At 34.4% G+C, this 143,885-nt stretch overlaps 12 protein-coding genes, 1 non-coding gene and 1 pseudogene across 14 annotated transcripts; 6 read left to right on the forward strand and 8 right to left on the reverse strand.

Moving 5' to 3' along the window:
• Positions 1-5,212: 5,212 nt before the first annotated feature.
• LOC145585529 (protein NRT1/ PTR FAMILY 7.3-like) lies at positions 5,213-8,870 on the forward strand. The gene is made up of 5 exons (XM_081642229.1): positions 5,213-5,437; positions 6,402-6,522; positions 6,651-6,868; positions 6,982-7,544; positions 7,650-8,870. The coding sequence occupies exons 1-5, from the start codon at positions 5,411-5,413 to the stop codon at positions 8,512-8,514; spliced, it is 1,794 nt and encodes a 597-aa protein (XP_081498355.1). The 5' UTR covers positions 5,213-5,410; the 3' UTR covers positions 8,515-8,870.
• Positions 8,871-13,837: 4,967 nt separating this feature from the next.
• LOC145584393 (uncharacterized) lies at positions 13,838-14,485 on the reverse strand. The gene has a single exon (XM_081641245.1). The coding sequence runs from the start codon at positions 14,483-14,485 to the stop codon at positions 13,838-13,840; it is 648 nt and encodes a 215-aa protein (XP_081497371.1).
• A 4,491-nt stretch (positions 14,486-18,976) lies between these two features.
• Positions 18,977-24,155, forward strand: LOC145584394 (protein NRT1/ PTR FAMILY 7.3-like). Its single transcript, XM_081641246.1, has 5 exons — positions 18,977-19,003; positions 22,066-22,171; positions 22,288-22,505; positions 22,643-23,205; positions 23,312-24,155. Exons 1-5 carry the CDS (start codon positions 18,977-18,979, stop codon positions 24,153-24,155), a joined length of 1,758 nt encoding a protein of 585 aa, XP_081497372.1.
• A 739-nt stretch (positions 24,156-24,894) lies between these two features.
• Positions 24,895-42,850, reverse strand: LOC145586652 (exocyst complex component SEC8-like). The gene is made up of 27 exons (XM_081643540.1): positions 42,673-42,850; positions 42,266-42,335; positions 41,681-41,884; positions 39,959-40,132; positions 39,287-39,391; positions 37,331-37,440; positions 36,904-37,038; positions 36,491-36,647; positions 36,299-36,405; positions 34,570-34,871; positions 34,248-34,399; positions 33,981-34,096; positions 33,124-33,194; positions 32,308-32,423; positions 32,175-32,224; positions 30,995-31,095; positions 29,907-30,019; positions 28,962-29,069; positions 28,634-28,816; positions 28,295-28,380; positions 27,605-27,803; positions 27,396-27,473; positions 26,546-26,647; positions 26,371-26,445; positions 25,955-26,050; positions 25,654-25,703; positions 24,895-25,562 (listed from the first exon to the last, which is right to left on the reverse strand). The coding sequence occupies exons 2-27, from the start codon at positions 42,305-42,307 to the stop codon at positions 25,478-25,480; spliced, it is 3,117 nt and encodes a 1,038-aa protein (XP_081499666.1). The 5' UTR covers positions 42,308-42,335; positions 42,673-42,850; the 3' UTR covers positions 24,895-25,477.
• A 2,628-nt stretch (positions 42,851-45,478) lies between these two features.
• On the forward strand, positions 45,479-53,890 carry LOC145586653 (aspartate--tRNA ligase, chloroplastic/mitochondrial-like). Its single transcript, XM_081643542.1, has 15 exons — positions 45,479-45,956; positions 46,741-46,884; positions 47,256-47,365; positions 48,325-48,436; positions 48,522-48,593; positions 49,080-49,171; positions 49,440-49,560; positions 50,318-50,440; positions 50,554-50,749; positions 50,829-51,016; positions 51,107-51,178; positions 51,967-52,065; positions 52,142-52,222; positions 53,019-53,076; positions 53,228-53,890. Exons 1-15 carry the CDS (start codon positions 45,567-45,569, stop codon positions 53,392-53,394), a joined length of 2,025 nt encoding a protein of 674 aa, XP_081499668.1. The 5' UTR covers positions 45,479-45,566; the 3' UTR covers positions 53,395-53,890.
• A 154-nt stretch (positions 53,891-54,044) lies between these two features.
• LOC145586654 (ribose-phosphate pyrophosphokinase 1-like) lies at positions 54,045-59,005 on the reverse strand. The gene is made up of 9 exons (XM_081643543.1): positions 58,796-59,005; positions 58,496-58,690; positions 57,149-57,397; positions 56,539-56,682; positions 55,882-56,049; positions 55,504-55,573; positions 55,215-55,296; positions 54,835-54,994; positions 54,045-54,474 (listed from the first exon to the last, which is right to left on the reverse strand). Exons 1-9 carry the CDS (start codon positions 58,916-58,918, stop codon positions 54,436-54,438), a joined length of 1,230 nt encoding a protein of 409 aa, XP_081499669.1. The 5' UTR covers positions 58,919-59,005; the 3' UTR covers positions 54,045-54,435.
• A 1,095-nt stretch (positions 59,006-60,100) lies between these two features.
• On the reverse strand, positions 60,101-62,628 carry LOC145586655 (uncharacterized). Of its 2 annotated transcripts, none has more exons than XM_081643545.1 (4): positions 62,367-62,628; positions 61,846-61,942; positions 60,572-60,626; positions 60,101-60,464 (listed from the first exon to the last, which is right to left on the reverse strand). In XM_081643545.1, exons 1-4 carry the CDS (start codon positions 62,541-62,543, stop codon positions 60,266-60,268), a joined length of 528 nt encoding a protein of 175 aa, XP_081499671.1. In that variant the 5' UTR covers positions 62,544-62,628; the 3' UTR covers positions 60,101-60,265. The 2 variants fall into 2 exon arrangements, with proteins under 2 accessions (XP_081499671.1, XP_081499670.1); XM_081643544.1 differs by having other exon boundaries at positions 60,101-60,470; positions 62,367-62,624.
• Positions 62,629-79,932: 17,304 nt separating this feature from the next.
• On the forward strand, positions 79,933-80,039 carry LOC145587105 (small nucleolar RNA R71). The gene has a single exon (XR_014101139.1). It is a non-coding gene; the product is annotated as a small nucleolar RNA R71 (small nucleolar RNA).
• A 5,527-nt stretch (positions 80,040-85,566) lies between these two features.
• On the reverse strand, positions 85,567-87,282 carry LOC145584395 (protein FAR-RED IMPAIRED RESPONSE 1-like). The gene is made up of 4 exons (XM_081641247.1): positions 86,402-87,282; positions 86,279-86,332; positions 85,811-85,981; positions 85,567-85,696 (listed from the first exon to the last, which is right to left on the reverse strand). Exons 1-4 carry the CDS (start codon positions 87,280-87,282, stop codon positions 85,567-85,569), a joined length of 1,236 nt encoding a protein of 411 aa, XP_081497373.1.
• A 1,443-nt stretch (positions 87,283-88,725) lies between these two features.
• Positions 88,726-97,216, reverse strand: LOC145584397 (putative ABC transporter C family member 15). The gene is made up of 11 exons (XM_081641248.1): positions 97,192-97,216; positions 93,525-95,875; positions 93,337-93,423; positions 92,625-93,260; positions 91,924-92,088; positions 91,538-91,832; positions 91,001-91,215; positions 90,288-90,593; positions 90,135-90,198; positions 89,819-90,058; positions 88,726-89,700 (listed from the first exon to the last, which is right to left on the reverse strand). The coding sequence occupies exons 1-11, from the start codon at positions 97,214-97,216 to the stop codon at positions 89,573-89,575; spliced, it is 4,512 nt and encodes a 1,503-aa protein (XP_081497374.1). The 3' UTR covers positions 88,726-89,572.
• Positions 97,217-100,100: 2,884 nt separating this feature from the next.
• On the reverse strand, positions 100,101-108,526 carry LOC145586656 (putative ABC transporter C family member 15). Its single transcript, XM_081643546.1, has 12 exons — positions 108,386-108,526; positions 108,116-108,163; positions 104,370-106,723; positions 104,190-104,276; positions 103,468-104,106; positions 102,874-103,038; positions 102,485-102,779; positions 102,041-102,255; positions 101,316-101,621; positions 101,164-101,227; positions 100,843-101,082; positions 100,101-100,724 (listed from the first exon to the last, which is right to left on the reverse strand). The coding sequence occupies exons 2-12, from the start codon at positions 108,138-108,140 to the stop codon at positions 100,597-100,599; spliced, it is 4,518 nt and encodes a 1,505-aa protein (XP_081499672.1). The 5' UTR covers positions 108,141-108,163; positions 108,386-108,526; the 3' UTR covers positions 100,101-100,596.
• Positions 108,527-118,378: 9,852 nt separating this feature from the next.
• Positions 118,379-131,900, reverse strand: LOC145585530 (DNA replication ATP-dependent helicase/nuclease JHS1-like). Its single transcript, XM_081642230.1, has 34 exons — positions 131,153-131,900; positions 130,470-130,634; positions 130,153-130,386; positions 130,003-130,068; positions 129,610-129,819; positions 129,423-129,473; positions 129,281-129,342; positions 128,596-128,728; positions 128,336-128,446; positions 128,131-128,227; positions 127,904-127,986; positions 127,542-127,607; positions 127,040-127,195; positions 126,874-126,929; positions 126,732-126,789; positions 126,541-126,651; positions 126,398-126,454; positions 125,097-125,231; positions 124,769-125,008; positions 123,985-124,059; positions 123,727-123,848; positions 123,564-123,636; positions 123,381-123,485; positions 123,094-123,261; positions 122,026-122,095; positions 121,794-121,945; positions 121,234-121,311; positions 121,063-121,155; positions 120,820-120,957; positions 120,687-120,726; positions 120,524-120,597; positions 120,240-120,377; positions 119,454-119,573; positions 118,379-118,762 (listed from the first exon to the last, which is right to left on the reverse strand). The coding sequence occupies exons 1-34, from the start codon at positions 131,720-131,722 to the stop codon at positions 118,604-118,606; spliced, it is 4,266 nt and encodes a 1,421-aa protein (XP_081498356.1). The 5' UTR covers positions 131,723-131,900; the 3' UTR covers positions 118,379-118,603.
• Positions 131,901-136,250: 4,350 nt separating this feature from the next.
• Positions 136,251-141,351, forward strand: LOC145585532 (very-long-chain aldehyde decarbonylase CER1-like). The gene is made up of 10 exons (XM_081642231.1): positions 136,251-136,310; positions 138,563-138,783; positions 138,973-139,205; positions 139,299-139,521; positions 139,741-140,116; positions 140,229-140,336; positions 140,415-140,615; positions 140,704-140,805; positions 140,910-141,083; positions 141,184-141,351. The coding sequence occupies exons 1-10, from the start codon at positions 136,251-136,253 to the stop codon at positions 141,349-141,351; spliced, it is 1,866 nt and encodes a 621-aa protein (XP_081498357.1).
• Positions 141,352-141,945: 594 nt separating this feature from the next.
• LOC145584398 (very-long-chain aldehyde decarbonylase CER1-like) overlaps positions 141,946-143,885 on the forward strand; it is a 4,866-nt pseudogene continuing 2,926 nt past the window's right edge.

Here is a 143,885-nt window from a genome sequence, read left to right on the forward strand (position 1 = left end):
ACGGGGTACGTTTTATTAGGAGGAAAGGACAACTTTGCTCTAGTAAAGAAAAGTTTGCTAACGTAAAGGATTGTGTCATTTCTATGTTTGTCAAAAATTGAGTAAAAGATAGCCAGATTCTCTTATACAAATCGGTGATAAGTGATATGGAAAAGAAATTTGTTGACGTCTTCAAATTGACTACTTATCATTATTCCAGCTGTTGTTGTCATAAAGTACTTAAAAGTCAGTTGAAAATAAAATATCATTGAAGCTGGAACGCAAGAACTAATTGGACTAATAGTTGTGAAATTGCACCAATTAAAATCATGCTTGTATTTACTTTAAATGTTTAATCGTAAAGAAAAAAATAATAAGGTGACAAGTTCAAGGTTCAAGCCACACTATATATGTTCGGGATTAAGGAGAGATCCACTTCTCTCAGGTGATGATTTGTATAGGACTGAATTTGTGAGAATTACTTATTCAATAGAGTCCCTATACATTTTCCTTTGAATTTAATCAATAATTTAGACTAAATTGATATGGAAGTATACGAAAAGTAGAGTGGATTGATCGATAGATTCACATCTTTTTCATAACCTACCTTAAAAATGTATGACTGTATTGACTATTGAGACATAATTATGAATTAGTATTACTTATGAAAAAAAAACTACCTCCGTTAATTGTTATCTGCAAGTTTTTATTTATATCTCTCAAATAATACCCCAAAGTTGCAGATACCAATTAACGGAGGTAGTATATTGTTAGTATTTTGTTGCATTACTACTCTTTTCACTATGAATATTGAATAGTGAAATAGAATATGAGGATAAGACTGCTAATGACTAGCAACAGCTATATTTAGTAAAATCCAAATAATTTCATGGACTATAATATTTACTCGTACAATTGAAAATCTGATTGTCTGTAAACCAAACATCAACTTTCAAAATGCTTAGTCATTAGCGCATGGACAGTTTGTATGGTTTATGAGTTAATAAAATCTATACTTCGTATTGGCTTGAAACTTTGAATTGATAACAAGTTGCATAAATGGTGACGAGTACTATACAATTTTAGCAATGTTCACTTCATCTTATTCCAACAACTTATAAATTAAAATTAGATAAGATTAAGACCTTATTTAGTGGTAGGATTATTTTAGTAATGGGTAGTGTTTTGATTAGGTTAAAATAATAGTTGAAAAAAATAGGAGTGTTTGATAATAATAAATAGGCATGGATATGAATTAGGTTGGCACAAAGACCGGTTAGGCACGACACGATAATGGTCCACCTCAATACGAGCCCATCATAAGTCTAGCATGACGACACAAACAAAGAACCATGCATGCTAGTGGGCTATGAACACGTGTGGACATTATTTTAAAATTTTAGCACGAACCTGGACACGGTACAAGCAGGTATGTTGGATGCACCAATATTGGCTTGCTTATTTTTAACCAATTTATCATATATATATATATATATTAAGAGGCCCACCGCTAGCATGACATGTGAGTTGGGTCGTGCATAGGCTCTGGTTTTGAAAGACAAGAACAAGTCCGGCACAACACTAATTCTTGGCATGTTTAAACACGACCTACTTGAGTACAAGACACGTTGACACGCCACCTTTAACAATATATTGTAGCACTTAACTGTTAATAGTAGTCTAATAGAGGCAGCGTTTCAAACATCAAATATATTATCATACCAAATCCATTGTTACTTTGTGCACGCAGAGGCGCACCAGAATTATTGTTGGTGAGCGCATGCATATGTGTTTGTAGCTTCTAAATCGACGGCTACCAAGGGGGATGTTTGAAGATCGTTACAGGAAAGCTAGAAAAGATAAACGTTGTGCTTTCTAACAACTTAACAAAGTGCATATTTTGGTCCCATGTTAAATTCATACTGATGTGAAGTTTGATTTAAATTGTTGTCAATCATTCAGATGCATAAGAAACCTACTTATGAATAAAGCTAACATAAGAATACACTTCTATGCACTTCTATAAGGTTACTTAAAGGCCACAAGAAGTTAATTAAGAACAATAATAATCTTTGTAATACTTTTCTTTTTAAGATAGAAAGTAATTGATACGGAGTATAACGTACATGAGTTCGATTTAAGTTTGTCGAAGTATTCCTAATAATTATCATCATATTCTTTCCTCATTTGCTAACATAACAAACACTTGCGGTGTAAAATGTTATGATTAAAAATTGATATATTTTGAGTACAAAAAATAGATGATTTACATTTGAAGATGTAACAATAACACATTCAAGAATCTAAAAAAAAAAATATTTCCATCGTCTCAGATTTGCAACCTATTAAATGAGAACTAGTAATGCCCATCATATGAATACATACAAATATTTATGCAATTATTCTACTAAATAATTTAAAAATTTATTGGGGTTGTAAAAATAGCATTACAATAAATTTAGATCTTGAATAATCTCAATTTATCTAAATGAAGGGTACGGTTCAGGTTTTCCTCACCAGGCATGCACCAGCAAGTCAGAAACACATCACTCTCTTAGCACGAATGCACGACCACCACTCTTAGCTACCGTCTAAATTTATATTGTCACTTATTAATTTGTCCCAAGACTTATAATCCCATTTAGCCAAGTTTAGCCTTCTATTTCATAGAAAATGATGATTTTTTTTTTTATTTATAGATTATATGTAACCATTTATTCCAATATATGGTACAAATTAAAGGTCAAACCAAACTAAGGCCAAGTGTTTCCAGGTATCACGCAACACTTCAATCCCTTATTAGTGGTATTCAGCATAAATTAAAGGTGGGCACAGATCAGACCATGTAGGCCCATATGTTGTATCAGTATGCCTTATGCTTAAGCGGATAGTGTCTAAACGAGCTAACATATAGCTGTGCTATGCTGAGTTGATCGTGTCTCTCATGTCAAATTGAAATCAGATCATTTTCATGTCGTGCCTAATCAACCTTCATGTTGGCCCAATCCAGGTCTAATTCAACATCTAAATCACTCTTAAACAACGTAACCTTCTCATTTCCTCTTGTACATAATTTCCAATCATATTATAGATGTACAAACAAATTAAAGAGGATGGCTATTGCATCAAAGTAACAAAAAGTTAAACCGACATAATTATTTAAGCAATGAAAATGACAATAAAACATACACTTGACCATTATTTTTGTAGAGACTTTGCTTAATTACTTTTGACAAAATTCACCTAATTTTATTCAAAGTTTATTACTTTCTCTATTTTATTTTTTACTTTAACATTTTTATTTTCACGTTTACCAATTTATAACAGGTTATATATTTAATTATGTATTTGTAAAAATTAGATTATAATGTAGATATCAAAATAAATTTAACAAGATCTTATAGGACTATATGCTTTTCTTTTGCATAAATTACAAAAGTGTAATTAAAGTTAAATGTGAATAATGTAGACTACTAAAATGTGGAAGTAAGTAAAAACGGATAGTGTACTTACTAAAGATAAACACATCCTCTTATAGTAAAATAGTCCAATTATAACAGATGTTACAAAGTAATGTTAATACATTAATATAAAAGACGTCTTAGAATTGACTAGTGATGATTATAAGATTTATAACCATGATTTAATTTTAATCCCCAGCTGTAATTATCATAAGTTTTTTTTAATAAAGCTTGAAAATTAATTAGTAAAAAGGGAAGAAGCTGGAATGCAGGAAGTGTAATGAAATACCAACCAAATTGGGAGTTTATATGCTACTTGGGGAGACAAGATGTGACCCCCAAGTCCCAATTCTTTGTTCTAACTTTTATGGGTTGGCTATGGTTGTATTAGATGAAGACCTATTTTTCCTCAAAAAAAAAAAATAAAAAAAATAAAAAAATAAAAAATGATGAAGACCTATTTATGTACCAATTAATTTAATTAATTAAGGTTTAGATGCACCAATTAATTTTTGTGCTTTATTCATGAGCGAGAATTTAATTGGATAAGTGTTACGAGTATAGCCTGTTCACTTCAGCTTAATTTTAGTTCATTTCAATTCATCTCAGTTCAGTAAATGTGAACAGGCCCTATATTTAACATTGATCTAAATAACAGAAGTAGTTGATAGGTTTTAAATTATTGAACGTATGGTATTTAGTTCATCACGAGTGATATACTTCGTATTACCCTTAATTAGTCAAAATAATTAAGTTAAGCATGTAGCTAACCTAAGGCCATGATCCGCTCATTTCACCTTTTAACTATATATAAGAATTGATATTTTATAAAAATAATAAGTTTCACTCGACCAATTAAATAAAATTTGGGTTGATTAAGTATTTATAAGTCGAACTTATACACCTTATCAGTGGGGTGTAAACTCCTTTTTCCGCCAACAAATAGGAGATTTAATTTGTAATATACAGACCAATAATTGATTATACTTAGCTTGTCTAAATAGTGTTAAGTTATCAACTAGTTGTAGTTTAACAATAATATATCAGAGTCGAGGCACTTCATATAAATAAAAACTTATACTTCGTATGAAGTATGAAATTATCGCAATTTTTTCATCATAAAATTAATTGGATTAACTTTTTTAAAGTAAAAAAAAAAAAAAAAAAAAAAAAAAAAAACTGTATATGACATGTGCCAAATAGATAACCCATACTAAAGCCCATCATTACTTTATCAATTTAGGCTCCCTAATTATTATAACTAAAAAACATCAATACTTGTATCACCTTCCAACATTAAACCATACATATACATACATGATACATCTAAGTATCTAACTATCTACATGAACTAAATAAGTAATTACTTAAAGTTATTAAAAACTCATAATCAAGCCAACAAAATGCTTAATGTGGCAAATAGTTTGTTAAAAATGTCATAATCAATACAGCCTAAACACACCTACTTTTAATTTAGCCAAAGTTGACAAAAAGAGAAATGAACAAGTTGTAAATAAAATGGATCCCAGGTAATCAAATCCAATAAAAACACGTCTCTTTTATTTTTTTGTGCTTCATTTAAGCATGCACAACAAATTTCCTGCTTTTTCCTCCTATCTTCCCGTGAAACTATTTGTTTCCACTAAAAGTAACTTTTTTTGTGTTACATTTTTTACGTCATCTAGTTGAGTACTGTCCATTAATCCTCTTTTTTTTCCTCTATATATACCAAACTTGGCTCACTCTTTTAAGTGCACTCTTACAAGCAAACTTTTAAAGCTATTAGTTTAATTCATTCAACTTCAATCTTTTATTCATCTTCTTCCTCTTCTTCAACAAGACACTCAATCCCTAAATTTTGCATACATTCGATCATATACCTTTGTTTGTTCTGAATATATAACTTCTCAGACGAAACCATCACAACCACCACCAACATCAACAGCGGCAACAACAACAACGTAACAACTATGGCGTGTTTAAACGTTTGTCAAAAGGTGTGTACATGAAGTTCTTAATTTCTTGATCTTTGATGCATGTGTAGCAACATACATATATACGAATAATTATTGTACTCGTATGGTTTAATAAAAAATAATCTCAATTTCGTATTGACTATATATGGAATTGAAGTTGATTAGGTTGGCGACGTCGTCTACTACACTAAGGCTTGTGCATGCATTTGGCCGAGGTTGCGTCGTCGTCACTCGACATCAAATAGAGTATTCCAAGCCTAATTCACATTTCCATGCATGATGATGCCTTGATCAAATGGACAACCATAAAACAACCAAACTTTTGATTTAAATTTGAGTTGTATTACTTGGTGACAAATTATGTACGTATTGTATAACCAAAAATAAATTAAAAAATTATATCTTTATATAAATATATAAAAGAGGAAAATAACTAATTTGCACACGCAAATAAATATTTTCACCAACAGCCAGCAATGCTACATCTTGATCCTTCAACTTCACCGTTAAATTCAACTTGGAAATTTCCTGTACACAATCAATTCCATCGTAAACTTTTTTTATCTAAATCAATTTCATCCATTATTATCGTGATTTTTTTTAATTTTCTATCAATTATCATGAATTATCCGTGAATATTTTCTCAATCTTCAAATTTAAATGTGATGTAAAGCTTTGATTTTACTTTTAAATAATATATAATAATTTTCCCTATTTCTATGTTAATTTTATGAGATAGATTCTTTTTTTTTTTTTTTTTTTTTTTTTTTTTTTTGTTTCTAATCTTTGTTCTTCAATTTTTTTAAAGAAATTTTTTTTTTGTTATTATCTTCATAATTTTATACTTCATCCCGTCTACAAATAAATGTTGTCGTGTTTTCTTTTTATTACAAATATTGTACGTGCTCTCGTCATTGTAAGTCATCATTGTTAGATATAATACGATGAAGTAGATAATTAACCTTTTTTTAATGATGATTTTCAGGAAAAAATAATAGACGAAAGTGAAGAAATAGAATATACTCTTGATCGAACCGTTGATCGATATGGTAAACCAGCCATACGTAACAAAACTGGAAGATGGGGGCCTGCTACTTTAATCCTAGGTATATTATAATTATATATCCCTTCATATTCCTTATTTTTAATTCATCATTTATATTTAGATAAATAATTAGTGATTAATATTTTTACTAATTAAGGTTTTCATTGCTTGATTTTGTTAATTACACAGTTAATCAAGGGTTGGCTACGTTAGCATTTTTCGGCGTAGGTGTAAACCTTGTATTGTTCTTGACAAGAGTGGTAGGACAAAGCAACGCCGATGCAGCAAATAATGTTAGCAAATGGACAGGAACCGTGTATCTTTTCTCCCTTTTTGGTGCATTTCTTAGTGATTCGTACTGGGGTCGTTACAAAACTTGTACTATTTTTCAAGCAATTTTTGTCGTGGTAAGTTTCTAACATAACGTGACATCATTTGTGTTACTGTAACACTTAAAAAAAAAAAAGAACTGGCCTTTATTTGAATTTATTACTTAACACATATAAATTTGATGTTGTAGGGCTTGGCATTGTTATCACTATCATCATACTTGTTCTTACTTAAGCCTAAAGGTTGTGGAGATGAGCTAACTCCGTGCACCTCTCACTCCGGCTTCCACGTCCCGTTGTTTTACATCTCGTTATACATGGTGGCTCTAGGCAACGGCGGATACCAGCCAAACATCGCGACATTTGGGGCAGATCAGTTTGATGTAGAACATCCTAAGGAAAGAGGGTCCAAAATCTCCTTCTTTAGTTTTTTCTACTTGGCATTCAACTTAGGATCATTATTTTCCAACACTTTATTGGCCTACTATGAAAATGATGGAAAGTGGGCAATTGGGTTCTTTGCATCAGCTATTACTGCCCTTTTGGCTTTGGCACTTTTCCTTGGTGGCACGCCTCATTATAGGCACTTCAAGTCCTTAGGAAACCCGATTTCGAGGGTTGGCAAAGTACTTGTTGTTACTCTAAAGAAATGGAAGGTTCGTGTTCCGGAACAAGGGGATGTTTTGTATGAATTGGATGCTAAGACTTACGCTAAAAATGGAAGGAAAAAGATCTTACGCACCCAAGGACTAACGTAAGTTTTAACACCAAATAGCTTCATAAAATTAAATGGACCGACCTAACAAGCACATAATTTGTTGAATTAACTAGCTAATTTTATTACATGTTTATGTTACAGGATCTTGGAAAAAGCTGCGGTTATCACCTCAACGTCTTCAAATTACGACGAAAAGAGGTTATGTACCGTTACACAAGTTGAGGAAGTTAAATGCATATTAAGGCTTCTTCCAATATGGGTTTGTACAATCATGTACTCTGTAGTCTTCACTCAAATGGCTTCACTCTTCGTGGAGCAAGGTGCCGCGATGAAAGTAACCATTGGAAAGCATGGCTTCCGCATTCCACCAGCTAGCATGTCTGTATTCGACATTCTTAGTGTTGCATCCTTCATCTTCATCTATCGTCGTGTTTTAAACCCTATAGTCATTCAAATAAGGAAGAGAGGTCTTACTGAGTTGGAGAGGATGGGTATTGGCCTTATCCTCGCGTTTTTAGCCATGGTAACCGCGGGTGTTGTAGAGGTTTACAGGCTAAAATACGCGAAAATGGACTGTAATAATGATTGTGACGAGGCTAGTTCACTAAGCATTTTTTGGCAAATACCTCAGTTCATGTTTATTGGTGCATCCGAGGTTTTTATGTATGTTGGTCAGCTCGAGTTCTTCAATGGACAAGCACCCAAAGGATTAAAGAGCTTTGGGAGTGCACTATGCATGCTATCGATGTCGTTCGGGAATTACATGAGTAGCATCATAGTTACCATACTTATGAAGATAACTGCTCGAGGTAGCAATCCAGGGTGGATACCGGAAGACCTAAACAAGGGTCATCTAGAGAGGTTTTACTTCTTGTTGGCAATTCTTACCACAATAGATTTCATGGTGTACTTGTACTTTGCTTCAACATACAAATATGTTCAATGTGAAGATCCACTACAAGGAGAAAATGAAGATGATGAAGAAAGTGGCAAAATTGAAGTATAGGGTATCTTTTCATATGGAGTACTAGCTATACTTATCTAATGAAATGATTTTCTCCATCAAGATATTTATTTTTCAAAAAGGGTCTAATGGCTAACATTTAGCGAACTAATAGGGTATGAAATTACTGTCTTGTTCTTACTAACTAAAAAGTTTGTAAGTCTCGTTGTTAATATTGACAACAATCAACAGGTCAGGTTATGGTTTCATTCTCTATTAGTTGGCTACTTTTTAGCCATTGGGCCCACTGCCATCGAGCCACTCTAGATCGAGAAATGATCCTAAAGATAAAGGTGTATTTGTTTGTCATTTAAAATATTATTATACAACTATCGTACGTGTAGAGTTGTTTTTCTCAAGTAACCCGAGTATAAGATTTTGTAAAAGGGCCTTAGATTAACTTCTCTAACATACGGAGTGATTATACTTAAATAAAATTGGCATCCTTAAATTCTTTTGTTATCCCTTTACAATAATTCCTCCAATTTATTAATAGTGCATCATTTTTTGTATTTGGTTAATTAGATTAAATGTCCTTTAGCAGTCAGCACCAATTTACAATAAGATAAGATAAAGACAAAAGCTAAGCTTGACCAGAACACATGCATTTTCTTCTTTGGATAATGGCATTGATATTTCAATCTGGCTATCTAGCTCCATGACTCGATTAGCCTTGTTTACTCTTTTAGCCGTTTTAGGATTCATACCTAACTAGATCAGAAATTTCACACCATCTTTTTTTGGTGTTTAGAGAGCCACAAAAGAAATTTCGCACCACCTAAAATAGAAGGAACAAGTAAATTGATATGAACTATAAGAAGCATTATTTTTAAAAATTAATATAATAGAGAATATGGATAGATCATTATTTACGTTGTGATTATTTGCCAAAGAAACGGGGCCATAAAGTAAATTTCATACAAGTATAATTTTGTTTTCTCTCAGCATGCGATCAAGTTCCACCCCTCTAGTGAAGATTGACAAGTTATTTAAATATCATAGACAATTTACGTTAATTACACTGCAAGCTAAGTAAAAAAAGAAAATACTCCCTAATTATATGGTGCGACTACATTTGGACAGGCATGATAGAGTATATAAAATTACCATTAGTCCATTACCTTAATATTTTGGTTGAATTGATCATACAACATGACAACAAGAGCAAGGGAGATATGACCAGAAGGTCATGTTCAACTAGAATATTTTGCACTGGATTAGAGGTATATGATGCCTTCACATTGTAGTCTATAATATTCCCCCCGTTTCGTAATAACTACAATACTACTCCGTATCTTTTACGTTTGTTTCATAGTAATGTAACAATTTCCAATTTGGTAATGATGACCCACGACTATTTTATTAAATCTCTCTTCCACTAACTTCACTTACATAAATATTTTATTACTTCTCTCCCTTACTAACTCTACTAATTTAATACTACTCATACTGTTTTATTATTTATACTCCGTATTATCTCTCCTACTACCAATTAAATACATATATCCCTACTAATGATATGATACTTTATTACTTTATAAAATTCACGCTATATTCTCTATCTTCAAATTTCCTACTCCGTAAAATTTATCTAAGGTCTACTACTGCGACTATTATGAAATGGAAGACGTAAATAAATACGAGTAGTCCAATAAATTTCAATCATGTATATCAGGTTTTGGGTAGATGGACTCATGATAAAATGAAATCTTCAATACTTTGTGCTTTTTAATGGTCATGAGCAACCATCAGTTGTCAATTGTAACTTGGACTTCTTTAATTATTGTAAATTTGTAATTATGGATCTTATTATTTGCTTACCGCTTTACGACTGACAACTGATTTTTCGTACTCCATACATACATTTTTCGGGTCCCTTTAGTTTTGTGGTTACTTTCACATAGGCCAAGGATACACGGTATAGTGTAAATAAATAAGGTGTCAAAATTACACTCGATCCGACTTGATTCAAAATCGATTCGAAAAAATATTAGATTTAGATTTGGATTGACGTAAACATAATAATTTAGTATGACATAACTTTGAAAATTGATCCGATTCGATCTCATTAAACCCGATCCGATTATCCGAATTAACACCTCTAAACAACTGTAAACCTTGAAAAAAAAAATTAAAACTAACAAATCATTTATTTATTAAAAGTGAACAACAATATATGCTTTGGTTATAATATAGTGAAACTTTCCTAAAAAATATAATATAGTGAAACTATATAACTATACAGAGTTATGTAGTTTCACAGTTTCACACTTTCACCAAACCCACAATCCTTATACCTCAACAATAATGGTAAGCTACTAAGGCCTTGTTTAGTTCACCTTATTTTACTTATTTCAGAAAAAATAAATTCAGATCATATCAGATCAGAAAAAATAAGTTCAGATCAGATTAGATCAGAAAAAATAAGTTCAGATCATATCATCATTTTATGTGCAGTTTTTCATCGCTAAATATCTTTAATTTCGTAATGAAAAAAATTATGAAAATTACATATTAATAAAAATACACATTATTACGAATCTAACAAGACTCCACTTGATATATTTTTTCCATATAGATTATCGTATATTTAAAGTCAAAGTTTGGTCAAATCTGACATTCAGATCAGATAAGCAAAAATAAGGGAACCGAACAAGCCCTAATTCTAACTATTTGATATTTGCAAACAAGAATCTATTTACAAGTTATTCCCTCTATTCATTTATTAGATGCCTATTTTTAGCATTTATTACTCATATAAAAAATAAAAGTAGGAATCTAATTAAGGGACGGAGAAAGTAAAACTGTTATAATCGTCGTTGATCGCTCTTATAATACGATGTGTAGCACCAAACTAACAATCCATACATCAAAAAAATAGAAAAAAAATAATGAGCAGGTTTGAGTTTGATTACCCAGTAGAAGATTCTTGATACATTTATAGGATACATTTCAAGATGATATGTACGTCTAGTCGTTGATCGAAACTCTCTCTTGTATCTTTAGACTACCACGATAGTATAACATATGTATGAAATTGCCGTGTAATTAATCGTATCAAACTCATTATCCAGACTTTACAAATCTATTGATAGGCTAGTGATAATTCCAAATTATGACATCTATTTTAATTTTGGAACTTACTATTTTGCTTGAAAGCTAGATTATACCCTTTAGTTTAGGACAATTTTTTTAATAATTCGGGCTAATTTAATTTAGTTTAGGACAATTTTTTTAATCATGAAATGAGATTGATGTGCTTTATATGGATCCCGTAAGAATCTAAATGCTAATTTAATTTGGTGGCCTGGTTGCAACAAGCCAACAGTCCATTTTGCTTTAATTTTTAACTATCAATTTAGTTAGTTATGTACATTGCACATCTCATGCGGCCCTTCACTAGCTCATTGCCACCACAAGCCTTTATGTCACTTACGTAGTATAGATTGTCATATGTGATTCCAATTAACACCACATAACAATTGGATATTGATATTATAAAGGATAAAAGATGATTATATATATCATCATTATCATGATTAGTTATTGTTTAGAATATGTAAATCCCTTGATTTCCTGCTTAATTTTGATAGTCAAAGTATATCTCTTATAATTAGCCAACGTACTTAGTCACATAATTGTATCTAGTCATAATTTGGTATGTTCAATGTTCTAATTTTATACTATATATACTTGTGTATATTCATCAATATAACCAAGCTTTCCATCATTCATTTTCTCATAACTCTATCAGATATACCTTTTACTATTACTTGAGTTTTAAATACCCAGTCTCAAAATCTTTAAAAATGTTCCAATTTTGTGTATAAGCCTTCAAATTAGTCCTCCCCATAACATTTACTAACTTGACAAAGCTAGGCATCAAAGTCGTGCTAGCTTCCAGAAGTTCACTAAAAGAGTGTTACGAACTTACGTTACACTGCACCCCTCATTTTAATTATGATGATTTTGATTGTCTACAGTTGTTTACAGTAAATCATCCTCTGTGAACCAAAAGATAATAGGCTCAAATACCGAAATATGTCTTATTTTGTTATTTACGCGTACATTAAAATAATCAAGAAGGGAATGAGAGTGAGAGATACCTTAAGTGATTAGAGCTCCTCTCTCGATTTCAAGAGATCTTGGGATCGAATCTCATCACCCGTCCTTGTGGCTCTCTGAACACCAAAAAATAATCAAGGGAGTCCTAGCTAGTAGGAGTGGGCAAAAAAATCAAAACCGATTACTGTAACTGTTAACTAGTATAACCAGCTCGTTTAAACGGTTAATTTACCAAACCGTTTAAATTAAACGGTTACGATTACAGTTACAATTTTAAGCAAACGATGGTTAACCGTTAAAATAAATATATATGAAGTATGTTTTTATTTAATTTTTTTGGGAACATATATAATGAATTAATGATACAATTTGATCTTCTAGGTTGCTAGGCTGCCTATATGCCATGGTCTCAATTTGAATATGCTAATTTAATATGTATAATATCATTAGATTATATGTATTATTATGCTTTAAAATAACTTACTCGTAATAATTAAAATTTTGTAATGTATTTGGTTTATCAAAGTGTACTCTTGATTGGAACATGAATTTTATTGCTTATTTTAAAGTTTGAATTAAAATAAAATGTTGATTTTAAATTTATAAACGGGTAGCGGTTAACCTGTAATCGTACCGTTAAGGAATGGTGAACCAGTACCGGTTAAAACCATTCCTTAATGGTACGGTTACGGCTTGCATTTTTTAAGTAATTGACATAGTTAATCGTACTGTTAAGACAAAACGGTACGGTTTACCTATTGTGCCTAGCCTTACAAGCTAGTAGTATTGACAACTGATGGTTGTTTGTTCAATGACCTCAAAAAATAAATAAATAAATAAATAAATAAATAAATAAAGTGTTTAAAGCACCGCAAAAAAAATATCATATGAGCAACGTTTAATTCAATTGCACTGTAAAAATATTTACTCCGTATCAATTAAAGACAAAATCAGTTGTAAAGTTGAGGTAATGTACCAATATTTGGCCTTTGGGATTATCAAGAGTTGCGATTCGCTATAAATAACATCCTTCTCGATTGATTTTGAGTCGACGAGCTGTTGTACTGCGTATCACCTTTATAACTTTGACTACTTCTATGATTTCAGTAAAAATAAGGAGCAGTAATTATCAGAAAACCTCTAAAATATCTCCCCTCTCTTATAATAGTAAACTAGTTTGTGGATCCGGGCTATGTCCCGGATTTTTACATGGAATTGATTATTTTTTTTTTTTTTTTTTGAGAGAAACGGATGGCGTGCCTTATAATAATAAATTGTCCATCAGTACATATGGGGAGACCTCACAAGGACTATGGTTCTCCCAAACTTGTTCACGACCAAAAGGCACTAAACGGGCTAAATGATGAGCTACACTATTGCCCTCCCGTTTAACATGACACCAAGAAATAGAATTATAAGAGGTACAAGAAGAAAGCACTTCCTCAAGTAAGCTATCAAGATCAGTGAGAAAAATGGAGCCTTTGCATAATTTCCCAACCAAAACTTGGCAGTCGGATTCGACCACCACATCCTTGAGACCATATCTCTTCGCCAATTTTAGAGCCAGCAGCACCGCCTTACACTCAGCTATAATCGGAGTCCAATAAGCTCTGGAGCGTCTACAAGCAGCAAATAAGACCTCGCCATGGCTGTTACGAGCTACCACGCCTAGTCCCACCCAACCCTCATCACAAAGAGAAGCATCACAATTGAGTTTGATGACTCCCTCCGGAGGAACTTTCCAAGTCTTGGGGCTGCTTTGGTGCTTTGCTCTAACCACTCCATAAATCTTTTCTGAAGCTGAAATACATTCACTTGTGAGCCTTTGAACCCTGTCTACCAAAACCGTGTGATAAGTTTCAGCTCCCTGAAAAATCTTCTCGTTGCGCCTTCTCCATAAATTCCACATGAGAATAGCCCCCCTGCATTGTTTGCGTGAACTATGCTTGCTCCAGCCTTCGAAATAATCAAGAAAGGACAGCTCTTGTGGCCAAGTCGCAAGTTCAGCACACTCACATTCAAGCCATAAGTCTCTAGCAGCAGGACACTAAAAAAAAGCATGCCTGAGTGTCTCCGGACTGTCAGGGCACCAGGGGCAAGCATCGACATCCGACATATGACGATACTTCAAGTAAACTCGAAAAGGAAGAGTGCCCGTGCAAATTCTCCAAAGAAAGTGGCGCACCTTTGGCGTGACATCGAGCTTCCATATATCCACCCAAGTCCTATGGAAATCGTCCAAATTGCACGATTTTCCCAGCAAGTATGCTGTTTTAACTGAGTATATGCCATCCATGGAGAAAGCCCAGAAGACCGAATCTGCCGAAGAGTGAGAACTCAGTGGAATAGCTAAAATGCTACGAGCGTCTATGTCATTAAAGTTCTCAGAAATTAGAGTTTCCTTCCATTCTCTATTCTCATGATCAATCAAATCTGCAACCATTTCAATTGTACCTGATTTTGGGGAGGAAATAAATCTACTTGTGCCACTATCAATCCAAGGGTCACACCAAATATTGACAGAAGATCCGTTCCCAATTCGCCACATAAGGCCCTCCTTTAGAAGTGCTTTAGAAGACCATATGCTCTGCCATGAATAACTTCCACCCTGACCCAAATAGGACTCCAAGAAACTGCAGTTCGTGTAGTACTTTGCTCCAATAACCTTGCTTAGGAGAGAGTTCGGGAAATTGGTTAGTCTCCACGCCTGTCTCCCAAGGAGAGCTACATTAAAAACCAGCAAGTCTCTGAAGCCTAAGCCCCCCAAACATTTTGGAGTGCAAAGGTCCCCCCATTTCTTCCAATGAACCTTACGATCTTCATCAGTGCTACCCCATAAAAATTTTGCCATCATGGAATGGATATCTTGAATGACACTATGAGGCAATCTATAAACACCCATAAGATATGTGGGGATCGCTTGAATTACCGATTTCAAGAGAACTTCCTTTCCGGCACGAGATAGTAATTTTTCCTTCCACCCATTCAATTTCTTCCATATTCTATCCTTGAGAGCCATAAAAACCATCCTCTTCGATCTTCCAATAATGGTGGGAATACCAAGATATTTCCCGTGAGTATCGACTCGCCTCATTGCCAAAATCTCAAGTAATTCTTCTTGCATAGACGTACTAACACCCTTGCTAAAAGAGACCTCCGACTTATCATAGTTAATTTTCTGTCCGGAAGCTGCTTCATATATGTTGAGAATTTCAACTATTTTCGAGCATTCCCTTCGATTGGCTCTTGCAAAAAGAAGACTGTCATCTGCAAAAAGTAAATGAGAAATTTCTGGACCTTTCCTACTTGCTCTGGCCCCATGGAGTGAACCATCAACCATAGCTTTCCGCAAAAGGCCTGAAAAAGCATCAGCAACAAGGATAAAAAGATACGGGGACAGGGGATCCCCCTGTCTGAGTCCACGAGAAGGGGTCACCGAACCACAAACCCCACCATTGACAATAAAAGAGTACGAGACCGAAGTAACACAATCCATCACAATTCTGACCCATCCCTCTGCAAAACCCATTTTCAGTAGGAGTTGTTCAAGAAAATTCCACTCTACCCTGTCATAAGCCTTTCTCATATCCAACTTCAGAAAAATTAAGCCCTTCTTACCCTTGCACCTCGTTTTCATAGTATGAAATAGCTCCAGAGCTACTAAAGCATTGTCCGTAATAAGTCTACCCGGCACAAAAGCACTCTGGTTTTCTGAAATAACCCCCGGAAGAATATTTTTTAATCTCATGACAATCGCTTTAGAGGCTATTTTATACAACACATTACAGAGAGCAATTGGCCTAAATTCGGCCATAGAGGTAGGGGAAACAACTTTCGGGATAAGAACAATGTTAGTATTATTAACAGAGCTAATAGAGTCCTTACCCTGTTAAATATTACTAACAAAAAGAGAGACATCATCACCAACAATATGCCAGAATTTTTTTATAGAAAATAGCATGCATACCATCCGGTCCCGGGGCCTTACAAGGGTGCATTTGATTGAGAGCGGCGGATATTTCCTCCTTTGAAAAAGGTCGAAGCAACTCTTCATTAATCTCTGGAGTAATAATAGGGTCCACTGCCCCTAGAACCTGCTCACACGCCTCCAAAGAAGGGGTGCCAGCAGTGAAAAGATGATGATAAAAATTTTCAACAATTTTCTCCAAGTCACTGTCATCTTCTTTCCAGGCCCCCGTCCCATCAAAAAGACCCTTGATCTCATTTTTCTTCCTGCGTTGAGAGGCTTTGTGATGAAAGTATTTCGTGTTCCGGTCACCATCCTTGATTTCCAAGGCTCTGGAGCGCAAATACCAGTAAGATTCCTGTTTATCAAGCAACTCTTCCAGCTTCCTTTCTAACTCCAAACACCTCGCAATAGATTCCTCCGAAACATCCTCCCCCCTCGCAATTTTCAACTCCCCCTCAATGTCACTCACTTGCTTGTTCAAATTATGGAACTTCCTGCCACTCCAAGTGTTCAAGCCCGCTGCCACTTCCTTAATTCGGTCAGAAATTTGACCCCTGCCACCCATCCAAACATTCTTCACAACTTCCTCACACTCCTTTTCCATCAACCAGCAAGTTTCAAAACAGAAGCCCTTCTTTTTCTTTTTTTTCTTCTTATGTTGTAATTTATGATTAAATTTTTTTGTAATTAAATTTGTTGTTCATATTGTCATTTGCTATATATTAATATTTTGTATTCAAAAAATTATATAAAAAATCACATAGCTCGTTGGTAAGACACTTAGTTGTAGAATTAGAGGTTGTGAATTCAAATCTTGTGGTGAACATTTGCGTTATGACTTATGAGTAGCTACATGGGTGAGGTGGCATAGTGAGGGGAGCTTACGCGACACGTGGACGTTGTTAGAAACGTCTTTTAATATATTAGTATAGATATCTATCTCAATAACGGTACTATTAATTGTTTTAGTTATCATTGGTAATTTTTTTTTTTAATTTTTTTTTTCAAAATAGTGGTCTTTTTTCAATTTTTGCTTAAGGCTATAAAGTAAGGGCAATGATATATACAATTTTAAGGGTTATAAATTTGTACGGTATAAAGTTTTATAATACATGTATATGTGGTATGTATGACAAAACATGCATTGATCGTTATGAATAATGTCTTACGGCCTATGCTGATTTTACTGAACTGAATTGAACTGAGCTGAGCTGAATTAAATTATTTATAAGAGAAGGTGATTAAAAACTAAAGTAAATTGAACTGAAATTTAGTTGGAGATAATAGGTCCTTAGTTCACTTATTATTCCACTTATGATTGTACTATGTATCAGATCATTTTCCAATATTTAATACGAAGTACATTGCCTATTACGAGTATTAATAAGTTAGGCTAGAATATCACGTTGTTATTAATGCTTATTTCATGCGTGCTCATCACTGCTTTCAAAAATCTTAGCATATATATACCCTATAAGTAACAATGTAACATACACACATTAACGTATACAATCATCCTTCATTAGAATTATTATTTGGCTTGGCTTGTTGATCGCAGTTAAATTACGTTTTTAATAAGAGAGGGGGCAAAAATGTCATTTACTTTAAGCTTTTTATTGGCCATTTTCATGTAGTGAGTCATGTGACTTAGTTTTAACTAATTCGTACATCTTTATTAAAGGAAAAAAAATACCTAGATCATTTGCAACTTACCAGTTAGTTAGTTTTGATAATTAACCGGCCTAAATATCCAAATTGACACCTTTAAAATTTAGTGGACAAGTTAAATAATTAATTTACTGGTCGAAATTTAGCTCACATGAATCTTGCAAAAATTGGTGAATAGTTAGTTTTAACTTCTTAATATGTCATCATCAAAACAACCTATAGACATCTACTTTAATAATTGCCAAATTTGACCTAATAATGAACAACATCTTATGAAAAAAGTTGGTTCAGATTTCTAGGTATTCAAACCAAAGAGATCCACGTTTCTTTATCACTGCACTATGTCTGCTCCTATTAAGCATGCATCACAACAAACTTCAACTATTTTTCTCCTATTATCTAGTGAAAATTTATTTTATTTTTATTTTTTTAATTAATTTTTTACCCACGTCATATAAGTAGCGGTGCATTTAATAATTAATTAATTAATTAACAAATTCTACAAAATTAAAAAAAAAAAAATTAATTAACAACTTTTCTCTATATATATGGGACGTTTTGTTCACTCTTTCAACTACACTCTCACATAATAACAGCGCAAATTAAATTACAAAATTTGTTTTAAAATCTTCCTTCTTTCTCTAACACCTTCTTTGTAATTTTATCATCAATTTACTTGCCTGAATTATTCGCAAGTATAGATAAATTTGTTTATATAGTTTCTTAGACGACGACAACAATATCGTAGCGTAAGTCGTAACAATGACTTCGTTCAAGATTTTCCAAAAGGTACGGTACATGAATTTCTTGATTTTGATGTATGATAAAGTTTTTTGTTTGACTTTAAAGCATGCATGTTTATTAATTTAATTTGTATGGATAAAGTAATTACCTTTCTTGTTTGTTTAATGATCATTCGGAGTTTAAAGTGTTCTTTAATTGGTTTTTCTAAAAAAAAAAGTGTTCTTTAATTTGTTTGAACTAGCTAACTTTTGGCCCGATTTTATAAAGGAAACTCGTGGAGTTTTTAAAAAGGGAGAACATGGGGTTACATTAAATTATAATGGTAAAAGGAATTTATAAGTTGCGAGGATGATAAGAGTTCTTTCGATTTAGAGTATGTTTTGTGAAGATAATCACTGTCTAATCAGAAATTAAATTTAAAGATGGAAGGAATAAAATCCTAAGAAAAGGAGATCACATGACACTAATGCTTATTTAAAAAATAAATAAAACCTCTCGTATAGGGAAAGATAAAAGGAATTGTGATACGTGACACCAGTAATTCAATTAAGCATTTGGATATGGATATGATTTGTTGTTGTTTTCTTTTAACATCGGAATTTTCATAGGTTTGTAGAAGGTTATAGACCTTCCATGGAGATAGGACCCCGGAACACAATATAATTCATGGACACCTTTTTTCTCCATAAATTTCTCTAATTTTATTATGGAGTATCAAATATCAAGCATTTTACTCTTTTAGCATATACTACCTCCGTTTTATATTATTTGCAACATTTGATATAAAATAAAGAGGAAAAAAATCTAATCGTTGCAAATAATATAAAACGGAGGTAATACTTCGTATTTGGCATAAATATGGAAAAAAGACACACCTACAAACATCAACAAATATAGTTAAACTGACAAATTTCTTGTTGTCCATCACTAGCTAGGTTGTACTTTATGAGTAATGTATCAAATGTTTAGCTAACCTTGTACTTGATGTATGTACGTCAATCAAATTTCAAGAGCGATGGTTGCTTGATGGACATATATAGAAAGAATTGAACCTAATTGATAGTGATCTAGATTTGCCAATCAGATGAACAGATTGGTTTGATGAAATCAGGTCAGGTTTGGTCTATTTTAAAATAGACTCATGTCAAATTATTGTGTCCAAACAAGTCATATTTGAATTTGATATATACATATATATATTTTTTTAAACTTAGGTCGATTTTTAACACTGCCTATTGGTCTCGAATAGAAGTTGTAGATGAACATCTTTACTCTTTTTTCTTTCTTGGCAAAAAAATGCAATAGCATTTAACTTTGTTACTTAAAAATTGATCTATTTGAAATTTTACAATCTTCAAGAATCAAATTAAACCGTAAAAATTTCAATTTCTAGATATGTAAATATCATAAGGTGTTAAAATATCATAAGATTGTTATGACAGGATGTTATGACTAATTTAACAGATCATACGTGATCACATTATATACTCCCTCCGTCCCCAAATAATAGTCCCTTATGGCCTATTTTTAGTCCCAAATTGATAGTCCCATTTGCTTTTTTCAAGTACCATTAATATCAATTTTTTATCAAAATTCTCTCCAATTGCAACAATATTTGTGCAAATTTAACTTTTCAATGTAAATTTTGTTTTTCAATGTACTTTTATTACTTTCTCTCTCTACTATTTTACATACCCAATGTAAATTTATATTTCCAATGTAATTTTACTACTTTTATTTAAGTTTCTTAATTCCCGTGATTTTTGCCCATAAGGGACTATCATTTGGGAACGGAGGTAGTATAACATTAATGAATATTGATAATCAAAGTTATTAATTTTCACCCAATAAATATAGTGTGCAATCTTTTTGGGATTAGAGGAGTGTATTTATTTGATGAAAGTACCAAAAAAAAAAAAAAATGCAACCAATCCAAAGTACAAATCCAAATAAATACAGAGTAATCCTAACTGCCAACCATATAACTCAGTAAAAGGCTGTAATTTAATGTATGTAGCTAATATTTACCTCAAAATCATCAACAAACTTTGTTCCACGTGTACTACTCAAATTGAAAAGAAGAGAATTGTTGGCCACTTGGCTTATACAATTCAACACGTTACATATTATATATGTGTGTCCTAGACTTGGTAAAAAATGATGATGTATAATAAAGGAGTTCGTTACAATACTCCATAAAACAGAGCCGAACCAAACTCAACCCGAACTTAAAACTGGATACTCGCTCCGTCTCTAATCTATTGTTACACTTAGACCTTTGTGATTTTTGATACACATCTTTTATATATTGAACTTTATTTCAAAACGAATCCAATAACATTTATATGATATGATTTTGATCTTTATAATGATATATTTTATACTTTAAAGTTTAAACGTTGATTATCAAAGTCGTAAGTCGATATGTAACCATAGAAAAAAGATGGATGAGTAACTCCAAAAATAATGCTAATCAAAGATATACATTGCATGTAGACATTTAGTAACAAGTTTGTTGAGCAAACCTAGTGAATCACTTAAAAGACTAATAACATTTTGCCGAAAATTATTTTTTATTTTTATTTTTATTTTTTTTTTAAAAAAAAAGAAAACAAAAACAGTGGTGAAGGTAAAAGAAAAAAAAAAAAAAATTCAAGTTCAAGTTAATTATTTAAAGTAAATCAAATTTAAAGTTAAATACATTATGTATGTACCCTTTTGATAGGTCTTAAATTAAAATTAAGAATTTTAATTCTAAAACCTTCTTTCTTAGCCTAGCTAAAATTGTCAATTTATATCTACATATATTTCAGTGCACAAATAATACACAAATAATTTAGACATAGTGGATATGTACATATATAGGCGGATTAAACTGTGTGTTCCCACGGTTAGATTATTTTTAACCTCTCACATTGCATGGTTCAATTATTGTGTACCTTATTTTTTATCTTTAAATTGATTATAACAAGTTTATTAAGAGTTAAACGAGTCAATTAATGTAGTGTATACGTATAATTGTTATCGTCACATACCATGTTTCCGTAGTTGTAATTGTATGTTTGTAGACTGTAATAACTCGTATTTACGTTGGTTTTGTTTATCAGGAAAAGATAAGAGATGAAAGTGAAGCAGTAGAATACACTCTTGATGGAACTGTTGATTTATATGGTAAACCAGCAGTACGTGGTAAAACCGGAAGATGGACCCTTGGTATCCTAATCTTAGGTATCATTTCGGATTTATTTTTGCCATTGAGTGTTCATTTTCGCGGTCATTAAGGTGTCATATAACTAAGATATTTGAACGTGTGATGATTATAATTACAGTGAATCAAGGACTTGCTACATTGGCATTTTTCGGCATAGGAGTAAACCTAGTGTTGTTTTTGACAAGAGTGGTAGGACAAAGTAATGCAGATGCAGCGAACAATGTTAGCAAATGGACTGGAACTGTTTATCTATTTTCCCTTCTAGGTGCCTTCCTTAGTGATTCCTATTGGGGTCGATACAAAACTTGCACGATTTTTCAAGCAATCTTTGTCCTTGTAAGTTTCTAGTGTTATATTGCACAACATACATGTTGTAACACATTAAAGGATCCTTTAACAATTAAGTTCGTTACGTTGTTAGATGAGATGGTACACAAGTATATATACTGATGCTTTAAACTTTTATGTTGCAGGGCTTGGCGTTATTGTCACTATCATCATACTTATTTTTACTTAAGCCTAGAGGTTGTGGAGTTGAGCTAACTCCATGTAACTCCCACTCTGGCTTCCATGTCGCGTTGTTCTACACTGCACTATACATGGTGGCCCTTGGGAATGGAGGGTACCAGCCAAATATCGCGTCATTTGGGGCAGATCAATTTGATGTAGAACATCCTAAGGAAAGACACTCGAAAATCTCCTTCTTTAGTTATTTCTACTTGGCTTTCAACTTAGGATCTCTATTTTCCAACACTTTATTGGCCTACTATGAAGATCACGGAAAGTGGGCACTTGGGTTCTTTGTATCAGCTATTATTGCCCTTATTGCTTTGGTACTTTTCCTTGGTGGCACGCCTCGTTATAGGCACTACAAGTCTCTAGGAAACCCTGTTTCGAGGTTTGGCAGAGTTCTTGTGGCTTCCTTAAAGAAATGGAAGGTTCCTGTACCGGAAGAAGGAGATAGTTTGTATGAATTGGATGCTAAGACGTATGTTAAAAATGGAAGGAAAAAGATTTTGCATACCAAAGGATTATCGTAAGTCTTAAACCTTTGCTCCTTGTTATGTATGCAACACTTAGAACACTTAGAATTTGCTTTTAATCTATTTTAGCAAATTGGTTGTTTATGATTCCTGTCACAGGATCTTGGATAAAGCTGCGGTTCCCACCTCATCCAACAACGAAAAGAACTTGTGTACTGTCACACAAGTCGAAGAAGTTAAATGCATATTAAGGCTTCTCCCAATATGGGTTTGCACTATTATGTACTCTGTAGTCTTCACTCAAATGGCTTCCCTCTTTGTGGAGCAAGGTGCCGTGATGAAAGTAACCATCAAAGGTGGCTTCCGCATTCCACCAGCTAGCATGTCTGTTTTCGACATCCTTAGTGTTGCATCCTTCATCTTCATCTTTCGTCGTGTTTTGAACCCTCTTGCCATTCGATTGAGGAGTAGAGGTCTTACTGAACTTCAAAGAATGGGGATTGGCCTCATCTTCGCGATTTTATCTATGGTAGCTGCTGGCACTGTGGAGGTTTACAGGCTGAAATATGTGATAAAGGATTGTCAGGATTGTGAAGAGGCTAGTACTCTAAGCATATTTTGGCAGATACCTCAATTCATGCTTGTTGGTGCATCCGAGGTTTTCATGTATGTCGGTCAGTTGGAATTCTTCAATGGACAAGCACCCAAAGCATTAAAGAGCTTTGGGAGTGCACTTTGCATGTTGTCAATGTCGTTCGGGAATTACATGAGTAGCATCATAGTTACTTTACTTATGAAGATAACTGCGCGAGGTAGCAATCCAGGGTGGATTCCGGAAGATCTAAACAAGGGTCATCTAGAGAGGTTTTACTTCTTGTTGGCCATTCTTACCACAATAGATTTCATGGTGTACTTGTACTTCGCTTCATCATACAAATATGTTCAATGTGAAGTGCCAGGAGAAAGTGATGGCGATGAAGACACTGTCGAAATTGATGTCTAGGAGAACTTTGATGTTAACCAAAGTGAAATGACTTTCTTCACCTAAAAACTGAGGAAATGATCAGAAAATTTTAGAACATTTCAGAGAAGGGAAGCAGCATAAAGGCGGCAAAACAAGGCGGAGTTTGTTTCCTGATGGATGCGCCGTTGAGCTTTTGTACATAGGGTCTCTCTTGTTCTGTATGTAATCAATAAATTTGTTGTTGTTGAGGACTGGATTATGGTAGGTTTGTTGTGTTTAGCATAGTGCAAACTTTGATGCAATGCTTAAATCTAATTAATTAAAAATCTGCTGGTTGTAGACAATGTGCTTGCTTCCTTATTTTATGCATGATCAATGTCAAGTATTATCAGACATTGCAAAGCACAAACATGGAAAATCCGGCTCCTTGCATATAGCTCACGGCTAGGAGATTGGTCGCAATCTGAACAGTACCACCCACCCTATCCTACCACTGTCCATTTATAGGCGGCCTTATACGAGTTTTTGGTCATTTGAAAAGAGGGGGGGGGGGGGGTGTGGGGTTTAATACGTAATGTATTGTGCTGTGAATTTATTATCGATGAAGGTCTTTAATTTCAATTAAATTTCATTAGGAACGTCATGCACATTAGGCTCTTACGAGCACCATATCATCTTTGCCATAAACGATTGTCTATCTCAGGCTACAACGTAGTAGACGATTTTTTGAATAGCACAAATGGCTTAAAAATGAATTAAGCAAAATTTCATAAATGAATGATATCAATCTGATTATCGAAACAGGTAAATACATCAACTCTTGACACTACTTACAAAGCATTCAGTTCCAGGACTTGTGAGTCTCAATAAAACAACTCACTTGTCCAAAAAAAAAAAAAAAGAGAGAGAGGAGGGGGAGGAAGCCCAAAGCTTTAAGGGTAAATTTAAGTCGAAAGCTAACAATGCCTCACAATATGCCATCTCAAAGCTAGGCCAAGAGACGGGGGATCTACATACATGCTCATTACAACATTCAACGGACAAGCAAACCACCATTCTTAAGAAAGATTCTCACAGTTCACTCACAGGGGTGGGCAATTAACGATGAGAAACTCAAGGCAACTGATAAACATTAATTTTAGTGGAGTAGATTTATACATCTATCAACAGAGGCCGAATGAACACCCACTACTTACTGACGCCAAAATTTACAACAGGCCACCATCAATGCTTGCTATTATGGACTTCAACTCTTTGAGTGTTTTCTTTGAAAAGAGACGGCAGTATATATTCATGGACATACCAGATATCTTCTGATAGTCACTTAGCTAGAAATCCAATCCAACAGAGTCTGCTAGGGTCTAATGCAAAATGTCTGATACTCTATCTTGTGCATCAGCAGGAATCTCTCTGCCTGGGACTTCGATTTTTAAAAGATTGGCATACCTGTCAAATAAATTTTATGGTCAGATACCGCGGACTTGTCAGGCATCATTAAACTAGTAATAGTAGCAACATATATTTTGATCACACTTACTCCTCTGGTGTAAACAAGTTCTCGTGTTCAGTAATAAAAGCCAGGAGAGCCTGTAATGAGACACAAAAGTCATCTTCAGGTGATTAGCACATACTGTAAATTGTTTAAAAGAAAGAGAGGGTGAGGTGAACACCTATCATCAGAAAGTTTTTTTTGATGGGTATGAATGTATGACCACAAAGATTTTACAAGTAATTGCAAATAATGTTAAACCCATAAGGCCATAACTATAATGTGCTAGGACATTGTGACAACAATTTCCAGATGGGGGAATACAATAGCAATAATCTAAGGTAAGCACCTCAAATGGCATGTTTAGGAGCTCAAAGTAAGTCCGCACACGGTCCAATCTCAGTTGCACAGCTTCACTGTCAATTGATGGTATGGCTGCTAGTGCCTGCACCAAAAAATTCAGGCTATAAAGGCTTTCAGAGGAATAATAGTAAATCAAATTAATGGTCTGTCTTCAAGGGTATTAAAACAGGATATGATCATATCTCAATTAAGCCAAAAGCTAGGAATTGCAATAGCTGGAGAGAAAGCAAAGAAAAAAAAACACACTTTTAAGTTTATGAATTGAGGCCAGCTAAAAGATAATGTTAACAACAGATCCATGTCTAATTATAATGAAAGTTAAAATTTTGCAAGGTCAATATGATATTATAATCCCATAAACACAGAATAAATTAAACACCACTTTGTGAATAGTGCACCTACCTGTTCCAAGGCAATCGAATTTCGGCATATCTGTTGGACTCCAAAAAGATTAATTGATTTCATATCAGCCAAAGCCTGGATAAGCAATACACTAATCAGACAGAGAAACCAAGAAATGGATGGCAGGTTCAAGCAAATTAAACAATAATTAGCAATTAGGAAAAGCTGTAATCACCTTAATAGAAGCGTTTGATGTAACGCCACAAATTCCACCAAAAATGTAATTCTGCTTTATCCCCGAGACAAAGGGAGCAATTGCTTCATCTCTGCGTGTTATCTGTTAGGGTATCCAATATATTAAATGCTGTAGAATTGGGTCAGGATTACATAAGCTCAGAGTCTAAGCATTTCCACACACACACCTCTTTTTTTTTTCTTTATTTATTTATTTATCATTATTATTATTATTATTACTATTACTATTACTATTATTCATAGTCTGAGACTCTGAGCATATATTTCCAGGGAAATCCAAACACAATTAACTGCTGGGGGCTAGCAGAATAGCAATCCAACCTCATAGCAACACCACATGGGATTCTTTCCCTTCCAGTGCTTTGATAAAGTAAGTTTCAAACCTTTTTAACAAGACAAAACATTTCCATTGATTTTTACTTTAGAGACCAAATGTAAATCATTTTGATACATGATACAAATTCCAATATGTCACATTATGTATCTTTAGTTTTCTCAAAGGAACAAAAATAACTTACATATTACTTCACGAGAAAATCAAAATTCAAAAAAGATATGTTGCATCTAAAACATTAAATTGTCATTGACACAATGAAAAGCAAAGTAATTTGTCAAGAGAATAGTGAAAAGACACAAGATTATTAATAATCCACCTCGATGCTCATCTGCTACCTAAAATACTGTGCATGTAGAATTATAAAACAAGTTTTCTCTAGTATAAATGTTCAGGAAATGAATTTTTCAGCCAGAAAGAAATTCAAATTATATGCCTGAAAATGACTTAAGGTGATCCCACAATAACGTATTAGCAAGACTAGACAGAAACACACCTGAGCAGTGAGGGATATGATAAAGTCATCAGGTTCTTCTGCATCTAAGTCATCCAGATATTCTCTACAAGTCATCTCCTGTTCACAGTTTAAAATTGCCAACAAGGTCAACTACAAACAGCATAAACAATTTCATATTTTCATGAGCTTTTGAAACAAACTTCAGATAAGTGAAAATATAAAGTCCTTAAGTTAAATTTACGACATGCCTGCATATGGAAGACTGTTTCCAATTGCATTTCTACACGCAAGACTTTGAGGCAATCAATAGCCAATTTTCTGTAATCATCAGCAAATGATACCAGATCCTTTGAAGGGGAGCTACTAACTTCACTACGGCGGGGTGTTCTCTGGTTCTTTCCCTTCTCTTCCACTTGATTACATGCAGTGGAGAATGTTTTTCCAAGTCTGCATAGTGCATAGCATGTGATAATTCATTAAGCATATTATTTTTCATGCTGCAACTGCTGACAAAATATCTGGGGACCACCATATGAAAATGACCAACATACACAATCCTCATTAAGCTGATCTTGAATAAATCATAACCACGATAAAAAAAATTTTAAAAAAAAAAGATTTAAAAAAAAAAAGATTAAAAAAAAACCATTATAAAATGGGAATTTTTAGAAAACCATCTGTTGGAATATGTACATCATATGTAATGTATATGTACACATTCCAATACAGCCAATACCATCACTTATGATGACATCTCATGAGATTATTACATTTTATAAGAAAATCACGAGAATACAAATGTGAGAGATCTTTCTAGGAATAAGTCTCTGTCTGAAAAAGATCTGGGTACACATTGGTTCCAACTCTACTGCAAATAGCCATTATAAAACAGTCTATTGCAACTTATTTTTATACAATGCCAGAAAAAAGGGACTTGCCTTTCAATTGAATCTGCAACATACTCCAGTGAATCACTTAAAGAAGCCAGCAGAATGAGTTTATTATCATCACGAATTAGATTTTCCTGCATGAGAAAATTAATAGCAAGGGTACTTTATCAGCAAATCTTCTAAAAACCTCTCAAAACATATGCCAACTTTGCAAATAGATCAACAACGAACGAATTCATTCTAATTATTTATTTTTATCTTTTTTTTCTTGAGGCTGGAGCAGTATGAGACAAAATGGGGATAGAAATGGACATAGGTTCATTACAATGCCAAGAACACAACATAGCAAATTAGCAAACATAAAACAGCTTTTAAATAACGCGATACCTGCTTGATTGGTCGCAAGCTAAGTAGCACTTCACTCATCTGTTTTTCAACTTCAATCCCATATGCATCAGAAGGATTATCATTCAGACGATTTTGTAGACATGAACTAGCAGGATCAAGCTTCATCAAGCTTTCAATATCATGCCTTCCGATCAGCATATAACTCTGTTTCTCAAGAACTGCCTGAAATAAAAGCAATAAGATGAGGAATGGTTGCATATACATATACATAATAGCAAGAGAAAAACTGTACTATTGGCATTTTAAAACAATATGACAATTGAAAATAATATAGCAAGAGAAAAACAAGGGTACAAGGAATATTCACCTCCATGTATGAAGTACGACATCTTTCATATGCTCGCTCAAGGAAAGTTTGCACATATTTCACAAATTCAGCAGCAAACTTTGGCATAGCTTGAGCCCAGCCAAGAATCTAGTGGACAACAGCATATATCAGAATTTACTCTACATACAATTTTACGAGCGTTTTGATTTTTTAGCTATTAGAAACAGACTGAACGCGCAAGTCAAATGATTCAACCATGAATAACAAGAACTTCCTGTCTAATTCAGCTTACTGATAGGTCTTCTAAGCCAACCACAACTACAGTTAAGTAGTGGTTTACAGTAGGGTTCATGTTTAAAAGAGCCCCCTTCGAGTTATACTCCCTCTTTCCCTAACTCCCTATATAATAGTCCCATTTGCTCAAGCACACATACTTAGGATAGGTGATTAAAAATATTAAGAGAGAGAGCTTGGTTGATTGATGGTGATTAAAAAAAGAAGATAGTGGGGTTTGGTAGATTGAACGTAAATAAAAACATATAAATTAAAGAGTGGTTTACTATAGGTGAATAAAAAATAAGATAGTATCGTTTCATTGATTAAGGGTGAACAAAAAAGAAGATAGTGGAGCAATAAGAAATTGAATAAGGACAAAATTTTGTAGTGAAATGGGACTTTTATTTAAGGGCAAAGGGGGTATCATTATTTCATTATTTTTGAAGATTTTTCTTGATGAAAAGTATATTATGCCTTCCAAGTTCCAACACATCATCAACAGTTTACATATTCTGTAAAGATCTTAGTTCTATAATTTCAAGGCACCTCAACCTTATATGGCTTATTTTCACAAGCAAAGGAATAGCTAGTTAGTCATTTATCAACTATTAATACAAACATTTCTCATTTTTCATAACCATGTGATTTGATTAATGCTAGGCCTACGCTCGCTAGTCAAAAGCATAGAAAAATTGAAGCTAACATTACCTCTTTTGTCAAAAGATCTATAGCCAGAAGTCCCTGCAAGACTGGTCGACCCTTCTCAACAGAAGGTGTATATGAAGCAGCAGCATGTGTCCGAGGACGAAATGCAGCTGGACCTGGAACAGCACTAATATTATAAGGTTTTCATCACCAAAAGTAGCAAATGCAAACCAAGTAGCTTATAATATGGACAAAGGAAACACATACATCCAAAAAAGAAGAAAATAAAGTATTCTTGATTACCTCCCATCTCTTTTTTGTTCTTATTTTATTTTAGGCACCCCCCCCCCCCCCTTCTCTCCTTTAATCTTACCCTTCTCACCCCACGATAATTTCACCTTTTCACACTTTTACTTTATTCACCTTTTCTTACACCCACCTTTTTACATTCTCTTTTACTTTATCTTACACGCTCTCACCTTTTTCTAATTTTCTAAAACCATGTATCTACAATAACCGAGTAGAACATATAAGAATGGAGGGAGTGTAAACAGCTCTCTTTCATTATTTTACACCAAAGATGAGGCTTAGAAGTTAGAACTTATCAATGATCATACATAATAAAGATCATATCAGATAATGACAGTCTACACACATCAATCTTAATACCTTTTACTCCAAATGCTAATTAAGACATGGAAAAGCATAATAATCTCCATACCTGAACAATTGATTAGTACTTAATATTATCTGAAACTAATCTTATTTATCAATTATCATACATAATACAGATCAGTATCCGACAATAGCAGTCAGAACACACATTAATCTTAAACCATTTTACTTTAGACATTTAAATAGTACGATGAAAAATTTAGAAAAATGCATGTACATGAGTTAAGTGTATACGTTTCTAAAAAATATTTTAACAAAGATCACATCACATGACCACAATTACAGATCTATGACAAAAATCAATCTTGACTACTTCATAACCCTCATTTTATATGGCACATCTAAAAAGCATCCAACATAGAATATTATCATTGCACAATGTAACAGATAAAAATAAAACTAATAAAACAAAAAAGCATTCACTGCAATGAAGTTTCTACAACTATAAATCATTTGAGTTAAGTCATGGAACTTGCTTGATATAGCCTGCTGTACACTTTTTCGGTAGTCCACAAACATCGTAGGTAAGAAATGTTCCTTCACAAAATTTTCAACAAAAGCCAGCAATCCATCATTCCTGCACACAAAGAAAGATCAAGGCAATTATACTGTTAGACAAATAAGAAAGAAAACTGGGCAGAGCAAGAAAATTAAAGAGAAATTTTAGAAATTTAAAGAAAAGATATAGCTATGTAATATTTGAGTACAGAATAGTAAAAGAAAAAATCTTTTAAGAAAAGACCAAAGATGAAACTTGCACGTTCACACCCACAAAACACCCTCACTATTTAGCCAGCCCCGTAAAGAGGGAAAGAAAGGAGTGCGATATACTTAGACTTCTGTAGATAGGAAGAGGCAGTTAATAACACAACGAATTGATGTGCATCATTTTCTAGCATTATAACAGTCCAGGGAGAATTAACAAGCATTATAAATATTAAATGATGTCTCTGATACAACAATCAATAAGTCAGCTTCCTAGCACCAAATATCAAAGACAAATTGGTCCATACACCATAAAGTTAAGCTGGTCTACCATAAATACTGACCATTTACATCACCTTCCAAATTACTCACAAAATAGCTAAAATCATTTTTATAGCTTCATGCAAGCTAAGGGCTTCACAACATACCCCATTCCCCAGCCATGATCTGCATATACTGTACAGGCTGTAAATACGAGTTCTTACTACAGTATGCAAGGACTAAAGCAAGTTAGGGCAGCGTACGAGAAAAAGGATACATGCATCTTTTTTGTTGGAATGAAAACTTTCAACTAAATTTTACCGACTCAAGAGAGATAAGTCTTGGATGGTAAGCGGATAATAGGACATGTATAATCAAATGAGTGATTTTCAATGTTTTCCTATGCTCTAGGTTTAATACATCAGACAAATTCGAATAAATCAACAGAAAAGGGGTATTTAAGCCTCAAATTATATTAGACCTTCAGGAAACTCTCTTAATCTAAAATCAATTTTAAAAGATTACAGGAAAGTGAAATAATAGAAATTCCTGGTGGGTAGGGGGGGGGGGGTGCTAGGGCCAATCATATAGCAAAACCTATTCATATCCTAGCGTTTTATTACACGCGTAAATTAAGTATATGATATAAAATAAAGAAAAGAAAAGAGGAAAATTAAATCCTTGACATACCCAGATTGGGAATAATTCTCTGGCAACATTGAAGCAACTTTGTCTGTAAACTGCAGAGAACATTTCATGAGAGTAAATAAAATTAAGAGTATGCATTTGTCAACAGACAAAAAAAATACCAACAACCACAAACCTGAAGAACAGGACGATAAACAGCTGCTGCTAAATACATGCCTTCCTCAGGCAAGACAGCTGCAGACCCATATCCCTCTTGTGACATGCCTTGGGCCTTCTTATTCCAACTTTGCCCTATTAATTAGTCAATACCAATGAGAGAAATCTAAGGTTTAAAAAAAAAGGTACAAAATTTCATCAACAAATCAAAGTGCAAAAAAACATTTTTAAAAAAATAGCATTAAATCTATTCCTATTTATTAATAAAACTCACTATGATAGAAAAAATCTTGAAAAAAATGTCAACTTTTACTAAAATAACAAGGTCAAAAGGCTATATAATAGCTACATGTGTCAAATTTTAATATTGACCTTCTGCAGGTAAGGAGTAGCATGCAGAAAGAAGAGAAAAGGTGAGCCTCCTAAAGCACAAGAGAAACGAACAGATACAAAGGAAAATAAAACTATTAAAGACTAAAATCTATAACCCAACTAAAACATTAAGGAAGTGGACACATACTAAAAAGGATTATTTGGTAACATTTGAGTTCTGTTATGGAGTACAACTTAATTGCCAGGTTTTATTTAAGATTTTGAGATCACAAGTTTGAATTCAAGAGTTTAATTAACTAACTTGAGGTAAATTAATCTACTTCCTATTAATTGAGAGCTAAAAACTGACTTAAATACCAACAAGCATTTAGGTCCTATTGCTTTCTCCATGCAATATTGACAAACACAAAATTGACTAAATATAACATCACATGGTTCACAGCAACTCAATTTCTATCTAATTTATTATATAGAAAAGAACAATCCAATATTTAGGCCACACCTTGGTTAGGAACGGACATTGTAGCATCAGAGAAGCGAAAAGCAAAAGTGAGACCATCTTCTGACCCATCCCTGAGAAAAAATAGCATCAATAAGATATTTTTAAATGAATTCTATTTAAAAAAAAAAAAAAAAAACAAGATACACTGGAAAAAGATGCAGGTTTAAGTGTTAACATGCGCTTGTAACATCCATGTACGTGCAAATATGCAATGATGCAAGGCACTTAAGCATCCTATCCTAGAGTCATAAACCCCTTGTACAATAGCATACTTAAACTTTAGAAAGGAAGTAAGAAGCTTCTCATAATCAAATAGTTGACAGCTATTAACGGAGACTTAAACATATGACGTACAAAAGATAACAACTAAAAATAAATAAATAAAAAATAACAATAACAATATAAAAGTTAATAAAGTGTCAGGCTTAATCACTCAGACCCTTCATTTCTCTATTGTATTCTTTCCAAAAACTCAAGGCATCAACTTAGATATGGACACTGGAGCAAGAAAAACTTCATATTCAGTAAAAAACTTATAATGCTTTTATATAGTAGTCAAGAACATCTATGATACCCTGTCGCATACATGAATGGGGACTAGTAGCCAAATCTGAAAATATACATAGTTGACAAGAAGCAGGTATTTGCAGCCAGCCAACCACATAGTTTTTACTTAGTTCAAGTACAAGGTGAACAAGGAAAATAGGATAAGTCCTTCTTTCTCATTAAGGCCAGATATAAACTATAAGGAAAAATAATTTTCATCTCTGAATTCAACAATCAATCTATTATGGACCGAGGTCATAAATTGTATCAACACCCTATCCTGTGATAAAGTTTGGTAAAAATTGGCTTGCCTCTTTTCTTTTGAAGGAACTTTGCCCGCAAGTCTAGCTGTTTGAACTGCAGCATCAGCTGATGCAGCTTCAGGAGTTGCTCGCAGAATCTCACATATGAGTTGTTGGCATTCACTCTTTTACACAACCAACAAATAAACAATCAGTAATAGCTTGAAAACAGTGCTAAAAACTAGGTGAGTCAGCTTCTCTCCCTAAACAGGGGCCTAAATCTTCAAAAAGTACAGAAACATGAAGTTGGAACAATACACACAAAACAGCCCATACCTGTAAAACTGTAAGAGAAAACCCAATAGAGTAGCCACCAGTCACCTCAGATTCAGTGTTGGAACTTACATCCACCAAAGACCTGGGTGTATTGATGTCAGCTTGCTGACTGGCTTTTGCTTCAAGAAGCTCTCCAACAATAACATGATTCTCTGAACATTAATGATGAAAATAATGTTTCAGATTCATATATACACTTTTCTATATTCTTTAGTTTTGTTTAAGATTGTAACTAAATTAATTTCTTACAGCCTAAGATGAGAATAAAGGCTGCTATTTTTAAATACAGGCTATCGACAACAAAGAAAGGGTTGTGCCTCACCAAATATTTTGATGATCGCATCAAGAATTGAATTTAGAAGTTCTCTTGCAGCAGCCTGTGCTGTCCCCATAGGCGCCATCACTGGTGTTACAGGGCTAACGGCTAACAATGTTCCACTGAGTGATACCCCATTTGCACGTTTCTGTTTGGATAACTGGTATGTTTCCAGTTGTCCCTTCAAAGTATGCAGAGTCGAAGAATATGCCGTCAAACCACTTCCAGGCCTGGATGAGCTCATGTTTTCTGCATGAGCTTTTATCTTAGAGGAAATGATCTCATGAATTGTCGATCTCAACCTCTGGCTATCACCATTTTAAGTTGCAATCCCAGAATGAAACGAAAAAACAAGTCAAGAAATTTGAAAAAGCAAAGTTCAAAAGCAACCAGATTATACATGCATTAAATTTCTGATAAAGTTGCAATCAGAACAGCAGCCAAAATCTTCATACAGTGAATATAGTAACTTCAATAAACTCTAGAGTCTTGCCCGCTTACCGTTAAGGCCGAAGAATTAGACTTTTTTGACCCTTTTTCTTTAATTTAATTCAGTTCTTTGCTTGGTTTTGTTTTGCTTTGTTCTCTCCAATTTTCCAGGTTTTTTCCCAATTTTCTGGGATTTTGATTCTTGATGAGAACATTATTTTTAGGGTTCTAATAATATATGGAAAGATGATTTGGATTTATATGGGTTTAGGGTTTGGGGTTTGTCATCAACTCTACGATCTAAACATCAACGCAGATTGCGAAAGTCTCTACTTGGAAATATGCGAAGACATCGAAAATCATTGTTCGCAAAGCAGTGGAGTGTGAGCTATGCAAATTAGTTATGGTTTTGAATGTAAAAGTTATGTTATTTTCTCTAAATTTGTGGTTTACAAATCTTTATTATGAAGTACTATTGTAGATGTCGTATGACTATTCATTAATGATATTGTTTTTCTTCAAGTCCAAAAAAAAAAAAATTAAAAAAAAATGATGTTGTGATCTATCAACCAATCTAGGTGTTTTGGACCAAGTCTAACTGCAGCACATGGTAGGATATTTTTACACTATTTTGACAATTTGATTTCTACATCCTTCCGTGAGGGTCATTACAATGTTGAAGATCAAAACCATGTATGTGCCTAGCTAGTAAGAGAAAGCTAGTTTCGGAACTTAACATCAATTGACAATACATCCAGGACAAATAGGTTTATCCTTATTATATGCGTTTCCGTATATAATTTAGTTTTAAATAAAACAAGGCTTACATCACAAATAATAAGCTTGTCAATGGACTTGCATAATCATGAATTTTTATATGGAAACGGAAAAGGAAAAAAGGTAAGGATAAACGTATCCGTCCTACACATATATTCATATGCAAGTACCCTAAAGTTCCTTCCCCTCTCCTCTCCCCTTCATCCCTATTCCCACCATCCAAAAAGTTCTTCTGTCGTGAAATCAACTAGGAACAGACTTTTAAGGAATCAAGGCTAAAAGCTTCAAAGTTGTGATTGTGCATGAGCTATAGTTGGGATTGACTTCATGCCAATACAATTCAGTAACCTTTTCTAGGATATTGGTTTGCTACAAATTTACTTCAGTGTAGTGCATGGTCTCTGGTACAGAGCTAGAAGCCTAGAATCCACTTCTCTTCTTGATACATTTCTTTCAAAAAAAAAAAAATAAATAAATAAATAAAGGCAAAAACAGATTCTGGAAAAATTTAAATCAAATATATATATACCATATCATAGCACCCGCAGCAGCAACTTTGCCGAGCTTGCACAAGCATTCTACCATGGACTGGAGGTACTTCACATGTAGAGGAGCGTCACTCTTTTGCACAGCTTCCTGTTATCAAATGCATGATCAAATAATAAACATCATAGACCAGGAAAATATGTAAAAGTATAAATGAGGTCTTATAGTGGCGTACAAGAAACTCATCAGGTGTAGCAGAAGAAAGCCACGGAGGAAGTCGGCTTGAAAAAAATCCACCCTTTTTAAGGCCATAATCCCCTCCGTTGGCCCTGACATGACCATCAGCTTCTTCACCTCTCAATCCACCCTCTTCATCATGCCCATCATAAGAACTACAGAGCATATAGAAAGGAAACAACAGTAACTATAATGCTAACATGAAAGAAGGGAGCGGGGGCCATTCGGGGTACACAAAACTAAGAAGATTAAACATCCTGCTTCCCACATAAAACAAAACATCAAAAGCTATACAGATTCACTAAGATATGATGTTCACTACATAACTAGAGAATGTAATCACTGACTTCCAGCAGAAAGCGCATGGAAGATTAAAAGTAACAGCTCAGACAGTGTTGGTTGTTGTTTTACCCTCCATCAACTTGGTAATCAGATTTAGATGACCTTGTGCGTCGAGATACAGGTTGCGAAATACTCATGGACAATGAAAGAGTCGCTGACATTATAACTTCATCATCCTTTTCAAGCAGGCTTGAAGAGACTGAGCTGCATAGAACATAAAACCTTCATGAAAATTCAATTATGTAAAAATAAAACAGAAGGTAAAAGGTACCAAAATTTATAAGAAAATATCATTAAAACAAGCAGTATAGTACAACTTTACTTGAGAGAATGATAGGAATTGGATAATATAAATATATAAAACCACAAAGTTGACATGAGCTCGCTAAAAAAATATACTTAGTATAAACTAAAATAGAAGAAACAAGCCCTTTCACTGTAAGATGTAAGCTTCCAACCAGATAGCAAAATAGCAAGGAGACGAAAAAGTCTATACCTATAATCACCTTTATTATAAAGGTGGGCATGCAAGTCTTCCAAAATCTTGTAGAAAAGGACTCCACGCAACTTGGTTAACTCAGATTTAACATCTTGGAGAGCGCCAACCTGATCAGAAAATATAAATTAAGTCATGTATGAACCAAATTAAGAACTGATAATGAGACCTAAAACCAGATGAAGTATACTTGAAAAGGAAAGAAAAACAATGGAAAACACAACAAAGAGAAGAAGTACAGATACAACATTACCAAAAGTCCAGAAACACCCAAAACTCAAGGGGAAGAAGATAATGCACCAAAAATGTATCACCAACATCCCCAAAAAAGATCTGGTCCACTAAGGTTAAGGACTTTAAGTCAGATTGCCTCTTCCTGGCAACCTAGCATGTATACTGTAAAAACTAAAAAGAACCCAAGTAGGCTCAAGTGTTGTACTGATGCCTCATTCAATGATTTTGATGGCAGAAATTAGATTTGTGGAGGGAACAAGCAGCTTAATATATGATTTTGATGGCTGTTAAGGTGGTTTGTGATGCTAGAGAGGCTTATTGACTTAAACTGCAGCATTATGAATTAGATCGTCATTTTTTAGCAGTTTCAAATAATGCGAGGAGTATACAGGCTTTGGCCCCACATGGGTAAGGTGGTAAAAGAGTTTTCTGGTCAGTCTATTCCTTGGCTGTAGTGATTGGGCAGCCTAGAAGATGATAACTAGACACTCCCCCTGTTTTCAATTACGTGGTTTTTTATAGTCACTGTCATACTTTAAAGAATATTGGTTAAAGAAGTTTTTACTTTGTGATTTTGTCTATTGCAAAAGGTCAAAAATTCTCTTGGTCTCCCTCAGGGTTTTGTGTTCAACTAAGAGCCTGAAAAAAAAATATATCATAGAAATCCAAGCAATACAAAGCACGGACGAAAAAAGATAATAGTATAAAAACAATCCTATTTTAAAAAAAAAAGGTGTCCTTGAAATGCTAGTGATACGAAGCACAAAAGGGCATGATATAATTTACAAATTATCCTTATTGAAAAGTCTTACTCATCAAATAAAATATCATTGAGAAAGCTCTTACCATAACTGACATCTATTGTCAACTTACTGAGCTCTGGATTTCAATGACTGATTCTTGTTTGCATTCACGATTACAAGTCACACACAAAAGAAATGCACTGGATATTTTCCCTCAATGGATCTAACTGAAAAGACACTATTTTTTCTACCAACCCTCACAGAAACTCCATCATTCCAATTTTGCTACAGCCTCTAGAGAGAGAAGGTTGTAGGTCTCCGCCCTTTCTACTTTCTCCAAACCCTTTTGGTCAAGGGAGCCATCTGCCTTCCTGTTCCTTGACCACTCCAAAACTTGTAATCACCAAAGATGCTTAAGAGATATGAGAGTCAATCTTACTCCAATTTAAATCATAGGGATACGTAGCACTTTTTCAATTCATTGGACTATATGCTAACATTTCCAAGGATAGTGGACGGCTGGACGCTCACATATCTCAGTGTCTCACTCTCCTCAGCTCAAGGAATTAATATATTTCAATAGATTATAAAAACATTCATCACCATCTGTTGATATTGACTGATTGACATCAAATCTAGATGAATATAATTGCATTACTTTGAGAACCATAACTTCTCAGATTATAGTGTCAGCAATCAAGATCGGAGGCAGCATCAAATATACCAGTGAATGATACAAAAGTTTGGCAACTCATGAAATCGAAATTTGATGCAACCCCCTTTTCTTTACCGAACCTTATTAAATTAAAACATGGCTCTACATTAGAAATATTGCAACCATGAACCTTTTATTGTGGGGTGGGGGTGGGGGTGGGGGTGAGGATGGGGGGACTAATAACAAAGGACTGATCAGTTCAGCAAAACCATAAAAGGATTGCAAGTGAAAAGAAAGGAGATAAAATTGAAAGGAGCTACCAACCGTTTGGAGACCCTCTCTTTCAAGCATCAATGTAGATTGCACATGCAGTTGGACAGCAGCATAAAACTGCTTCTCAGCGATAAGCTTTTCCATGCGTGCTGGAACCTATGTTGTGTCAAAAAATCGGAAAATACTTCAACATTCAATAGTAGAGTTCACTTTGTAAAAGTGCACACAATGCCAATTTATAAAGCATCATACAATTGCCAAATGTTTGTTTAATGCCTAAAGAAAAGGTCATGAATATCTAATTATTCATGCGGACAATCAATCAAGATGGGGGGAGAGGGTATTGCTTTGGTGAGGTTGGCCCTTTTAGGTCAACAAACAAACTTTTGAGAAACTAAAAAAGTTTATGATGCTGGGCCTTGCACTCCAGATTTACATTCAAACAAGCAAGCATTTTTTTGAATCAAATCATAAGAAAAGCACCCAATTAATTCTTTATAGATACCCTGTAATATAAAGCATAGTTCAAAAATGCAAGCTAAGACACAACCACATGCACAAAAAATACTTCCACATTACAAACTATAGACAAGAAGCATAATCCATCAAAGATAACCATAAGAATATATGATAGTAAATGGTATAAAACTATCCTAATTCCTAAACAATCAAAAAGAAGCTCCAAAAGTATCAAGCAAATAATGTGATCTCAATTGTATATACCTTAGATATTCCCTCAATCTGGTCCAAAAGGGAGATTATATGACGTAGTGTAACAGACCGGTACCAGAACTGATGCAACTGCTTGTTACGAGCACCCAGTCGTTTCTTTGCCTCAGCCAAATCAACTTTTAAGACAGAAATGCTTTCTTCAGATTCACTAAATAACCGCAAGATCTGATTAAATAAAGATAAATGGAAGAGAGATTATTAAAAATTCTATTGATGATTGTGAACACATTTCAAATGACACTACACGAACTCCTTCATAAATAAGATCCAGCAAAATTGGGTCAGATGACTCAAATCAGTAAGGAAGAAAAACCTAGTATGGCTATGAGAAACCAGTATTTGGCTACCTAACTCAAGCTTTATGGTGTAGAATTGTGTCTTCTAGGTAGTTTGAGGCCAAACTACCAAAGGCAACCTTGCTCTCCCTAGTTAACAAAGACAATATGCCTTAGATACTAGGGAGGTGCTTCAAATGACAGGACACACTAATTTTCAGTGTAGAGTTGGATCTAGGATGATGCACTCATTAGTGCTGTGGTCTACAATAAACTGTTTTTTTAGGCCTCTTATATTATACTTCCTCCATTTCTTTTTAGTTGACACGTTTCTTTAGTCCATTTGCCAATGCACAAATTCAACTGTTAATATCTTTAGTTATAGATAAGCAAAAATTATAAAAAATTGATATTTTGAAAATATAAAATATATACCGTGACGAATCTAACAAGACTCCACATGACTATATTTTTCATTACGTATAAGTCACAAAACATGGTCAAAAGGAAGTGTATGAATAGTGCTAAAGTCAAAACGTGTCAACTAATAAAAAACGGAGGTAGTAACTAGTAATGTCTACCCAGCTTATTCATTAAATCAATATATAGGTTCAATTTTCTACTTTTGTTGATTCAAAATCCTCTACCTTACAAAAATAAAAGGGAAAATATTCTCTCTTTTTTTCCCTGACATATAATATGGGCTTCAATTAGATGTTCATAAAAAACCTGAGAGATTTTAAATAGACGGTTCAACCTTGCTTCATCTAGCCACTTTGTGTGCACTATGGAAGTACACCCTGATTTCAACATCCGTAAATAAACTGACACAAGTTGACACAACAACTCCTCTGGCCCTTTATTTCACCAGAGCTTGGCATCTGCTCAAATCACCAAGGTAGAGATAATCCTATGGAACTGGACACAAGCCTGCTCAATTGAGCTTGACTCAGCTTCCTGTTATTTCTTTTTCTTTGAGTAACTGTGATAGTGGTTGATCGTTCTAATTGAACTTCCAAGTGGCTCTCGGTAATTCATTAAAAAGTAAAACTATTTTTTAAGCGGGCCAGAGAAGATGTTTTGATATCCTCTGAGGCTATGAGATATTGCTCTCAAGTAAAAACACACATGCATAACTAACTAGACTTTGACCAGTTACACACTTACAACCATTCCCCAAGCCAATCTACCCAAATTGAGAAGGAATAGGAGAGAAAGAAGGGATCACACCAGTAAAATTTTAAATCACTTCATAATGTTGAGACAATCAACAAAAGCTCACTTTAGCTTTGCATTGCAAAAAGAGTCTCAGCATGGCAGTTGGACATCTTTCCAATTCACAGTTGGACACCCTTGACTTACATATCCAGTATCTACTTTTTAACATTCAATGTCAGATCGTTTCGGTAATTTCAAACTTGAAATTAATATATGGTACCTGGGAATAATTTTGAATTGCTCTATTGAAGCCACTGTGATAGGCATGTACAACCTCATCAACAACATCCTCGATAACCTCACTCTGCTCCTTCAGAGCTTGTAATTCATCTTTTGCAGTCAACAAGCGAACCACATGAGGCAATGAATCAAATCGCGCTGCAGCCCAGCTTTCATCTATTCGTGCTAGGTCCTCTCTCAAATGCTGCAAAACCATTGAACCAAAACGTAAATGCACGTAACAAATTTGGCATATTTAACTCATAGTTACATTAAATCATGCCTTCCACAAATCCATGTACATCAGTACTACGTTCCAAACTTACAACTCTACTAGCTCAAGAAAAATTAATTCCGTGTTACAAACAGGTCGGTAAGAACAAGTAGCTTATATAGTTATATGGTAACATTTTACTAGTAAGTAATACAAAGTGTCCTAAGCATTCCCAATACAAAATACTCCATAGTAGCATCATCACATCACATCACATTCACCAAGTAACATAAAACATGAACAATAAAAAAGAAAACCTACATTCAAAACCAGGAAAAAAAAATCCAGCTCAATAAAATGTTGAATACTTACAGCTTTATCAGATGGGACAGGGAGCCCATCAAAAAGTCCCATCCCGAGCTCGAAATTTCCTCAATTGCAACTACAAAAACGTCGAAACACCGTGAATTCAGGTACAAAATCATAATCACAGCTCCAAACAAAAGCAATCCAACCAAAAAAACAAACGCAAAATACGAAATGCGCATATTTAGAAGTATTGATTAACAACAATTAACTTTCAATTCATCTATTCCCAAAATTGGCGGTGACAAGAAATTCAGTGTATACAAAAATCAAATAGAAAGAGTTTCAATTCATCATACAACATTCAAAATCATGATTGCTGATAAAAATTGAATCGAATTGAAAGTATAGTTATAAGAAACAGATCAAAGAAATTGTTACATAATTGCAGAAATTGAGATCGAGAAATGTACCTAGAAATCAGCAACTGGCAAAATTGGAGAGAGGAAGTGTAGATTTTTCTCGTGGATGTATCCAATTGTGGAGAAAATTAGGGTATAGGGAATTGAAGAAATTGATTGAGAGCAGAGAAATTGAGGAATTTGACTATTGATTGAGGAGAAGCTTCATACTGTAAAATGTCGATTTAGTTTATTTTTTTTCCGTGTTGAATAATATTCACTGTAATTTTATTGGATTTTTTTCAACCTGAGGAACACGATTTGTAACAGTAATAAACAGAAATTTTAATTTTAAATTCGTTAATCAGCAAATTTTTGAGAAAAATACGAGTTTATGATCTTGATAAACACTGCTCAATTGGCAAACTAGTATTAGCGATTTTACCCAAAAAATTACAATTTTACCCATTGATAAATCGGGACTCCTTCGAATTCTTATCGGTTGAATCCACGACCATTATAAGTTTTTCAACCGATCTTTTTGATTTGCTCGAATGCAATTAAGTTGCAGATTTTTTGGTATAAAACTATACAATAGAATTCGTAGTTGTTTATAGAGCTGGCAAAAGTTTACACGACTGGACAACAAGACACGAACTCGATATGGAAAAAACGGGTTAATGTTAAGGGTTTTCGAAACATCATCAATACTTCTATAATCTATTTATAAATATTACTAAGGTAACAACCGCTGACATCATCACTGCATACGTGTCACTCTCTTATTTAATTTTTCCCGCCAAAATGCAAGGATGATGTCATTTTTTTTTTCCTTTTTGAGCTATCCAATTTAACATTGTTTTGAAAATTAAATTCAAATTGAATTTTAAATTTTAGGTTTTCTACACATATTACGCTATTTTATTATTTACAAGTAGTTGTTAAAAATAGTTAATAATATAGTTTATTTGATTCTTCCTAATTAAATATGAAAATAATGGATTTTTGGAAATTGTATTTTCATATTTAATTAGAAAGTACTACAGAGAAAGTAGTTGTTTTCTCTCAACATGTGCTAAAGAATCTATAATTCATCTCTTATTTTATAATCGTGTATCGCACGGGGCTAATCTAGTAATATACTAAAGTAATCCCCAAAACAATTTGTAGAATACATATGTCAACACCACATAAAAAAATTTTCCCGCCAAAAATAATTTTATTTTGTCATTTTTTTCATTTAAAGATAAAAAATTTCAAGTTAGTTTTTTAAAGCAGGTTTGTTACATTTTGATAATTTCAGTTATTGCTCAACTAGGTAAATCCTCATACATAAATTATTTTTCATATGATGCATAAAAATAACCCAACCATATTAATTGAAAAATTCGAGCATAGCTCGGGCATTAACGAGTTTAATTAAAGTATTAAACGAATCAACATGATAAGACACGTTTATTAAATGGATTGGGTTAGTGTTGAAGCTTCCCAACCAGTTTAATTTTGAACACAAATACAAACACGACACGATTGCCAGCCCTAGTTTTATATATAATATATACAGAGTAATAATGACTACCAGTACGGAGTATTATAGGTTTACACACGTGGAGCAGTTGACTCCTATACCCAACTAACAAACTAAGATGTGTGACCAATTAACCATCATTGTTTTAGGCCAATTGTAAATTTGAAGTTGCCCTCATTTTTATTTTGACTCATCAATACTTTTTAGATCCGCCATTAGCTCATTGAATACATCCTCACATCCAACAACATAACAACGTCAATTTAGTTCGTGATGCAATTCAAATTTCATATATTAAAAAACAAATCTTAGCCAAAAATAACAATTTGGTCAAAATCGCTAATGATGTTAGCTATTTTAAAAAAACAAACAGTTTGATTAAATGTGTAACACTCCGACCCCAAACAAATTAGGGAGGGCCCTATTGTCACGAAATGCGCATCAAGGGCTAATAACTGTCCTCACAAACCAACACGATTCCTTCCAACACATTCTGTCTACACTCATGCGCGTTTCGGGAAAACTTCCCATGAGGTCACCCACCCTAAGACTACTCCTAACAGTCCTAGCCGAGCACACTTACTTGTGGAGTATCTTAGCATATGAAATCCCTTAAAAAAAAGATGCATCTTGTTGACATGAGTAATATATCAAATTCTTTTAAAGTAATCACGAGGGGTATTGCAAAATGTTCAAGACACACTCTAACACAAGTAGTAATTATTCTAAACAACTCTAATGAGGTTAGCTATGTTTCGATTTGGGTTTAGGGATGACATAAGAGCGGTTTAAAAACAAATATTTTCTCCAACACATTCACCTAAATTTTCTATATCCACAATTCCACACTACCTACCCATTACCCATGAAGTGTATGATTTAAATCTTCATCAATTCCACCACTTGTGTAGATATCCATTTCCCAGCTATTACCAGCAGTCCATCATATAATCTTCTATTATTTGCCACTATCCATTGAATTATTTATTTAGTTATAAAACATACAAGTATGTATATAAATTAGTTGTGATGTTGTGAATACAAAGTAGGGATTGAAGTATTGGATGGACGGATAGATCCGAGAAAATTTGACTTAGATATGAAGCAAGTATGATTTCAAATCCACCACTTACCCACTATTTATGACGGGTATAACTTTTGATATCCATACCCATCTTCGTCATTCTCATACCCTCTTCAATTAAATGGATCCGGTGTAGATCCATAAAAGTATACCACATCATACTCATACCCGCTTCAATCGGATGGATCGGGCGTGAATCCATGAAAGTATACCCATATATCTAGCTATCACTACTATCTTGGCTCGTAGAGTCGTAGGATTTGGTGCCCATGAATACCACGAAGTAAGTACCAAAATTATGCTAAACTAGTCGAAGAAAAACCAATGCTCTCAAATTGACTGCTCAAACAAACAATGGCTAAACTGCTAAGAACTCTCCCTATCTTTACCCTTCGTCCCAATGTCAAACCTTTCTTCTTCTTCCCCACGACTTCTACTCTTATCCCCCTTTCTCTCTCCTCCCTCAAATTCAATCCTCACCCTTCAATTTCTCACAGAACACTCTGCAATTGTTCTAATGTATCAGCTACTTTACAAGGTACAGAACAGCAAACCCGGGTCCCCGACCCGTTTCAACCATCAAAAGATACAAACTTGGAGTGGGTTAATCGGACTGCTTTATGTGGGCATTTGGGTGAGGATGATGTGGGTAAACGGGTCACTCTTTGTGGGTGGGTCGCTCTTCATCGGGTTCATGGTGGAGTCACTTTTGTTAATCTTCGAGATCATTCTGGCATTGTTCAGGTATAATTTATCAAAGTTTTATATTTTTGCTTATAAATTTGGTATAATTATGTGATATTATATGATATTTTGATCATGTATATTACCTTGTTATACAAAGAATCATGTTCATTTTTGTTATATATATTGTTGTTGTGTTGAATTATTTTGTTGGGTGGTGTGAGGAGTGAATCCCATTTAAGAGAATTATGGTGAATTGATCTAGTATGCAACTTTAATTGTTGACTGAATACTGTGTCTTCATCAATTTGAAGTGTGATGCAAGAATTCTCACTTTGAAGGATTTGAATTACATTCTTGTGTTATTAATGCTCTCCTTATTTATCTCTTTTCAAAGAGTTATTTGTTCAACTTAGGCGCGCCTAGTTGAAAGACAATGTTGGTTGTTTAGGCTCGGTTTTCGGTGTTTCAGCCCCTTGTTGGTGGACTTCTTGCCATTTTGGATTTATTGGTAGTTATCTAAAACATTGGTAGTAAGCCTTAGTTAACTTTGTAATAAGATATGTTGTGATAAGTTCCTTGTTGAGTAATGAGTGTGACTGTGTGAGTTATCACACCAAAGCCCATCATCAATCCGGGGCTCAAATTGCACTGTTTACTATATGCTTTTGTTTGTGCAAGAACTTTCTTTTAATTTTCAGCTGGTTTTTGTGCTTCAATGAACCAAGGAGGGATTAGGTTTTCTTTCTAAATTTGAGAATTGGTATGCATGCAAATTGATTATGTTTTCCTTATTTTAAAACGAGTCATCTTGAAAGGAATGCTATTGATGCTTTTTGAACAGATTACAACACTTCCCAATGATTTCCCTGAGGCACATTCTTCGGTGAACAATGTGAGGCTCGAATATGTGATTGCTGTTGAAGGAGTAGTGCGTTTGAGACCGGGCGAAGCTGCTAATAAAAAGATGAAAACTGGAATGGTGGAGGTATGTTTGTGCTGTTTGTGACTTTGTAAATAAACTTGCTCTTAAAAAGACTGGTGTAATGAAAATTGCAATCCCTCAAAAATAAAATAAAGCCCTCACTCCTCACTCGCCAGTTTGTCTGTTTCCTGAAAGGCTTTAACTTTGGTTAACATTTGAATGGGAATGACGTCTAGCAGATATTGGAACATTGTTGACTACGGAAAGTGATCAATGGGTACTTGTGCTCTCATATGTACACGTAGAACACAATGCACGATTTTGGTTCTTATTTCTTTACTTTTTATACTCTTCATTTGAATGTCAAAAGTTGTTTATCTTGCCAACTTCAACATGCCAATTCATGTCCTCAATGGCACTACCGTTATTTGCAGGTTGCTGCAGAGCATGTCAAAGTTTTAAATTCTGTAAAGGCCAAATTGCCCTTTTTGGTTACTACTTCAGATGATGTGAAAGACTCTGTGAAGGAGGATATACGTTTAAGGTAGCTCTTTATGATTTGATATTACTTTGATAGGATATTGTGGTGGATGTAAAGGTCTTAATAGAGTCGTGATCTGATTTTTTACCAAGCTACTTCATTTTAGTTGGCTGTTTGCTTTGGCAATTTTAATGCCGGAGAAGTGAACGTTGATTCTTGCTGAATGTCAATTTTGAATGTCTACTTGCTATTTTTTTTTTTTATTCCAATGAGTTTTATGGCTCATACCTATTTGGACCTTGTATTGCATGGTTAAATTTGTTACACCAAAACAGATACGAAGTATGTAGTTATATACCATATTGTAGTTGTTCTAGTGAAGGTGAAATTATTACTGCTCATTGCACATTTCACTCCCCTTCTGTATGCATGACAATAATTAAGTAATGTACAATATGGATATGGTTATCTTGTTCAGAAATACTGGGCAGAGCCTGTGGAAATCGAATGCTGAGATGTTCTGAACCCAACGATGTGTCTGCTGTACAGGACCTACCCCAGCCATCCCATTCTCCTAACCAATAGAAAAAGTAAACCACAGATCACTGAAATTTGACTTAAAGATAGTGTTGGTATTGTAACCTCCTTAGGATATATGTCAAAGGAAGCTGCATGTGGTTTGATAGCAGTTTTTTCCAGGGTGCGTCAATAGAGGGAAAAAAATAGGAAAGAGGGAAGAAATAATTATTATGGTCTCTAGGGTCCTCTAATACCGCAGGATGATAAAAAAAAACCATATTTTAATGAGTGATGTTGGATGGCTCAGATGTCTTTCTATTCAAGTATACAGATGTGTGGGACCCCTAGAAGTTATTTTAGGGTGGTATGAGCTCACTCGTGATTCAAGACAGCCCTTGATTTTTGAAGATGAGAAATTCAGACATAATAAACATTTAGCCTCTTCCTTTGTTTTCTGTTATAATCAAGATGATCATTTCACTGATATACTTATGTTTTTCTAGATACCGGTGCTTAGATTTGCGTCGACATCAAATGAATTCAAACATACTTTTGCGGCATAGAGTGATGAAACTCATACGAAGATACCTGGAAGATGCACTTGGCTTCGTGGAGGTGCGTGCTTGCTGTCACTATTCATATCATTGGCTGTATCTTGCATTGTTTATTATCACTGATGTTTACCTTATTTATTGGGCAGATTGAGACTCCAATGCTTTCTAGGTCTACCCCAGAGGGTGCTCGAGATTATTTAGTGCCTTCAAGAGTTCAGGTATTGGCCTGTTTTTTTTCTACTCTTTTTCACTTTTTGGTTATCAGATATATTCTCTTGGACTAGTTTAAGACTATGATGTGTTAACTACTTGTCAACTGTGACCTAAAACTGTTTGATAACATGCAATGTATTTGTAGAATTCTTGGCTCATCTGAAGTCAAAATTTGAGATGATGAGATCCTATGAATTTTTGTAACTTTTCTCATTGTAGATGTTCTACACCCCTTTATTATAATTTGGTATGTGATATGTTGATAGGTGGCTTTGTCCACCCCTACCCCCTCCCCCCTCCCCCACAAATCCCCTTGAGTAACTTAGTAATATTTGTATGAACATGTGTATGCTCTTGCGATATGTCCAATGGGAGAATACAAAAGTGTCTGATATGAAAGTATATATATCTAGTTGAGCAATTTATATCCTGTCCTTCAGTTACACATTATATCTTGTACCGCTTATACTCACCCATATGCGTATATGAAGCCAGGAATGTTTTATGCCTTGCCTCAAAGTCCTCAGTTATTCAAGCAAATGCTAATGGTTTCAGGCTTTGACAGATATTATCAAGTAGCAAGGTAATACAGTTCTTGACTGCAGATCTTTACTTGTGTTGTTGTGATTGTGTTGAACAGTAGACTTTGTGTCTCTGGTTGATGTTTTTAACTGTTTCCATCTGTTACAAATTCTAGTCTTTTCCAAATTTTGCATATCCTTTCCTCTCTCCTAAAAAAGTAAAAGAACATATATTGCAAAGCGAGGACATACTGAACTAGAAAGTAGAATTTTACTGAATAAGACATAATTTGAACTAATTTAGGAGATTCTTTCTGGATTCTCTTGCAGATGCTTTCGGGATGAGGATCTGAGAGCTGACAGGCAGCCTGAGTTCACCCAACTAGATATGGAACTGGCATTTACTCCTTTGGAAGAGATGCTAAAGCTAAATGAAGATTTGATTAGGAAGGTCTGTATGTTGATAGAAATATTAATAGTTCTAAAGGCTAATATCTGAAGCAAATATTAAGAAATTGAAGACAAAGTAATACAATTAATGTGCACAATTCCATGCTTTCATTGTAAATGAATTACAGTATCATCTTAATCTGTTCAAACCAATAAATTGCTCTTTCCTCACTTACTACTAAACTGTCATAATGTCGTCTGCTCATGCTAAACTCTCATATGTTAGATTCGGAATGCTGTAATAGGCGTTATTTTTAGGAATATAGGAAAATTGATTATGCTAGAAATGCTGGGTGTATTGTCTTTCAAACTCTCTGTTCATAGGCAGAGTGGAATGTTTCATGTTCTCTTCATGTCTAGGTTGGTTTATGCTCCAAATGTTTAACTCTCAAATTTTCTCAAGGTGCGATGTAGCAAGTACAAAGCTTGTAAAGTTGCAAATCTTCTTGAAATTGGAAGATGGTGCTTTTGCCTTTTGTTAATGTGTAGCACTTGTTTGTGCGAAGCCTTTATGCAATATTTCTTTGTTGCTTCTTTTGTTCTACTAGATTGCTTTAATTTTTTATTTCATTTGGGGGGTGGGGGGTTAGGGGGATTGTGGATTTTGATCCCTTGGATGTGAATTATAGTAGGCCATGTCTTGCAAATTGTGCTCATCAACAATAATTGAAGATTTCATTTTTAATGCTTTATGATCTGATTGTTTCTTGAAGGTTAAAGCTTCCTAGGACATTTGACTGAGCTATTGTTGTCTTCAGGTTTTCCGGGAGATCCAAGGTATTGAGCTTCCCAACCCTTTCCCCAGGCTTACTTATGCTGAAGCAATGAACCGATATGGAACTGACAGACCAGATCTTCGTTTTGGTCTTGAGCTAAGAGATGTAAGATTTTTTACTCCATTAGAATTATAGTGTTGGTCATCCACAGATATACCGTTCACTTTACTGTTAATTAATTGCAACAGTTGATTAAGTTGAAGTTTTTCTTAATGTAGGTCTCTGATGTATTTTCTGGGTCTACATTCAAAGTTTTCGAAGATGCATTGGCTAGTGGAGGTGTGATAAAGGCGTTATGTGTACCCGCAGCTGCAAGTGTTTATTCTAATACAGCACTGAAGAAGGGTGATATCTATAAGGAAGCATTCAAATCTGGGGCTAAAGGTTTGCCTTTCCTGAAGGTCACAAGTGATGGTACGTTCATATATGTTTTTATCATTAGTTTACATATTTAAACGTTAAGGATTAGACTTAAATTTTTGTGGTTCTTCAGGGGAGCTTGAAGGAATTCCTGCTTTAGCGTCAAGTTTGAATCAACAAAATAAAGAAAAACTATTGAGCCTCTGCTCTGCTCAATCTGGTGACCTTATCTTGTTTGCTGTGGGTATGGAGAAGTCTGTGAACAAAACTCTTGATCGACTAAGGTTACATGTGGCACATGAACTGGGTATGGCTGACCATGTAAGTTTTGCTTGTTATTTTACTCATTATGATTGAGTTTGTGATGTCCATCTATATCAGTTTGTCACTTGCTTTTTCTCTCCGCCTCAGTCCAAGCATTCAATTCTTTGGGTGACTGATTTCCCGATGTTTGAGTGGAACGATGATGAACAGAGGCTTGAGGTTCGTTGCAGTATCATATTTATCTCTCTTCTATTCTGCTCAGAATAATGATGGTCTTTCTTTGTAATGATACAAATTGCACTATGGTGATACAAAATTAAATACTTCTTTTGACAAGTTCGTGATATTTTGGTGAGGGCTTCCATTCCAAGTTCTTCATTTGGCATTTGATTAACTTTTTTCATTTCTGGCAGTTACATATAAAAGCTTCAACAGTTGTCACATTGTTGATATGATCATTATACATTCAGTAAGAAGGTTCTTGGTGTAGTTACATAATTTTTGTGGAGTATTTCATAACTGCTATCCTGTGTCCTGGAATGTAGCTGTTTCCTGTAAAAAATTTATATTCATAATGGAACTGTATGGGTAATGCTAAGGATTGGGAGGAATATGGGGTATGTTCCCAAAGAACAATTAAGTGTGACAACTAGCATCAATTCAAGGGGTCCTGCTGAGTGAAATTCCTACTATTCCATCATCACGGTTCAATCACTCACTCACTCGCCACTTGTTTCCTTCTAATCTGTTGTAATTTAGGACTATAAAAAAAAAATAAAAAATCATCATGCCTAAGTTATCGAAAAAAAAAATGGTTTTGTTCTTCTATCCAGTTTGAGTAAACTGGGTACAAGTTCAATACCATTTCACTCTGGTAGTAGTGTAGTACCTTTGCTGTTGATTGTCTGGTATGGAGGAGAGGAAAGAACCACCTACTATCTTACTAGTCTTTTTGTGCTCCATGGTATTACAGATGCATATGTTCTCATGAATGTACTTGTTTGCAGGCTTTGCATCATCCATTTACTGCTCCAAACCCTGAAGACATGGAGGATTTATCCTCTGCCCGAGCTTTGGCATATGACATGGTTTACAATGGAGTAGAGGTGCACTTTCTATTCTATCATTACATACTTTCTGATATCTTTACCCTTGATAGGATTTTTTTCTCCAATTTTTCAGATTGGTGGAGGAAGTTTAAGAATATATAAGCGAGAGGTGCAAGAAAAGGTTCTGGAAATTGTAGGCATCTCATCAGAACAAGTAAGCAGCACTGCTATTAAATTGGATTTAACTATCTTTAAAGGACATCCAGCGGTGAATCTTTTTTTTATTTTTTTTTATTTTTAAATTTTTTTTAATTTTTTTTTTGCAATACTTTGTGGATGCTCCTTTAGTCCTTTTGTTCTGAGATTTGATCATGATATCTACTTTGAATCTGTTTAAAAGACTTCCTTTAGGTTTTGATACTGTTGTCACAGAAGCCTTTAGAAGTATATAATAGTTTCATCATCATTGTCTTTCTGTTATACAATGATAAGATTAATCCTTTAAAGTTGTTCCATTGTGAATTGTACTTGTGGTCTGCTTCCTTTATAGAAATAGTTCTGCGACACCCATACTTATAAATGTAAACTGGGAATAACATCACAAAATGCAAATATGGAAGTATGTAACCAATTAGCAACTCTTCCTGGTTTACATGGAGTGTTGTTATTATCAGATTCTTTTGAAAGGAAAGATTCGAAATCAACAATTGAAAAAGTACTTAAATGTGGTCGATTAAATTATGACTACACCACTATTCTGATGTTTCTAATTCAGTAGATATTATATGGAAACTCAGCATGAGTTTGTTGATACATCCAACTAAATCTTTTTATACCTAGTTTTTCCTTTGTAAATTGGCTAATCTCTTTGTCCTAGAAAAGGGAAAACATTTCACTTTTATTTGACTCCAAAATTCTGTATGCAAGTAAATTTTTTTCAATAACAGTCACATTTTCTTGTGATTTAAAGTAATAATATCAAGGACTATCAATTTTCTCATGATCCACAGGCTGAAGCAAAATTTGGCTATCTTTTGGAGGCTTTTGACATGGGCGCTCCTCCACATGGTTTGTATAATTTCCTCAAAATTATGTAGATTCAACTCTTGTTTTAACAGTACAAAGGCTAAATTCTGTGTTTGCCCTCCTATGAATTGCGTCTTGCTGGTTATTTGTTTTCTTCAAAGTACTTTATGAACATCTTGTTTTAAAAATGCAGGAGGCATAGCCTTTGGCCTGGATAGGCTAGTGATGCTGTTGGCTGGAGCAAATTCTATCAGAGATGTGATTGCTTTTCCTAAGACCTCCACTGCTCAGTGTGCCCTTACGCGAGCGCCTTCTGAAGTAGATCCTCAGCAGCTCAAAGTCCTTGTCATTTCAACATAGTGCTATAGTAACTAGTGCCCTGTTCAATTTTGTTTGTGACGAGGGAGCACATACATTTTATAGTATGCGAACCAATGCGGTAGCTGGATCTCGTATGGTGGTGCACTAGCAAATTCTTTACCAAGGTTTATACAATTATACCTGGTGATAAGAGGGAGAGAAAGTATCCTGACCTAGAATTATTTTTCAAAAATTTTACTGTTTAATTTGTTCTATTTTTCTTCTCTTCCCCTATTTCCTTCTGTGGCAGAGAAAGGCTGGCCTTAAAACCAGTTTGGACAACAAGTATTTGTGATCAATCGGTCTTAGAAGAATATTTGATGTCAAACGTACGGTGAAGGTTTTTCGAAATTTCAATATAATGTACTTGTATATATTCATAGATTTAGGACGGATTGTTAAGACTTTGCAGCAGTCATGTAGATTTTTATGTACATTAACATTCAAGCATATTATACTTTTTTTTAATAACCTAGAACGGCTGATAAAGTTGGCATGTAATATTGGTTAAGTATTGTTGGTGTCATACTAAATGATGCTAAAACACTCCACACTGTGACACACTAAGGTACTAGTCAGTCTTTAAAACTATTCTGATGCACGGTACAATGCCACGACAATATGCAGCAACTTGAACTAAAACACATATACGTTGCCTCATAATAAAAAGAATTGCTTTAGTTATACAAAATCCAAAGATATAATCTGTACATACAAAACTTCAAGGAGCACCTGGAAGCGGGAAGAACGCAAACACAATACCAAGTACTAACCAAGCAATTGCCTTACAAATATACGTGTGGGTGAGCTCCCAAAAAAACAGGGAGATAAGGTAAATTCTATAAAGTTCCTGGTGACAATCTTACTAATTCTAGCATAACATGGATAATGAGTACTCACAATCGTATTACAAACTTTACAACTGGACATGGAAGGGAGAGCACGAGAGAAGAGGAGCCTTAAAATGCTTGATCAATACAGTAGGCATATGACATTAGCTTCGAGTTGCAAGATGGTGAGAACTATTAATCCGAGAACGCATTAATCAATCCCCAAGCTTGAGTAAGGTTCAAATCCAACCTGAAAACCAAGGCCAGTGAGCAAAGGCAGAGAATATCTTTTTCACAAGCTATACCAAAATTAAACAAAAAATAGAAAAAAAAAATATAGAAAGCCGACATTCAAGAAAGATTGTTTTTTGTATCAATCATTGCAGCATGTACAGGCAACAGAAAAATTTACAAACAATAAGCAATCTTGATGGTGGATTCATAAATTGTCCAAGACAGTACATCAGTACCAGCCTTGAGGCATACTTAATACAAGACACCATAGTGATCAGTTGATCACAAAAAAATAAGTGAATATATTGTGCTACTGCTGCTATAATGAGACATATACAACAATTTACATAGTAATTTACTGAAATATACTACTCACTGAACAGTCATCATGTACGCGCCAAATGGTCTCGCCCAAAAGGTTTGCAACTGACAATATCGTAAGCTGAGGGAAGTAATTTTTCTCCAAGACGGGAATTGTATTTGTAATTATTACTTCTTGAAACAAACCACTGGATAACCTCTCGATCGCAGGGGGGCTGCACACGTGAAATCAACAAAGATTTATAAGGCCTCAATCAAGAACTCAAAACCCGGATCGTTGGTCACAAGAGGCAGTACTCATTTCAAATAAAATAAAATATATAAATACATAAATACCACATAAAAGTAACATAAATTAATCCATCAAAAACAAGTTGTAATTCCTGTCAAAGGTTTTACATATGAAGTAAATAAGCTATGTGCCAATGCATTTACCTGAAGACAGCATGTGTACTACATGCATAGACTTCCCTTGCTCCTTCTTGGTGCAAGAGCGCTGCTCCTTTGGAAATTGTACCTATAAGCCACATCAAGAGGAAAATATCAATTCCAAATTCTAATGCAATTTCTACCATTGACGTGGCGGAGATCTAAGTAAATTTGAGTAGGCGAGGTCAGTCCACATAAGACTAAATAAGAGAGTGCCAACAGAAAAACAAATCATGCAACGTCTTCGCTTACCAAGATCTAAGAAATTAGGATTACAAGAAACAGAAGAACTAACCAGCTGTGTCTATCATATCATCCACCATAACAGCCACTTTTCCCTTAACATCACCGATCAAATTCATTACCTGCAAATCTTTCAGAATATTACGAGGGGCAATAGTAGATGCATTATACAGAGTCAACAGAAGTAGAATGTGACTGCATCGTTACTATTCATTATTCCATTAAAGTAATTAAGCTACTAGTCCTTTTATAAATCCAACTGCAAATTGATCACAGGCTTTCTAGTTGTACCAATAAAGAAAATCAATCAACTGAGCCCAAGACCAACAATATGGAAGTACTGAAATTTCCCCCTCTTAATTCCCCTTTCACAAAAACAGATATTTTTTACCATGGTTCAGATGAAGAAATAATGGCCACAAAGATTTACCTCGGCAACATTGTGCCCATGGCGCCTCTTATCCACTATGGCAAGTGGTGCATCAGATAACTTCTTTGCAAAAGCACGAGCTCTGGCGACTCCACCAACATCTGGTGAAACGACAACTAAATCATCCGAGCATATGGTCTTGCTTGCCAGGTAATCAAGAATCACAGGCTGGTAGAGCACAAATAGAGGCAATTAGTGTTTATAATGTTTTCTTGACAAATTTTCTATTGGAATTGGTTTCTCCCTAATTTTAAAGAGCATTAAATCTGTGATTCATTCATTTATTGTAATTCTTATATCCCTACATCCTATAATTAACTTCCCAATGTCATATAGGGCAACCCAACCACCCCCCTTCCCACACACACACACATAGGGGGAAAAAAAAAAAAACAACAGCACCTTTCCCTCTCTCAATTCCAATATAACTATTTTATCAAGATCCACTACTAAGTTTTTCATTCTACTTGTAACAAATTCTCTTAAGCTACATCGCCCTCAGGTGGAAAGTTAAAATTGGGATGAATTAATATCTGCCATTTTACTAAACAGCTGATCTCTAACAAATATTAGACCAATTTACATACACCACACTTCACTCCTATAACACAGAAAGGGAAAAAGAAGAAAATACTCAAAGATGCACACACATCTTACCTGACCATATACATGATCTACCGGTATATCAAAATAGCCCATTGACTGCCCAGAATGAAGATCACAAGCAAGAACTCGATTGGCACCTGCTTCTGTTATAAGGTTGGCGACAAGTTTGGCTGCTATTGATTCACGTCCTTGAGTCTGAATTAGAGAAATGTAGAAATGTAACGTACTGCAAGCAGAAATAAAGAATTGTAGACGTGTAATGTAATGCAACAGTATCATGGGAAGTCATTCTTGAAAATCTAATAAGCTTGGATTAGATCGAGGCCCAAGAAAGCAGTTTTTTCCTAAAAATGTTAATCAGGTCAAATCGGATCTGAAATTTGAAGTATCATGATTAGCAGTACTTCGACAATAATCCAATAAGAACAAGAATTGTAGCATAGACCAGGAGCTCATTGTGAGAACAGTAATTTTGAGATGAGCAGGACATGGACCACAGTTACAAATATCTAATCTTAACATTACAGGGAAAAAACGGACCCTTTTATTCTTTGTCAAATATATGAAATGATGATAAGAACTGCCCAGAAGGTTAACTAGGTTTATGAACCTCTAAGTCCAATAAACAAGGATGTATTTCTAACCAGAGTAGGCAACTTACCTTTCGATCAGCTCTAGCATATCCAAAATAAGGTATAACTGCAGTGATATTCTTGGCTGATGCTCTTCGGCAAGCATCAATCATTATCAAAAGTTCCATAAGATTCTCATTAGCAGGTGGACATGTGGGCTGAACAAGAAAGACATCACAACCTCTGACGCTCTCTTGCAACTGAACATAAATCTCACCATCAGCAAAACGTTTAATTTTTATTTTCCCAAGCTGGAGACCCATGTAACATGCAATTTCCTGTTGAGCACAACAGTTTGTCATCAAGATTTTGCTTCAAAGTCATAAAATATGGAAACAAAATGATATATAGAAGGCAGCTGAGTACACATATATAAAACAAAAGGAAGAAAAGGGCATTCTGTTCATAACATTGTAGGTTCTGTTAGACCTACTGAGACTAATTTGGTAAAAAAACACAAATCCTATAACAGATCAGGAGAGGGGTTTATATGTACGCAGCCTAACCCTCGAGCAATCCTGACTAGTAGACTAGGCCTTTACTGTTATGGGAATCAAAACATGAGTTGTCCTTGGAAACGAATACCTATATCATTCTCCTTGGTAGACCAGTGTAGATTAGTGTGTTTTGCTTTAAATTTCAACATTTCATTAAACACACGTTAGCGTAATTTTTTGACTAACATCTTGACAAAGAACTTCCAGTCAACCAAAACAAAGCCAAATAATCCAAAGTTCTATAAAATCTTTATTCATTATTAACCACATGGATCCTTAAACCAGATTTTCACCATACACAAGCCTGCTACCCAAGCCTTTAAACTCCCCAACTTGATCAAATGAGAGCAAAAATCTAAAACTAAAGTATACTCAATCCGTTTGGTTATAAAGATTGGCACAGCTATATTCGATCCAACACACACTCACAGATCAAGAAATCAAACAAATTGACCCCCTCAATTGGAAAATCAAATTCTAGACTTGATCAATAGCAATCAGTGAAAAACTAACTTCGACTAAGCGATTGTACTCGTTCAGTTCAACTTTATGAGAAACTTTTTGAATGTATGCTTTTAATCGTATCAACTACCATTAAACTATATAAGCTAGGAATAATCAAACATTGACCCTAATCATCTTATAGACCACATAAATTTTAAAAAGAGATATTAGATAGTAGGAAAAGGGAGTATTACATACAATCAATCAACCAAAGCCTTAATCCTGGGGAGTATTACATAGACAAACCAAATATTCATTCAACATCATTAGCAGTTTAATTTAAGAAATAAACCCAAACCCAATTCATAAAACCCAAATATTAATTCAGCGTCATCATCCTTGAATTAAGCTATAAGGGAAATGTAACCAAATTACCTGAGCAAGAGCAGGATTCGCGGTACCGGAGAAAATCCGAAGCCGGGTATCATTCCGATTGAAAGTACTGTCCAAATTGGTCGAAGCCAAAAAAGAAGGGTATGATTGCTGCTCCACTCCAGAAGTACGGGAATAGAGGGAAGAAGAGGGTTTCCCATTCTCCACCACTCTCAATTGCTCAGCCAAATCACATTTCTGCAAACAACAATCAAAACCCAGAAATTAAATTACAGATAAATTCAAGAAAGTACAAGAAATGATTCAAAAATGATTCAAAAATGGAAAGAAATGAAGAATTACAATGGGGTTTCGAGCTGGGAATTTGGGAGAAGATGAAGTGAAGAAGGGTATTGAAGGGGTTTGTGGGAGAGGGAGGAAAGAAGAGGAAGTTGTAGGACATGGGCACCTTAGTAAAGACGCCATTGTTGTGTTTAGAGAGAGAAAGGAGAGAGGAGTAGGGTTTAACGTGGGAAAAAATGAAGTCAATTTTTTCTGCGACTTTGGATTGGGAGGTTAATAATTTACTCCGTACTAAAAAAAATGGTAAGAGGCAAATCTTTGATTGTTATCCTAATTGAAATTATCCTAAAGTGGATAGAGCAAAGTTGTCATCCTCGATTGGTTTAGGAGAGAAACTAATTCAAACCCCGTGTCTTGTACGGTTTTTACAATAGTATTTTGTTATTCGTTTATTAGAAAGGTTACGTACAAAACATAATGATTGGAAGTAAAAAACTTGAAAAAAAAAAAAACATATTCATGTATGTGATATACCATAGGATATATCTCAATAAATATACGCATGTTGCAAAAAAAAAAATACTCATTAATAAGAAGTTTAGTTTTTCTTTTTTGAATTTATCTCTTGTAACAAACTTTTTTAGAAGATAACAAAAAAGAAAAAAAAAAGTTTGGGCGGAAAAATTTTTACTCGGAGGGTAACACGTGTATTAAGGGATAATGTTGGAGATTACTTTAGTATATAGGTAATTGAGGTATTGATTGATTGATTTCAATATTTTTGTCTTGATCAAATTGAATGTTTATCAAGTGACAATTTTGTAATGAAAATAATTTTGTAAGTGTGTTAGAGCCAAAAAATTATTATTAATTTTCGCTCAATGGAAAGATATTCATTAAATGACAATGATATATTTAGGGTCAATTGACTCAATTCACAACATCAATGTTGATATATTCAAAGCGGTGTCCTATTTTCTTCCTGTTTCAAACTTTCAAAGTCTTTAAACCACTGTTTTCAAAAGGCAAATTAGGCAACAGATATTTATGGTGAATCTTGGCATGATTTAATTGTTCAATTCTTGTAAAAGTGTTCTCCTCTTTCATCCAAAAGGATGACCTTCGTAGTTCGTACTAAGATAACCTTGTAAGAAAATGTGGCCGTTGAGTATGGAAAAATTTCCCAGCCCAGAACCAACCAGGTTCTATTGATCATGTCCTCTTCCCAACAGTTGTACTTTGTCTTGAAGGCATAAGATCACAAAGGTTTGAGAACGACTTGCACAAGGTGCACAATTGCAATTGTTGTGTATAATGCTTAAATTACCCTCAGTATGTTTACAAGGACTGTTAGTGTCTACGGAGTAATGCTTAAATTACTCTGAATGAGAACAAAAAATACACAAGATGTATATATTGCTCTCAGATGACAAGCATTAAGAAAGTTTTTGATTTAAAACAATGTGCTCCGTATATATATGTACACCTGAGATTACAACCCGAACAAATAGAGCAATTTACACTATATTACTATTCTGCTTCTGAGGGTGTATGTGAAAAATGCAAATCTGCAGCAGTTAGATGCTCAGCGTTTCCATCAGTCTGATGCTTTGTAGGCTTCGGAGGGTGGTTAGATTCCCTTTTCAAGAAATGAAAGCCCATAACATTCCTGTATTCTCCCGTTCCAAGGCAGCGAGAGCAGTATCCAAGCCCACTGCCACCACATGTACTGCACCTAAAAATGGACACTCTTTGTTCTTCAAATCAATCATTGCAAGGAGAAGTCAAGGAGATGATCTGATTCTACAGGAATGCGGGAAGAGTAAGATAACTCACCAATTTGGCCATTCCCCTTTTGGAAGCATGATTAAATCAGTGTAGTTTGTCCTGCCTGTACTTCAAATGAAAATTAGTTCATTAGCCAATAACCATTGTTCTGGCAATATACCTACAAAATAAATGAAGTGATGGCCTTAGCAGCTTTTATTAATGCTCATACCAAATTTTAGCTTCAATCCATCTTACAAAATTGATACCTGGCATATTATCTCATTTAACAATAATCTCCAAGAAGCTTAATCTTCTAGCTAATTGACAACAAGTCTAAGCTAATGCTCGAAAATATAAGATAATAAAATGATTCTTAAATTGGAGTTCTATGGAGCAATTTGTTTTATCACAATAACGAATCAGAGTAGTTACAGAGATTGGTACCTAACTTATTAAACCTAAGATCTAAAATTATATCAATCACAAACACTGCTCAGACTGCTAGGCCAGACGGCAGACAGCAAATTTCTGCACCAGTCACATAAAATGAGTTTTTTTTGGGCTTTGTTCTATTCAAATTAAAAAGTACTTATGTAGTAATTGAAATTATCTAAGCTATAAATTGAACTTGGGTAGCCCTGACGTGGACTAAATTTTTCTAGTTGACAAGAACAAAGTCTCATCACCTGAGATTTTTCTAAATACCAGTATGAACCAGTCTATTCCTACCACGAAACAGCAAAAGAAGTAAAATCCGACTATTCTAAGCAGGCATTGGTACTGTCTAGACACAGCTCTATCAAATGCCCATAAATTTCCTCCCAATATTACATATTCAGCAAAGTATGTCCAGAGCTACATATACTCAGGAAACATGACGTCCCATACTCCCATGGAACTACTTCAGTATGCTTATCATTTATCAATAACAGCAAGTGAGGCAAAAAGCTACGGAGTATCATAAGTGCTATATTGTTATTGAGTGAAAGTTAACATAAGTGTTTACTACTGTAATATGAGTTTCCGGTCAGGTGTTATAAGATTCGTGTTCTAATCTATCTATGTACATCCATCAGCCCGAAATTTCTGTTTCTAAGATTCTGGCTACTGACAGTGCTCATTAATGCAATGCTTATTCAGCTCTAGAAGATGTTCTCTGATATTATCTTCACATTGACTAAAACTTAGTGTTCTTTTCATCTTCTGTCCTGTTCTCTCTCTTTCGACAGCATAACAATCTTACAATAATATACTAAATCCATATATAGTTGCAAATCAATGATTCAAATTACACTATTAACATTACAATTAAATCAGGGCAAAAGGAGCATGTAAGGTACCTCTTCCATGACATTGATTACAATCAACTCTTCCAGTTCCACCACAAACAACACATGCCGGCTCCGGTTTTCTTCTTCTCTCTATCCGAACATTCGACTACGAAACAACAACAGGGGTTTTCTCAGCAATTATATCTATCTACAGCCAATTAGAACCCAAAAAAAAAATAAATAAATAAAACACATACCAATTCAATTCATTCAATGTCAAAATCCAAACCAACAAGTATTTTTTTTTTTTAAAACAAGTATAGTCTAAGTTAGTCTCATCAATTGCATTTCAACTAGGTATATTAATATGGTACAATTTTTTATTTTTAATGGGAAAATCTAACGAAGGGTCCAAAACCCATAAATTGAATATTAATTCTACAAAGATTATCAATTAACATCATCATGTTGATTCAGAAAATATTGCATGGAACAAGAAACTTCAAATCTAAAATTGAGTGCTGTAAATTGCATAAAAATACAAACTGAATTGAACCCAGAAAACAGAAAGAGAGTGAAAAGGGGTAGACCTGGGTGCGGACGATGAGGGAAGGTTTGGGGATGGAAAGAAGATGGGAGTTTGCAGAGTTAGATTGTGATTTTCGAGGAAGAAAATCGTCTGAGTTTCCAGATGTTGAACTTGAAGAAGAAGAAGAAGCTGATAATGCTACAAGTGTTATTCTTGGCATTTGAAATGCACCCACCATTCTTTCTCACTCACTCGTCAACTGCCATTGCTCATTTTGTTTTGTTTTTGGTTATAGGGCTCTTCTCATCGTAGATGGTTTCAGTAGAGCTGCACAGGGACACTTGCACTCAAGAAATATCGAGATTTTACGTGTCTATTGTCCAAGCAAAACTTGACTCACTTGTAAAAATTTTACCTTAAATTTTAGTGTCCTAGAGATACATGTTTCGAAAGCTAGAATATTGGGAGGGAGGTTCCTCTAATCTCAACCTCACCCTATTTTCAAGTATCTGACTCGCAAATATCAAATCACGAGGGATGAGATATGGCGAGTGGCGAGAAACAACAAGTTTAACTAGGGCATTCTTGTCAAGGTCATAGATTTTACGGTCCCATGTTCAAAAATTGTAAGGGTCACAATACATGCACCAATGTACAGTACAATTTATGATAGTGTTTCTCACACCTTTACATGAAAGTTTACTCAATTAGGCATTGGAGAGTTGTGCGTTGCCACAATCGAATTAAAACTAAGTTTTCATACTGCTAGTGCTCTCATACTTTGAGTTAGGTTTTTCATAGAGTAAACTTAGGGCGAATTCATATTTCTCTCGGAGAGAAACATAATTTGTTTATCTCGGGGGTGTAAAGGTCAATTCACAGCTATGAGTAAGGGTATATTTGGAATGTGATACTTCACAGTTGCCACGTAGTAGACGGTTGGTTTTATTTTCGCAAACGGTGTGATAACGTTTGAGCAAATGAAACCCTAAGAGAGAGAATAGAACTCAGGTCGAAAACATTTAGAGAGAGAAAAGCCGAGAACATGGTGGTTGCTACTGTGAGGGAGAAGCTATAGAGCTGAGGCGATGGTTTACTATGGTCAAAAGTAATGGTTTCAGGCGTTGTCGTTAAGTCAGGTTCAGCTATAGTGACAATTTCGTTCATCTTCCTGGCCGATTGACGGTGCATTCGAGGATTTTCTATAAGTAAAGAATGGATTGTAACGAATTATATTTTATCCGTATCCTTGTCGTATGTCTTTGTAATCGATCTAGGCTTGTTTAATTGTGCGTAGTTGATGAATTATTGAGGTAATGAATTGAATTTGAAACTTAATTTGGGGTTTTTTTTTTGTTACGAATGAAATATGCCTCCCAATCCTGGTAGTTTGTTTTGTAATCTATGATTGTTGGCCTGATGATTGAAGTCAAACTATATGTAATCGGTTATTTAATGCAAGTTGAGTTGTTTTGAATCATTTTCGCTTAGAGTGTATTCTACCAATTGAATGATTATGACTTTTTCTTGTTGGATAATATGATGATTGTATCAAATATTCTACGATTGTTTGTGATTATTGATTTGTACCAAACCAACATTAAGATCTTGGTCTATATCCAAAATTTATTGTAGGTAGTTGATGTAGGGCAATTGGAGTTACTTGGTGTAGGAAAATGTCTTCTGTGGATCATGGTGCTACAATCCCAAAAAAGGTAATTTATGAGTGATGGAAATTGATTTAGTATGATTCAGCTTCTTGAATTTGATTGTATCTGTGTAGACATAATTTTGGGTAATTATATGTTGAACAAGTAAACAATGGATTATTATATTCTCACAGGAAAGGGCTAAGTAGTGATTTGTTCCTGGTATGGAATTAATGATCAAATGATAATGAAATTGAAGTAGAAAATAGGTTGTACTTATTGTGTTAGTTAAATGGTTGTGTTGTGTGCAGAATGATAGTATTAGCATTGGTGGTAAAGTGAAGGGGAAGGGTGAAGTGATTAAGCAACAATGTGATGTATTTCAGAGGGTATGTGATTAGTGAATTAGTTGTGATAGTTTCCTCTTTTACTTTGTATTTATAGTCTTATTTATTTCGTTTAATTGCAGCCACCGACTATGAACTGTCGTATTGAGACTTATTCTAGAATATGTCAGACATTTGATGAGAGAAGAGTTCGTTGGGTCAATGAAATGGGGTTAGGTGGGTTTTTGAGTGCTCCTAGTGACATTCACTTACCCCGACAATTGGGTTATTGGTTAATGAGTCGAATTGATCCATTAAATAAGTTGCTAATTGCTCCGGACGGTAAACAATTTAGGTTATCACCTAACCAAGTGCATTGGGTTTTAGGCATCCCTAATGGGGGGTTGACTGTTCCTATCGGTAAACATCTGTCTGTTAACCTGCAAGAAAAGGTGAACCAAATTCAACATAAATATGGCCAAGCCTCAGTAACAAATTCGCGGAAGTATGCAGGTTGTGCTTATACCTCTGTAGGCATACCTGTCAATTCGAAGGTGATGGAAAGGCTTGAGGGTGGGTGGGAGGCAAACGAGGAGGAGGAGTTTAAGACACTGTTTCTGTTAATATCACTGGAGATGGTCTTATGTCCTACTCAGTCCCCCCGCTTGACGTGTGATTTAGTTCCAGCCCTTACTTGTGCAATGAATGCCGCGTCCTACAACTGGTGTGAACTTGTTCTAAATAAGCTGATGGCCAATGTTGCTAGTTTTGCTCGTCGTTTCTACTCAAATGGAGCAGCTGGTGGGTGTGGCAGATGTACCATCTTTGTTGTGGTATGTTCTTCTAACATTAGTAAACCACTCCTTTGTAGTTTTGTCGCCATGTTTTATATTATTTATAATTTGGTAATGTGTGACTTTGCATGTTTAAGGTTTTTTATTTGGACAAACTGAATCGATTTCCTGTAGACTGGGGTTAATTCCCGAGAATTCGGGTTTGGAACATGACTCGGATTAGTATGGCCAGTAAGGAGGATCGATTTTCAAGTGGTGGTGATTATGGTGCCGTAGGGGTAAATTTAATTTTTAAATTGTTTGGGTACGTTCAATGGATATGAGATGTGTAATTTTGTAAAATTGTGATTTGCTTGTAGACTTTGGATGTTGCATATGGTGAGCTCCATCTGAAGGAAGCTAGGGATACAGACGGACCACCATGCGTCAAACAGGTGCTCTATTCATGATTTTTTTTTTTTTTTTGTTTTTAGTATTGTAATTGCAATCCCTTCTTTGCTGGGTGGATAAAATTCCTGTTTATTTCACTTTTATGCTTTAATAACATTTTAGGCGTGATACTAACCAGCAAATATGCACTTTTTCAGCAAACATTTCCTGAATTTGATTCGCAACCATCTTTACCCTGTCATAAAGCAAAGAGGAGGCGTGGTGCACCCCCGAAGTCATTTCCACATCAACCTAAAAATGCCAAGGGTACTACATGTAGTAAAGGTTATTCTGGTTCAACGTTGCCTCTGTCATTGTTCGATAATCCCTCTTTGGAGAAGAAACGTTGTCCCGGTTCTGATAGTCCAAAGTTAAGTAATATAATGCATAGTGGCTCACACTGTGAAGTTGTATCTGGTTTGAAAGGGTTAGTTCATTGCCTTACATACGAGACATGGGCATTACGAAGGTGCTTTATCCGATTAAACAATTTGTTTTTCCTTGATTGTACTTGTAGGTGTATGCCTTCTGAACGGTTGACAAATTTGGAACGGTTGGTTGGCTGGGTATGAGTTCTTTCTAACCAAATACTGTGTGTTAATCTATATGTTTTCGTGCACTGTCTCTTATTTGAAAGAATACAGTTTCGCAGGTTGTATATGATGCAAATGAACGAAACAAATTGGAATCCTTTGAAAATGGATGGTTCCATCAAGGTTGGATTGTACTCAGATCCTGTATTGAATAATTTTTTCCAGGGACCTGGCGTTTTTTAAATGATATTGTTATTTTTTAACATGTTATTTGGATATCACGTTTCAAACTGAGGTGGTCTTCTTTGGTGGTGGGATTGAAGGGCTACAATTGCTTCTACGGTGCTTGAATAGGTTTCTTGATTGTCAATTAACTCAATTCATGGCCCTTGTCTCGGAGGTATGAATTTGGGTGTTGTTTTTTTTTAATTAACTAATTAGTTTGGATTGGAAAAATGTTGCTTTGGGTATTTCACTTTCATTTATGTGTAGATGTATTGTGGAGGCATGGAAGAGTTTCCCCACAGTAGTAACTTCTGGCTAGTTGCTAAAGTAGGAAATCCAATGGAGGTCTGCTTGTTGCGGCTTGGTCATGGAGACCCTGTTCTACATTATATTGATAGTATGGTAAGTTAAGTTACTTGTGGCCATATCTAAGAAGCTTGTTACTTTTCATTGACAACAATCTGGGCACTAATTTATGATGTATTTGATTTTTTTTTTTTTTTTTTTTTTTTTTTTTTTGTTTTGTTATTTTTTTTGTAGAACTCTATTAGAAGCAAAGTTGTTGCAGTCATTTATGAACAACTGTTTAAGCATCTACCCTTTCATTGTGTTACGAGGAATGTAGTTCTTTGTCCTAATTAAAGGACTCTTGATACAGCCTTTGTAATAATCATTAATTGTACCATTGTACATTATTTTATTATTGTTAATGTAAAAGTGCTATTATTAAACATTTATGGTAGTTTATTACCGTAGAGGCGTAGATGATATCATTTGGGCTTTGGGTATGGGGTTCGAATTTTTCATTCATCGCATAAAAGGTTGATTTCTAAAGTTATCAGATACTCCAGCTCAATGATTCAATTATATCAACTTATTCCAACTTAAATTTTTTGAATTAATTAGTAGATTTATAATATTTAACTTGTGCAGTTATTATCTAATAGTTATTACCAAACATTGTAATTTTCAAAATGCAAAGTAAATATAGGCAATAGTTATTGTGAAACTGATATTGATATACTCTTAAAATTATGACACGGATTTTAATAACTGATGACTAAACCCCTATGATACATATCTGTTTCTATTTACATTAATTTTTAACTTAAAACTTAAATTTTATTTTTTTTAAACAAATACTTACCACTTTATTCAAACATGATTAATTACAATTCATTCAAAACATGATAAATGGATATTAATTACTTTGTAAGTTACTTAGTAATTTATTAAAAACATGATTAATGGAAAATAATTTATAAAGTTACTTAGTTTTTTAGTGAAAACATGATTAATGTAAAATTAAAATTAATACACATGTCAAAACAACATTAATCAACAACACATAACATAACAACCACATTGTTCAAACACATGTAACATGGACTACCCACGTTACTTTAATAATTACATAACCTTGCCAAGCCTAGTTATGTAATAATAGCAAATAGAGTTTGGATACGAAATTAGAGTTTAGATATTACATACCATAACCTAATGAATTACATAACATAATAAACTACGCGCCCATAAACGACATAGAAATAGCACACAATTGATGAAGGCTTCAACCCCTCGCGCAGCATAACTCCATGGGCAACACCATCCTATGGTTGTGCCTCGGCATCTTGAGGCTCGACAGCATTAGCCTCCACAGCCTGTGACATTGGGTACAAATCAATCAGCTCAATAATCAACGAGAAACATTTAAGGACATAATCTTAAAACTATTTAAAATTAATGACAGTTGAATACCTTCACAATGCCCATGAGCCTTAGAGGCCAATCATCCGTTGCATTCAGCATGAATTCATCACCCTTTAGCCTTCCTCTCATCCCATATCACGGCTACACCTCCAGCTAACCCATAGCACTCATCCAGACACCAGTTGACCTCATACTCAAAAACCTTAACAACTTCCTCAAAACAATCAAGATAAACTCTTGCCTCCGTGACTACCATAAAAATAGGCTTGTGGACAGTTATGATCTCCTTAACATTGGACTTAAAACTCGGACGTGTCATGCCACGAGCATTCCACATAACTATGGATGACCCTAAGGCAAAAGCTTTTTCACCTACTTCATACTTTGCCTCTAGGATAATATCCATATGCCTAACAAAGGGATCAATACTAAACACTCCAGAACAAGCAAAAACATTTATCTCAGTTATTAAAGCTTGTAAGTACAACATTTGAAATCCATCTGAATAACAAGCAAATTCAGTATGGATTTTCCTAGCAGTCAAAGGATAAACAGGATCCCTAACAATGATTTTTGGTTTTGGATCAATAATTTTTTCAAGGAAAATGGGGATAATCTCACCAATATCTTTTGTATTGTGGGTGACATCAGCCCCACCGTTGGCGTTAAGTAAATTAAATACCTCAACAAGATCTATTTTACTAATGATGTCCACTAAATTAGGGAGATGTGCAGGAAGTACCTCACCATCTGGACTTACCATCACCATTCCCTTCAACTTTTCCTCCCAAAGGCTCTCCGGGCTACGAATAATTTGCCTCAACGTCTTATCAGGAACGATCTGTCGAGCTCCAGCTGCATTGGCTTTGGTGAAGTACATGTTTGTTGAAATTCATCTCCGATTTTCTCTCGGTGTTCCCTACACGAAAAGTCATCCTCTTGGGTTGAGGAACAACATAGCAACCTTGAGGGTAGACAAGATTTTCAAGGTCAAAAGCTTGGTTAGCCATGTTAGGCCAGATGAATGTTACGACAATTTATGGTTAAGGATTTGAGAAGGGTTTAAACGACGAACTGAGTGGCAATGTTACTAACAAAGTGACTATGGTTGGACTATTTAAACCCACAAAATTATGGTGGACAACTGTCCTTTTCTTTTGTTGAACTCATTGACACTTGTCAATGGGAACTAAGCTTAAATTAATACAAAATTTTAAGTCTCAAATATTATAGAGTTACCTTAACTAATGGTAAACTCGTACAAACAAGGTAGTTGATATCTTGTTGAATAAGTCAAAAGATATGGCTTTGCTTATTTCCAATGCAAAGTATTGTATTGTCAATTCAATTTTTATAGAATAGCTATAGCCATGCGCCGATTGAAATTGCTTGGCAACAGACGCAAGCAAGTCTCGTTAATACTCAACTAAGATTGTATTGATTTTGTCAGTACTACCTAACAATGGAAAAAAAAAAAGAAAATTCTGGAGGCTTGAGGTGTTTTTATCTACAGAGGTCATTAACGGTGTATTATTTGTGTAATTCGTTAATAAAGGATATCAATGACATAAAAATAATAGTTAAGCTCTTTAATGGTTTAGTATTATACAATATCATATTAAAGTTGTAGAACATACAAAATTCTTAATGCCACAAATACTATGTTTTTAAGTATACGACACTTTAATCTAAAAATAAAAGTCATGCGACAATTAAACTTAATATTTAAAAGACGTTAAACAAATCGTTAAGCTCTTTGATGGTTTTAGCATAATAAATATTAGGATCTTTTACCAAAACGGCTAATATTACAAAAGTATTTACCAAAACGGCTAATTATAAATTTTAATTCCAAAACTAGCTAAATTATTAACTTGGAAGGAAATTATCTATTTTTTATTTTCTTTTGAACCGATTTGGTTCACTTTATTGATTTTTTTTTTAAAATTTGTTTTTTATTTTTTGTTTTATTTTAATTTTGAATTTAGGATTTTTTTTAAGTTGGAAAATTTAAGCCATATACAAATATACAGAGTATGTAAACAGTCACAGAAACCCTAAATTTAATCACAAAAAAAAAAAAAAAATATAAAAAAACCTGATTTTTGAAATTTCAAGTAGTATTGTCCTATACAACGATTAGAGATTTTAAGGTATTGTTCATCTTTTTTATGTTAGTTAACTGTATACTATCTGTTAATGTCAGCTAATTTGAATATTTGTTAGTCCTTAATATATTTTTGTCTTTATGTGTTAAAAAAAGAGTTGTGTCTTTTTTTTTAATTGGAAGTTTGGAACAGTTTTTGAGTGATTTTTTTATTTTGTGTAACTTTGTAGAAAATTTAAGAATTGTTGCAAATATATTATGTTGAATGTCATTTTTTAAACTAATGGGTTATTTTAAACTATGGAATTAAAATTTCCAAAAAAAAAAAAAACTAAAGAAATTTTTAAATAAAACCATTTTTTTTTTAAAAAAAAACCCATAAAGTGAAGCAAACCAGTTCAAAGGAAAATAAAAAAGAAATAATTTCCTTCTAAGTTAATAATTTGGCTAGTTTTGGAATTAAAATTTATAATTAGCCGTTTTGGTAAATAATTTTGTAAAATTAGCCATTTTGGTAAAAGATCCTAAATATTATTGTAGGTGTAAAATGTGGAAAATGGTTTGAGCCTTTTTGTTATTTTACGCTTTATTTACCATATAATCGCATAACTTCAACTTAATTATTTATATATTTTAATTTAGTGGTGTTTACTTGTTTATATGCATTCAACATTGGCTGGACACATAACAACAGAGAGTCTCAGTGCTTCTATTGTATTTGGGTGCTTATGCGTGTAATCTTTGGTAACGATGGTGATTGGTCAAAATAAATTTCAAGCTATGTGATTGGGTGGTAGCAAAGTGCACGGATTGCAAACAATTGCAATGACAACAACCTAATATTAAGTCTTTTTCCTTTTACGCTTATGATAAAGGGAATGGATTTGAAATGGTGATAGTAACGAAATTAAAACTTGGATGATTGTGTTAATGTATGCATGTACAATTACCAGGTAAATTGTATATATGTAAGGTTAATCTTAACATGTAAAGTGGAACAATGTAATAAATTTAAAAAGTAATTTATGCCTCGCCACCATTATATCAATTTAGTGCATACAGTTAACGGTGTAGGGTTTACGGTTTTACGATGTCCGGTTAGACGATATTTTAGTTCAACTCATTTCGGTTCAACTCAATTCAGTGTATTTCATTTCAGTTCAGCTAAGTTTAGTATATCAGAACAAGTCCTTTGTAAAGCTATGAAGCTTCCATACTATAAAATTATTGATATAAAGGTAATATCTGACGAGCATGCCTAAACAACTTAAAGATAGGTTTTAACCAATCCAACTACCTAAAATATTAATCAAAATAATGATTGGTAAAAAGTTAATGTACTAATAATTGTGAAACTGTAACTTAATTTTCCAAAACAAATAAGGATATTGTCAATTATCAAATCGAAATCCAAAATAAGGATTTTAATGTATTGGGTTACGGTTTATGGGTTAAGGGTTAAGGGTTTAAGGGTTTAGGGTTTTGGTTTAAGGGTTTTAGGGTTAAGGGTTTAGGGTTTAGGGTTTTAGGGTTAAGGGTTAAGGGTTTAGGGTTTAGGGTTTATGGTTTAGGGTTAAGGGTTTTAGGGTTTAGGGTTAAGGGTTTAGGGTTTATTTACTTTGGATCGGTTAATAGTTATTAAGTCATAATAAGTTATAATTTCACAATTATTAGTTCATTAACTTTTTACCGATCACTATTAATAAGTTGGATCGGTTAATAGTTATTAAGTTGCTTAGGCATGCTCATCAGATATTAACTTTATATCAATATAATTTTAAGTACATTTTCATATGATAATCGGCCTTCAAACCTATATTTTTTATTGAAACAAAAATTCTATGGATAATGTTTAGTTAATTGTTTTGGTCAATAAAATGTCATTTTAGAATATGATCAATTGGTTAACATTTTGTCATTGGTTAATATTGTAAAATACTTCATCAGTGGTTAATAAAGGTTTCTTAAAGTGATCAAAATTTACCCCTTCCATAAACGATCATATAACCAAATGTGTATTAAACTAACCAAATAAACATTCAATCACTCTGTGCTTTATTGGTGTAGAATCACATTTTATATGACTACAATTGAATGATTAGCGATTATAGTTACCCTTGTACTGCTTGATATGCCCTACTAGTACCATAAACCGGATGTATACAAAAGTTTTAGTTTTATATATCAAAACGGTGAAAGTTCATTGTTCCTTGACCAAGCTCGATATTTCCCAAATATAGGAACATAATTTTGATTCGGGTATTTTCATTATCCACATTGTAGCTTTGAATACTAACATAACATGCTGGTAATTTAATTTGATAATCCATATCTTTTCAAAATTACTATCGTTAGAAAATCATTTTGTAACCTAAATGTTTTCGAAAATTAGACCTTATCTTTTCAAAAAAAATTTGTGTATCAAACAAATATCCTATGATATTATCACATTGCAAAAAAGAATATAATTTTTTTGTTTATTTGGCCTGTTGATTTAATCCGTAGCAATTACTGAATAACACTTTCAAGTTTTATGACTCCTAAAGTATCATTTATAATTATGGTTGAATTTTTTAATTTTTTCCATTTCCAATTGAGAATAGATGGAGGTTTGATCCGTGCACATTGTTATTATCCAATACTAAAGCCTCTAAATAATTTTGACCAATAACCATAACTCACAGAATTGCACAGCTTAGCACCCATTCAATTGTTTGTATGTTATTCTTTTTTTCATCAACAATTATGTTGCAAATAATAGAATTAATAAATTAAGGGTTTTTTTACTCAGTTACAAGATGATTTAATAAAAACTAAAAATTCCATTCAAGTAACCTTAAACAAATAGGAATTGCTACGCTTTAATACGATTAAAGAGGCTATCAATGTATCCTAATTTCAAAATTTATACCTTTAAAAAATTTTAGTTTCCCATACTAATTAATTACAAAAAATTAAACGGATAAATTGATAGGATATTCCAAAATTAACTTCCTAATCCGGACACCAAAATCAATATAAATGAAAATTTAACATGTTTTCATGTCCAACATAGTACATCTTGAAAGGGAGTAAGGTAGGGGTATTGCTTAGGTGAAGTACTGTTTTCAACCAAGCATAGGTTTTATTCAGTAGGAAAGGCAGGATAGTTAAAGTAGGTGTTGTCACATCCATCTGAACTAATAAATAAAAAAATTGAAAAAATAGAGTGTAACCTAAGCAAAGTGGTTGGGTAAAGCTAGGGACTGATGTATGCTGCATTGCAATGGTTATTCATTTAACTACCCTTTTTTAATAAAAAAAAAATGGGAAAACGTGATGATGTAAAGGTAATTTCTTTCGAATTAGGTAGGTTGGATAGGTTTTACCAAAAATTGGAGTCTTCTTAGTCCCTTATTCAGTTGAAAAGGCAATTGATTTAGTATAGAGAGTTTTGTCTTGTCCCATCAAGAGCAAACCGTCGAAATAAAAAGCTTCATAAGATCAGCAAGGGTACACAGGCATACCCTCAAATATAGTAATAATGTTGGTATTGACGATGGTACAACCCTTATTTATGCAAGTTTTGGATGGTAATGTAAATGGTATTACCCTTTTTTATGCTAGCTTAAATTGGATAATCCATTAACATATTTGCCTAAATATTACGGTAATTGATTGTTGATTTACAACTCCGGAGAAATAAAAAGGTTCATCTTGCATAGGTGATGTCCTAATTTATAAACCAAAATTACCTTTTAAAAACAAAATCAAAGGTCAAATTAGACAAATGAATTGCTACGATTGTACTTAGACTACAATGAAAAAATATAATTGTCACGGTAATAATGAAATTAATACGAAACACGTTTCGGGTATCACAAAACCATGAACAACTATATAGGTAGTAAATATTCGGTTTGATTAATATTAGTGAATGGTGTGATATAAATTCTAATCTTACGTTGCATAATAATCTTATTTTGAATACAAACCCGGATTTTTAATAAAAGTCCGAATAGCATAATTCGCCCATTGTTTAATGTTTGTTAACGCTTCGATTTTTTATGTTAGTTTTAATTTTGAAGTACCTTTTGACAGGCTAAAGTCGTATCACCTAATCAAAAGTAATTACCTAAGTCCTCTAACTAAAGTATGTAGGGAAGTAGGGTCGAATCCACAGGGAAACTGGTCTTTCTACTCCTAATTAATTAATATAATCTAAATTATTAAGGTAACCAATTTGTTGTATATAATGTGAAACTATGCCACGGAGATCAAGTTTAGGGAGAAAATCAATAATAAGAAGGCCTAGGGTCACAGGTTCACCAATAATTAATAATCCGGGATAAAACATAACAATTAATAATTAACATTGCACAAATAACATGATTAACAGGCTCTCGCAATTTATTAACCAACATAGATCTAACAGGCTCTCGCAATTTACTAGATCTAAGTTCCTATTGAAAATAGCCTTTAATATCAAATTAACATCTGCTCGATTCATCAATTCAATATTGCTAAACATTCACAATCAAATTACATCTGCTCGATTCATAATCTAATTGCAAAGAATTAAAACAATTCAATAAGAAATTATCATGCAATATCAATAATCAATAATAACAAATTATCCCTTCATATTAATTATGGATCCCCATAAACCCTAGAATTAAACTACTCAGACATAATTAAAACTGAACAGAACATAATAATTAAACAAGACGTGAAGAAATTGAATGAATAAAATACTGAGATTAATTAAGAGAGAAATCGTACCAAGACGGCGGAATTACAATGGAGTTAAGGAACAAGAGAGAATAAGTCTAGAGAGAGAAAGTCTAAGTAGTGAGAGAAAGTGAAAGGAAAAGAGTAAGAGAAGTGAAAAAGAATACTAAACTTGCTTAACGAAAACATATTTATAATAAGCAAGAATCCTAAACTAAAACAAACTAAACGGCGCTTAAAAGATCTATCAGAGACACGCGCCCGACCGGGCGCCACACCGCCCGACCGGGCGCGCCTTTTTGATCGGGCGAAGGGCTGTTGCGATATAAGTCTTCTTTGCCCGATCGGGCGCGCCATCGGGCGGACCACCGGGCAGACCACCGGGCAGACCATCGGGCGGACCACCGGGCGGACCACCGGGCGGACCACTGGGCGGACCACCGGGCGGACCATCGGGCGGACACCCTTGGGCCGCTTGGACTCCTCGTTTAGGCTCGTAACTTGGCCCAAACCAAATATCCTCTTTGGGGCTTTAATCATTCGGTCCAAATGTCTCGTCTTCACACAAGTCGAGCCCTTATTCACCGGTTTGATTACTCTAACCGATCTTGGGCTACGAAAGATGGCTGTGCTCCTCCAATGCTCGTAGTTGCTCCATAAAATCCCGGGAAAGTACTCCAAAGGTGCAATTCCCTACAAAACTCAACCAAAACTACGAAAACACTAGAAAACACATATTAGTAATAAAAGTGGCTCTAAAGAGCCAAAAACACTACTAATAATGACCAAGGGACGGGGGTAAAATACTGCATAAATTAGACATATCAAACTCCCCCAAGCCAAACCTTTGCTTGTCCCTAAGCAAAGAGCTCATCAATGAACATATAAAACATGCCTCACCCCAATAATCAAATCAAGCACAGACGATTCAAGGCAAATCTAATGAGCATGCTTCAATATCAATCAATCTCATTCATCCAATCACTCTTCCTCCCCAACAATTGTCAAGTAGAGCAAACCACAAGAGCATATAGAATTCAAGACTAGTGCTCACACACTCAACTCTCATTTATGTGGCGAGTAAAAGATGTACTCGATCGCTCTCCATCCCAACCCCTTTAATGTGAACAATGCCCTCCCAAACTCACAACACTCGTGTGTTTAAAAAGATAAGCACTCAACCTAATAGTCGACTCGGAATATGTCAATTCATAATTTGCATTGATAAACAACACTTTCACATCTACACAACTCTATGCACAAGGTCGGAAGGTCTTTAAAGCTTGTAATGTAAGGCTAGGGTAAAGGGTAGGAAATATTTGGGAACATGTGAGAGAAAAGCCATGCTTAAAGGGAGCCAAATCCTAATAAAACCAATGATCAAAATAAATAATGATCAACATCTCCAACATAACTAACTCCAACAAGAATCCACCAAATACTACTCCAAACAACATAAACAATCCCAACACTTACAATTTCACTCATAAAAATATGACAATGTAGAACTTGAGTGAATAAACAAACTTTGAACTCATTCTTTTTTTCAAACTTGATACTTTTTTTCTTTGAATTTTTCTTGGGAAACTTTCATATAGATAATTTGAACATATAACAATTTTTTTCTTTTGCTTTTTTTTTCTTTTTATTCCACAATGGAAATTTCAACTTTGAAACACAAATTCTTATTTTTTTCCAATCACAAAAATCAAAGAACAAATTACTCTTCTTATACCTCCACATTGTGCAAATAATGTGCACACTACAACTCCCTCACCTCACTAACTATAGCTCCCCCAAGCCAAGCTTGGGACTAGTAACCAATGGGGCTAAAAAGGCTTGTAATGTGGCTAAATAAACAATAAAAGGGCACAAGCAACAACATGGGTAGCAAGAAGGGAACAAATGTATCTAATATCGTCTGAAGGCTACCTAAAAGAATGAACGCCTTCGTCCTCCTCATGTGCATAATAGGTGAGTCATGAAATACTACTCATAGTTGCAAACCAATACTCAAATTCATTAACATACCAGGAACTAAACACACATTCCTAACCAAATCAACTAGTCAAGCACTATATTCACAAGTAGTTGGACAAAATTGACGCATGTTAAGGAATCCAAACAATCAAACTTCAAATCATGACCAACAAATCCACAATGCACAGGGAAGCATGATTTACAATTCATTGGAACGTATTTTTGGATTTTTTTATTTTTTCAATTTTTTTGTATTTTTATTATAGGAAAGCAATAAAACTACACTAGGAAAGCAGTAAAACTACACTAAGCATACCAATAAAAAGAGAGAGAGTGAAAGATATACCATATGAACACGAGAACCTCCCCCCAAGCTAAATCAGACAATGTCCTCATTGTCTTAAGGGGAAGCAAGTATTCAAGGTGACTACTCTTCATCATCACCACATCAATGTCACCAAAGCCTCAGGATTTCAATGCATCTCTTTGGAACAAAATTGGGCAAGAAAGAAACAAAGTGTTAGTGGAAAAAAGATAAAAATTGAGTCAGGTGCACTATTATGATCATAAATTTTGATATATAATTGATAATGCAATGTTTCTAATTTCATTGGAAAGTAGACTTGAAGAGATTTCCAACGATAGGTCACACGCCAAAAACGGATAAGAAACGCAAAAGTTATGGCCTGTCAAAGTTGAGTAGTTTTGCTGATCCGCTCTCGCGCCCGGTCGGGCGCCACACCGCCCGGTAGGGAGGTATAAACCCTCTAAATTCTCTTCGTTCTCGCGCCCGGTCGGGCAAAAATTGTCAATTTTTCACCCTTGCTCTCGCGCTCGGTCGGGCGGTCCTTCGCCCGGTCGGGACCGAGGCAATAAACTCATTAAACTCTCTCCTCTCTCCTCTCACAAGAAATAGAAAGAAGACTAAAAAAAAAACAAGAAATATACGGGTTGCCTCCCGCAAAGCGCTGGTTTATTTAGGTCCCGCACGACTCTCTTACCACATGTCGGGAAGTTAAGCCCCTTGGCCTATCGCCTGGTCGGGTGGTTCTTCACCCAGTTGAGCGATTTTTAAACCACGACTCGGCTTCCTAACACGCCCTGTAAGGCGCCAATTCACCCTATTGGGTGGATCCTCATTGGCTTGAACTGGTGGGTCTTTGCTTTTGTTCGATTGAGAACCCTTTTTGACCGTTGGTTGCCTCGATTTATCACTTTGTTGAGCTATTACAACACGATCCGGTGGAACTCTCACTATAGGCTCAGTTTCCGCAACTTGTGTACTTATTTCCACCTTCTCATCTTCAAAACCAAGACCTTCACAGTATAAGGCTCTCTCTATTGCGTCCACTTCCTCTATCCATCGGTTAGTTGTACCTGTAGAAGATGCAACACACGATACCGCCTCCAAGGGATCTTTAACAAAAGCTTGGGGCTTATTAGAACAATTACCAACCACATCAATTTTATAACACTTCTTCTCTAGCATGGGGCTTTTAGGGGTATTATTCAAATTAAAAACAATTTAATCATCCCCTACTGATAGTGTCAATTTACCACATTTTACATCAATAATTGCTCCTGCAGTATTAAGGAAGGGTCTACCCAAAATGATTGGGGTTTGCAAATCCTCGGACATATCAAGAACAACAAAATCCACAGGTATATAAAATTTACCTACTCTAACAGGGACGTCTTCTAATATGCCTATGGGGTATTTAGAAGAACGATCGGCCATTTACAGAGTAATATTAGTAGACTTTAATTTACCCATTTTTAGCTTTAAACACACAGATAATGGCATGACACTAACACTAGCGCCCAAATCACACAATGCATTATCAATCATTAAATTGCCAATATGACAAGGGATAGAAAAACTACCGGGATCTTTTAGTTTGGGTGGAGATTTATTTTGTAGTACGGCACTGCATTCAGCAGTAAAAGCGACAGTCTCTACCTCACTAATAGACCTTTTCCTAGTCAATATTTCTTTCATGAATTTTGCATATGCAGGTATTTGCGTGATTAATTCTGTAAAGGGAACTGTTACCTGCAAATCCTTCACCATGTCAAGGAACTTACCAAACTGCTTATCCACCTTGGTTTTCAAATGTCGATTTGGGAATGGTAGTTTGATAATTGGTTGTTGCCCATCATTACTCCTGTCTTGAGTTACAACCTTCCCTGGAGTTTTACCCTGCAATGTAACATCAGAAATATTAGTACTACCCTTTAGCCCTGCAGGGCTAGGATTAATATCCTTTGGTATAAAGGAATCAGAATTAGCAATTTCTGTTGAAACAGGTTCATCTTCTTTGGGCATAGGAGGCCCATCATAGTGTGAACCACTCCTGAGGGTAATTGCAAACGCCTGATCTGTGGGTTGTACTGGTTGCGATGGTAGGGCTCCTTGTGGGCGAACCTGAAGAGCAGCGGCTAACTGTGCAATTTGAGTATCTATGACTTTATTGTGGGCTACAATCGAGTCAATTTGTGAGTCTCTACTCTCCATATGCTTTTGCATACTAGTTAACATCGCTCTAATTTCTGATAAAGCTGGGTCAGAAGGGGGTGGAGGAGTTTGTGGTTGGTTTTTCTGGCCAGCATTGGGATGGTAATATTTCTGCTGAGGTGGTGGTGCTGGTTGTTGTGGTTGTTGTGGTGGAGGTGTGGGATTTTGCACATTAGTACTCTTGTAGGAAAGATAAGGATGGTTCCGGTACCCGGGATTATAGGTGTTGGAGTATGGGTTATTTTGCTTGATGGACTGAAAAGCGTTAACCTGCTCCATGGAACTCCTACACTCATGTTCCCAATGACCTACAATTCCACAATTTTCACAGAAAGCATCATTAGCATTATTATCAATTGCAGAAACATTAGCTATTTTAGAATTAGCAGTAGTAAGGTTATCCAATTTCTGACAAATAGAGGTTAATTGAGATTGCAAAAAGGATACAGAATCGACGTGGTGTTTTCCCTTGTTTGCAAAACCTCTAGGATTCCCATATTGGGAATTATGGATCGCCATGTCTTCAATAACCTGACCTGCATCATCAACATTGAGGTTCATAAACCTCCCATTAGCTGCAGAATCCAAAATTGCTCTAGAAGAATTTCCGATCCCATTGTAGAAAGCTTGTATCAACTGCCACTGTGCTAATTTATGATGAGGGCACTCTCTCTGCAGGTCTTTGAATCTTTCCCAAGCTTCATATAGTGACTCATCTGGCTCTTGGGCGAAATTTTGAATTGCGCTTCTCAATAGAGCTGTTTTCTCTGCAGGGTAATACTTGTTATAAAAATTCAAAACAAGAGTCTCCCAATTAATAATGCTAAGTGCAGTTCTATTTAAACCATTAAACCACAGTTTATCTTTTCCACATAAAGAGAAAGGAAAGAGAATCTCCCTTATTTGGTCTTGCTTGACCCCAGCTTGCCTTATAGTGTTACAATATTGACAGTAGTCGGCAATGTGTAGATTTGGGTCTTCACCCTTAGCTCCACTAAATTGCTTCCTTTCTATCATCGTGATGAACTGGGGCTTGATCTCAAATTGAACTCCCTTGAGATCTGGCGTAGGAGAAAGGTGGGGAAAATGCGCCAAAGATGGCTGAGAATAGTCGCTGAGCTTTTTAGGTGGATTTTCTCCCATCTCTAATTCTGATTCTGAAGAAGTGTCTGGATCACTAGAATCAGATGAAGGGTCTCTAGGAATTTCACCACAAGAACTCGCCAGTATCTGCTTGTATAAATTCTTTTACCTATGGAAAGAGCGCTCGATTTCAGGATCGAATGGAATGTAGCCTGATCTGGAACACCTGGGCATAAACAAAGAACTAGACAACAGATATGAGAACTGTCCCAAAGAACTTATGTTCTCTGGGATGAAGGATAATAATCTAGACTACAAAAACAATTAGAAATAAAAAAAATAACCGTTTCCCCGGCAACGGCGCCAAATTTTGACAGGCTAAAGTCGTATCACCTAATCAAAAGTAATTACCTAAGTCCTCTAACTAAAGTATATAGGGAAGTAGGGTCGAATCCACAGGGAAACTGGTCTTTCTACTCCTAATTAATTAATATAATCTAAATTATTAAGGTAACCAATTTGTTGTATATAATGTGAAACTATGCTACGGAGATCAAGTTTAGGGAGAAAATCAATAATAAGAAGGCCTAGGGTCACAGGTTCACCAATAATTAATTATCCGGGATAAAACATAACAATTAATAATTAACATTGCACAAATAACATGATTAACAGGCTCTCGCAATTTATTAACCAACATAGATCTAACAGGCTCTCGCAATTTACTAGATCTAAGTTCCTATTGAAAATAGCCTTTAATATCAAATTACATCTGCTCGATTCATAATCTAATTGCAAAGAATTAAAACAATTCAATAAGAAATTATCATGCAATATCAATAATCAATAATAACAAATTATCCCTTCATATTAATTATGGATCCCCATAAACCCTAGAATTAAACTACTCAGACATAATTAAAACTGAACAGAACATAATAATTAAACAAGACGTGAAGAAATTGAATGAATAAAATACTGAGATTAATTAAGAGAGAAATCGTACCAAGACGGCGGAATTACAATGGAGTTAAGGAACAAGAAAGAATAAGTCTAGAGAGAGAAAGTCTAAGTAGTGAGAGAAAGTGAAAGGAAAAGAGTAAGAGAAGTGAAAAAGAATACTAAACTTGCTTAACGAAAACATATTTATAATAAGCAAGAATCCTAAACTAAAACAAACTAAACGACGCTTAAAAGATCTATCAGAGACACGCGCCCGACCGGGCGCCACACCGCCCGACCGGGCGCGCCTTTTTGATCGGGCGAAGGGCTGTTGCGATATAAGTCTTCTTTGCCCGATCGGGCGCGCCATCGGGCGGACCACCGGGCAGACCATCGGGCGGACCACCGGGCAGACCATCGGGCGAACCACCGGGCAGACCATCGGGCGGACACCCTTGGGCCGCTTGGACTCCTCGTTTAGGCTCGTAACTTGGCCCAAACCAAATATCCTCTTTGGGGCTTTAATCATTCGGTCCAAATGCCTCGTCTTCACACAAGTCGAGCCCTTATTCACCGGTTTGATTACTCTAACCGATCTTGGGCTACGAAAGATGGCCGTGCTCCTCCAATGCTCGTAGTTGCTCCATAAAATCCCGGGAAAGTACTCCAAAGGTGAAATTCCCTACAAAACTCAACCAAAACTACGAAAACACTAGAAAACACATATTAGTAATAAAAGTGGCTCTAAAGAGCCAAAAACACTACTAATAATGACCAAGGGACGGGGGTAAAATACTACATAAATTAGACATATCACCTTTATATCCCTAACAATGTGAGGCTCAATTGGTTAATTTAGTATATGTAAAAAGTGGCCATTATACTAATATATTAGGGCAGAACTATGGTAACAATTTTCCCGCCAAGTTCATTGTAACGTGGCACAATTTTATTTGTTCATTCATACTATAAAAGGTTATTGGTGGGAAAACATGAATTACCCACCAATCCGACAGTAGCTTCATCTTGCAACCCTTACTCTTTGCTCACCCTAAAGATGTTTCTTCTAAATACAACCCCAACTTTGGCCTCTCCCTTGGGAATTCTAGTACCCAGCCATTCCAAAACACAATCAACTCCTTCTTGCTTACCCAAAGGCATTACTTACATCAAACCAAAAGCCCGAAAAAGAAGATTTTGACAAAAAAAAAAGCCTCCTTGATAAAACTTTGACTCGAAATGCCATTAGTAGGATAACTAAGCAGATTGGGTATGCTAACAAGATTAGCCTTCCAATCAGAACTTGCCCTCTTCATCCAAGAGTTGTGGAGGCAATAAATGCTGGTAAGTCACTTTCAGCATCAATGGCGGCTATTAAGAAAGCTCAGTCACAAGGTGCAGGTCCTAGTGGAGTGGATGAAGAGGACCCAGTCATGGAGGAGGATGTGCTTGATCCTCTAGGAGGTCGTGGACCTCCACCAATCCAACACACCAACGTTGTCTACGAGATAAGAGATGAGGAAACTTTTGAGGTCATATATGAGGACTACGCAAGTCGGGTTGATTTAGTAGATTATGAGATTACTCTGAAAAAGGATGGGCTTACTATAGCTAAAGACATTACAGCAGCCTCTGTGAGAATTCAATCAGGGGACGTAATTTATGTTTCTAGTGTGGTAAAAGTTCGTCTCTTATTGTGTCTATTCATACTTTATTCAGTAGTTGCATTTCTGTTTAAATTTTTAATTTCTCGTACAAAAAAACCTTGCTTATTAACTAACTTGAATTTTGTTAATGACAACACCCTGGGAAGAACTTGAACACAAGGATAAAGTGCTTCTACATGCGTAACACATGCACCCTTTATCATGAAGTGTCGGTCTATGCAAAGCGTACAACCAAGCTTAGAAGGATAGCTCAGAGATGGGGGGCAATTGTTAACAGGGAAGGACATAATATCATGTTGATGCACCAAGACCGTAGGCTGAACAGGAAATTCACCATTGAAGAAGCAGGCATTAAAAATCTAGACTATGTCATAGCATGCCCTGAATAATAGTAGCAAGGTTATGGTTGCCTAAGGGATGAGGATGTTTTTGGGTAGCGCAATGATGATGCATTTTGTTAGTTGTTCTCTCTTGTAGTATGTCCTAGTTTCAACAAGAAGAACAAGTTTGGTTATTAGTGAAACCACCTTTTGATGTAATATAGTAAGGGTTTATCATATTATGTACGCATCGTCATTTTCGTTTAAGTAGGCATCAAGAAGTTTAGTTCATTCTAGCTTCGTAAGTTAGTTTGTCATTTTCTTTAAATGGCTAAGTTTGGCTGCATGAATTATTTGTTCCCAGTTAGTAGGGATCATTACGACAGCTTCTTTTGTTCAAAAAGTATGGTTTATGAAATTAATTAAGTAATATATTTGCTTTGTATTGTTATTGATCTTTGCAACTCGTTTGCATATGGGCCCTTTTTATATTGCAGTTAACAAAGTAGTTCTTTAAAACTAATATTGGACTTCAATGATGTCTTGGCCTTTTTTAATAGACAATCCATTCTAGTCAATCAAGACTGACTTGAATTTCATTACAATTAGTCTAACAAATATAGGTTAACTTTATGGACTAAATCATTATAATATGACCCAACTATATGGACTCAAATCTTAAAATATCAATGTCCTGTAAAAGTATAACCCAACTCAATTACAAATCTAAAATGTATCATCACAAAGCCCAAAAATAAAGCCAACTTAATTAGTCTAGTAAATAAAGCCCAAGAACATGCTAAACTAAAATGTATCATGACAAAGCATTTAGGAGAAAGAACAATTCCAAACCCAGAAACTACGACATTGATATGATCTAAAAGTTTAGTTGTCCAGAATGGTTACAGGATAGTTTCAACACGGAAAAATAGCGACCCGATATATAATAGAAGATAGTGTTCGATTGAAGCTTAATACATGTAAATATTTGCCGCACTAATCCAAAAAAAGCGATTCATTAAGCAAAGCTACTGTGGCTCAATATCCCACTCTTGTCCCTTAGTATCCCACTCCTGTGTAGACAGGTTCAGTTCAAAGTCCTCATATGGTACGTTTTCTCCGTAGCCCACAGTGTAAAACTCGGTGTATGGGTTCTCTCTTTTTTACCTTCTCACCTATGAGAGTATGGGAAATTAGAATGTACTTGTATAATGTTAATTAACAAATCTGATCTATTAGAACTATACCTGCAGCTTAGTTTTTTGGACAAATTTAGCAACATGTCCGTCGGCAGCTTCAGCTTGCCATTTCTGTACAGATTTGTTAAATATTAAATACATTTAAGGGAAAGCAATGCAGTATGTAGGTGAGCTTAATTCAAACTAAAAAACCTAATGAAAAAAGGAAAAAAAAAAACCCAAAAAACAGAGTAAAAATCTCTGTTGGTGCTAAATGACATGTCTTACCTTTTTGGTTTTTGCTTTCCCTAGATTATATCCTAACTCAGCCAATGTCTTGTTCCTAGAGCCTTTCGGGCGACCTCTTGGTCTCTTCAGAGGTATGGGATCTAGAACGTCACATGTTGACCCTGTCATGCCTTGATGTTGGGTGTTGTTGGGGGTATTTGCAGTACCACAGGTAGGCACAGTTGAAGGCTTGCTAATTGGAGTACCTTCACCTTGAGGTGGTTTTGATGAACCTATTTCAGAGTGAGGTTTCACGATACTTGGACATTCAGGAATAAAATTGTTGGCAAGTTTTTTGGCATGCGCGGACACGGACCTGGTTACGAATTTTTGACACGGCTTGTCGTACCATCTCGATCGTGTCATCATCAACAACTGAAGCCTCATCACACATAGCCTCAACATCTGGCATAAGTTTTTTGTACCGGATGGATTCTTCTATTTGCGTTGGATCGTGATAGGATACTTTCACACGTGTGTGTCTCCTGACCCGGTCTTTGCGCCACCGGTCAAGAACATATTTAGATGGAATGTCTTTTACCAAATTTTGATCCCAAACTCTAATGATGTGCTTACAAAGAATACCATCCTTTTCAAACTTCCTACAATCACATGTAATGTCTTTGGTGACAGGGTTGAAGATAAGTGAATAAAACCTCTTGTAATCAGTTAAGCTTTCTTCACTTTCACCCTCCCGAACTATCCAAATTCGATCTTCAAGCAAGTAATGAATTTCTTCTTCACTAACGATTTTCTCAAGCTTTGGAATGACATACAACATTCTCGCACATTCCGTTTGGACTTCCTAGAACTTTGCATCGGTGTATATTTTTTGGAAATAACTCTCAGCTTTGAAGCCACTAACAAGCCGCCGAATGTACTTACAATCACGGTCATCGGCATCTTTCTCATCTGAAATCCCTTTCGTCAATGCTCTGCAATATTTCTCAGGAAACTCTCATAGTTTGGTTTTTCGAGTGACAAATCCATCAAAAAACCGGTTTATGCTCTTAACCCTTTGTGTGGTTTTCATGCTGGCCCAAAAGAACTCTTTCATGTAAGCCGGAACCCACATGTGCCTCTCGATGAAAAATTCTTGCAGCCAATCGTTGTTCTCCAAACCATACAACTTCACAGCATCACACCATCGTGTTTGAAATTCTTCGACAGTGAAACTATCATAAATAACATTCTTCAAAGGGTTCTTAAACTCGTTGTACCTGTTTATCACAATAAATGTTTGCAGAAGGAAAACCCCCTTTTTAATACAAAGAACAAATGTAATTGATGAACTGTAATAAATCCAAGTGACAGATATGCAGCATTCTGGTAAATATCATCGTAAGGCTCATATCCATTTTATGCAGGGAGTTCAATTACAAAACTCAATTACCTAATGATAAAATATGCACATCAGTGCAATGCAGACCACATATCAGCCTAAACAAAGGTGTACTACCAACTAAATGCAATGTAGACTACATTAAGTATGTTTGCAGAAAAAACAGCCATGTAACCTTACATTTGAAGTAACCACACAACCATAAAATGCAATGTGATGAACCTTATAACTGTTTGAAGAAAACAGACAGCTATGAAACCATACAAGAATATTCACATGTGATGTAGGAACTACTTACCGGGCACACATCCCAAGTCTTTCAGGAAATTTCCTCATAATATGCCATATACACCATCGGTGGCGTGTATCTGGCATAACTTCAGCTAGTGGTCTCCTCATAGCAGCAGCTTGATCCGTAAGGATGGGGTTAGGAGCTTTATTACCCATGCAAGCCAACCATTGCTCAAATACCCAATGATAGGTGTCACAATTTTCGTGTGAGATAAGGGCGCAACCTAAGAGAGTAGACTGGCCATAATGGTTCACTCCAATGAAATTGGCAAAGGGAAACTGGTACTCATTTGTGAGGTAAGTCGCATCGAAACAAACAACATCACCAAACTCTTCATAAGCTACTCGACTCCTTGCATCCACCCAAATTACATCTTTCAACCGACCTTCTTCATCCCGCCTACTTGCATGGTAAAAATTTTGATTATCGGATTGCATGTAACCAAAGTATGCCATCATGGCTCGTGCATCTCCACCGGCCATCTTCAAAAGCCTATGCTTATACACTTCATGCTGCATATCCTTCACACTAGGCACATCCTCATTCTCAGTTAGTAAACATCCTTGAATTTTTGAAACAAGGACACCCACTTGATAATAATTCACCAACTTTTTCCGAACAGAAGAGGTCATCTTTTTCATACGATACTCTTTAACCAAATTCGCCATACTTGGAGAGAGAGTATGAGTATGCTCTAACACCACAGTTTTCAAAACCCAAAGCCCATCAACATTTACACTACCATAAATCCTAGCCAAGCACTCACATTTTTTGGATTTCCTTTTTCCTCGTGCGAGCTCATCCTCCCTGATAGAACCATTCACACCTAAAGAACCACCAATATCCATCAACTTCGCCCTTTTCTTCGCCTCACGCTTCACCCTCATATTAGGTGCACCCCAACATTCACACCTACAGGTAATTCCCCTCCTCTATTTTGTGGTGGTAAATGATCCTTGCATCCTGCTCACTCCAAAGCCACATTGCTCAACATACATTTTATAGTACACCTCAATATCCTCCCACCCTTTGAACAACATCGCAACTTTCGGAGGGTCAACAGAGGAAATCAAATTGTCTTTATTGCTGGAAACAGTGGTTTCTATGGTCTGAAATGTCTGCCTTGGGGAGGAGCATTGGATTGGGGTACAAGATTTGCCATTCTGAATGTTTGAGGGTGTAATCTTATCAAATGTTTGAGTGAGGAATATACCGTCCAACTCAAATGTATTCAAATCAACACCTCCTTCATGTTGAACATCAATCTCAACCAATTTCCCTACCTCCTCTTCACATTCCCCTACTAATGGACTTAATCTATCTTCAGTACTTTGAGAAATCACAGCCATCATCTACAGCTACCATATAACAACAATAAAAATGTTTAACACATGCGCCCAATTACAGAAGCTTCATCAATTCAAATCCAACCAGAAAATTATATGGAGTTCATGTATTAGAAAAAATTCATAAACACACACAGCCTGCCCCTAATTATAACTCAGATAAGCTCATCATATAATTGAATAAAATTAAAAGAACCCTAATGTTTACACATATTCCAATTAGAAGTAGTAGCAATAATTCTAATGTAAAATCACAGGCCGCAAAATCAAAAATAGGTCCTATAAATCGAAAACAACACGCCCCATGAGTAAGAGCCCACAAATTACATGTAAAATCAGACAACAAACAGGCCACAAATCCACAATTATGTGTAATAATTTCAAGTAATAATGCTCGAAAGTTAACTTACCTTTACCAGAAAATTAAACCATACAGAATAGTCGGCTACACCCGATACAACGACAACAGGGAGGCCTGGCAAGATCTGAAGAATGAGCGCCTCATTACTGCTGAGAAGATCTGAGTTCCACCTACACTGCTTTTTTTTTTTTTTTGAGAAGGTACACTGACTTGAGTATGGAGATGTAAAAGATGAGCGCCTAAGTCTTCACCTCTTCACTCCGTTTATTGTAATTCAGACGAGGTTACTTAACGGAAAAGTGGTCCCACAATTTTAATAATTAAAACTGCTGACGTGGATTACTGAGATAAATAACATTGTAGATCTCGGAGATAAATGGGGGCTCGCCCGTAAACTTATCATCCTAATTCGACTAGTTTTCGTGTATAGGGACAATTTCATTTTTCTTTCCTACTCAAAAATCAAAGTCAAATAAATCATATGCTAAAAATGACATGTTCCTTTCTCATTGCCATTTGCCATTTGCCATCACAAGAAGTCATCTTCCTCCCAAGTCACGACCCCAAACCCCAGAAGCCCGCTCAGTAAATTGAAGTGATGCTGAATTATTTGAAGGTAAAAGTTACCAATTTCGTTACAATTAAACAAATTCGTTTCATACTTTCATGATGTCATTCATATAATTATTCTGAGTGCATTCCATTTTCTTGTATTTTGTATGTCCACTGATGTTATCCAAATTATGACCCCTGCTTTTTCACTGAATTATCATTTCTTCAATTATATAATTTTGGTTAATTTTTGCTGTATATATGTTCTCTGGTTTAAATTTGAATTATAGATTCATGAAAATGCATAGGATGAGGTTTAGGAGGGCACTGAGCAGCTAATTGGTTGAGAGCATTGCCCCCATTAACCCCCTTCCCATATTTGGTGCTATTATAAGGGGTAGAACCTATCTTAAATTTAGTTTGTAAATTTCAATGTTAAGGAAGAAAACCCAGAATTTTCATGCTAATTGATGATTTCAATGTTTGCTAAAATGGCTCACTGTTATATCTCTAAGATGCAAGTTGCTTGATTATATGCTATGCTTGTATGTTATGAGGTTTAACAATGTAACCCTACATAGTTAAGTGACCGGAAAGTTGAGTCAAAAGCTTGAGCTCTTACAATAGGGGCTCTTAGAGTGTATCTTAGTACGAATTTCTAGGAATGCTATATAAGGGCTAGTAAACACGGCAAGGGAGGTACTACATATGATGATGCATAACTTCTCTGGCTGCCACCATACAATGGATGAACACGTTAGTGCACGTAGATGCAAGGATGGGGAACCTTGAGAGATTGTTGTATTGCATGATTGCCTTAGCAGTCTTGTTTTCCTTAGATTGCCTTTGGTCTCGTTATCTTGCTAGATATGTCGCCAACTTTGTTGCCTAAAAATAATGATGATTTACTTCATAGTTTCAACCTTCAAGTTTTGCTGAGTTGTTGAAAGCCTGTGATCTTGTAGAGTACTCCCTAACCAAGCATGAGAAAAATGAATCTTCTCTCTCTAGGAGCTTTGATGGTGAATCATATTCTGCAATCCTTCCTGTTTTTGCCAAAACAAACTTTCTAATAATTATCTTGGTATTTTTTTAGCCTAAAAGAATTTCAAAAAATTCTGATGTCAAAAAATAAATTTTTAAAAAAGGGGCCTTGAAAAATACCATCACTGAGAACAAGGACTAGATCACTATCAACAACTGTGTGTATTCTGTGAGCTATTGTGACAATTGTTCGTTCTCGAAATTCCTGGTTAATAATCTTCTGAATTACTCCATCAGTAGCAGAATCGACTGATGCAGTTGCTTCGTCTAAAACCAAGACACTACTGTGCTTTAGTAGTGCCCTTCCTAAGCAGAACAATTGTCTTTGTCCAACGCTCCAATTTTCACCATTTTCAACCACTGAATACAATAAGTTCGGTTTTTTAGCAAAAACAATCTTTAACTCCTTTTTTCTGAAAAAGTTTGATGTATTCACCTGTGGATTCCAATCTTCCTTCCTTAGCCCGTACAAGGTCTCCTAGTTGGCATTTGTCTAGTGCCTAAGAATTGCAGAACGGGATTTTACTGATTAATTTTCATATCTACCTATGAAAACAAAACAATAAAGCAATTTATTAAATTATATTACCTCCCATATATCATTGTTGGAATGCTGTTGGAGTGGGTCAAGGTTTATTCGAACTGTACCATCAAACATTGTTGGATCCTGTGGAATGATGCTGAGCCTTGATCTCAAGTCATGAAGACCTATCTTGCAGATATCTACATCATCAATTATAATGCTCCCCTCCGTTGGCTCCACAATGCGGAACAAAGCTTGTATAAGTGTTGATTTTCCACTGCCTGTTCTTCCTACCACACCAATCTTCTTCTTCCCAGGTAATGTACATGTTATGTTTTTCAGGACGGAGGGAAGATGTTCAGCATAACGTATCTGCAGCATCATGATATTGGGATTGATTATTATCACTTTATCAGAGTTATTTATTTTCTGCTAATTATTATTCTTAATAATTTCACTGAACTGCTATGGTTGCTCCTTATATCTCACAAATCTTGCATGGTTGCTTTTGACTCAGAGATTAAGATTGAATATTGAGAGTGGGTAGAAACAAACAGAAGTAACAGTGTTGGCTTAAAGCTAGAGAGGGTGGGTAGACAAAAAAAAAAAAAAAGTAAGAGAAAGTGACTTGAGAAATAAACAGCACTCGTACTAAGAACAAGCAGTTAGAGTGAAAATGCAAGAGATAGAAAGTGCAATTTGTATTCTGGGACATTCAAGTAGAAACCTTACAAGTTTTTGTGGGGCAGAGGAAGTTTGTTAAACCTGCAGCAGCTTACCTGTAAATTCTGGAAAGTAATTGTTCCAGTAGTTGGCCAGTTTTTTGGTGGTCTGCAATCGTCAATGATCAGAGGTGCCTCACTATGAAGCTCTGTGTACTGAAGAACCCTTTCCACTGAAATCATCTTATTTTCCACATTGCATATATTCCATATGACTGAAGCTTGCATAACATTCAAATTTATTCCATATGTCACTGCCAGACCTGCAATGCCTGCAAAAGATTCCAAAACACAATAGCTTTTCTTCAATGATAATTTGGTGTACCTCATGTAGTTAGCTGTATTGGATGATGATATTTTCAACAAACAGTTAAAGTAGATCTTATTTGTCAATTCACAATTTCTATTTAGTTTGGTAAAGAGGAAGCACACAGGTAAGTTGAATGAGTTTCAGATCAAGATCTCAGGTAAAGTCTCCTAGAGGCTTTTCTAGTATGGTTTATTGCCATGCATATAAAAGAGTCTTAATCACTAGACAATGCAAATTTTGTATTCATTCTAGATTTGCTTATCAGATTGATCAAGAATGCTTACTTGGATTTATTATTCCATCTGGAAGAGACACTAGCAGAACCAATGAAAATGCAAACACAAAGTTAGATAATTGATTGAGTCGGAATGAAAGCCACTCCATTGCTGATACATTGTGAAACCATGCTCTTGTATATCCATCTACTAATACAAGGTTTGCATTGATAAATCGTTCCTTATGGTTAAATGCACGTATTGTTGCTGCCCCCGAAAGTGATTCTCCAAAATGATGTAGGATTGGAGACTTCTGTATTTCAGATAATCGTGCTAGCTCCCTTGCAGTTGGTATGTAGTATTGCTGCAAGAAATATCATTACATTCATGATTGTAATAATCTTCTTAAGATCATCTTTGTAAAAGTTCTGTATTAGGTATTAAGTACTGCTTACCTTATACCATATGCAGATTGCTGTTACTGGAATGAAGATGAGAAAGACCTCCCATGCGACCTGTGACATGACTGCAATGGTGCCGAGAAGCTGGATCACTGAGAAAGCTGCCGAAAACAATCTTTGTGCCATTTCCAAGTCCAATACACTTTGGTCAGATGATGCCTGCATATGAAAGTAAGTGTTAAATTTAACATATAATTGCGTTTTTTCTTTTTGATATACAATTGCCCTTGATTGTTTTTGAACATAAATCTCTTAGTTGAATTTTATAACTCAGGTGGAAATGGATTAAGTAAATGCTTGTTTAATTTAGTATTATAATTATTTTTTTCCTTATCAGTATAATTATTTGTAGACATGAGTATTCCGAATAATATTCTTGATCTGAATGATATAAGTAACATACTCTGTTAAAAGAGATGAAGGTGTGGAATAATAAATTTGCCCATGTAATACAAACAAATGAGAGAGAGAGAGAGAAAGGGTGGGGTAATAATAATTGTTATCAAATGCTGACTAGGGTAATTAGGGCATTATGTGTGTGAACACAAGCAAAAGGTGAATAAAGCATACCAAATAAGGAAATGGTGCAATAATATGCAACTTCCCGAAAAAGAAAATGGTGCACTTAAAAATTAACGCAGGAAGTGATTCTCAAATGATTTGAGTGCCTATTCAGTACGTTGACTAATTCTTACCCTATTCAATATTCTTCCTGTTGGAGTTGAATCAAAAAATGACATTGGAGCTCGGAATACACTGCGTAGCATATTCTCAAAGAGTTTTTGTGCAGTAGAAAGGCCTGCGTATGCTGATACTGATGCCCGTACTAAGACAAAAAGCGAGCTTACAATAGAAAGAAGGGCATACACAAGTAAGACATAGTCCATCTCAGCTATAGGTGCAGCGTCACCTGAAGTTGGACAAGCCCATGCCATCCAGTAATTACTTGCTATTTGCAACACTTGAAAAGATGACTGGGCTAAAAGTATTACCGGAACCAAAATACCATGTTTCACCGTGGTAAGATAAGCCCAATACACTTCCTTCCCTATACTTCCTATCTTTCTTTCTTCATCCTGTATCAACCTCCCTTCTTTCTCTTTCATTTCTGGAGAAAGGTTATCCTCTTCTTCATCCCTTGTTTGAATTTGTTCAGCACTTGAATGTCCATCTTGTGGTAAAGGGCTTTGAGTTCTATCAGAAGCACCTTCCACAGTAAGAACAGATTCTAGAGCTTGACTATGAGCTCCAACCAGAACTTCAAACCCGATATTCTGTTTCAAGAGTTCCTTAAAATTTCCTGCTTCTGCGATTTTTCCATCTTGCATCACCTATTCATAAGAAATTCCCTCATGAATTGATATATCTAGCAGAGATAGTGCATAAAACATTGCTGTGATAGCATACCAGAATGTGGTCTGCTGCTGGTAAAAATTCTACTTGGTGGGTCACATAAAAGATGGTCTTGTCTCTTAGAACCTCCATCAGACATTCCTGTTTATTGGGAATCAGAACATTGTAAGAGTATGAAGTAATTACTACATAAGACTCAAAGAGTTAAACAGTATTTGACATTGTAGTCTACAAGTGCTTACCTGAAAAAGTTGTGTGCCTGTATGTGCGTCAACTGCACTAAAAGGGTCGTCAAGCAAATATATATCTGCGTCCTGGTATACTGCACGAGCAATTTGTATCCTTTGTTTCTGGCCTCCACTCATATTAATACCTCTTTCTCCGATATCTGTTAAGTCACCTTGTGGGAAAAGCTCAAAATCTTTTAATAAAGCACATGCTTTGACTGTTCTGTCATACTTGGCTTCATCATAATGATTCCCAAAGAGTATGTTCTCTTTAATATTTCCTGACAGTATCCACGGGGTTTGAGGAACATAAGCCTTAGAACCGCTAATCTTCACCGTCCCAGAGATCTTAGGAATTTCTCCAATTAAGCCAGATAGCAAACTGGATTTTCCTGATCCCACAGTTCCACATACTGCTACTTTCATTCCCCTTGTGACCTGCAAGTTTATTTTATCTAGGGTGGGAGTTCCTGAAGTAGGATCCCAGCTGAATTTCCCACCTTTTAAATCTATGGCATAGGGTGTTTTATCTTTTGAAACAAACTCAACTGCTTCTTGCTGAATTTCTTCTCCCTGGAGGTAAGAAGAAACCCTATCTGCCGATACTTTAGCTTGTGCTACAACAATGAGCAAGTCTGGCAGACTATATATGGGATCTTGCAACATACGAAAGGTTGCTAATGCCGATAATACGCTACCTGCTGTGAGTGGAATTCCCAATAGAAGACAAGATCCAAAAGTTATTATAGAAATAAAAGTAGGTGAACCCCAGAAAATGAAGGCTGCAACCGCCCCTAGTCTCAATGACTTCCATATACAAGAAGACTCTATATTTCGTAAACTTTCTAGCTTATGAAGAAATTGATTGTCCCATGCTTGAAGTTTTATTGATTTTATGTTAGACAGGATTTCTGAAGTGGCTTTCATCCGAGCATCTTTAGCATCCATGATCTTTAACTGGTATTTTTTCTGTGTTCTTGTAAGAGGTATGTTGCAAGACATAACAACTAAAGTTGCAGCTAATCCTGCAAATGACCCCAACCCTAGACTTGTATGCAGAACATAGATGGCTAACGATATTTGTACTGGTAACATCCATATTGTGTTTACATGCCATGCAAAATCTGCGATTCTTTGTACATCAACACTCATGTAGTTGATTATCTCTCCACTGGTGTGACTCTGTCTCGCTTGACATGACAAGACTAAGCCCTTTTGGTATATCTGAGTTATCAAAGCATTTCTAAGTTGAAGCCCTACTTGACGAGCCCCAAAGATCCATTGCCTTTGTGATATTGTCTCCACCACTTTGGCCCCTAGAAAGCCTAGAGCAAGGAGATAGCCAGATTTTAGGCTGCTGTGTTTCCTGTCACTGAGGAAAACCACAAAATCATTGATTAGGTATGGACCAACATATGAAGAAAACACACTTATTACTGCAAATAAGGCATTTACTGCTGCTCTTTTCCATGCTAGTTTGAATATTGCCTTATACACGGATGTGCTATTGGTGATTCCTTCTTCTTTGGCTTGTTTTAGGTTTTCATTGAAGCAATGAGAGAGAAAAGCAGCAGAGTCTTTCACATCAACATCTGGGATATCATCCTGCTCAAGTGGCTTCTTTTTCCCGATGGCAAACAATGGGTTGAGCCATGAGAAGGTAACAAGATCAAGAAGAGTTGCTTTGCTGTAAAGTGACTCGCGTTTTCTTTCAAATTTTTTTCCGGTTTCTCCATTGAGAAGTGGTTCTGTCAAATTGCTTCTTGCGTTGTCATGCACTATTCTCATCTTCCCTTGAATGGAAATTACCAACAGGCTGACTGATGCAAACACGCCGAGAAAATCTGCATACTCTTGAATTCTAAGCTGACCATGATTGTCCATTATATAATTGAAATCAATGGCAATATGACAAGCTGAGATCAAGAAACTGTAAACCCACCAGAATCTTAGAATTCCGGGAAAAATGAGGTAATTCTTGGTTAAAATCCTGCACAATACAATTACTGCAATCATCCACGATATAACCTGCATAATTTCAGCTGAGAGAGCAGGAAGATAGTGACTGCACGGAGTTTTGTTTCCTTTTACCAACAAGATTAAAGAAGCCAAGTGCAAAACCAAGAGCAAAGTGGAAGAAACAATGCTAGTTTTCGAGCAAAGGCTTAATCTTGCATTATCAGGGTACATTTCTTCATCCTTTTCTGTTTCTTTTGTAGTGTTCATGTGTTCTGCATTTCCCTTTTTTCTGATTAAGTATAACAGTAGAATACCATAGAACCCCAGCAGCAAAAATATGCTGATCTCTTCCCACAAGCAGGGAGACTTCAGCTGTTCCCATGCTGTTGGTTTCAAGAGCTTTAAATCTGCCGAATGAAAAAAAAAACAATTCGCTGATTATGCTTGAAAATTATAATCTGAAAACCTGTATGAATGCCTGTGAGTTAGTAACTTTGTGCTCCCCTTGTACATAATGTTGGACATTTTAAACTGTGATGCGAGTTCTTAAATTTTGAAAAAGAGAAGGTCAATTAACTACTATATACTTCGTAGTATATACTGTCTATACCTACACATTAAGGCATTGAATTTTGAATTATGCCTTAATACTCCCTCCATTTCATATTATCACATGACTGATGACTTCACGAGTTAACGTTTTTCTATCCAACCTCTATCATTCAACTTGTCCATACACTATTAATAGCCATGTTAGGCAATGTTCTTTTCACCTTTATACAAAATTACATGATATTTAGTAAAAAGTAAGTTCAGTTAAAATAATATTAGTTCCGTAAATTTAAGCTTAGTAAAAACAAGTTTTATTCAGTACATATCAGTAACTTCAAATAACAAAAGCAACTTAGTAAAAAAAATTCATGTTCAGTGTTTAAATTCAACAAAAACAATTTAATTTCAGTATCAAAAATTGAAGTTCTGTTAAAATAATATTTGTTCCTCTTAGTTATGGTTGTTCCTTCTTTTCCATTTCATTTACCCAAATACTCCTAGATTACCAGATTAAGATCAATTTATGTTTATTTCAGGCTATCGAAAATACATGTAACCATTCGCATTAAGGTGTTTCAGATGAAGGGAGTTACTCCATCAAGGTAGCGCGAATCCAATTATATGAAGAGCAGTACTCCCAACAATGAAGTTTACCCTTCAAAGGATATTAATATAATGTTTTAACCTTACTGTATATAATTGTTTTATGTACAAGCGCCCTTAAATACATATCATAATACAGTTTTTCAGTCATATTATCAATCAAGCAGGATGTTCGTGCTAATTCATTATCTATATTTCAGTCTTTGGCTTCTTAATCAGCGCTTTAAAGCTTACTTAACGACCCTTTACCATTAGAGGGAAAGCAGTAATCCTAAAGCAACTGTTCTACAATTATGTTGAATATTACTTCGTATAAAGTATTATCTACATCTTGTTTCAAAAAAAAGTATTATCTACATCTATAAATAAACAGCGATTGTGTTACAAAAACAGTTAAAATAAGAACTTTTAGAGATGAAAGGAAGTATACTTCAATACAAACGTCTGGCCTTGCCATAGTAACATAATAGAAGGAAGCAATACAATGCATTTGGCAAAACTATTCAGTTTGATCACAACAAAATAACACAGCTCAAAAGAGCCAGAAATATAATCAAAGAGAACTTACTTGCTGCAAGAAAAGAGTAAGGCATGATTTTCCCTCTCTAATTTTCAGGCCTTTTTTTTTGTATGTTTGCTGCAAATATTTGAATGAATTATAAGTAGTCCTAATTCAAAGGACTAGAGAGAAGCTCAAGAGAATAGAGTATTGTTAGCAAATATATAGTGGAAATTGGAATGAAAGAAAAAAAAAAAAAAAAAAAAAAAAAGGAGAGAAATCTTATATGATCAAGTGGAATCTATGTGGTATATTTATTCAATAAATGGTGTGTGTTAGTGTGTAATTAACTATGACTCTGTTTTCTTTTGTTTGTTCCATTTAGAATCTTAAGTGGTTCAAATAAAAATATATTGGTGATATAATATAATATTTTAAAGGTAAAATTTAGACTTGTGATATCTTGTTAGTTTCGTCTTGATATTTAGTTTTTAAATTTGCAATTTATATATCAGTAGAATATGTAATTTGAATAATTTTACATATTAGAAAATTTGAAGATATCAAATGAGTTGGGCATTTGGAGGTCAAGCTGATAAAGATAAATTCATATACTTAGTCAACTTAGGTGATTACGTTTAATATTCTTAGGTGATATTTTGTATTTGTTTATTTATAATGCTAATATTCTTAGATGATTAGGTTCATATTCTTAACTATATGTTGTTACATTTTCTAAAATAGAATCATCTCAAGGATATGATTTGCTTGTAAGTACGTATAATACTCTTTGTGTACTCATTGTATTATTTTAATATAAAAACTAGTGTATAGTCCGAGTGTTGTCCCTGATTAAAAAGAAAAAAAAAAAAAAAGATTTTAAGAGAATAATACTCCGTTGTTTTGGAATTTCTAAAACTATTCCGCTCTATTCATTTTTTCCGGCTAATTTTTTTTTTTTTTTTATTTTTCATTTTTTATGTTTACTTAAAGATATATATATGTATATTTATTTAATTTTATATATAGAGGATATCACACATAAATAACTATTGAATAAGTTGGTAAGAAATGTGATCTTATATCCATGAGAGTCAATGTTTGAAACTTGTGGAATGTTTTTTTCTTCAATGAATAATTTGTGTTAAACGGTTAAATAATAATTAGTGCGTAATTGGCCTTTTGTAGTCTTATTTTATTCAATAAATAAATGGTGGGTGTTAATTAGTGTGAAATACACTGCTTACGCATATGGAATTATGGTTCATTAGAGAACAAAAACTGGATTTTGGTGGATTTCACGTGATATAAGCAACTGTTTGTGTTTGGGGTTATATTCTTTTGGGTTTGTGTTTGGGGTTATATGAAAATGGTTTTTTTTACTATCCTATACTACATTAAAATATAACCAATTCTATTGTAAAATAATAATAATAATAATAATAATAATAATATAATCACTTATATTCTTTTTTATTCTACTCACTTACTATTTACGATATCAAACTAAGGAAATTTGACCATCTATTGCTAATTATATAATTATAAAAGTAAAAAATTATAACATGTAATCTTATTAAAATTGTTTCAAAATATATTAAAGATGGTGTAAAATATAAGTGAGTAAAAGAGTGAAAAAAAAAAGTCCATGTTGTTTTTAGTCAAGTTGTTTTTCTACAAGGTAACTCAAACTTGTGTCATGTATTTCATATCTAGACACAACTTAAATTTGCTTTCCTACGTATTAAAAGAGATTTTTCAAGTTTCTCACAGAAATAAATTGTGTTTTTCAAATAGCAAAGTCGTAAGTAAATGCATTTTTTATTTTTACTGTTTATTGGCAAAATCGTGCTAAATTGCTACTTGACATAATGGTTTACTCTATAACCACTACTTCAAGTAACGCCGTAGCAGGTTTGCATGGAATAAGTCCATGTTTACCCGACCTAGTTTTTGTTGAACTATTTATTTTTACTAAATAGAAATTATTTTTACTGAAATTAATTTTACCGATTTTCTATTATATTTGAACTCTAAAATTACTGATTTTCCTAATTTTGAATTATTTTTGTTTAACTGAATTAATTTTTACCGAAGTGAAATTATTTTTATTAAAAATAAAGTACTTTGTATTTTTTAGAGTGAAGTGAACGAGGTCTAAATTTTTTTAACTTCGAATGAAAAAAAGTTAAACAAGTGAAATGAATCAAAACCTTAATAGTTAATACTACTAAGGGCCTGTTTTCATTTACTGAACTGAAGTGAATTGTTTATGAGAGAAGGAAATTAGAAACTCAACTAAACTGAATTGAGCTGAGCTGAAATTAAGCTGAAGAGAACGGACCCTAAGTAAGTCATTGCCATTTGCCAAACATGACATTTTCTCTCACATTGCCATTTGCCATCACAAATTCTCAAGAATTCATCTTCCTCCAAATTACTCATAAAGTCACAACCTGAAATCCCAAAAGCCAGCAAATTTTCCACAATTATCAGACCAATTTTTTGAGGTAAGTTACTACTTCTTTATTAACCAATTTTTTTTTTTTTTTTTTTTTTTTTTTTTTTTTTTTTTTTTTCATATTTTCATGATTTCATTCATATAATTCTATAACTAGCATGCTAATATCTTGTATAAAGTCCACTAAAGTAACTGAATTTGACAATTATTATCCAAAATTACGAGACCCCAGCTTTTTTCTAAGGAATTATTAGCTATTCAATTATATAGTATCTATATGTTTGGATAGATTTTGATGTATTCATATATTCTCTGGATTTTTAGTTTGATTATGTATTTAAATTATAAATTTAAATTATTGTATAGGATGAGAATGGGAAGGGTACTGGGTAGTTAATGTGTTAGAGACCTTAGAGTATTGCCCTTTGATCCCTCGGTCTCGGGTTCGAGTTTCATAAACCCACTTCCCCCTTGTGCATTTGGTGCTAATATAGGGAGGGAGATTTTATATAGTTTGTTTATTTCAATATTAAGGGAGGGAGCCCAAAATTTGCATACAAATATGAGTATTTCAATGTTTGCCAAAATGGCTCATTGAGTCATTGTTATCTATGATGCAAGTTGCTTGATTATATGCTATGATAGTATGCTGTGAGGTTTAATAGTGTAACCCTACATAGTTATTAGTTAAGTGACCGAAAGAGCTGAGTCGAAAGTGTGAGCTCTTACAATAGAAGCTCATATAGTGTATCTTAGTACAATTTTCTAGGAATGCTATATAAGGGTAGTTAAACACGGCGAGGGAGGCACATATGATGCATCACTTCTCTTGTTGCCATCATAATATGGATGGACACGCTAGTGCCTAGAGATGCAAGGATGGAGAACCTTGAGAGATTGTTGTATTGCATGATCGTTATAGTAGTCTTGTTTTCCTTAGGTTGCTCTTTGGTTTAAACATCTTGCTAGATGTGTCGTCATCTCCATTGTTTATGCTTATTTACTTCATCTTTTCAACCTTCAAGTTTTGCTGTGTTGTTGAAAGTCTGTGATCTTGTAGAGTACTCCCTAACCAAGCGTGAGAAAAATGAATCTTCTCTCTCTAGGAGCTTTGATGGTGAATCATATTCTGCAATCCTTCCTGTTTTTGCCAAAACAAACTTTCTAATAATTATCTTGGTATTTTTTTAGCCTCAAAGAATTTCAAAAAATTCTGATGTCAAAAAATAAATTTTTAAAAAAGGGGCCTTGAAAAATACCATCACTGAGAACAAGGACTAGATCACTATCAACAACTGTGTGTATTCTGTGAGCTATTGTGACAATTGTTCGTTCTCGAAATTCCTGGTTAATAATCTTCTGAATTACTCCATCAGTAGCAGAATCGACTGATGCAGTTGCTTCGTCTAAAACCAAGACACTACTGTGCTTTAGTAGTGCCCTTCCTAAGCAGAACAATTGTCTTTGTCCAACGCTCCAATTTTCACCATTTTCAACCACTATATATCATATACAATAAATTAGATTATCTAGTAAGAATAATCTTACTCCATATTTCTGAAAAAGTTTGATTTATTCACCTGTGGATTCCAATCTTCCTTCCTTGGCCCGTACAAGGTCTCCTAGTTGGCATTTGTCTAATGCCTAATAGTTGCAAAGCAATGTATTACTGATTTGTTTTCATTTCTACCTAAGAAAAAAAAATGGTAAAGCAATTAATTAAATTACTTACCTCCCATATATCATTGTCAGAATGCTGTTGGAGTGGATCAAGGTTTATTCGAACTGTACCATCAAACATTGTTGGATCCTGTGGAATGATGCTGAGCCTTGATCTCAAGTCATGAAGACCTATCTTGCAGATATCTACATCATCAATTATAATGCTCCCCTCCCTTGGTTCCACAATTCGGAATAGAGCTTGTATAAGTGTTGATTTTCCACTGCCTGTCCTTCCTACCACACCAATCTTCTTCTTCCCAGGTAATGTGCATGTTATGTTTTTCAGGACGGAGGGAAGATGTTCAGCATAACGTATCTGCAGCATCATGAATTTGGGACTGACATTATTATCAGAGTAATTTGTTTTCTGCTTACTATTGTCATAAGAATTTCTGAACTGCAATAGTTGCTCCTTTTGTCTTGCAAAGCTTGCATGATTGCTTTTGACTCACAGATTAAGATTTGAGTATTGAAAATGGGGTAGAAACAAACAGAAATATTTGAAAGTGTTGGCTTAAAGTTAGGGTGGGGAGAGAAAATAAAAAGTAAGATCAAGTGGATTGAGATATAAGTAGTACTCGCCTACTCATACTAAGAAAAAGCAGATAGAGAGAAAATGCCATAGATGGAAAGTGCAATGTGTATTTTGGGACATCCAATTTGAAACCATTTAAGTTTTTGTGGGGCAGAAGAAATTTAGAATTTCTGCTTCTTAATTAACCTGCAGCAGCTTACCTGTAAATTCTGGAAAGTGATTGTTCCAGTAGTTGGCCATTTGTTTGGTGGCCTGCAGTCGTCAATGATCATAGGTGCCTCACTATTAAGCTCTGTGTACTGAAGAACCCTTTCCACTGATATCATCTTATTTTCTGCATTGCATATATTCCATATGACTGAAGCTTGCAAAACATTCAAATTAATTCCATATGTCACTGCCAGACCTGCAATGCCTGCAAAAGATTCGAAACACATTAGGTTTCTTCAATAATAATTGTAATTCATCCTATAGTAAGCTGTATAGGATGATAATATTTCCAACAAGCAATTGAAGTAGACCTTATTACTTATTAGTCAACTTCTGATATGTTATATTGCCATGCATTTTAAACAGTCTTAGCCACTAGACAATACAAATATTGTATTCATTCTAGTTTTACTCATCAGATCTAGAGAGCTTACTTGGATTTATAATTCCATCTGGAAGAGACACTAACAGAACCAATGAAAATGCAAACACGAAGTTAGATAATTGATTGAGTCTGAATGAAAGCCACTCCATTGCTGATACATTGTGAAACCATGGTCTTGAAAATCCATCTACTAATACAAGATTTGCATTGATAAATCGATCCTTTTGGTCAAATGCACGTATTGTTGCTGCCCCTGAAAGTGATTCTCCAAAATGATGTAGGATTGGAGCCTTCTGTATTTCAGATAATCGTGCTAGCTCCCTTGCAGTTGGTATGTAGTATTGCTGCATGGAATATCGTTATATTCATGATTGTAATATTCTTCTCTTATCATCTTTGCAATGATCCTTAAGTAGGTTTCAAGTACAATTTGCTTACCTTATACCATATGCAGATTGCTGTTACTGGAATGAAGATGAGAAAGACCTCCCATGCGACCTGTGACATGACTGCAATGGTGCCGAGAAGCTGGATCATTGAGAAAGCTGCCCAGCCCAACCTTTGTGCCATTTCCAAGTCCAATACACTTTGGTCAGATGATGCCTGTATATGTAGTAAGTGTTAAATTTAACATATGATTGCGTTTTTTTCTTTTTAATATACAAATTCCCTTGATTGTTTTTGTATTGTAAAAGCTGGAAAATTCTTTCCCTGAAACATAAATCCTTCTTACTTGCATTTCATACCACAAGGTGGAAATGGATTAAGTAAATTGCTTAATGCATTTAGAATTTTGAAAGTCTTTTATGCAGACATGAGTACTCTGATTAATATTCTTGATCTGACTGATAAATTAACATAAATCTCAGATGATTTGAGTGCCTTCTGTATTTCTGTTTGACAAAAGTGGGAGGTATGTTATGTAGATAGGGTTCATCCTTAGATATGTTTATGAAATTATGAATTATATTTAGATGATTGTATTGTACATATAAAATTACTGCAATTTAAAGTATTTAGACTAACTCTTACCCGGTTCAGTATTCTTCCAGTTGGAGTTGAATCAAAAAATGACATTGGAGCTCGTAATACACTGTGTAGCATATTCTCAAAGAGTTTTTGTGCAGTAGAAAGGCCGGCATATGCTAATACTGATGCCCGTACTAAGACACAAAATGAGCTTATGATAGAAAGAATGGCATATACAAGTAAGACATAGTCCATCTCAGCTACAGGTGCTGCATCACCTGAAGTTGGACAAGCCCATGCCATCCAGTAATTACTTGCTATTTGTAACACTTGAAATGATGACTGGGCTAAAACTATCACCGGAACCAAAATACCACGTTTCACTATGGTAAGATAAGCCCAATATACTTCCTTCCCTATACTTCCTTTCTCTCTTTCTTCATCTTGTATCAACCTCCCTTCCTTCTCTTTCATTTCAGGAGAAAGTTTTTCCTCTTCTTCATCCCTTGTTTGAATTTGTTCAGCACTTGATTGGACATTTTGTGGTAAAGAACTTTTAGAAGTTCTACCAGAAGCACCTTCAACTTTAAGAACAGAATCTAGAGCTTGACTATGAGCTCCAACCAGAACTTCAAACCCAATATTCTGCTTCAAAAGTTCCTTAAAAGTCCCTGCTTCTGATATTTTTCCATCTTGCATAACCTGTTTATAAGAAGTTCCCTCATGTATTGATATATCTAGCCAGATATTGCATAAAACATTGCTATGAATTTGTGATTACATACCAGAATGAGGTCTGCTGCTGGTAGAAATTCGACTTGGTGGGTCACATAAAAGATTGTTTTGTCTCCGAGAACCTCCATCAGACATTCCTGTTTATTGGAAATCAGAACATTGTAAGAGAATGAACTATGTAAGACTCAGTTTAATTTGACATTTATGTCTTACAAGTTACAAGTGCTTACCTGAAATAGTTGTGTGCCTGTATGTGCGTCAACTGCACTAAAAGGATCATCAAGCAGATATATATCTGCATCCTGGTATACTGCACGAGCAATTTGTATCCTTTGTTTCTGGCCTCCACTCATATTAATACCTCTTTCTCCAATCTCTGTTAAGTCACCTTGTGGGAAAAGTTCAAAATCTTTCAACAAAGCACATGCTTTAACTGTTCTATCATACTTTGCTGCATCATAAGGGCTCCCAAAGAGTATGTTCTCTTTAATATTTCCTGTCAGTATCCACGGGGTTTGAGGAACATAAGCTTTAGACCCACTAATCTTCACAGTCCCGGAGATCTTAGGAATTTCTCCTATTAAGCCAGAAAGCAAACTGGATTTTCCTGATCCCACAGTTCCACATATTGCCACTTTCATTCCCCTTGTGACCTGCAAGTTTATTTTATCTAAGGTGGGAGTTCCTGAATTAGGATCCCAGCTGAATTTCCCCCCTTCTATGTCTATGGCATAGGGTGTCTTATCTTTTGAAACAAACTCGACTGCATCTTGCTGAATTTCTTCTCCTTGGAGGTAAGAAGAAACCCTATCAGCCGATACTTTAGCTTGTGCTACAACGTTGAGTAAGTCTGGCAGACTAAATATGGGATCCTGCAACATACGAAAGGTTGCTAACGCAGATAATACACTACCTGCTGTGAGCGGAATTCCCATTAGAAGACAAGCTCCAAATGTTATTATAGAAATAAAGGTAGGTGAACCCCAGAAAATGAAGGCTCCAACAGCCCCTAGTCTCAATGACTTCCATATCCATGAAGACTCTATATTTCTTAAACTTTCTAACTTGTGTCGAAACTGATTGTCCCATGCCTGAAGTTTTATCGACTTCATGTTACGCAGGATTTCTGAGGTGGCTTTCATCCGAGAATCTTTAGCATCCATGATCTTTGACTGGTACTTTTTCTGCGTTCTTGTTAGAGGTATATTGCAAGACATAACAACTAAAGTGGCAGCTAATCCTGCAAGTGACCCCAAACCTAGACTCATATGCAGAACATAGATTGCTAATGATATTTGTACCGGTAACATCCATAGTGTATTTACATACCATACAAAATCAGAGATTCTTTGAACATCTACACTCATGTAGTTCATTATCTCTCCACTGGTGTGACTCTGTCTTGCTTGACATGACAGCATTAAGCCCTTTCGATATATTTGAGATATCATAGCAGCTCTGAGGCGGAGCCCTAATTGACGAGCCCCAAAGATCCATTGCCTTTGTGCAATTGTTTCAACCACTTTGGCCCCTAGAAATCCAAGAGCAAGGAGGTAGCCAGTTTTTAGGCTGCTGTGTTTCTTTTCACTGAGGAAAACCACAAAATCGTTGATTAGATACGGACCAACATATGAAGCAAATGCACTTATTACTGCAAACAAGGCATTTACAGCTGCTTTTTTCCATGCTAATCGGAAAATTGCCTTATACACTGATGTGCTATTCGTGATTCCTTCTTCCTCTTTGGCTTGTTTTAGGTTTTCATCGAAGCAATGAGAGAGAAAGGCAGCAGAGTCTTTCACATCAACCTCTGGGATCTCATCCTGCTCAAGTGGCTTCTTTTTTCCGATAACAAACAATGGATTCAGCCATGAGAAGGTAACAAGATCCAGAAGAGTAGCTTTGCTGTAAAGTGACTCAACTTTTCCTTTAAATTTTTTTCCAGTTTCTCCATTGAGAAGTGGTTCAGTCAAATTGCTTCTTGCATTGTCATGCGCTATTTTCATCTTCCCTTGAATGGAAATTACCAACAGGCTGACTGATGCGAAAAAACCAAGAAAATCTGCATACTCTTGAATCCTAAGCTGCCCACGATTGTCCATTACAAAATTAAAAGCAATGGCAACATGACAAGCTGTGATCAAGAAGCTGCAAACCCACCAGAATCTTAGAATTCCAGGAAAAATGAGGTAATTCTTGGTTAAAGTCCTGCACAACACAATTATCGTGATCATCCATGATATAACCTGCAAGATTTCAGCTGAGAGAGCAGGAACATAGTGATCACACCAAATCTTGTTTCCTTTTACCAGCAGGCATAAAGAAGTCAAATGCACACTCAAAAGCAAAGCGGAGGAAACAACGCTGACTTTCGAGCAAAGGCTTAATCTTGCATTATCAGGGTACATTTCTGCATCTTTTTCTGTTGCTTTTGTAGTGAACACGTGTACCGCATATGCCATTTTTCTGATGAAGTATAGCAGTAGAATCCCATAGAACCCCAGCAGCAAAAATATGCTGATCTCTTCCCAGAAGCAGGGGGACTTTAGCTGTTCCCATGCTGTTGGTTTCAATAGCTTTATATCTGCCATACGAAACCAAAAACGATTCAATTATTATACTTGAAAAATATAGTTTAAGTTGTAGCAATAGACTGATCATGAGTTCTCAAATTGACGACTATATACACTGCACATTATGGCATCGACTTTTTGTACAATGCCATAATACTCCCTCCGTTCCATACTATACTTATTTATTCAACCTTGTCTGTCATTTAACATATCTGTACACTATTATTTGTCAATTTCGATGCCAAATTAATTGTATGGATGAAAATAGTTTCCCGGCCGAACATTAATCTGCAAGTCCTAACTCAACAACACTTTCAACTCCGATGAAACCACAAGCTTAGCATCTATTGTGAATAAGATGAATTTATCACCACATCTCCAAGAAATTTTCTGTTTCAACTGTTAATTATACAGGCAATATAGCTATAACTTTGTCACTAAAAAAACATTAATTGCCAAACAACAAAGCCTTGGAATGACTACCTCTGTCCAGAATTAGTTGTCGATATGGTTAGTAGTTCAGTTTACACTATCGACGTGACAATTGATTGCAGACCGAGGGAATTGTAAGACATCTTTTTCGGAGTTTTGCCATGTTGAAAATTGTAAGATATAGCCTACGGCTCAAGTAGCGATTAAAGTGTTCATAAAAGATAGTAATAAAGATGGCAATAGATGCTTTTTTGTATGTAACTTGATTACTGATAATAGAATATACTGCTGCTACTTTATATTGTCCTATTGTAGAGCCACTTTTAGTAGGAAAGCTTATCAATGTTTTTATAGTGTGCCACTAGAATTAATGTTGATAAAAAGTATTGCTTTTGTTCTTCTTAGTTATGTTTGTCCCTTCTTTTCCATTATATTTACCCGAAATACTCCTAGGTTACTAGAAAATGATCCACTTTAGTTTATTTCAGGCTACCAAAACATGTTACTTATTGCTGTTTTAGATGAATGATCTTGCTCCATGACTCCCATCACATAGCGCGAAGTCAAGAATATGAAGAGCAATACTCCCAAGTCCCAACTTCTAACAATGTAGCAAGAGATGAAGTTTCAACCTAACTGTATATCCATCCATATACATATCATAAAGCAGTTTTCAGGCCTTATTCATGGTCTTTATTTCTATTTTAGCTTCATAATCGGCGTGTTAAACCTTACTTGAAACCATTAAACATGAAACAAATAGCATTAACCCAGCTAAGTCAGTTCGACCATTGTGTATAACGCTTTGGTAATGTAAAGTACAACAACGCCCTCTTAGAGGGTGCTTAAATACAACCTCCCGGCCTTGCCATAACATAATCATAGGAAACAATGTAACAATATAATGCATTTAGCAAAACTACCAAAAACACAACATAAAAGAACAATCAACATAATTAAAGAGAACTTACTTGCTACAAGAAAAGAACAGGGCATGATTATCCTCCTCCAATTTCAGCCCTTTTTTTGTATCAATCAATCAATCAAAGCCTTAATCCCAAAAGTGGGGTCGGCTAACATGAACCAAATTTGATTATTCCGTGTAGTCATCAACATAAATCTTTCTCCTCCATCCCTTACGATCCAAAACTTCATCCTCACGTAAATCCATGCACTTCATATCCTTCCTCACTCCTTCCAACCAAGTCATCTTTGGTCTCCCTCTTCCTCGTTTAATCACTCCTTTTTTTGTATGTTTGTTGAAAATACTTGTATGTGAAAAAATAGTCCTAATACAAAGGACTACAAAGAAGCTCAAAAGCGTAGTATTGTAGGCAATATATTATAGTGGAGAAAAACTGAGAAATCTATCTGATCAAGTGGGACCCACATATATATATAATAAAGTAATTGATGGGTGTTCAACTGCTAATTAATAATTAGTGAGTAATTAACTTTTTGTTGGCTTAAGCAGGGTTTAATTAGGTAACAAAAACTGGGTTTTGAAGAAACTCACGTGATGCAAGTAAGGTTAAGATTGCAGGGGATTGATTCTTTTTTGGATTTTAGGGCATTTGTTTGTGTTTGTAGTTTAATGAAAATCTAAAATGATTATTATTATTATTATTATTATTATTATTATTATTATTAGAGATTATAATTGAGAGAGAAAAGGTTAGAAATAGTGAATTTAGGGTAGGCCTCAACAACCCCTAGTATTTTGGCTGTGTTTTTAATTTTTTGGGGTTTTTGACGAGTTCTAAATGATAGGGCTTTAAAAAGGAGAGAAATTTACAAATTACAATGGGATTATTTCAAGTGTATAAATTATAGAAGGGTAAAATAAATAATTAAGATCTTGTTTGGTTCAAAGTCACTTGCCATGGAAATTTATATTTCATGATTTTTTTTTTTTTTTTTTCTATTATCACTTTCTTAAATTAAGCTAAAGTGTTAGGAAATTGCATTTTCTAGGAAATTCAACTCATCAAGGAAGGAGTTGGTAAGTAAATTCACATGATTTGTACGGTAGGAATTTGTATTTGTATTGGAATTGTCATTTCTCATGCTTACCTTATTTCCCTCCAACCAAACACAACTTCATTAGTTCATTTTAATAATTCCTAGGAAATTCTTTTTCCAAGGAAATCGACTTCCAACCAAACAACACCTAAGAATATACAAATGGTATTCCAACCGCCATAAAATTAGCGATTATATTAGCTTCCTAAAGTAGTGAGGTATTGAAAAATCGTTGAACCTTCTTTCAAAAATTTAAAATAAAAATAAATAAATAAATAAATAAATAAAAACTATGAACCTTTAAAGATCTAACGCACAATAATATATGATTTTTAATTTTCCTTGAGACAATTCACTACGTCTGAATTACGGAGTATATTTGTGCTAACAACGTAAAAATAGCTAGATTACCCCGAATATCATTAAGGAATTTATTTTTTGCATAAAAAAAATTAAGGAATTTATTTTCGGACTTTTCCATTGTTTTGGTCATAAATTTACTTGTTTTTTCTAAATGCTCTCCTTTAGCATGTATCATGACTTACTTGCCCTCTTAAGCTCTTTAAAAAAAATTGAGGTTGTCCTTATGGAATATTAAGAACCATTGATTTTTTTAAAGGTTAATAACTTGTAAAAAACTTGAATGTGCATTTTGGTTTGTTATCAAATTCGGGAAATGGCCAAATGGGGTATATTTTTAAGAGTTACGGCTTTATAGATGTCTATTTAGATTGCGTGATATAAATTTAAACTATAAATCATTCTAATCACCTTATTTTCGCTTTTTTTAGAAAAAAATAATTTATGAAGTGGAGTACTATAAAATAAGCTTAATTTACGACTTAAATAAATTTGAACAAATTATACGACTTCACATATAGTTAGTTATTTAAGTGAAAATCAAATAAATAGAAAGCACATTATTTTAACCACAATAGAGTTCACCAAAGAACAAACGATCCCCCTATCCCCTAAATGGACCATATACCAAAAAGAAAGGAAAATGGAGGAAAAAAGAAAGTGAGCAATTTGGATTTGTTGGTTTAGAATGCAAGCAAAAGTCCCTTTCAAGTTTTGAGGCTTTCCAGGCCATTAAACAAAGATCTTGCCAAAGTTAAAGTGATCCCAAATGGCATTTGCCCACCCATTTCAGCAAGGTGTTTCCCACTCTAGGGATAGCAACATACATCATACATACTAGTAGTGTCAACATTCAATATACATCATAATGCTTGATTTTTTTTTAATTTTTTTTTTCCTAATTTCAATTGTTACAATATGCTTTGAGTATGTTTGCTCCACACAAATAAAGTGATAACACACCAACGATTCTATATTCGAGCCTATTTTTAAGGCTTTTTTCCGATTATGTTTTGGGAGTATTATGTCAAGCCCTTAGATTTTCTCTCTTTGTTTGTTTGTAGACGTAACTAACATATTGTAATTGAACTACGTAAATCTATTTGTTTAGATTTGATGTCCATAAATCTTTCTTATGTCTATTAAACCACCAATATATAAGGAAAATCTTTCCATTTTATGAAGGAAAAATTGTCATGATTAATCCTAACTTTGCTCGATCCGTCAATATTAATCCCAACTTTCGTTTATTTTTCATCACTTCTAACTTTATACCCCATTAGTTTTTATCACACCCAACCGGTCATCCAACTTGATGTAGTAAATCACCAAACACGTGTCAAGCCCTGCTATCTCCGGCAGACAGCAACCCATGCCGTTTCTGGCAGGTAGTAGACCCTGCAATTTGTGGCAGGCGGAAGCCCCTGCCGTTTCCGGCAGACGATAGCTCTTGGTGGCAGCCCTTGCCGTTTCGGCAGGAGAAAGCCCCTGCCATTTCCAGTAGGCGGCATCTTCCCCCTCCGTTTCTGCAATTTCCCCCTTCATTTCCGCCCCGTTCCCCCTCCGTTTGAACCCTCTTATCCCTTCTCTGTTGAAATCCGACCACCTCGCTGCCTTCTCCAGCGAATTCCGTCCAGCCCCAGGTGGTTTCGAGAGTGAGGCTAATGGAGGAGGCCAGGTGGTTGGGCTAACGGAAGGGGAGGTGGTGGTGGTAGGGTTGGGGATTTATTTATTTTTTTAAATTTTTTGTTTAATTTTTCTTTATTTTTAACCTATTATGTTACGACATGTGTACAAATAATTACAAGTCAGCAAAGTTTACCTCTTTAACTGGTTCCAAGTCATTTGGGAGTGATAAAAATTAATGGGGTATAAAGTTGAGAATGATAGAAAATAAACGAAAGTTGAGATAATATTGACGGACCGACCAAAATTAGGATTAATCATGTTAATTTTTCCTTATATAAATTATTTACATGATTTTGTTCACTAATAAGTTCAAAATTAAAAGATAAAATTTTGCTAGCCAAACTAGTAGCATTATAAGCGGCTATGAAAAAAAAAAAACCCTTATAAAATGGTATAGATCATCATCAACTTATAAGCGGCTACGTTGGTAAAGTTGTCAATAAAGTTAGTGCTCTACTGGTGTGAGTCGCGGATCGAGTGACCTTTTGTTGTTGAGGCTATTGTATTTGTAAATTGTTTTGTCAATCATTTTTTAATAATTGATTACCTAAAAGAAAATTTTAGTGGCCGATAAATATATAATAATTAGATGGACTTGAGCGGCAGCTATTATTAATAAAAAGTGAAATAACGATAAGAATTGAAGTGTATACAAGTGTAAAATAGATTTTATTTTAAAACCAATTGATAATAAAATGAACTATTTGAATAGGCGGTTTGATCTTATCTTATTGTCCGAATTATTCTTCCTTGGGTCTCGAGTGTTCTTAATTATGAAAGCAAATGATTACTCTTTTTAATTTCCAGTTTCTTACTCTGTTGATGAATTCGTTATTTTTGTCTTTTGTTCTTGTAAAAGTCATGCACATTAGAGGTACTCTATTTTTCCAATTCACTATTTTGGGTGAAAATGTTGATTGAATATAATTAAATACAAAGTATATCATTGATCAATATCCCGCATTTGATATAAATGTCAATCAAAATAGGACACTTAAAAAAATAAAGGGAAAACGGAGTATTACTTAAGCATGTTAATAGGCCAGGTTAGGTTGATATGAACCTGACTTAAAAAGTTTGACGGACTAAATGGATTAACTCTAAGTTGAGATTTCTAATATTAGCCTGACCCTTTATATTTCAGGTCGGGTTTAAGTTAATCCCATTATTTAAGCGTGTTGAAAAGTACAATCAATTTCGTTTGTTTTGAGTTAAATTCAAGTTAGATTATTGAGTCTAATTAGGCTATTTTTGAAGTGGGAAACCTAAATTGTTCGATTTAAGAACCAGGTATAATCATTACCTCGTCATGTACATATCGTAAAGGTTGCATTGTACATTCAAGGTGAATCTTGAGATGATTGGGTAAAAAACCTAAGGGAACTAGCTACTTTTAATAATGATCAATTACGCTTTTGGGAAGATCATATTGGAGCGGCTTTCCAATTGAACAAAAAGTAGCACTAAAACTTACCCTTAGCTTCAAGTTTATAGTGGAAATCTAATGTAAGGAGCACCCGAGCATATAAAAAAATTTGGTTGACGATGAAATATCAATAATGCTTTTCTTTATAAATGGGCAAGACATTGCTAACTTTTTTAGAGTTTGGCAAAGTAAAGTAAAGTAAAGTAAAGGGAAACATAAGGTATTAATCTTAATTTTGAGGTACTTTTCTTATTGTTACAAAGCTACTAAAATTAGCTTTAGTTAAAATTGTATAGACTAAACATGTACTCTCATTTCCATGCTAATTAATGCATATTTTCGACTATATAAGTCTTTAATTATCAGTAAATATAAACTGATATAAATTTAATTAATAACAAGATTTCAAATGACTGTAATTCTGTAAATAGATCCCAAAAAAAAGTTAAAGTGTTTCATCTCTACAAAATTGAATTAAATTATAACGAGGTTTTTTTTTTGTTATTGTAGTATTAATCTGTAGACTTAATAATTATAAGGATGGTGTTTTAAGATTAATAATAGGGTTAAACACTCAAAAATCATAATAATGATAGGACCACATACAAAAAGCTAAGGATTTGATGATTGATTCTTAAAATTGATAGCAAGAATTTTTATGATCACCACATGTTTTAATTTGGTTGATTACATATAAAATCGAAATTGTTTTGATTTTGACAACAATTTGTTGGTGACATGCATTTCAAGAAATAATTGCCCTTTTATTTTGTTTATTGTTCCATTGATACCATTACTTTCTAGCTTTTTGTCCCCTTTATCTATCGTTTTCTATGGCGTGACGACCATCTTTTTAATCATTAAGTACTAGTCTTTGAAATATATAGATCATTCATTACTATATAATAGAAATAATTAATTAGGACTTGATAGTTATTGATTGAGATTACACATCTTTTATTTGTTTGTTCTTTGTGATAAGAGTCATTGCCATTTTTAGTAAGCTAGTTTATCGAGGCTACATAACTAGAGGGGAAAAATTACCCAATAACAAAACAATAATGGACACGAAGAAACTGGTAAGGCTACATAAACCTATACTAGAGGTCTAAGATTACTCAATAATAATAGGATCTTGCTAACGAACTTTCTCGGGGCGTTGGATAAGCATTTAAAATATTGCCTAAAATGGTATTAATTTGGGAAAGCAAGACAAAATCACGCGTCAATCAGTGTAATTAATGTTCATTTTAATTTAATCTTTCTATTTTTAGCTAGCTTATCCAACGCGTCGGGACTTTTGTTAGCTTTTACAATAATAACTAGTTTTTGGCCCGGGCGATGCCCCGGGTCATTGTTTGTAAATAAAAATGGAATAACAAAATAAAGTGTGATAAATTGGTGGTTTAATAAAAATAAATCACTTGTTTATTTTTGCTGATATTAGTAAACATTAAAATTTATTATTCAATATGTAGCAGCCTAAATTTTATGCTTAGTATTAGATTATTTTTCATTTGTCGTAAAATCTATATTGTGGTTAAAAGAAAAAACCTTTAAAAACTATGCATTTTAAAGTTATATATTTTAAATACATATAACCTAGATGAATTGTATTTGAGTAATTGAAAGAAATGAAATTAATTTGTAATCATATTGTTGTTAAAATATACACATAAAAGTTGACAATTAAAATTTTAAAATTTATGAACCTGAATAACTCATTTAAATACAATTTTATTACTCCATACCAAGTATCATAAGATGTGTCATTGGTGTGCCACATGATTTGTCAAACCATAATGACACGTGGCGAGATTGGCGACACATGGCATGATTATAATCCTTGCCATTGAGTTTTAATATATATATTGATAATAATAAATAGACACGCAGAAATTGGACATGGTGGTGTGAATAAATCGTTGTGTAAGATACTAAACTCATAATTAAAACTATACATCACTAGCTAGAACGCGACTAGTAAGTATATACTACGTATTATAACAGTATATTATAGTAGTAGTTATAGTATAATATCTTGAACTTTCTAAAACGCCTAGATGAACAGGTGAGTCAAAAAATTTTAAGAACAGAAGAAGTATATATATAAGTAATGAACATCTTTTAAGATATTTGATTAACCATTAGTAAAAGGAGACTAGAACAAGAATCAAGCACATCACTACTAATGAGAGTAATGATGATCATGTGACCTCCGCCAAACGCATTTTATGTAGAGTAACAAACGTTACTAAGGGCCTGTTTTGATTGACTGAACTGAACTGAATTGAAATAAATTGAATTAAACTTATTGAAGCTGAACTGAACTGAAGTGAACAAATTATTTTATGAGAGAAGGAAATTAAGAATTGAAATAAACTTATTGGAGCTGAACTGAACTAAAAATAATCTTAATAGAACAGGCCCTGTTGCCATACACTTCAAGAGTTCAAGCAATTGGACATAAATGAATGTTAATCCAAAAAAAAAAAAAAAAAAAAAAAAAAAAAAAAAAAAAAAAAAAAAAATTGTATGGAGTACTATACCTATTTACAAGTTTGAAGTCATACTAATTTTTTGTGTGGATCAAAGTCGTTCTCCATTGGAAAATAAAGTACAATTTGTCAGCAATGGCAAATCATACATACATGATATAGAATTATTACACTATCAGTATGACTATAACTCGACTTGTGATGATAGGAAGGATCCGAGTAATTTCTATAAGAAATTCTATCTTAATTAGTGAACCATTTTGATGTAACTTATTATATGATGTGTAGGGACATGGGGGACTCCTTTTTTTTTTTTAACATTTTCTACCTTAACGTCAATATTTTTTGCTTAGTGGTCAAGGACAACTCTAAAAGTGAGAAGCTACTCTTTCAATGACATCCCCTCTCACTTTCCTAGTAGCATGCAATATATCTAGGCCCGTCAATTGCATGTTGGAACATTGTATCATCAACTTACGTACACTATTTATGTCATTTTCATATGACATAATATGCCAAAAAAAAACCAAAAAAAAAAGTTCATCTTATAAGTTGTCATTAATACTTGTATCATGAATTAACTTTGTGACCACTAGATGAAGCTCGATGAAAAATTCTCAACCTCTAGAGTTGTTACCAAAAGGTGTGAGGAGTTGTTATATTGGACCATGTATAGCATTATATTATATAATTAATGGCTTTTCATTGATGTTTAACATGTTATTTAGAATTGATTTACTCGTAATAATGGTTACGTTAATAAGAGAGAGTTTATTTTACAAAACTTAGGAATTTTATCTCAAAATTATACTTGTATCACAATATGAAGATAGATATTGTGTATTCTCAATGTGGGATAATGCTCACATGTGTTGTTTTATAAGGCTTAACTTAGTCGTAAAATCAAGATAATACAACTACAAATTGAGTCATAGATGTTCTGGTAAGTAGAGATTAATCAATCAATCAATCTAGCCTGAATCCATAAGTGGAAATTTGATATCATGTTTTTATATTAGTACCATCAATCAATAACAATCGACAATCGAAATCGACAACAAAGCCACATATGTAAAGACTATAGACTATAGACATTATACACACTGTTGTCTATTATATAGTGGTTGGAAGAGGACTTGTCAAGCATGCCTAAGGTACCAAAAGGTCCAAAACAGCTCCCACAATGCTTATCGCTTATAGTCAATAGAATTGATCGTCTCCAAAAAAAAAAAAAAAAAAAAAAAAAAATCACAAAGATTGATCTCAGAAAATACAGATAACTATGACTCAATCCAACGTTTCTAGGACTAATTTTCAAAATTCCACGTTGATTGGATGAAAGGTGTCAGTCTTAGTCAGCAAGATCAACTATCAAGTCAATTGTTAATCAACTCTTAAGTAAACATCTCAAGGCTAATTATACTCTCTTCATTTCTTAAAAAAAACATATGCGAGGTATATACATACGAGTATATGAGATATTGTTCATTTGTTTGTTACGCTCATGCAATATGTACAGTAATTTTTACATACCACTTTTAAATAGTATGTATTTATATATTATTAAGATAAATGTGTTTATTGAAATAGTACAAAAAAATAACACAAAAGCAACAAAAAAGAAATTGGAGAGGAAAATTAAATTTAAGAAAATAAAAAAATACTACTCATGTTGGGTAATGTACATTAAATGATTAAATCACGTCATCAGGTGCATGGTGCATTGGTGCAAAGTATTTTACTACAAGTATTGAATATTAATAACAGTATATGTTATCTTCTTCCAGAAAATCTTTTTTTTTTTAATCCATATTTTTTAATTTGGGCACTGCTGTGCCAACCAAAGACAAGCGTATGTTACCAAAACTAGAGCCTCGGATCAGTAAATTTTGAGCTTGTCAAATGGATCTCCCTTTTGATCTGCCTACACAACTTGTAAGTCAGTGCGGTCAATTTGTAATATACCAACAAAAAGGGCCGTTTTAAACATTTTAGAGGCTATGTTCTATTCTTAAAAAGTAGGCCCTAATAAATAAATGCAAGAAATTACTATCATTTATTTACCAAATTAAGCACTATAACTCAAATAAACACTATGTAAGAAATTTCAACCATTCGAGAGCCCTGCCAACAAGTACTCCGCAATATTTTAATTAGGTTAGTTGATTAAAGTATTGAATAGTGGTACTCGAATTCTTGAATAAAATACTATCTACTCTATATTTGAGTAAAGACGCATCGAATAATTGTTACTAACCTTATGGTGTTTGATTGATTATAGTAATAATGTAAAAAACAAGTAAAAAGGACAAAGACATAAAGTTAATTTTTTGGACAGAATACTCACATAAAATTGGAATAAACCAAAGGCATCAAAATGTAATTCCAAGAGTGGGTAGTAAAAGGGAATTTTGGTTTTTCATATTCCCAAGGAGAATCCACTATCTTACTGCACTCTCTTGGATCTCATCCCATATTATTAAATCAAAGAGGAATGTAATAAAGTATAGGTCGGAAGAACAAGACATGCTAACTTTGCAGCAATCTGTATGTAAAATCAAATTTAATAGTATGCATAAATGAATGAAGATGACATTTTTTAATACAACTAGGTAAATTGTTCATATTAGTTCAGGATTTTAGTCGTGCACATGTGTATTTTCTAATGAGGAATAAATAATTGAATTTTATGTAACGGTAAAAGATTAATGATGTTCCATTGAGTATGTACCATTTTGTATTTGTTTTACAGGCTTTTAAGTTATGTCGTTACTTACTAGAGGTTTAGTCCATGTGTCGTTCCAGTTTTATCAGATACCTTTACAGAGACTAAGCTTGTAGTATGACTACATTAAGGATGAGTAACTTGTAAACACAAGTCACTTACTCCTGGTTGAGCATCACTCAGAACCTCAGAAGTTTAGCACTATTATGTTTGTACAAAAAATGTGAGCCATTTGAGTATGGGGGATCTTAAACTGAGGTAAAACACAATGACATTTGAATGATTAGATCTTAAACTAGCAATGTTTTAAAAAGCTACTGTCATTTCTGAAATCTGGCATCTTGATCTTTTGATTTTTGTCACCATTAAGTTTAAGATCCTGAAAAAAAGGATTATGTCGCAGCAGATTTTGTTCTTCCTATCTTTATGAAGTTTACTTTGGTAGAAATGCAAACAAAGTTTAAAGTAGGAAGTTCATAGCAAAAAAAAAATGCATTTTCTTATATTTCCCTTCCAAAAATTAACAGTTGTGCTTCAACTTGACCATAATTTCCTAATTACTATACACATTTTTTTTGTTACGAAACACCGCTCCACTTCCCAAGTCCTTATATGATACAAAATCTGGGACTGGAGGGTCTCTATACAGATTTCCAAAAATCATATAAAAAAATTGGAAATTTCAATAACTGTCAAAATTGATACATGCGCGATTGCACGTGTGCTTAAATATGTACACTCATCTAATGTGAGAGCATCGCTTCAACTCTGTCTTGGGCTCGAAATCCTTCCTGGTGATACAAAAAATCCCGGACTGTTCTTCAACTTTCTCAATGAGAAGCTTTAGAAGTGGAACTGTTGAAAGAGTTTTGCACGAACCCACCATTATTAGCTTCTTCTGCACAAACACAAACATTGATAATTTCAGGATATGAGTTCTATGAATATGATGGCACATCACGAGCTTGAAGGTAGGCAGGTAGGCTGGCATTGCCAAAGGCTTAGGTTTTGAAGTCTGTATGAACCAGTAACCCCTGTATAATGTAATATAAGCACAAAATTGTATTGAAATCAGATATTTGACCATGTACTTGAGGTTAAAGTCCAGGTAAGATAAGTTCGCCTGACAAATGCCTACGCAATATCTTTCACTGTTAAGTGTTTTTTCTAACACTTTTTACTTGCATATCAGGGTACATTTTAATGTAGTTTAGAGCATTTATGACGGCCTTTGCATCTATCTTGATTCTTTAATGGGCAGTGCTACTCCCTTAGGTTGTATTGGTGTTTTCGATGCAATTGCTAGTCACTTGGATGCCCAAGGAATAAGTATCGTGTACACAAGGATAATATTTGATTTCTTGAAGCTGCTGTAACCTTGCAGTTATCTTCTACTGATCTCATTATGTCCATTTAAAAACAAACTACTGTTATTCATTCACTTAATGCAGTACCCTCGTTAGATTTACTGGTGAACAAAACAAGAGTGGTATAATTACCAGATATTCAATGGATGTTTCTCCACAATCTCAGATGGAATCAACGGGTCATACAACAGGATATCAAGGATTAGACCAAAGAAGACAAACCTTAGCACGTGTCAAAGCCACGTTGATTCTATGCCAATCATCAAGTAGTGTAGATGAGCAGTTCCTTGGATTTTGAGATGACCGAACAAAGGACAATATTATGCAATCCTTATCTCTTCCCTAACAAACGAATAAGTATAAGAAATCAAATTTTAATGTGGCTTACTAATAGCTCATCATTAAACTCCTTGATGAAATTGACAAGCTAGAATAATTCAAGGAGCTGCCAATCAACTGATATAAAATATATTAAAATAACCGTTAACAGCCTTGCAAGTTTTCATGAAGGCTTGTTCATGCAACAAATCTTAGAAGAACAGAAGCACATTAGTAATAAGTTTTAAAGAAGGCCTAGACTGGAGCAGCAACCCAGGAACATGATAAAGTCCTATTCTTAAACAGAAATTCATCTATATGATTAAAAGTTCTTATGAACTGGGGACATACAGGAAAAGAACATGCAACTCAAACTTGACTACTTGTGTCAAAGACAGGTGCAAGTTTAAGTGTTGGACTGAGCTATTTTTAAGTATAACTGTGATTTTGGTTCAAATACTTGAGGTTCAATAAAAAATCTGAGTAACAAGGCCTAAGATGAGACTTCTTCGACTTCATAACTATCTATCACACATAATTGATGCCTGTTGCTCCATCTTCTGCTACTTGACAATGCACATTCAATTATTCTTTGCCAAACCAAAAATAAAGTAATCAACTTAAGACAATTGAAGGCATTTCAATAAGTCATAATTATATAGATATCCAAAAGCATATAGGATTTGTAACCTGGTATTTGTCGATTGTGTGGACCTCAACAGCTTCCATATTTAGAACATGACGGACCAGAGTTGCTTGGGAGTTGTAAGGTGTAATGATCCCAATTTCCTCCTTTTCAACTCCATGATTAGTTAATGCCTCTGTGATCTACAATAAATACTTGAAAGTTAGAAAATTAAGAATCCCTAACTTGCAAAAATGGAAATTTGCCGCTGAAGACACAGCCAGACAACTAACAAAATTTTGATTGTTTAACATATGATTGCGTAGGAAGATACCCTAAAACTCCTTACCTCTGCTACAAGATAAGCTTCAATTGGGTTATTTACAGTCTTCTTATCCTTTGTCTCCAAAGCAGGTAAAATATCTATCAAATGAAAGCTCATTTTGTAAGATATAGGACACATCATCAGTATATAACTGAAACTAGAATATATATTCAGCAGAGTAGCAGACCTGTGTTAATAAATATTACTGGTTTGTCTGCATCTAAAACCTGTTATTATCAGCAAAAGCCGCAATTGCAGTGAGAATGTTAATGACTAATAATAATATGTAGATAACCCAAAAAAATATTATCAATCAATACCTCTTTCAACCATGGGGACATAGGACCTTTATTTGATAACTTAAGCTTTGCATTTTCCACATCTGGAGAACCACAACGCAATTTATCGCCATATATAAGGGCATTTGACAGTTTCATGACACCTGCACACATACGATACTATACACGGGAACATGTACAAATTCAGTATTGTTGGTGATACACTGATACGTCAGGAATCTGCAGACATGTGAGCATATTTCACTCAAAAATTTAAAGATTGACCTGACTTTGCAATGCTGATATTGCTTGAGGATGTCCTTCTGATAGCCTACGAAACAAACTTACTGACATTCCATTTTCTCGAGCCTCTGCACTCTATAAAGATTCAAAGTAATTCAGGCCTTCTGAGAGGGAAAACTGAAACAGCTGAATTGAAAGTCATATAGTGCATACCTTCACTAACGGTGGCAACTGATAATGATCCCCAACAAGGACAAACTTGGTTGAAAACATCAATGGCCCTAATGATACCTAACATCATAAAAAAGTTAGTGAAAACAGCTTTAATTCTGCATCACCAGTTTATTTTAATCAAAATGCAACCAAGGACAGAGATCCTCTTCTTTCCATAATTAAATATTCCAGAAAACTCTGAAGTGGCAATTTATACATAGAAATGTGCTAATCTACCCTGAGCCTCAGCAAGGCATCAAAAGCAGTTGATTTTACGAATTTTAACCTTCACTTTCCTATTCCCTACCCCCTTTCCCTCCAAAAAGAAAAAAAAAACTCCCATACTGCAATCTTCAGCATACTTCATATTAACTAGGAAATTTATAATAAAGGTAATATTTGATTTATATTCTCATAAACAGCAGCATAAGTATCATGGTTTAGAGTTTTGGTTCAAAGTAGAATTTATATAACATAATAATAAAAAATACTTAATAAAAAAACAATGCAGTCTTCTTTAAGAGCAAGCTATGACACATGGTAAAACCAGCAGCACATACCGGCAAGCTAGTCTGTCCAGCTTCATCGATTATGCAGACATCAAATTTTTTATTTGCAAGCAAGGGACTGGTTATTCCTAGACAGGTAACTGCAACAACTTTGACTCGATCCAGCTTCAATTTGATTTCATCCACACTGTGAATGTCCATGTCTGTCAGAAAATAGATTCAGAAATTATCCTTCTGAGATTGAAGTCATCTTTACAAAATAATTTAGGAGTAAAGCAAAAACCTGACAGACAATGCCCTTGAACTTCTTTGTGCACAGCTTCACTTCGCCCAATACGTAAAAAGTCTATTTCCTGAGAAATCCACCTTCAGTTAGGGTTTAAAAAATAATTTTAAAAAAAATAAACTGCAGAGTATACTAGAAGCATGGCCACATAATGGAGACTTTTTTTAATGGAGCTGCACTTCCAGTAATAGCTGATTTTGATTGTACATAAAAGATAAAGTGCTTAAGGTGATCATATAACTAGTAAAGACCATATAACCAGTTACATTATGAATATGCTATGTATCAGACAAGACCCAGCAAAAACAAGCAGTAAACTGCTGCAGAATATATAGGAGTTCAAACATTGTGACGAGTGAGATCCCGCATTAATACCACAGAAAATATCTTCAGAGACCTTGATGACATCAAAATCCAACCAAAGTTGATAAGCAGGATGTCCAAGAACCAAGCCATTCCTAAACAATTTGAGCTTGGTTCATCTCATATACATTATAACTGCGTATATAATGACATCTAGCTCGAAATCCATGTGGGTCACCTATTTAAAGGTTTTGTGTATGATTTAAAGGATCCTTATACTGGGAAAAGGCTTAAATTCAATTCAACATATGCCAAGCTTAATTTTTGTGGCTCAAACTGTGATCATAACTCAAGACTTAAAGGACAAAACTTCATATCTGATCCCAAACTCTGCCAAAGTGCCAATATGTAAATTCATAATAACAAGAAATAACAGGGGAAACAAAAAATATCTACAGCACAAATGGAGTTTTCTCAGAAGCTGGACATACATGATAAGGTGAAAACGTGAAATTATCAATAAGTTCAAGACCTTAAGGGTAAATCCCTCATTATGATACAGAAGAAATGTGATGCAACCTTTAAAATGGAACATAGTCCAGCTCCCAAAAAAAAAAAAAAAAAAAAAAAAAAAAAAAAAAAAAAAACATAATCCAATATGATTTAGTGAATACACACACAATGCACACAGAAGCACGAAATTGAGGCAAATAATTTCACTCTTTCCCTTCCTTTACAAGATGTAGTTACAACAGAAATAACCTGAGTTTTGAGTTTGATAAGCAAATTATCAACAGCTGAATTAGTGTATGATGTAAGCAAAATAGATGATCCTCTCATCAACAAAGCCTTGACAGCATATACCATAGTGGATGTTTTTCCAGTCCCAGGCATTCCCAGAATAAGAGCGTAATCTTTTGCTGTAAGTATCTGCATAAGAAACTAGGTTAATTACCTTACCAGAGAACACCAACCAGAAGCACATTAAATAGTCCAGTACGCCGGAAAATAAAGAAGGGGGGAGGGGGGATCATAAAATAAAGTTTCACCTTGATGATTGCTCTACGTTGATCAGCATTTAAATTTTTCTCAGACCAAATGTAGGATATAGCAGGATCTTGGCTAAGTATAGACCCACTGTCAAATCTAGGAGCCTAGGGAACAGCATTTTAGAATTAAAACATAGAATATCTATATCAAACTGAAAAGCTGTAAATGGAACTAAGACCTACCTCAAGATCCACAATTAGCTTCCTCAAACGATCACTTTGTGCACTAAACAGAAAAAGCTGTACCAGATTGAACCTTAAGGGAAAAAGAAGCACGCATTTAGTGTAATTGTACAACCAGATTTATAACACAGCTTAAGAATGCGTCAGCACTTCAGAGAGTCACCTCATGGTAGCAAAGGATGTAGCAAACTCATCTTTCTCTATCCGCCAGACCTCCTGACAAAGATCCTGTGACATTGAAGATATGGTACTTCTTGGAAGCCGCAAGCGCTTAGAACATGAAACCTAATTTTAAAGTGAAGAAAAAAATGAGTACATTTAACATGGGGCACAATTAGAAACATTTAGACCATGCCTCATAACAAAATAATAATAGAAATTATGAAAAACAGGAAATAAAATATGCAGAGTCTGTCCTTACTGAAACACGAGAGCGACTGATATCTGTGATAATACCACTTGCAACAGCAAGATTGTTGGACTCAGTGCTCAAAATCTGTTTAAGGATACAAAGTAATATTAGTTAACAAGCAACTACTGGAGAAATATAAGTGATGATTTGTGTCTAAAAAAGGTCAGACTATGCAAGCTCTGCAGAAAAGGGTAAGAATTCAAACAGGACAGTACTTTCTGTGGTCCTTGACAAATTATCTTCCCTTCTCTTTTAAATAGCTAAGTAAAACAAGGTGCAGATATTAAATGCAGATCCCACTAATATAAGAAATAACTTGAGATTGAATTATGTAGTCCACAGAAGACAAGAGTTGTATCATACAGCTAAACAATATACACTTTGCTTGGTATAGGAAGAGCCATTAAACCAGACATGTGAGGAGAAAAAATATTCATAGATTGATCAATGGTGAGAAATTTAGCAATCTGGCTTAAACCAGGCTTTAACACATTACTACTTTCAACAGATGCAATGATAAACTTTTCCAGACTGATTTGCTATGGAGTTAATATGAATTTAACTTATGATGAGCTAGGTACTCCCTCGGTCCTGTCCCTAAATCTTCAGTACACTTTGGAAATGGAAAATTCTAGGAAATGCATATATTGAATTGTATCACCCTCATGGATATTTTTTATGTGGATATTCCAGAGCAAGTTCAGCCATATTTTTGAAATATTAACTATGTTTTGGGGCAGCAAAATTTTGATAATTCTTATCTTTGTGAAATAATACGAATGAAGGGACATACCACACGATCACCACTACGGAGACTGGAATGTAAGTCATTCTCTGCCAAATTAGAATCTTGGTTATCTTTCCTATTAGAAATGAGATTATCCTTGTGCACAAATCGATAAACAAAGCGTTCATCTTTGGTACATGTTTGTAGATGAAGCTCATCAGAGGCATCAAGAACAATCGAAGACAGGCAGCTAGAGAAGTTTTCACTCTTTGAATCATATGATCTTCCTCTCTCAAATTTGGGAAGCTGAAAAATATAAAAATCACATAAATTAATTCTGGAATTATAAACAGTGACTCACCAACTAATAATACTATGGATAAGCAGCACATACCTGCAACTCTTTAGCTTCTAGGTCAATTAACCGATCCCATTGTTTGAAGAAAACTTTATGAGTGGTTGTTAAATGATCAGTAAGTGACTCAAAAAGTTCTCCCAACCCACTGCTCTCAGCACTTCCACCATGCACCTAAGGCATCCAGCATTAGAGTTAGCATAGATGTTGCTGACAAGTTTGGATGTTATATCTGAAAAGGTGACTTGTTTACTTTGTGAAGCTAAATGAACCAAGCATTACCTTCCAAATAAATATATAGATTCCTATAATCAGACTAAATTCTAGAGGCAATGAGACAAAAATCCAAACATTACATTGGGTTCCATCTAGCATATCTAATCTCCTAGCAACTCAGATTCTTTGCTTGGCCTTTTTTTACTCAGATTACCCCAATGAGTACCAGATACTTTGACATGATTCTGACCTTAAGAAACTTTGATATAAGTTACAAACAACTAAAGAAGGATAACGATCCAACACCTGTATACCATACAAAAGATACATACTTGTATCATGGTCCAAATAAAAGATATAGCCCCAGAAGAAAAAAATAAATAAATAAATCAACAAGTGGATAATGAAAGCAGTGATACACTAATTTATAGATAACAAGGATTGACAGAGAGAAAAGAATTATGCAGAAAGTATATCTAACCCTGGAAATATGGTTTACATACTTTACTATTATAACTCTACAAGTACTTAAAAATGAGATCATTGTGATATTGCTTCATATATGTATGTTCAACATTTCAACAATGCCAATAGCATCAAACGTATGCACAATAAGTGACTTGATCATAGTGTCTGACAAGAGTATCTTACAAGAAAGACAGCAAGGAGTAAATAAATGCTAATTAGACAAGGTTTTCCTGATTCAGAATAGCTTGGTTTCAAAGATACTAAATCTGTATCTAATGTCAATAGTCAAAACCTGCATGTGAAATGACTAAAAATAAAAGGCATTGAAAACATAATCACCATATAGTAATTTCTACTTAGATTGGAAGAAAGAACATGAAACAGCTCTATGTTGAGAAAAATCAAAACTCGGTCATCAGGAGCTAAGAGGTCACAATCATCTATAAACACCCAAGTGAACAAAGTATTGACCACAGAAAACGAAATACTCTGTAAAAAATTTGTCCATAAGTAATATCTGAGAACACTCCACTCCAGTATGTATATTTAACACACAAAAATAATTTCCAGAGGTTAAAGTGAAGAAATGATGAAGTCATCAAATACAATTGATTAAGGAATTAACTGTCTACAGGCTGAAAAGGTCGGAAATTTACCTTGTGATAAATGGAACAAGCATTGAGGTGGCGACAATTTCTACACATGTTTGGACTCTACAAGATTGGAATTCAAAGTAATGGATTACTAAATTAAGGAAAGTCAAATGAACTTGCAAAGTTCTATGTAATAGCTGCAATACCTGGAGCATTGATGGCAGTTGTTGCACCTTCGAAGCCTTAATGATGCTATGTGCTAGTTCATTGCGACGCATGATTAATCCAATCAAGTCTGATCTCCGAACCTTGGCTCCCTTTGCAAAATTTGAAGCATTTGCAAATTAGATTGTAAATATAGAATTTATATTTACTGAAAGAAATTTCCAAAGCTTACCAATGTCTGATCAGTCGACAGGTAATATAGAAGACCAGAATCAATCTTCTGCATATATCTAACAAACACAGGATATATCAGCATATTTATTCTCACGTACCGAAATTCTTTTTAAACAAATAAAGAAAAGCAAAATACCCACCTCTCGGACAAGAGAAGAGTGTATAGAATTAGCTGTGCAGAGTGTTCTGTCAGGGACTGAAAAAAATCGTCCAGCCAAGAAAAAAATAAATAAATAAAGGAAAATACATTTTGATGAAATTGGTTTTAAATCTCCAAGAATTATAATTCGTCAGAAGGTAACTTGCCTGGCCACTAGTTGCTTTACCAGTTTTAAACTCCAGGGGTATTATCTTTTCATTAGTTTTTCTGGAATTTGAGAGAATCTGTACTCGGAGGGAAGCATCAATCACTCCTTTCAAGCCATATTTTGGTGCCCATGCCATTTCCTCTATATCAACTACCTGCTCACAAAAAATTAAGTTTCTAAAGTAAGGATCAATATACAGCATGTATCATATCAGGTGCATTGTAAATCTGCAAATACCAGAACTCGAGCTCAAGACTATAATAAGAAAAAAAAAATTAACAACTGCAATGACGCATGTTCCATAGTTGATTCAGCAGTTGTAAAGTAAATTAAAAACCTGCCAGTCTGCCACAAACTGATCCAGCACTTGTGACAACATATTCTAATGACGACAGCTTAAAAAAAACTACCCAGGTTTCATAACTACACAGGTTGCAGAGAAGATGTAAAGTAGAAAACTGATGAAACAACAGTGAGAGCATTCAACAAAGATGTCTTACATCACATATGCTCATCCTTATCGGTCCATCATTGGGTCCAAAATCAACTGCAGGTGCACTGGATATCTGCAACAATTTTAAAACTAGATCAGAGATTTTCTGCCAAACACCAAAACAGATATTCAAATAAACATGGACCATACAAGGTCTGAGCACAGTGACAAGATGAAAACAACTCCAGATTTTTTTTTTCAGCACGAGCTCATTACACATTGAGAACCCTATATATTCCGAAAGCAGCTAATGCATTTTGAGATAGCATTACAAAAAAGGATTTCTGACTACAGTTTACAGATTAAGAACTTCCCCAAGAGTTAAAGTGCTAACAATTCAATATTCTTAGTGATAAGGGAATGCTCAACCTGTGAATCTAGAAAGAGTGCTATCCAATTGCATATCCTTGGAATTGCATCATTTAAGGTTTCGCGCATATCTTTTTCATGTACTGCAAGTCCACCCAATAGATTGTATTATTAAGTATGAGCAAAAGCTATGAAATATATTCTTCAAGATGTTCAAAATGAAGAAAAATATGGTCAACGCTTTGAAAAAAGAGTAGGGAAGGACCTCAAAATTTTAAAGATCTCACCTCCACATGCATACAAGCCTTCGATATTTTTTTGAAGAACAATCTTTGCAAATTCCTGAAGCGATTCTATTGTGGGACTCTCCATCAGAAGCCCAGCCTAAAAATTACAGAGTTTCCTTTAAATCACAAGTGCTTACAAAACCTACTCCTAAACTTTGCTTAGTATAGAAAGCCTAAACACAGAAACTGACATTAGAAGCAAGACCTGAAAGATTTGATGCAGCAAGGTGCCAGTTAATGCTGCAGTTGAAGATTCACTACATTTTAACCTCTCATCCAAAACTGCTCGCCTAGGACAGCTGAAACTACCCGCAACCTAAAAGAAAGTCAGTTTCTTTACAGCTAATATAAAATCCTTTTCTAAGAAAATATTGAATAAATATAAAGCTTGAGACTACTATTCAAACCAAAGAGAAGTTTGGCCCAAGATAATGCATGGGTTTAAAATAAAAAGAAGAAAATTACCCGAGTTCCCGAAAGTAGTAGATTTGGATGAATTACGAGAAGATTATTGTCGTGATTTACGTTGCAATTCCCCTGGTTATCAAATTCTCCAACAACTCTTATGGAGTCTCCAGGCTCAATCACACTGTAGAACCTGCATAAGTAACAACAAAATAACATCTAACTATTTTAGGCACAACACTTGCATTTTTTTCCATCTTATAGGATCAAGAATTCAACTATTTTAACTATATATCATCATCGAATAGCTAATGGCCACATACAGTAGCTCTTTGCTGACTTGGATAAGTGCATAGGATATCAATTATAGAGTGATCAGTAAATTGGAGACAAAAGGAAATTCAAGTCACAAACAATCACACAATATCAGCAACTGATACACGGCTTTAAATCTTCAGATGGACATATATAAGTCAACCTTTGTCAGCTACAAATGTCAACTTATAGCAGAGAAATAAATTGATCGATAAAAATTCAGAAGAACAGAGGTAAGAATATCAGTTGGCACTAACATATGTATTAATAATAAGCTACAAAGAAAGGTGGAATCAGATTTTAATTACATACAACTTAATGGCAATTATCAACTCGTCAGGCATCACACAGATACAAACATGATTAAAAATAAGGCAAGCGACTAAATGTCTGCAGAGTTGTAACCCAAAGGCGAAAATTATTTGCTTACCAGTCATCCCACAGATTTACACATTGTTCCTCCCCACTTCGCTCATTAAGCACACGAAGGACCTAAAGAAAGAACATTGATTGTGATGTATTACAGTTTGATATTTAGTAGAAAACATAAGCATATTAAATCATGAAAATACCTTCAGTGAACACTGAGCTCCTTCTGACGTAGTAGCACATTTCTCATTGACCTACCAAAAACAAACAATGCAAAAGACCAACTAAATTCTCAAACAATGGCTTTAATGGAAACAACAAAGATAGGGGAAGGGTGAAGAAATGCAGTTCCCTTAATACTTAATAGAGCACTTGATGTTAGACACATACCTCTAAAACAAGAAAATATGGATCAGAAGTTTGCAAATTAGCCTCCTCTTGTGCTTTTATTGCCACTTTATTTACAGTAAAATTATCCTTTGCAGGTCTCTCATCGCTAATTTTATTGCAAACACCGGAGGCATGTACCTGGTGTTCAACCAAAACTGACCCTTCAACTGAAATTGCATTCTCTACTTGATCTAGAAGTTCAAGCAGGGCCTGAAAAAAGTCATGTATAGATAATCCTGAGTTTGTCTAATTATACTTTTCAATAAATCATGCAAATTTTTCCAAGACCACATGGAATTCCACATAAGATAAAAAAAAAAAAAAAAAAAAAAAAAAAAAAAAAAAAAAAGAACGGTAATTTTAGGCACCATAGATATACTTCAAGAAAATCACCTTTTTGTGATGCCTTAATCCCGCCCATTCTCTTAAACTGTCTTTATTTGCAGCATTTTCGTTTGGCTGCGCTAGAAATATGAACCATCATAAAGATAGTCTCATGAAAAACATTTAGGGTAAACATAAATGCCATGGAAAGCTTGTTACCTTATCATGTCGATATGACAAGGAAGGTGGAGTTCTAAAAGGGCTCTGAGAACAAATAGCATCTGAATTATTCAAATCTGCCGCATTGCCATGTTGGCCATTCATGTTTGTAGCATGACCATTACTTGCCTTGTTACACACAGTAACATTTGATACAGAGGTTGATTTTCCAAGTGTCTCAGTTCTAGGCATGACATGTTCTTCATAAACTTTGCTCTCCTTACAGTGCCGATTCTGAAATTTCCAACTTTAAATGCATTGACTAATGTTTAAAAGATGGATGAGAGGGTGTTAACTATTAAAATCAATATTCTTACATCATTATCAGACAATTGCTGGAAAGAGCAAGAATTGAGCCTTGAAGCCTCAGCTAGAGCTTTCACCACATCAGGAGCAAGCTTAGAAATGGCTTGAAGGCGCTCATTCACAGGGGAAATCTTCCATGTTACCTCCTCCCTATCATCCTGACTTTGCTTTATTAACTACATCATCAATACACCACCACATATCAATTGAATTCTAGAATCTACACCTTTTCTCATAACTCTCAACAACAACAAAAAAAATTACAACTTCCGTTCCAAAAGTACATTTTATTCAAGGTACCACGGACATACTAAGGAGTGGTTAGTTATTACAATGGTAATTTGGTATTCAAAACTGATAATAAAGGTAAGCATATAATAACACAAATTAGTTAATTGGACATATATAATTTAGAATGGCAGCAATACTTTGAAATGCATATATTTAGACATTAGAACACACAGAGAACATTTTTGGCAATCGCCCACGAAAATCATTCCGAGTTGATCATGATTCTTTGCTTACAGTTGCAAAGCATTGAAGTTAATTAAGTAGGGGAGTAAAATCAGCATGTCTAAGGGCATTTTGACAAACAAAAGCTACATGATTTAAAACAACATTACAATTATCAGATGTCAAATTACAAAGTAACTTCACATTAGTATGCTGCAATTATGAACAAATGAACAATTACCATTCCTGGAGAAAACTTGAAACGTTTTCTGGGCATGGACTTGGCAACTTCCGGCGAAACCTCGAAAACATCATCCGAATTAGTCAAATCCACCAACAAATTTTCAGGCGGAGTATTATCAGATCCCAATTTCGACCCATTTTTAGGGTTTTGGTCATCAACAGAAGACAACCCCACATTCTTAGAAACCCTAATTTTCTCAGAAACTTCATTTCCACCCCTTTTCAATTCCGACCCATTTCTAGGGTTTTGATCAGAAGCAGCTAAACCCACTTCCTTTACATCCTTCTGAACCTTAATTTGCTGTATAACCCCATTTTTACTTCCCCCAATTGAACCCGAATTCGACCCATTTCCAGTCTTCGATCCATTGGGTGGTTCCGAAATCTGGGAATTTGAACTGGGTTTAGGATTTTGAGGGGAATCAGTAGACTTATTCTTACTAGGGTTTTGAGAAAGACGGCCAAAAAAGTGCTGGATACCATACTTAGCAGGCTGAGAGTTGGTGTTTTGAGTGGTTTTTTTGGATGCTGAAGAAGATGATGCGTTTGATTTCTTCCTTGGCGGCATGCTTCTATGTTTCTCTCTCTAAAAACCTCTGTTTCTCTCTCTAAGGTCGTCTATGGCGGTCAGAAGAACTCACAGTGAATACCAGTTTAGCTACTGAGGAGAGAGAAAATGGTTTGCGCGGGATGCTGGGTGTTTATTTATGTTTTGATTTTTCGGTTTTCCCGCCTAAACTTTTTTTTTTTTTGTGCAATGATACATTGAAGAAGATTGAGCAATGAGTATTATGAAAAAACCTAGGTCGTAATTGTCATTCTCTTTGGGGTCGTTTGATCCGGAGTTATTGATTGTTACTTCATATAATATTAAAATGTACATGTGTTAATGCACGGAATATATTAAACTTGTCAAGTAAATAAAGACAAGAGTTACTAATTAAAATTGAGAAAAATTATTAAACAACACCTTTTATATATTGGTTATTTCTATTTTTTGTTGATTGGTATCTAGTTTGGATTCCGATCATTAATCACCGCTTTTAGCTTTTGACTGCAAAGCACATATGAGTACCATCATTAAAAGGCACGATTTTCATCCTTTATTTCTTCTTTCCAACTACTATTTTCTTGATCTCACCACCATTCTATTACCACTCAATCACCATCCTAACATTATGCATAAAATCAAATTAGAATTTTAAGACTAAGTTTAATTTCAATTTCCTTATATAAACAATGAGTAAGGTGGAATCAAGGAAGAAAGAGAGGAGGTGTTGGGCTATATGTTTAGGTCGAGTGAGGAGAAATAATAAGGAAGATTGCGAAAGAAGCAGCCTAGGTAGTAATAAAGGAAGTAAAAGCAATAGAGGGTGATGCAAGAGGGTTATGATTGACTATGTGGTGGTTCATTTTAGGGAGGAGGCCGAAGATTATAAAGGGGGTCATGAGCATAGAGATAAGATGTTTAAGTGGGTGGTGGAGTGGTTGCGATTTGTGGTTAAATGGTGGAGGGTTTTGGTGGTGAAAAGGGCAAGTTGGTGGTGGAATGGTTGTCAAATGGTGGTAGGACATAGGCAGGAGATAGGTGTGGTAAAGCTCTTGGCATAAAAAAAAAAAAAAAAAAAAAAAAAAAAAAAAAAAAAGCCAACATAAAAGGTTATTTGGAATTAGGATTTTAATTTGGATTGGAGAATTAACGAGACGTAGGAATATTAACTTCCCCATTATCATAAAATTATTTGTAGTCTCTATTTAACATTAGCCAACCATTAATTAGATATTACTTTAAAATATCAATAATATAAAAACTTGTTACTATGTAAATGTTTAAACTTTTAATCCAAATCCAAATCAATAAGCATTAGCACATATTGAGTAATAAAGATGACAACTTCCTCTTCGTCCTTTTTAGGGCCGCCTCGGAGGGGTAGGCCTGCGACCGCCTAGGGTCCACGCCAGAAAGGGGCCCAAAAATTAAAAAAAAAAATTAAAAAAATCAGTTTGCATTGCTGTAGAATTTTACTCTGTAATTTAAATTAATTAGATGTCAATTAAGTGGAGATAACAATGCAATATAACTTCTTCACTTCTTTTTCTAATCTTTCGGTTTCTATGAGTATTTGCTCCAAAATATTATTCTTTTCAATTACCCCGTTTCATATTTATTCAATTACCGAAATATTATGCAAAGTTAATACTCCAGTACCGTGTATGGAGACTTATTATTCAAATAATGTAAGCTATTTTTATTGTCTTATATTTAAAACTATTGTGTGTAAAAAAATTGTTACGTAAGGAACCTTTTTCTTACATTATGCCTAGGGCCCATAAATTTCCAGAAACAGGGCTGGTCCTATTATGTGAGATTGACAAACATTTCCACATAATAAAACTCCATAAGTGAAGACTAGTATATATAAGTGTATATACGGAGTATATAAGTACATACAAGTCATTTCCCGATCCCACCTCCCTCTCTCCACTTAATATGATGAAGATTATTTTATGGGGTTTATGGAAAGCATTATAGTTTCTTTATTGAGCTGAGGTTAACTAGTTTAATTATACTCCGTATGGATTAATACATAGGCAAGCTAGTTTAGCATTATAGTTTCTTAATCTAGTGTTCTATCTTTAAAAAATACTTGATACTTTTTTTTTTAACCAAATAGAGTACATATAATGGCGGAGTTAGAATTTATAAATGAAGGGGGCTAAGATCATATTTATTTATGTATAATTTTGCAACTATTGAAATAATTACATTTATTATAAAAAAAATAAAATAAATCTTGCTAGTGACAAGATTTGAACTTGACATCTTGTTCATTATCACATGGAAAAAACCAATTCCTCTAAAATATCAAACCTTATAAAAATAATAAGCAAGTTTAATTTTATCTCGAGTCAAGGGGGAGGCCATGGCCCCACCAGCCCCCTTGGCTCCGCCCCTGAGTACATATATACATAAATAACCAACGGTAATAAAAAAAATTCTATACAACTTTCTTAAAAATAAAAATAAAAAATTATTGAAATGGTTTGCAAAAAGAAGACAAGAATATTATAATAGAAACATTAAATAAAGTCCCTAAAAAAAAAATAATAATAATTAAAGACCACAAATACACTTATTAACCCACCAAGTGATGGCCTTATTTTAGTCATTTACATACCTTTTTTAATTCAAGAATACTCTGATATTTGGGGGCTGGAATGGATGAAAAATTCCAGGGTAAGTCCCAAATCTCCTTGTTAAATTATTTTTTATGCAGTTTTTTAGTAGTAGTTTGGTCGATATATAATTGAGTCTCTCGTTATGAGAGTTAATAAAAGTCCTCTTTTGAGGTAATCAATCATCTTTTGAGGGTTTTTTGTGTTCTGTCTTTATGGCAGTTTTATGGTATTGTTTCTTTTTATAGGGTTAAAGTAGTAGGGAAGATAATGATGGTTCAAAAAGGTATATTTCATAGTATAATTTCTCTGTTTAAGATAGCTATAACACAGGTAGTGAAGATCTCCGCCCGTAAAGATGCACAAACATCGATGTTTATGAGGATTTTCATCTTTGAATCCATCCTCCAGGAGTTGCGCTCGAGTATGCTTTTATTTAGTTGTATTGGATGTGAATCCCCTGTACTCATATCCGATGTAGATGCCATATGACTACTTATTAATGAAATTCATCCTTCCTTGTCAAAAAATAATACTTTAATATTTATGCATGTACTCATAACTCATCAACACAATGCCGTTGCAAATCCAAATTCAAATTCATTCCATATGGAATAGATAAAATATCTTACATTCTAGCAATGCAATTTTATTCCCCTTTTTCATGCAAGAATTTAAACCCTAATTAATAGGACCATTTAAGATTTAATGGCTGAACTACCTTTTTTTTTGTTGCTGATGTTTGTCACATTATACTACACATAAAGATGGTGCCGTTGTGAATCTTGTGATGCCTAATATCATACATTCCGAACTATTTGTTATTTTTACATGACGCAACTAATTAATCACTTTAAATTAGTTAAACATTTATATTTCTAGTTCTTAATTAAGATTTTTATTATTTATTTATTTATTTATTTATTTAATTAAAACTTCTAAAATCCCTTATGTTTGGGGGTTATATAAGACAAGACCGGTGTGATACATACAACTATGGTAAATACATATTTTTTTAACTTCTACTACTATATTATACTTCTTTTTTTTATTATTATTTTTTTTTTAAAATTAAACATCTATACCTCAGCTCCTAGTGTTTTTATAGTGAAATAATGATGAATCCTTGATTATAGCCTTATAATTTCGACGGTGAGAGTACTAGAGTAGAATATAAATTATCATGACAACCTGTGTATCACCGTAGAGGTATGATCGAGTTTTTAGATTGTGTACGTTTTAAATATTTAATCCTTTGCAATTAGGTTAATGATTTTTATTTTTCTAAAAAGCATGCACATACTTTGGAAATAAGTACTTTTTGCATATATGTGTGGGCTTATCTTTCACGACATTAATCATATTATAATTAGTCGGTCAGTTTAGGGTCAGGTCATCATCATCACATACCTCATAACATGTCCTAGTAATATCATTGCTTCCAAATTCCATACTCCATCAAATATCAAATTGTACAAAGTCAATTAAGAGGGTTGTATGAGTCTAGTCACAAGTACATGGGTTGTTGAGAAGAATTAATTGGCCTGAAAATAGAATTTGTTTAATTATCTGAATTTAGGTAAAAAAACACCTCACCTTAGCAGGTTGCAATTCCTAGCTAGTTCATCAAAACCATACACATATTTGGTGTTGCCCATTGAATGTGCTGAAGATGACGGGTAAGTGAATCCGTGTACCTCTACCCAATGAATAACCGACACGTCGAAATTCTAACAGTTGAGTACGTTTTAACTTTTAAACATATATTGTGTATGATTATTGCACATATAGTTTAATAAGTTTTGTTTACATATATATATGTTGTTTAACTGTGCATAAATATAGACGCAATTTGTGGTATTTGAGGAAGGGTTTGTTGTGCTATTTTGTTACAAAAAAGTTGTAAGCTAAGCGAAAGAATGGCGTCTACTCCTGGTATTCTAACACATTGGCCATGGGAGCCTCTTGGAAACTTTAAGGTTCTTCTATCCTTCTCTCTTAGCTTCTCTTTCGCCATTTTTCGATCTAGATATGATGCATCTTTAGCTTTGTATGTTATATTATAAGCGCGTGTTGCTATGGTATGTGCTTCATGTATAGTAAATATATATGTTGGTGTAATATAGAAAGTACGCGTTCCCTTGTAGCTAGCTAGGGCACTTGACTACGATCTACTTCGAGTACTCGACTGATGACCCTTTCTCATTCGATAGTTCAATTAACTTTAAATGTTCTATTGTTAGGGACTAGGGTTAGTGCTAAATACTCACCTAATTGAGCCGTAATTAGTTTGATAGTACTATTGTATTGCATGGATTTGCATGAGTTTCAATACGTTTTTTGGTCTTTGAATAATACTTTTTTGTAAAAGATTGTTGAATAATTTACCACCTTTTTTGTTGTAATTAAGGCGGTGAAGTCGTGAAGGAGATCAATAAAAATGGCCATCTCTTTTGTGTGTGTGTGTGTTTTTTTTTTTTTTTTAAAAAAAAAACAAAAAAAAAAAAAAAACAAATAGATCATTTTTTTCGTTGGAATTTATTCATCGCATGCATGTGATAATTTTATTTTCAAATTAAAAAGTTGATATGTTAGAAACTAATTAATATTAGATGTATAAGTAGTAATTGTTGTGCATGAAGCTAAAATCAACCTACTCTTGGATTTGGCATGGGATTTCTTCTATCTCACAATTTTAGCTTGGTTTTTATTTAATTACTTGATTAAAATAATTTATACAAAGTTCATTTTGTTCCATTTAATTTGGCTTAGAGAAACTCCAAAACTGTCAACCTCAGCGCAGCATGATCGATTTATCGATGATCATTACAATTTTATACCTTTGTACTTTGATAAAAGCTGTAATAATCCTTGCTTAGTTGCTTAATTACATTATTAGGTCACTCCATATTATATACGAAGTAATATGTACTGTGAAGAAAATAACAATGAAAATGTAATTGTACAGATATGAAATGGACGTGATTTTCTTCTATATTAAGCTTTGTCTTAGTTCCCATCACATGAAATGGAGTAATGGACATATAATTATCGATAATTAAATTAGAAATTTAACCCATTTCTCTCTTCACTACGTTCTTATTCATTGATTTACTCTTATCAACTCACAAATCAATCTACGTAGTATTTAATTTAGCTTACTTAAGCAAAATAGATACGGTTTTTTTTTTTTTTTTTCAGAATTTATTTTTAAAAATAAAGATCAATTTGCAGTTTTGATTGGTCGAAAGGAAGGGTGTTGTACCACATAGCCTGTACAATTGTTGTAGGTGATCAATTGTAGCCATTGCAAAACTATCCTTTTTATTTGCGTAAATGAGGATTAATATTGGCCCTTTAATATTTTCAGAGCCAACGAACAGTTACAGTGCATGTGCATAGTATGACCAATAACATGAATAACAAGCCTAATTAATAAAGGAAATTAATTACAAGTTCTAAAAATGGAAATGTTAGCATAGTCTAACTTAGGTCATCTGCGTATGCTGCAGGACCAAATTCGGATGTATTAATTCCCATTAAAGATGTTTCAAATTGACTCTTACTTTCTATAAATACACAATTATACTCCGTACTTCATATACTAATAAAAAAATGAAAAATAAAAGAAATCAGATCGAGTGATGAGTAGTCTGGTACTAGCAACCAATTCAACTTGGTAAACTAGTAATAATGGATCATATATATGTCAAGTTATTATACTATTTTGGTGAATACAGTTGCTAGTAATTTTTAAACACCGAAATTTCCATTAAAAAAAAAAGAATTGCGTTAAAGGCACACCCACTCGATATTTTGATTGCTTATGTTACATATCATGTGTAGAGTAAATGCGTTAGTTATTTCTTTATCAGAGTAACATGTTAACTACGTAATACATAAGTAGAAATAAAAATAAAAAATAAAAAAATCGCAAAAAATTACCGGTGAGACATGTAAATTATTGATGTAACATGTTAATATTTATGTGACATGCAAAAAATTATCCATGGGACATGTAAACTACTGACGTAACATGTTAATAGTAATAATGTGACATGCAAAAAATTACTCGTGAGACATGTAAATTATTGATGTAACATTTTAATATTAATGTGACAGAATTTTTCAGTTTTAGATTGTATGTTACACTAATTAAATTAACAACTAATTTGTGCATTTGTTTTTTTTTTTTTTTTTAATTTTTTTTTTATATGTGGTTTGGGTGCAGTATGTTTTAGTAGCACCTTTTGCAGTCCACAGCTTATACTTGTTTGCTGTTGGAGCTGAAGACTGGAATCTTACCTATCTATTAATATTCCCATTTATGCTATGGAGGATGATTCACAACCAACTATGGATCAGTTATTCTCGGTATCGAACCGCCAAAGGCAACAAGCTCATTGTTGATAGAAGTATCGATTTTGAGCAAGTTGATAGGGAAAGAAATTGGTATATATACATCCTAACCCTTGTCAATTAATTTTGTCGTCGTGTCTAATTATTAGCTAGTATGCAACATATATATACATACTGGCTAGTATTTTAATTTCTTCAAAATGTGCTAGTAGAATATGTAAGGACTTGTTCGTTATGGTTTTAAAATAACGTGGATATTCTATATATGTTTGAATTATGTAGGGATGATCAGATACTGCTAATGGGTGTCTTATTCTATGCCGTCTATTGGGGAGTAGACATTGTAGCTAAGATCCCCTTTTGGAGAGCTGATGGTTTGCTATTGACATTCCTGATTCACATTGGTCCTGTGGAGTTTCTCTACTACTGGTTCCATCGCGCTCTCCACCATCACTACCTCTACTCGCGTTACCACTCTCACCACCATTCTTCTATTGTGACCGAGCCAATAACTTGTAAGTCATCACTACTTGGAGTATGTACTAGTACATATTTGTGACATTTTTTTTTTTTCATTTTTTGTGTTCATTGATAATTGTTGTGTGCAGCGGTGATTCATCCATTTGGTGAGCATATTGTATACTTCATTCTCTTTGCCATACCAATGGTAATAACTGCTCTAATTACTCGAACGGGCTCTATTGTTTCCGTGTCCATCTATGTCACATTCATTGACTTGATGAACAACATGGGTCACTGCAATTTCGAGGTCATTCCTAAATGGGCGTTCACCGTATTTCCTCCACTCAAGTATCTCATGTACACTCCTTCGTAAGTCTTTCTAGACTCTAATACTAATACTACGTAATAATTAGAAGAATTCGGTATGCCTAAGACATTTTTCACTTTAGATGTCCCAATCATGATTTAGTTGTGACAGTACGAGTTTAAATTACAATTATTTTTGTGTCATATTACTTTTATAAACAGCCTCACTCCATTTTTTTTTTGATTGCATCAGTTTGATCATAGTTTTTGCTGTGGTTACAGGTTTCATTCTCTGCATCACACTCAATTTAGGATAAATTACTCACTCTTCATGCCGTTCTATGACTATATCTATGGTACAATGGACAAGTCGACAGATACTCTGTACGAAACTTCTCTTAAGAAGCCAGAGGATGTGCCAGAAGCTGTTCATCTTACTCATCTCACAACACCAGAATCAGTCTACCAACTTAGGCTAGGATTTGCTGGTCTTGCCTCGAAACCCCTGACATCCAAATGGTATCTATGGCTCATGTGGCCTGTTACATTATGGTCCATGATATCGGCATGGATATATGGTCGTACATTCATCATCGAAAGAAATACTTTCAAGAAGATCAAGGCACAATCATGGGTTGTACCTCGATACAGGATACATGTAAGTAGTTTTATGTATACATAAAAATTAAGTTGTTAGCCCCTATAAAATTATAATTTCTTGTTAATTAAAGAAGAAAAGGTTGAAATTGGTTGTATTTGTTGGGCTGTAGTATCGATTACAATGTCAGCGAGAGGCTATCAACAAGTTGATCGAAGAAGCCATACTCGGGGCAGAGGAAAAAGGGATCAAAGTAGTGAGCTTGGGACTTTTGAATCAGGCAAGTTATGATTCTTTTTATCTTCTGCTATGTTAAACCAATGCATATATAGTTATCTTCTGATCACTGTTATTTCAGGGGGAGCATTTCAATAGAAACGGCGAAATCTACTTGGAAAGGAACCCTAAGCTCAAAGTGAAAGTAGTAGATGGTAGTAGCTTAGCTGTCGCGGTGGTGCTTAATAGTATCCCACTGGGAACTTCTCAAGTTCTGTTTCGAGGTCACCTCTCAAAGGTTGCTTATTCAGTTGTCTCCACGCTTTGTCACAAGGGCATCCAGGTAACTTCATACACTGATCTTACATGATAAATTCCAGTGAAAATGTATCATATTATTGTATAACCTATGCTTTTCATTTCATACTCAGGTAACTACCATCAAAAAGGCTGAATATGAAAAACTTAAAAAGGCTTTGACTACTGAAGATGGCAATAATCTAGCCCTTTCAGAAAAAGGCTACAATCAGAAGGTAGTTACTTTTAGCTTATTCAATAGCATATTAGATTGATTTTTTTTTTTTTTTTTTTTTTAATTATTAAGGGACTAAGGGAGTAATTTTTCTGTTGAATGCAGGTATGGTTAGTAGGAGAAGATTTGACAGAAATCGAGCAGTCTAAGGCGTCGAAGGGAACTATAATAATTCCCTTCTCTCAATTTCCTCCCAAGAAAACAAGGAAAGACTGCTTCTTTCTCAACACACCATCACTAGTTGCTCCTAAGTCTTTTGGAAACTTGCATTCTTGTGAGGTTTGTACAATATTTCCACATCTCCTCCAATTGAATTTGACATATAAATTGAAGTCCATTTACTCAAATTTAGTCCATATATGTATATTTGTGTAAGCAGAATTGGCTGCCAAGAAGGGTGATTAGCGCGTGGCGTGTGGCCGGGATAGTACATGCCCTAGAAGGATGGAATGTACATGAATGTGGTGATAGGGTCTTAGACGTTGACAAAATTTGGGAAGCTTCCCTTCAACATGGATTTCGCCCTTCCGGCTTGATCCCTGCTTAGTTGGTTTAGTTGTGATAAAATGCTACTAGTGTTCTATGCATATGAATTTTAATTAAGATGAACAAGCTCAGGAGGTCCATTTCCTGTCCTTCAGAACTTGTCAAGGTTTGATATATTTATTTATGTTGTGAGTTGTAATTTACGAGTGTTAAGAAGATCTTTGCTAGGGTAAATGTTTGATTGTAGTAATTAAGTATTAATTAAGAAGGGTTTTATGTTACATAGTACGTTGTGATGTGTAATCAACTCGGAAAATGATCTACGTGCAAGGCTTTGTTTGGTTGGACGAAAAATGTGTTTTTTTAAAGAGGATGCAATTTATGATTAATTTAGACAAAATCTACATGAGTATTAAACTGATAATGATATATCATAAATTTATTAGAGGTTAATGTAGAATAATCTAGATGAATAATGAAAAATTTAGTGTATATGTAATCTAGAAATATCATGAATGAAATTGAAAATCAAGTGATGTTGTATCTTGAAAAATCTTGTAAAATATATAAGAGGAGTGATATAGAAATATCTAGAAATATGTAATATTAGACAAGTGTAGAAAAATCTAAAAAGTGGAGAACAACTAATATAAATATGTTGTATGTGCAAGGGTTAGGAGGTGAGCTGATAATGCGCTCCACCAATGGTTGATAGAAACTAAGGGTTGTATCAAGAAAGTGAGATATATGAGCTCTCACGAGCTCTCACAAATATGTTGTACAATTTATGCTGAATTTTATAAAATTATAAGATTGTTACCTGATACTCAGGTATATTAAACTTCAAAATAATCAAGTGTGAGATTTTGTTTGGTTGAACAAAATGTGATTTTATTAAAATTATATTTGACATGTTATTCTTTGTTGTGATTAGTGATGTAGAATTTAGAAAAAACCTATACTAAATTAATAGTGATATATCATGGACGACAACGTGTTTTGTGAATGCAATTGATCATTTATTGTTATTTGTAGAATTCATCGGTAAAAAAATGTGATATAGAATTTAGACATAACAAAGGGAAGAAAATACGGAAATGGAGGATAGGTCAAGGGAATGGCATAAGTCGTGATAGAAAAAAATCAAATAATAAGGATAGAAACGAAAAATGTACAAGTAGTATATCTATTAACTATTATGCAGTATGTATTAAAATAACAACCAAATATATGTGATGTCAACATTTTATTTTATATTTTGGTTTTTTTGATAAAATTTTGGTTGCCATTTCATGAAAAAAATTATTCTTTTGTAATTTTATTTTATAAAATATGTTCTTATAATTACCTATTTTTTCCGAACTTTATCTATGTTACGGTTTTGCAAATGATTTTCTGAAATAAATTATTTTTACGTGTACGTAGCTTTAATTTCCAATCTTATATTAGTGTTTGATTAGTTGCATTGTAATTGGTTTTGGGTGAGTGATTCATATTGTAAATTATACCTAGTGAGAGTGAAGCTGAGTGAGTAGTACTCCGGGAGTATTGCTGGGACTTGAGTCTGGGAATCAAGTTGGATAGGATAGTAAAATTTCTATCAAGTTCAGGTTGGAATTTATGAGAAAGGTCTGAATGCAATAAGTTGTATTTAGAATATATTGTTTTGACTCATTATAGTAAAAAGTTTGGTTTAGGAAAATCCCTAGAGGGTCGAGGTTTTACTTTCAATTGGACTTTTGAAGGATTCCTCAACTCGTAAACTGCGTTGTGTGCTTTAAGTTCCTTTAAATTTTTGTTTTATTCCACGAAAATTGTCCTTATTGAAACTCACTACAATGCACCCTCTCTTGTAGTTGTTCATCTCAACTAATATTAAATGAACTTTAATATGAATATGATAGTCTTTGGCTCGACTCAACTTATTTACACCCTTAATAGCATACATACTCTATCTTTGAGTCTAACTCTTCAAAAGAGCACGACATTGATGCACAATTAATTAAGCAAGCTGTTGGCCAATTCAATAATTAGCTCGATTGCTGCACTATTAAAAAAATGACCCCATTTTTTTTTATCATTCGGGCAGTCCCTTTTAATTTTTTTACTATAAAAAGAACAATCCTATTTTTTCATTGTGGGTAACCCCTTATTTTACGATTTTAAAATAAAATAAAAAATATTAAATATGCAGAAAATACTTTTGAGACCTTACACCCACGTATATAGTTATACTAAAATTAAATTGGAAAATGATAAACATAACCTTTAGGGCTATGTATAAGAAACTCAAAAAGGAAATATTGAGGAAAAATTAACATTAATTACACCGATCTGCGTGTGATTTTATCATGAATTTTTAACTTACTTCTATTTTGAGAAGTAAATTTAATGCTTATACATAACCCTAAGGGCTACATATATCATTACCGATTATTTATTGGTCAAACTTATCAAAAATGAATTTTCTTTTTTCCTTTTTTTTTTCTTTACCGAAATTAACTATCTAAATTTTCGAAAACAGCGTGCTAATGATGTAGAGCTATATATGTATTTCTTAAAATTGTTGTAAATTTAATGTTGAGTTGTACATAA

This window comes from Chenopodium album, chromosome 16 (genome assembly GCF_948465745.1).
Source record: "Chenopodium album chromosome 16, dcCheAlbu1.1, whole genome shotgun sequence".
NCBI lineage: Eukaryota > Viridiplantae > Streptophyta > Magnoliopsida > Caryophyllales > Amaranthaceae > Chenopodium > Chenopodium album.

Bases quoted from the DNA above. Each gene is read 5' to 3' on its own strand.
- LOC145585529 (XM_081642229.1), top strand. From the start codon at position 5,411: ATGGCGTGTTTAAACGTTTGTCAAAAG. The intron at 5,438-6,401 runs GTGTGTACATGA...GATGATTTTCAG, and splicing joins GTTTAAACGTTTGTCAAAAG to GAAAAAATAATAGACGAAAG. The intron at 6,523-6,650 runs GTATATTATAAT...TTAATTACACAG, and splicing joins GCCTGCTACTTTAATCCTAG to TTAATCAAGGGTTGGCTACG.
- LOC145584393 (XM_081641245.1), bottom strand. From the start codon at position 14,485: ATGTGGAATTTATGGAGAAGGCGCAACGAGAAGATTTTTCAGGGAGCT.
- LOC145584394 (XM_081641246.1), top strand. From the start codon at position 18,977: ATGACTTCGTTCAAGATTTTCCAAAAG. The intron at 19,004-22,065 runs GTACGGTACATG...TTTGTTTATCAG, and splicing joins CGTTCAAGATTTTCCAAAAG to GAAAAGATAAGAGATGAAAG. The intron at 22,172-22,287 runs GTATCCTAATCT...TTATAATTACAG, and splicing joins AACCGGAAGATGGACCCTTG to TGAATCAAGGACTTGCTACA.
- LOC145586652 (XM_081643540.1), bottom strand. From the start codon at position 42,307: ATGGGACTTTTTGATGGGCTCCCTGTCCCATCTGATAAAGCT. The intron at 33,195-33,980 runs GCAAGCCAATTT...ATTTTTTCTCAG, and splicing joins GTTCCTTCAAAAGAAAAGAG to GGATGGGTCAGAAGATGGTC. The intron at 25,704-25,954 runs GTGCTTACCTTA...GTCTCATTACAG, and splicing joins TCCTAAACATGCCATTTGAG to GCTCTCCTGGCTTTTATTAC.
- LOC145586653 (XM_081643542.1), top strand. From the start codon at position 45,567: ATGGCTAAACTGCTAAGAACTCTCCCTATCTTTACCCTTCGTCCCAAT. The intron at 46,885-47,255 runs GTATGTTTGTGC...CGTTATTTGCAG, and splicing joins TGAAAACTGGAATGGTGGAG to GTTGCTGCAGAGCATGTCAA. The intron at 50,750-50,828 runs GTACGTTCATAT...GTGGTTCTTCAG, and splicing joins CCTGAAGGTCACAAGTGATG to GGGAGCTTGAAGGAATTCCT.
- LOC145586654 (XM_081643543.1), bottom strand. From the start codon at position 58,918: ATGGCGTCTTTACTAAGGTGCCCATGTCCTACAACTTCCTCTTCTTTC. The intron at 57,398-58,495 runs GTAATTTGGTTA...TGTGCTCAACAG, and splicing joins CGAATCCTGCTCTTGCTCAG to GAAATTGCATGTTACATGGG. The intron at 55,297-55,503 runs GTTAGTTCTTCT...TGTGGCTTATAG, and splicing joins TGATATGATAGACACAGCTG to GTACAATTTCCAAAGGAGCA.
- LOC145586655 (XM_081643544.1), bottom strand. From the start codon at position 62,543: ATGGTGGGTGCATTTCAAATGCCAAGAATAACACTTGTAGCATTATCA. The intron at 61,943-62,366 runs GTCTACCCCTTT...GTTGTTTCGTAG, and splicing joins CCCTCATCGTCCGCACCCAG to TCGAATGTTCGGATAGAGAG. The intron at 60,471-60,571 runs GTGAGTTATCTT...GTCCATTTTTAG, and splicing joins AAAGGGGAATGGCCAAATTG to GTGCAGTACATGTGGTGGCA.
- LOC145584395 (XM_081641247.1), bottom strand. From the start codon at position 87,282: ATGAGGGTGAAGCGTGAGGCGAAGAAAAGGGCGAAGTTGATGGATATT. The intron at 86,333-86,401 runs GTAAGTAGTTCC...TTCTTCAAACAG, and splicing joins AGACTTGGGATGTGTGCCCG to TTATAAGGTTCATCACATTG. The intron at 85,697-85,810 runs GTTCTTTTGGGC...GAAATATTGCAG, and splicing joins GTTCCGGCTTACATGAAAGA to AGCATTGACGAAAGGGATTT.
- LOC145584397 (XM_081641248.1), bottom strand. From the start codon at position 97,216: ATGCCTTACTCTTTTCTTGCAGCAA. The intron at 92,089-92,624 runs GTAAGAATTAGT...TTTCATATGCAG, and splicing joins CAGGAAGAATATTGAATAGG to GCATCATCTGACCAAAGTGT. The intron at 90,594-91,000 runs GTAAGCTGCTGC...ATGATGCTGCAG, and splicing joins TTACTTTCCAGAATTTACAG to ATACGTTATGCTGAACATCT.
- LOC145586656 (XM_081643546.1), bottom strand. From the start codon at position 108,140: ATGCCCTGTTCTTTTCTTGTAGCAA. The intron at 101,622-102,040 runs GTAAGCTGCTGC...ATGATGCTGCAG, and splicing joins TCACTTTCCAGAATTTACAG to ATACGTTATGCTGAACATCT. The intron at 100,725-100,842 runs GTATTTTTCAAG...TGGCAAAAACAG, and splicing joins AGTCCTTGTTCTCAGTGATG to GAAGGATTGCAGAATATGAT.
- LOC145585530 (XM_081642230.1), bottom strand. From the start codon at position 131,722: ATGCCGCCAAGGAAGAAATCAAACGCATCATCTTCTTCAGCATCCAAA. The intron at 126,455-126,540 runs GTATTGCAGCTA...CCAATCTTGTAG, and splicing joins AACTGCCATCAATGCTCCAG to AGTCCAAACATGTGTAGAAA. The intron at 121,156-121,233 runs GTATGCACTATA...GAATCTTTATAG, and splicing joins AGTTGCCACCGTTAGTGAAG to AGTGCAGAGGCTCGAGAAAA.
- LOC145585532 (XM_081642231.1), top strand. From the start codon at position 136,251: ATGGCGTCTACTCCTGGTATTCTAACACATTGGCCATGGGAGCCTCTT. The intron at 140,806-140,909 runs GTAGTTACTTTT...TGTTGAATGCAG, and splicing joins AAAAAGGCTACAATCAGAAG to GTATGGTTAGTAGGAGAAGA. The intron at 141,084-141,183 runs GTTTGTACAATA...TTGTGTAAGCAG, and splicing joins GAAACTTGCATTCTTGTGAG to AATTGGCTGCCAAGAAGGGT.